The following is a 134,481-nucleotide window of genomic DNA, read 5'->3' on the forward strand; positions in this document are numbered from 1 at the left end:
GCAATATTTAATATGTAAAAATCAAGCTCACATTGCATTTCTTATTATCAGAGGTATAACAGTAATCTCAGAACAACATTTCTAGGGCAAATATGACATATGGAAAGAGAGGGAATGCAAGCCAGCCTATCTGAGAGATTCTGCCTGGTACTCAAAGGATTACATGGTAAATGGCACAGCACAAGTGACTGTTCCTGTCATATTACTGTACCTTAGTTTTGTTAGCTACTGACTGATTGCAGAGACAGTTCATTGTCCCAGAAGAACAGAGGAATTGGGGGAAAAAAAAGGCAACGTTCTGCTTTTCTCAAAAGAGAGGTCTTTTTCTGTCTGTAGGTTCCAGAAATCGCAACTATCAAAGAAAAAAAAAAAAAGAGAAACTTGAACAAAAGCAAGACGACCTCTTAGTGCAAGCTACTGTTGTAAGCTGTTATTTGTACATTTTTACTTACAGCAATTGCAAAGTAGTCAGACCAAACCTCAGGGAATAAACTCTGAAGTGTTTCTTGTGGATCTCTTAACCTGATTTGGAAGTACTGCTGCAATATCTCACAAGCCATCTGATATCTGTTTTATGTTTTGTACATGGTATCCACATGGACGTGTATTTCAATGACCTGAGCTAGACTCTTCTTCCAAACAAGCCTGAAGCCCTGCTGACACCAGAGTGGGTACTTCAATGTATCCACCGTATATGTCAACTTAGAAGAGCTGTGGATGCAATTCCCTTTCATTAGGAGAGATAAAAGTAGTTGTGTTCTCTAGGACTGAAAAGGCAGCAGTGAAGATAGGAAAGATTGGGTGCTTTTCACATTCATGAACTACTGGTTCCCATAAAAGCCACCTGGAAGGTATGTGTTTGGATCAATACTGTTGTTGTCTTATTTCTTATTTTAGCCTGGAGCATTTCCCTGTGTTTCTTGTAACCTGCAAACAGACCAGAGGAAGGAGCATCTGGTAACTACTGCAGACAGTCAAAGCCTGTTTGACCAGCTCTATGGACAAGAGACGTGACCCAAACAGGAATTACAGAACAACCTCTGAGAAGTTTTAAAACCAGATTCTGACAAAAAAATCTAGAACTAAAACTCTGAAGAAATAATTCCTTTTGTTTTGCCAATTTTTTCTCCTTTTTCCCTGCCTATGACTGTACTGTTGTACTTTATATCAGTTCCTCTTCTCTGTGTGCATTATATTTCAAATGTTCATGGATATATAACTCAAGTAACCAGGTAGAATGATTCACTATTTAGCATTTGCCATGTCCAAATAGCTGAATCCATCTGTTGTTAAAAACAGCTATGTAGCAGGAAAGCTACATAGGTAAACACATCTCCAGAGGCTTTAAAATGAGGTTTTGGGGGTTTTTTTTTGGCAACACAAAAAATATGAAGAACCTCACACTGCATTGTAGAAATGTCTACAATGGAAGCTCAGGAGGTCAAAGGTATATGCAGACTACAGAAACAATGAGACAAATTCACAGAATACTCTATCAGTCTATTTCTGTTCCTTCTCTCTGCTCTCTACACTGGCAGGAACTTTAGCCTTCACTCTGAGAAGTCAAAAAGACTTCCTTTCAGAGAACAAGAGAAAAAGAGCAACCAATTCTTATCCCTAATGGCTATCTACACTCAGCTGTCTGAGAAAGGATGATGCAACCCTTCACTAGGTTGCAATTACATTACCTTAGAATTTCTACTTTGAATTAGACATAGTATATTTAAATCTGAAACAAAACCTTTGAACAGTATTTTTGAAAGTAATGAAAAAGAATAGTGGTTTGACAGTCCATGCCCTTTACTGCAGTTTTGCAATTCTTTGGAGTCCATTGTTCCCAAATGACCTATTTATCTGCTTTGAGCTAGGAATATGTACAAGATGTGGCAGGGTGGCGGCCTGATGGGAATGCTGATCTCCAAGAGCAGAACCTTTTTTTTTTTTCACTTTGAGCTAACAAGGGCATTTGTATCTGCCTGTCTCCATGACTCATGCAGTGATTGTAAGTTATTCCCCTCTAGGAGCCAGAGGCTATCAGCTCATCTGTTTTACTGCATGCAGTAACTCACTTGCACTCTTTGGAAAGTTTTCTTACATAAATAGCTCTGTTGACAAAGGTCCCATTTCCAGATTCTACATTGGTTTCAATGGGATATTTAATATTTAATGTTCAATATTTGCTAAAGCACCTAGTAAAATAAGATTTAAAGAGAGAAAGACTGACTTCTACATTGTAGCTTTGTTGTTGACTCTGCTGCTACACTGGCCCTCATGCCCCTAGAGATGCTATCTCAGCAATCTTATCAACATACTTGCCAGCCTTCTTTTGTGGGTGGTATGGACGCTCCTACATAGAGCTCCATGTGCAGTTAGGAGAACGGCAAAATGAGAAGGGAGCAGAACAGACAGAGATTTCGAGGCTCAATCGTTTTCCTCATTTTTCTATTCCAGCAAATGATTGGTTCAGTGACTGTTTCTGTAAGGCAGGGAAGGAGCCAGCAAAGAAAGTTGTGGTTGTTGCAGGAAACACAAGCACATCAGACAATGTACCTCATTGTCCTTTTTCTGACAGTCTGGTAGCAGCCATTTAGAGTAAAACCAAGACAAATACGGGGGAAACTTTCGTCTCTAAAGTCTTCCTGCTCTTAAAAATAGGTCCATTGGGACTGGAAGTGGTACCTGCATTTCTAGTAAACATTTGATGTTTTTTCCTGACATCAGCTTCTAGGACATATTTTGACCAATCCAAACTCCACATACTCTGATTTACCCTGCTTTGATAAAGCCTTTGCAGTAGAGTTGCAAATAGAAATGGTCATTTTGGCTGCCTCTTAGCTCTCCGAAACCAAGATGGCCTGCTCTCAGGATAAATGACCATCAGTGAGAAGGAAAAAGTCGCTCTCCTGGAGCATGCTTCATTCTGTGACAGCAGTGGACACAAGAAGACTCTAGGTGACTATGAAAGAAAACATTTCCATTCATAGATTTCATATACCTATGATGATTTTCCTGGCAGATCTTTAGCTTCCTAATCCTTTTCTGCAATAATAAAGAACATTTGGTCTGCTGCTTAGATTAGAATTTGGTACATATGCAAAGTGAATAGGAAGTAAATCAGCAGAGGATGCATTTCTTACAGATGAACAGAACTATGTAAATGTAAGGAATTAAGAAAATCTTTGCTAACCTAGATTATTTACGTGATAAAACATCTGGGACCCTGTAATTTTATTTTAAAGACCAAAAAAACCCACCACTTCTACAATGAATTTTCATTTGATTCCACTTCTTTCAGTTAAAAGTTCCATTTGAAAGCATAACATGAGGAAATTTCTAGTTTGAGTCCATTCAGCTGTAGATTTTTTTGTCATGCAGTTTTATGCAACAGTAAAATCTAATTTTCCATTAGTGTTACACTTGTACTTACTTTGTCTTCCAGCACAAATTTTAAAGCAAACGCCAAGCAATTTGTTGGGATGACACAAACGATACAAATGAACCTTAAGTGAGATGTTCTTTATCTGCTGCTAACAGCATCTATCCTTTCTTCATTTCAGAAATGATGTAGATAAAGCATTTCACATGCTTAAGAAACTTTTAGTACACCTATCCAACATAAATAGGGAATACAAAATCAGTCAGATTTAAAATAGAAGAAAAAAAAGTATCCTATGAAAACCTGATTTACCATTTTAACTATTTAAAGGATACCAATCACATCCTAGGTTGCATCAAAAGAAGTGTGGGCAGCAGGTCACGGGAGGTGAGACCCCTGCTCTCATGAGACCCCACTGGAGTACTGTGTCCAGCTTGAATGGGGCTTTGAGTAACCTGGTCTAGTGGGAGGTGTCCCTGCCCATGGCAGGGGGGTTGGAACTAGATGATCTTTGAGGTCCCTTCCAACCTAAACAACTATATGATCCTTTTTTTCTGCCAAATGGCTTTACACTCCACAGACTATGGAGTGTTTAAATAGGAAATGAACAAATTTTCTTGGACCTTCTGACAACTCCCTGAAAGCAAATTCAAAACATAAATTAAATATCAGAACACTTCTGTGTTGCCAGACAGATAAATAAGCAGTGCAGCAGGATGCAACACCCACAGATGTATTCCCCCAAGTCTGAGGTTCTCTTCCACAGAAGAAATATATTGCAAAATCGCTGCTTCTGGTGTTCCACAAAATGCTTGCCTTCCCAGCTCTCTTGCCTGTTGAGGAGCTGTCAAGGGTTTCCACTCCACACCACAGCCCAAGCTCAGCCTGTTGCTGGGGACAGCATTACACTGCTTTTGCCAGTGTAAAAGTCGTGTCAGCCGCCAGGCAGAAACACCATTCGCCTCCCTACTGTCCCACTTTTTATGTGGGCACGCAACAAGGCTTCAGACATACAGAACAGCACCATTCATAGCATGGGTGACAAGCACAGGAGCCTTTTTGCTTGGGATGGTGTGAAATCATAGAAAATTAGGGCTGGAAGGGACCTCAGTCTAAATAACTATTTTATTCATCGGCCCCAAGGCAAGATCTAGTGTACTGCTGCAACACTGACAGATGTTTATCTAACTCAAATGTATTATTAAAAGCCACTCTTAACGGGCACACCACAACAACCAGATAAATTATTACTATGTTTTGTTATACTTTTAGTAACATTTTTTAGCAATAAATTTTGCCAGAAGCTTTATCACCATCTTTCTTAGTGCAATTAAAGTTAAATTTAAATGATCTTGTTAAGAAATTCACTCATTCTCAGGAAAAATAACTGAATTTCCCTTTTCCCTTCTGGAAAATTTTAACTTTACTTCAGCAGGGCATGGAGATACCAGGAGGTTCTGCTGCGTTCCTCAATGGTCCCTTTTTCTTGTTTGGGAAGGAATTTGCCTTACAGAATATCAGAAGAGGGTGGCTGCCACTCTGAGTTACTAGTTGCAGTTATTTACTGATACAGGTAGTGGTTTTTTTATTTTTAAGGTTTCCTTTGCAAAATATCTCAACTGTTAAGAGAACAAAAGCTTTAGAAAGAGGCTAGTGTCTCAAGCAGAAATCTACAACTGGTGTTAGCACAGATGCCCAGCATCCTCAGTAGTAGAATACAGTCAAGAAACATACTCTTTGCAAAACCCTACCTGAGCAGCTGGCCTTTGTACTTCTGAAAGTAGCTCCTACAACCCCAGACACAGATACAGCATTTATTAATTGGGTGAAAAGTTGTCTTTCTTTCTGGGGGACTTGTAGGAAGGGAATTGGAGAATTGTGTCCCAGTTGCTTCCTAACTGATTTCTAAATAGCTTCCACCTGGATCCGAGAGGGTTCCAACCCAGGGAGTTGGAACTCAGTGACCTTTAAGGTTGCCTTCCAACCAGAACCATTCTATGGTTCTATGAGGGTAGACACCCCATGCCCCACTGAGGAGGATGTATTGGCTCATTGGTACAAGATTTTTCCAAGTAGGTAGTAGAACTGGGGAGAAAATGAAGATGGTGCTTGGGCTAACCACTCGATGAAGGCATGTTTACTGTGAGCCTTGACATAACTGCACCTCATCAATCCATTCAAATGAATGAATGCCTTAAAGTTATAATCTTGTTTTATATGTGCTTTTATACCATACACCTTCTATAATTCATGAACCTGTCCCTATAGCAAGCCTATAATAGTTGGCTTTAAAACTGTATGACTCTATAAAATTTGGCTTTCTAGGAGATGGAAGACAATGATCAATGTAAAACAGACAATTCCAGGGATCACCACGATCCCACCCTCTATCATACTTTGTAGAGGTAAAAGGTGAAGAAATATCTTCCTTTAGGCTGTAATTCAAAGAGAGCCATGTCTGAGAGCCATGCATTTTTTTTCCTTTCAAAAAATACTTTGCAATTAAATACATTTTTCTTTTAAGAATTCACCCCTTGCATTGGGAAAGTTTTGATTCCAAGGGGAGACAAGGAGAAACATAGAAAAGAGATAGGGAATCAAGCAAAAATGTTATCCACTGGGATCTGTGGTGGCCAATAAAGTAATTAACAGCACAGCTGTTAGCAATCAGTTGGAACTAGATTGCAGCGACCCCTGCAATCAGAAGCATAAACAAGGAAGGCAGGAAAGGGAGAAAAACTAGAGGTTTTCAGCTGTCGGTGGAAAATAAATTAGTTGATTTTACCCCTTTACAGTACGTTGTCAGAGTAGACACATCTTATGCTCCCCAGCCAGCCATGCAGTCTGCTGGAAAACAATTATTTAGGGACTTCCTATTTTCCCTCATGAAATTCTTAATCTTCAGAATAACACATTTGCTGCAAAAGCCACGAGAAGGGAACAGAGAAAACAGCTGGTTGGATGCCCAGGCTGTCAGAAACCACCTGCATGAGAATGTGTGTACACACACACTTCCTCATTTTTTACTCAGTATATGAAAAAACATTCATTGCTACTGGAAGTATACTGAGATATCTTCTGATTAGTCTCCCGGGCCAGAAGGGTAAGGAAGGCTGCACATTCTTTAACACTGAACCTATTGATTAAATTTTACATTCTGACCGGAAAAACTTGGTTGAAACAATAATGTTTTAGGGATGTAACCTTAATAAGAATCAATCAAATGACACTGACCGGTGAAAACCACAATTCTTTAAAGAAACCTGGAAGGAATTTTGCTTGAGCTAGGATCAAACTAAGATGTCAAGGGTGCATTTTCCATGTTGTTTTCCAGAAGCTGCCTTAACCATAGAAGGCAAAGAGCTGACTATTTTAAAGGGAAAATTAGTGGAGAAGGAAATATTTAATGATATCAAAACACTAACAGAAAGAGTATAGAAGCAGTATCCTGTTCACTTAAGTAAACCCTATTAAAGATCACTTTTCAGTATTAAAGCAAAGATTTCCACAGAACAGAAAGGGTTTAGTGTAAGGGTTGAGTATCATTCTGTGATTCTTTGAGTGGGTTTGAAGAGATGAGAGTGCTAACCAATTGTGACAGCTGGCAGTGTGACATGGGTATGCACATTTTACTAGGAACTGAACTGAAACTAACATTTCCTTTAGTGAATCTCTGAACTCGCCATAGGTTCAAATTGATGACATAGAGGTAAAGTTGTCTGAGTATGGTAAAAGTCCTAGAGCTGTTACTTCAGCATCCCTGCCCGTAACTGAAACAGAATTGAAGAGGAAGAAAGCTCTTATAGCAAGGATATTTGGTCTGCTGGGTGATGTTATTTCCACCTTAGGGTATACTAATTTTGTTTGCTTTGCTACCCTTTCTACCAACCCTGCTACACAGAAAAAATATCCGATATAATAAAACTCCAGTCCTTTCCATGGTGCATACAACACTTATCTCTAGAGATAGCTATAAGATGTGAAATATCTGAGCTTAGCACTTGCTTAGGTAGAGGAATACATATCTGTCCTTATCAGTAACAAATAGGAGGTGAAAGAAGAGGGAGAGCTGACTGTGACCTGAAAGTTGTGGATGTTTTTCTGCCCTCCGGAAATAAAAGTCCAAAACTTTTGTTTACTTATTCTTTTACTATGCTAGTGAAGATGTAAAGAAAGATGATACAAAAAGGAAACTGGTAAATAATTCAGAAGGAAAAGATTTCTAGTCCAAGAAATAAAATCCATAGACTTTTTAAGACAAAAAAGAGAAAACTGGTGTAATATAAACTGATCCCTACTATTACTCTCTCCTGTAACAGTTTTTGTTGAGGCTGAAGCAAGTACATCCTTACATCCTTCAAAAAATCTCCGCAACCTTGTTTCAAATATTTTTAGTTTGCAGGTTATCTGCTCCAATCAGCAGATAATCTGTTTCAGTGACCAGTCGTTCTCACCATTAAAATCAGTATGTTTTCACTATCCTGGACTTGCTTAGATTTAACTCCCAGACATTAATTCTTATTATAACTGAATCCATAAAAATGAAGAATGTTATTCTTTTCAAATTCTGATTTCCACAGCAAAATCTTAATATACAGCTTGGCATTTAGTTTGGAGATATCTGTAATACTGTTACAATGATGTTGGCTGCTATTCATTATGTTCCTGACTGGAAGAAAACTAAGAGATAAACGAGTGAGTAAGCAGTTTCCGTAGGACAGTAGGAACCAAACCCCCAAAATGTTCCAAGAAAAAAAAAAAAAAAAGGCAGCAAAATACTGGCAATTAACTAACAAATCAAAGCAACATTCCAGTTCAGGTTTATCAGAAAAAAAATAACTAATTGTCCAAGGCTGGGTACTTGCCATTAGTCTAAGAAGAAAGTCAGCCTCAGGAGCAGCACTTCAAAGTGAAGGCTTCTGGGGTACAAGACTCCTTGCCCTGAAGCTGGCAATCTGGGGAAGGTGACCCACCTTCACTGGCATGCTGAATAGCTGGATAGCTGAGCACTGACAGCACCTGACTTAGGTTAGGGGTAGTAATGAAATAGTTTCTGTCTTCCTTTTAGGACTGGGTAAAACCAGAGATTGCCTGTCTGTAAAGTACAAGAAAAGGGCTCTGAGTTACAGAAAAAAGGCTGAACAGCAACAGAAGTTGGTAAATGTTCATCACCTCATGCAGCTTCGTTGTATGTCTAAATAAGCATTTGGGGTCCAAATTTCAGAGGCACTTAAAAAAAAAAATTAAGTAGGTAATCTAATGAGCAGCACTTGACAAAGACCATCAACTCTCTCTTATACACATTCCACAAAGTGAAATATTAATATAAAATCAGGTCACTATATTAAACTTCTATCTGTATTGTGGTAGATGTTTCAGGTCAGGAAAAAACAGTACCGTTCTTCTAAAGATTAGTCTTGCAGTAGAATAAACTAATAAAGATTGGCTTACAAGTTGAGAGTTAATTGCACAGAATAAAACTTGAATTTAAATGAATTTAAATGAAGATCAATTAAATGTACTCTTACCCCAGGAAATTACTTTCCGCTTAAATAATAATAGAGCCAGATCTGAGTGCATATATAGCTGTATTCTTGGTCCAGTATTGACAGTTCTTCAACTTTTATGGCAAGATGAATAACAAAAAAGCTTTTCATTTATTCTCCAGTTACAGGAATCAGGTAAACAGGGGAACATACAACCTTGCCTGAAAATATTGTAGATTTCTTATATTACTAGTTGAGAAGCAACAGTTGAAAACATGACCAAAGGGCATTTCAAGACTCAAAAAATGAAGAACAAAAAGAACCCCCAACTTTTTCTTGTAAGATAACTGGAAAAAAAAAAAAGAGGAAAGCTTTAGCGGGTCTGACTCATGCCTGCCATGGATGAGATGGAGCAAATAACAACCCATAGCCGATCTGGATACTGGTTTTTATTTAAGAACCAATGAGATTACACCTTTTCCCTGATATGATTATTTCACATACTTTTCACTTGCTTGCTGTGCCCCTAGCACTATCTTTTCTAGGTCTTCACTTCCCTCCTCAGTTGGGAGATGCCTGGGAAGGTCAGGGTGCAAGTCAGGCTGGTTCTTGCTATGTGTCTGTTTGCAATTGTGAGTCTCCAGTGTTACCAGCCAAGGTTCCTAGGCATCCTCTGGCATCTGCCTCTATTGATCTCCCCCTTTTCTAAGGTCTTCCTCCAGCTGGAATGTTCAGACTTTCACCCACCACACAGAGATGCACACAATTATCTGCTGCTTATGAGCATTCATAGGGTTGGGGTCTTTTTAGCCTATTACTGTTTTTTTTAAGTTTGTGATTGGACATATTGCTAAGTTACAAAAGAACCTCAGAGATTTTCAGAAGTATCTAATGGCACTAAAATATCCATGAATTTCCTACAACAGAGATATTCTTCACCAAAAAGAACTGCCACAACTTAACAAATCAATACTGGATGACTTGGAAGAAATTGAGAAACCGAATGGTGAAAAACTACCCAGAACAGATTATATTTATTTTAGAGTTTCAAGCACTTAGGCTATGGATGTGCCATGATGTGATCTATAGCTTAGCACGGATGAAGTACTAGAGGATTGAAAGGTGGCAGTGTGGCACCAATATTTAACAAGGGCTCCCTGCCTCTGGTAAAAATTGCAGAAAAAAATCTTAAACTCCTTAAGAGGCAGTGACAGAAACAAAGAAGAAAATGAATAGGAAATTTGATATATATATATCAACATGACTTTTGTTCAGGGAAGACATCCATCACACGGACAGAGTCAATGCTCAAATGGTCAGTTTGTCACCCTCCAAAAAAGGTGGCAACAGTGCTCCTTCAGGAAGACCCTTCAGTCCTCTCAGTTTAGAAGGAAAGATTCCCTCAAGGACTGATAACTCCTTAAAAAGTAGGAAAGAATTGAACTATATACAGACAGTTTTCACAGTGGAAAGGCAGTTGTTGTCATGATACTCCTACCTTCAGTGCTGGGATCTGTACTTTTCAACATACAAATAAAAAAGATGAAAAAGGATAAAAAGTGTCATGACAGATGATAAAACAACTTCTGGATACTAAGATTGAGTGTGGCCTACACTTCATGATGTTGAATGACTGACAATAAAATGCACAATAAAACTCAAGGACAATGAGTGTAAACCAATGACATGGAAAAAAAACAAACCCAAACCCCACAACCCTGTACAGACTTGTTGATAAATTGTAAATTAGTTATTTCCATTCAGGAAACAGCTCTTCCACCCACTATAAATGTTTCTCTGGGAAGATCAGCTGGAATTTCCAGTAGGTGTCAAAAAAGCAAAAATAAATATTTTAGCCAAATAAATGTCTTACTGCTGACACAAATGGGAGCCCTCACTCCCCCCTACCCTCCTTTAGTTCTTTCCTTCATTCCTCCTCCTATCCAGCCTTCCAAGCTTTTTCCTCCTACATCCACTGAACCCAAGTGCGTGACCCCTCCATCTGGCTCCGCGACCTGACTGATCATAAGGCAAGCCAGCTCAAATCACCAAAGACAAAAGCACTTCTTTTTATTATTATTTGAGTTTTCTGCCATTTCAGTGAATTGGCTTACTGTGTGTCTGGATGAGCACCAGAAATGCACAGGCAAGCTGGGGTTTACTAATCCAGGAGCTGGAGGTGCAGAAGCTGAAAGAAAGAGCAGGACCTTTCCCTCTTGGCAGTAGCGAGCTGTTATCTTGGCTCCGGCTGTATTATGAAACCATAAGCTGGTGCTCATTTCTAAGCATCTGCTACTGGCCCCAGACAGCAAATTACTTAAATTAATCTTTATTCTGATGCTGCACTGACGTTCCTATATTTGATGATTCAGACTTTAAAAGCAATATGGATAGTTACCTTCAAGCAGTGTAGATAATTCTGTGAACACTGTCCCAGAACTTCGGTAGTCTTCTCCCATTAAGCAATCATTAAGGTAATAGATCTTCCAGCTCTTCTCCCTATTTAACAAATCATGAAGAAATTTAACTAAAGAAATCTATAATAAACTTTATATATAAGCACAGATATTCTTGGATCTCACAGTTCTTTCCTTGCTTTAAAGTGGAATACATCCACATTTATTGGATTATTTTTTTCCTGAGCACAAAAATAAACATGTTGCTATAGCCCCAGCAGAAATGTTACAGCTGAACTCCTTCTGCCATTTTGGAAATAAAATGATTTCACCATTATTGTGAAGTCTCGTTTGTTGCAAAACTTGCGAAAGAATGAAATGCTTTAGGGATTAATTACATGCTCTGAGTCATACTTTTATAAAGCTACCACAAAATGGCATCCAAGGAGTACTCAGAGATGAACACATTTTAACTTTTGAAGTCTTACAGCGTGAAAACAGATCTGGGCTATGTCTCTGTCCTAACTTGATACGTCAAATCCAAACATGGAAATACAGTGGACAATGAGTCAAAAAGCTCCTCAACTTGGGATGAAGACAAAAACAGCACAGGAAGGCTTTGTTCACAGATGTTACCTTCTTTTTCTTCAGGACATAAAAACACAGCAAAAAACTGCAGAAAATTGTTTAAACTGAAGAAAGCCCACAAAATAAGGAGTCTCTACTCACCCAATCTTGTGTTCCTAAGAATAAGCCATCCCGCGTTACTGTTACTGTGATAGACTGTAAAACTCACAGGGCCCACACACAGGGCAGCTAACGAAGCAGAAGAAATGTGAACGTATCTAACACTGAGATTTTTGATTGTTTACTTTCTAAAGAAAAAAAAAGAAACATTTAGCAGATGTGCTAGCTCGTCTGTTGTTAATTTGAAATCAATCAAATCTGGCCCACATTACAAATAGTGGCTTTGGTAACTTTGCGTTTGTGTGTGTTTTTTATACCATTTCTTTTCTCTGGAATAGCTATAACCATACTGATCAAAACCTCAGGAAGCTATATGTACATGCTTCCTAGTAAGGTTTGGCACAGCGCTGGCCAAGGCCATTTTAAGCTGTGACACACTGCTCTTCCAGCAGCATAGCTGTATCTAGGTTAAGTGCAAATATAGCAAGGCATATATAGACCGATTGATTGTTGTGCAAACAGGAGGTCAGTGAAGTCAGGATGCCAGCCTACCCTAGATGGGAAGCCTCTGGTATTTAAATGAACATTACAATTCACTGTTGTAGACCTTAGAGAAAAACACCAGCCATAGCCAACTAACAGATTTGTTAAACATTCCTTATATTCCTGGTTTAAGGGGAACTATGAAAGTGCATTAGTGTAAATATTTGCATTTAATATATTGCATCATCCTGGAAAAATTGTCATGAATAAATACAAACCCAAATACAAGCTTTATTCTTACAACTTAAGAGTGAGAAAAAACATACAATTCTGTATTGTCCTTTCCAAATACCCTCACCCCACAGAGGCACAGGCAGGCCCAGCTTTGTGAAGTCCCGGTAAATGGCAGTTAGGAAATAGGAAGGAGGGAGGTGGCTCACCACCAGCACCTGGAGCATACAGCTGAGCTGAGACGGGGCAGCTCTGCACTGGATCCCACCCTCTGTTTGACCTTGGGCCTTTCCCTGGCCACCCTTTTCTCTCCTCTCTTCTGTTTCTCTTCAGTATGTAAGGTATACCATCAAAGGTGCAGAAGTTCAGCACCAAGATTCCTCTGCAAGTCCATTTGGGCATTTAGTTCCATGTAAGTGAAAAGTGATTTTTGGGCCACGGATTCGCAGATTCCCAACCAGACACTGGCTCAGGTAAACCCAGCCTTGAAATGACCTGTCAAAATCCTAGAAAACAGTTTGCGTAGCAGCTTAGCATTGCTTAAGACAGATAAGTGATTTAATTCTCAGTGTGCAGTTAATTCTTAATTGAATGAGACTTTACAAATTAGAACTTTTAAAAAGGGCATCTGCGTAATCTGGCAGTTCAGCATATGGGTGGTGGGGGAAGAAAAGCTATTTTATATGGCTATAAAAGCTGATATAAGAAGTTAATGGTTATGAAATGTGTGTCTAAACAGAGCAGAAGCTGCTGGGCTGACGGTGGGTTGTGTGGGGGCTGCATCCAGAAGCGAGTGGGAGGATTCAGTGCACAATTTCAGCCCTGAGCTATCACAGCTGCTGTGAAGCAGGAGGGATTGGAGTGATCAAAGGACAACACCAGACAACAGCTGGAGAGAAAGTGTTGCCCACTGATATAGAAAACATTGCTTCTTCCCTCTCAACATCTTAAGGGACATACAATAATAATTTTTCTGGCCTGGAGGGAAAGAATGATCCTGTGTGTGTTTTTCAATAGCAGTGGTGTTGTAACTGTGAGGGCCAGAGAAAGTGAGGCCTGGAGCAGAGCCAACATTATTCACCAGAGCAGATATAAAACATTTTCAAGCACAGAGTCACCTGCAGGGTCTAAGAACCTGACACTGTATCTGATTTTTCCAAATACATCAGCAAGGCTAGTAAAAGATGCTGCCTCTCCCTACTGATCTTGCTTTCCTGGAAATACCTACCATAAGGAGTTACAACACAAATAAATTATCAAAAATGTGAGGCCTGGGGAAGCTCCTGTATCACTAGTGAATAGCACAAGAGAAAGACAATAACTGCTGATGGACACACTAACTTTTCCCTTCTTCACTGTGTTTAAGGAACACATCCCCTGTAGTTTCACTCCCTCATTTACCACTGGATTCTGCGGATGTGACCCAAGTTCAACAGAAAGCATAATTTTACTTAGTCTAAAGCAGGCGTGAATGTCAGAAGGAAGAGTAATGTATTCTAAAATGAAATAAGAGACCCCAGTCAGTGCTAAGCTAAGCAGCTCCTCTCTTCGGATGTCGCTAGAGTTATGGCAGTTTGTCACATGGATATGATTCTTCTCCTTTCTGCAGACAATGCCTTACAAAACTAATTCAATAACACAGTGATTAATACTAACAGCAGTCATAACTCTTCTGTGAAATCAGCCACACAGCATTTACCACATTGACTGAATGAAGTGACTTCCCACTGGGGCAGGGAGACTGATGACTGAGATCAGGAGGACACTGTTTCCTAAACCTAGGACACTAGCAAGCCAAAAAAGGGAACTGAAAATTAGAAAGAAAAAAAAAAAGTTTAGAAGTGAATAATTAGTGTGAGCACAATCAAAGACATTGTATTATTGCCTGCTGATCCCATTTCCTTCCAAACAGTGCAAGGGCCTCATTCTATGCCAGTGCAGTGCATATTCATATGTATATGAATAAACATAAAATGTATGTTTATTCCCTTGACCACAGCCCTTTCTCATTGTTGAAATGCATGCTATGAAATTGGCTCTGACAAACCCGTGAAAAAGCCCTCCCTAAACAAGCGCAATGTGATAAGAAAACAAATTCAGTTCTTCTTTATTACTTATTTTCCTTCAACCTCTATCATCTTTGAAGGAGATATCGGAGTTGCTTAAATTACTTTCTAATCTCAAGCACCTTCTGAAAGCAGACACTAAAACTTGTTTTTCCAAAACGGTCCTAATCTCTGAAAATTGCTATCAAACACTGCGGTAAAACAGCCATCCATCCATTGTCAACTCTTGTCACAGTAACTCAGACAGCCATGCTGACGTGTCGAAAGCAAGCCAGATTTCAAAGGAGGGCATCTGCGTGCAAAACTTGCTCTATTTTCATCATCTGAAATAATGCTTACTTCTGTTCTCTGAACTGTTTGTGTGTGCCTATGTGTGGCCTCTACCAGCACTGGCTTGAAATGGGCGTAGAAGAAAAGATCTCCAGCATAAGGCTGGAATAACACCACTAGGTATACCCACCCTTTTTGCTCCAAAAGGAAAACTTCTAGACAATGTGGTCATTGCCAGGAAAGTGTTGTATTTTAGGACTTGGTATTTTTTGCACATTGAAATAAAGAGAGTTATAAGCTTTTATATCCTGATTTCATCCAGTTTCTGTTCCCTCTCTTCTGCTTCTATCTTGTCTGCTGTTCTTATGCGTCTGCATCCTCCTCCTTTTTGTACCGTATAATATTAGTTTTTCCTTACTATTTTCTCTGGATGTCTTGAAAAGAATCTGCTTCTGAAATATTTTGAAAATAATTTATTCTGAAAATAATTTATCTAAAATTTTGAACTTTACGTTTGAACCTAGTTCTTGATGCTGGCACAGAAGATCTCCAATCCCCGTTATAAAGAAATAGGGATAGGTGGAAGAATTATAAAAAAGAACGGCAAAAAAAGGCCACTGTTCTCTCTCAGGAAGGGGACTACTGCAGAGAAGCAGTGCTTTAAAGTAGCAATTTTAAGTGACAATTCGCATTATATTTTTGGTAAGAAAAGGAACCACAATTGTCATCGCATGACTGCACTAACTTCAAAGCAAGCCAAAAGCCGAATTATTATAATTTAGTCCCACAAAAAATGCATTTGAGAATGGCCCTCACCGTGCACAACCCAGATGTCCTGTGTCCCTTCCCTGAAAAAACATGTAAGCCCTGTATTCTTTGTGAAGGGCGGTGGCAGCCTCTGTCAGAGCTGGGAGAGGAGCCTGGCAGGGCTGGAAAGGTGGTGTCTGGAGCTGAACACATTTGCTGGCTCATCTGTGAGCCTGGCCAGGACTTGCACATCTTTGTGAACTAGCTGCTGCCTTAAGGGACAAGCTCCATAAAGTTGCAACAACAAAGCTGTTCTGTGCTTATTTAAGCAAAACTCTTCCTCTGAGGCAGAGTCTGAGAGCTCCCCACGGAAAGCTTATTTACATATTTTGACTGATGCATCACTCAGTTATGTGAACATTTCTCAGGACTGTAAATCTGGTAGCTAGTCTAAATCTGTGATCCCACTGTGATTTCTTCCCAATTACGGGCAGAGAAAAAAATAAATGGATAAACCCTATTAAAAGTGACTATTTTTCCTACTGGTGAAGGAGAAAGAGCAGCAAGATGAGCTGTAATTTTTCATCCAGATGGTGGAGAAGTTTGTGACTGTTTTTAGCTCTTGGACCACAGACAATAGACTTGCAGTCCCACGCACCTCTCTCTCTGAAAAATGAAGAAAAAAAAAATGTTCTGTCTTTTAGTCAACAAGGCTGGTTTTGGTCATTGAAGCAGACAAGTCTGTGAGACAACTCAAGTCCAGTCAGTTAGAGATTTGGGGAAATGAATGGAAAGACTTTTAATATCAAGAGGTATTGAATGGAAAGCCAATGTATCAATTAAGGCATAGGACTCAGATCTTATAGGAAAGGTCTCTGGACATTTGTGCTATGCATACCTTACGCTGCATTGGAGTGGAGAACTCTGATGTATCTGTATGGGATTTATGGGAGAGGAATTGCATGGGGTAAAGAGAAGAGTTGTGGCAGTTTATCAGCAGCAGTATTCTGCAGAGATGCATTTCTTGCAAAAGGGTAAGAGCAGACCCTTCCCCACACACCCTTTACAGGAACAAAGTTTTAACAAAACTGTCTTTTTCTCATGTGACTAAAATGGAAACCCGGAGAGTTGTGATTCAAATGTAGGCTCAGAGATGTGGTTCACAGACGTAAGTGCTGCAACTGCAAAGAGTGTCTGACCACAGCAAAGCGAGCACTGATACTGCACGACGCAATGAGACTGCACCAGCTGCCCTCTTGTGCACAGAGACAGTTTTAGGCTGGAGTCCTTTTGGTGGAAACTCTCAATTGCTCCAAAATCCTGAAGGACTTACAAAGACCCTTTGTGGGGCTCTACAAAACACCTCTATGGACCTTGCTGAAAATGCTCTCCTATGGAAGCAGATTTCTTCTTGTACTTCAGAACAAAGACAGAGGACAACGAGCCCTGCACGAAGCCATTAGCATTCAGTGCTGAGCCCTACTGCTGCTCTGGAGTTCAGAGGGGAAAACCATGCACCCTTCTTACTGCTGATGACTTGTTTCCAGCAGGGATACTGCTGGTGATAAATGACTCAATACCATTGTCCGAAAAACCATGCGGTATCTCTCTATTCCAGGCTCCTTCTCTCCCTGTGAACGTGCAGCCCCTGGCAGGGTGGGCAGGAGAGCTGACAAAATGATCAGATTACTGCAAGATGAGGGGAGAGCAGGTGGAATTGTAAACAGCAGCAGATACAAGAGAGGAGACATAAAGACATGAACAAGTAGTTTTTGTTTTCAGCCACTAGCAGTGTCAAGTTTTTCTGGGAAGACCAAAATTAACGGCCAAGGCAGACTGGATCTCCACTATTATTGGAGAAAAGAAGAATTGGCACCAGCAGCCTGCGAGCCCTTGTGTGAGACAACCAAGGGTTGGGGAGTGATAGATTTTACCTGGTGACTTGACTGGAGAGAGAATGCCAAATGTGGTGTGAAAGCAGGAGAGCAAAGGCAGGAGACTCCAAGGCATCCAGTCACCAGAGCCCTCCTTGGGCGCTTGGCTGAAGCTCTCCAGGGCCTGGCTTCCCTCCATTTCTGCCTTGCTGTGTGTCTGTCCTCCATCCATTCACAAAAAAAGCAGCAGGTGTTTAGCAAAGAAGCAGCCGTTATCCCTGGAGAACATAATCAAATATAGAGATATGAAGAGCAGGCCTGAAAAAAACTAAAGAACGAAGGAGGTAAAGGGAGTCAAAGGGAGGGGAGGGGAAGGGGGAGGAATAAACACACTTCAAAATCCAAAATATCTGTTCATCCAGAGAGAGCATACATCATCTTCTGTCTGTACATACCCAGCTCTCCCCTGGGAGGTAAAATGATATAACTCCCACCTTTGTCCTTGGCAAATCACTTTATTTTGCTGTGTCTGTCTCCTACCTGGAGACAGCCGCTGGCATGCTTCTTTCATCATGTGATTTGATTTGCCTGGTCAGGCTGTAAACTTTTAGGCACAGGGACACCCACACTCTCATTCTGTTCATGAACCACATCTGACAACGGCTGGGGTCCCTCTGCCTCTGCCTCTGCGAGAGTCCCCAGGAGCTACAATAAATAAGTCAGTGCATATGTTGGATTAAGTGTTCTGGTTCCCTTTAGAGGCAGCAGCGGTGACAAACGCAGCAGCTGTGGGAGTGGGATGCTGCTGAGGCTGAGGATCCTCTGAAGCTCTTAACACCAAAACAGAGGAGAAAACATGTTTAGGGATAAATGAACTTTCATCTTCACAAGTTCTTAGCAGGGAAGGAAGGAAGGAAGAAGGATGAACAAGCAAATCACTAGCAACTGAAGTGGGTGAGGCACTGAAATCTTCCAAGGACCTGCAGATCTAGACCCAGAAGAATGTTTGAGTACCAAAAAGTAACTTGGTGATACTCCCAGAGCAGCAGATACTCTGAACTAGGTGCCCAGACTTCTTGTACAGGCTCTGGTGAGAAAAACAGCTCTCTATAATTCTTTTCTTTAAAGTACTGTGACAAGGAGATTAGTATCATTATTCCCAAAGGAGGAAACTGAGGCACAGGAAGGAGAGATGACTGGGCCAAGGATGCAGCCTGATCCGGCTACAGGTTTGCTCAAGCTGTTTCTATTCTCTTACACAAATGAAGGAGAGAATCATGCTGTTCAGGGTTAGGCATGCACAACCCAAACTCCCTTTAGTTGGGAGCAACAAAAACTGCAATGTCATCAGTGCTGCTAATGTTTTCTGAAAGGTATGGTTTGAAGGGACAGCAAAAATATTTTCTAAAATCAACCGAGTGCATTAAGAAAGGGAAAAAAATAAGATCTGGGACATACAAATTTTCAACCAAGTCAGAGACAGACACAGCTAATGCTTCTACCTCAGCTGAAAAGGGGCTAAGCAATCCTGTTAAGAGATAGTCAGTCTTGTTATGATATTTAATTTAACAATTTCAAAAAGAATTGGAAGGTAAGGTGTTTTCATTTAGTCCATGATTTTGTTCTGCAGTAACGCTATAAGCATAGGCATTCCCAAGCTTGTCCTGATTTCCCTTCAAAGTTGTGGCTTAGAGGTTAGAGATGGAGGGCTCCTGGGTGAAAACTGTTCTTTCACCAGGTTCTGGGTGTTGCTGGTCTCTATTGTACCCATTGTTTGGTTTTACCTGCCTCTAATCAGAAGACTGTTATCTACTCTGGAAGTATATGTAGATGTATAAACAGAATCAGAGCTTTCAAAAATGGTGTTCTTAATATTTTTTTTTCCAACATGTAAGCTGAAAAATGCAGACACATTTGTGACTTCTAGTGCAAGTCAGCTGATTGAGAACTAGAGACAAGCTTTAATTAGAACATTTAATCTTCAAACACACCATTGTATGAATGTCTTATCATTGCCCTAAGATATTTCCCAGAATGACATATTTTTGAAGTCACATATATGTGAAAATATATATACACACTTTTTTTCTTAGAAGGGATTCATTATCTACACACCGTACATATGCCAGGAAAAACATTCGTTAGCGAAGATGCAAATGTTGAAAAAAGAGTGGAAAATGAAAATGTCATTGCTAGGGCTCCACTGCTTAAACCAAGCTGGAAGAGGAATATTGGTTTCCAGGAAACGCTAATGGTAGAGAAGAGACTGTCTTACATGAAAGGACTCTGGGGACCAGCAGCAGTGGGTAGCGTGTTGGAGAGACAATGAGTTTACCTCTTCCAAAATCTCTCAACCTAAATCACAATTGTTTTAGTGCCTGTAACGGTTTCTGCAGTCAGGACAGGAATGAACAACCTACTCACTGTTTACTTCCCCTGAAGGTACTAGTGCAAACAACTCATTTTAATGTGGTGTCGCCTATAAATGTATAACCTTGGACCAGAATGTTACATACACAACATTACGCCCACAGAGAGATGTTGTGATATTGACATGCTAATTCTGGTGTCTTGCCAGGGATGTATTGAATGCATAATTTAGAAAAATAAAGGAAGAGGTAATTGCACAGTATGCAAAGGTTTTTGTAATTTTCTTTAAAGGCTGAAGAATCCCTAGGGTTTTATTGAAGCAGGGAGACAATGGGCAAAGCCATTTGAAATGCACAGAGGTAGCAGTGCAGAATGGGAAATGAACTAACAGTAGCTATAGGTCAGTGAAGGTTGCAACAGAAAAAAAAAAAAGAAAAAGCCAGATAATTATCCTTTCTTTCCTAATTAACCCTTTCTTTTGGTTTCTGCCCAGCTTTCCAGCCCTGAGGGATAATTTGCTTGCAAGACAGATACCAGGTGATCCAGTTCAAGGTGTCCCATCGCTTCTGAAGCACAAGCAAATTGCCTGAGTTTGAGAATAAATCAGCAACTACAACAAAATCTGCTGTCACGTGTTATTTTTAGATCAAGGGAACGAGATATGTGGCCACAAAGGAAACCCCACCTGCACGCCTCACTTCTAAGGCTGACAACACTTTTTTTCTCTTAAAAGGCACCACTCCCCTCTGTAAGATAATTTTAACAGGCTTTCAGAAAGTCAAGCTGCCCTCTGCAAGCCCGTGCAAACTCTCTACCGAGTAATACTGAAACTTTAGTTTAGAAGCTAGCTCTTGCTGGTGTTAATAAAAGCTGACCTGTTGAACTGTGCATTTCTATGCTTTTTATCTGACCTCTATTTTTCTGTTTCCTTTAAATGGTCCTATGCAACCAGCTCACTGAGCTTCTAACTTACATGGAAGAAAAATTCTTGTTGGACATTCTCTAAAAAACAGCAAAGCTTTCTCCAGAAAGAGTAACAGGCATATGTGACTCATAATTTACTAAATCCACATTAGGGAGGAACCAGTTATCCTACAGGAAAAAGAGCAGTCATAGGTTGATCTAATCCCCACTAATTCCAGTCAGTGCATAAAATCTGCCAGCACTACCAGAAGTAGATTCTGAATCGAGAGAAAAAAAAAGGGTTTTCATGTTGTACCCAGCCCCTGCCTTCGTAACATGGAAATAATTCTTACATGTCACAGAACATCAGAAAGGGTATCTTGAACAGGACATGAAGGAGTTAATGCTACAAGCCCCTTACAGCTGTACACTTCTCAATCATTCCTCCCAGGCAAAGACTCCTGCAAAAAAAATTAAATTTCTTTACCATAGTTCAGACGTACATTCTACGGAACAGAAAGAATGATGGGAAAATTAAATCCACACATTAGAATAAAGTGTTTCACTGCAAAAGGAAGATGTGTTACATCCACAGCAGAAGAAGAACAAGCAATTGATCACTGTGCATCACAGGACAGGATGGGGCTGCTGAATTAGTATTGAGCTGGAGTGTTATTTCTCCTGCTAGGAAGCAAAGGTGCATTTCAAAGATGTCGTTTATAATGAAAGGCAAGATTTGTATTCATCTGCAGGTCAGGTCTTTAATGAGATTCACTTTGCTGGTCTATAAGTCACAATGAAATGATGAGAGGTCTCCAGCAGCCAGTATATTAACTCCCCAGCCACGGGCCTTCCAAACATCAAATGCAAAGTGCACAGCAAAGCACCCTCTTGCTTTCCCTTATCCTCACTGATTCACTTGGGATACAGTGCATCCCGTCACCCACAGAGCCATGAAAAGTGTGGAACCTGTGCCTGGAAAGAGCTGCTGCAGAGCTGGGATGCTGCCAAAGGTGGTGTCTTTGAAGAAGAAAGTGCTCCAGTTGCCTGAAATCTTCGCTAGAGAAATGAATTGTGTTATTCAAAATGCTGTCCAGGTGAAGGCCTTTCCTAAGACCAAGGCCTTCTTTGCAAATAAGAGTTTGTTGCAGAATAAAATGAGATGAAAAGCATAAAAAGCGAAAACACCAACCCTTAACTAGATCATGTGGCTGTGGTTGTATAACCTAGTACAGGACTTTGAGTTAGAGAGCTGTTAGTTCTCTTAGTGCTCCAGACTGATTATTTTAGGCAAAACTACAAAATAATGAAATAGGAAGCTGAATTCAATTGCACCTTAATCCTTAATCTTTCCTATTTTTTGAGTAATTTAACAGTGTTCTCTAATGCTGTGTTTAGGGGCTCTGATTATCTAAATGTCATGCCAGTTTGCTGAATCCAAGTATTGCCTCTAATCCAGACTTAGCCTGCAACTTTAATAACAGTACTTAAATAATTCATTGCACACCTACACAGAGGCTTCATAGGATCCATTTCGGAGGTGTCCCCCAGTCCAACCCACTCCTTTGTAACAGCCCTGGTGTCTCGGCCATCAGGAACCGACAGTGTTGCCTGGCATCCTCCCCAAAAAGTCAAGAGTTTTCACAGGCTCAGATGCTCAGTAGCTTTATAGTCTTTTCCTCAGTCTGTCACACAAGCACCAATGTCTGACCAGAGAAGGGAGCAGGACAGGGGCAGGCAAAGAAGCAGAATTATTGGAGCCCTAAACAAGAAAACGTTAAGGTTTTTCCTTAGAAAGTTCTGCCTCTTTCCATTTCAGTTTTTTGTGATGTATCCAGAAGGTTCTGGGTGTGACTGACTCAGGGAAAGGGACAGCCAGGTTACCTAAAATGTTTGAAACTGGCTTTTAAGTCATTCACAAACATTTAATACCCTAACTAATGACAATGGCTGCATTCAAAAGGAACTATATCCATTATTCCAAAAAGCAAAGCAAGGAGACAGAAAAATTAAGCTGCTTAATTTTCAAATAATTTTCTTTGCCATAGCTGTTTGCTCCTGCACTGTTTGTTTCTAGCGTTGCCTGAAATAAGAAGTGTGGAAATACATACAAAATAAGCTACACTATTTCTAGCCAAGCCAAAAATACCTAGAAACCAAAGCTTACCAAGCAACTTTGTCCTCAGCAAATTCAGAGGAAGAATAAAATCTTTTATTCTCTAAAAGCTTTTGGGAATCTTACTCAAATGAAATCTCCAAACCTAAAAAAGTTTACTCATTGTCAGATATTCTGCTCAAAACTAGGGCAGTGGTGAATCTTCATGAAAAGATAACCCAAGATCTACATTGCATAGAAACATACCTGGCACTGCAAATATAAAGATTCCTCTCCAGATCAAAATATGAGTTGCTTTAAAGGTAAGTTATGAATAGAGCCCATGTAGCTTTTCACACTGCTAACAGAGTTGTAGAAATAATTAAAATCTTAAAGTCAGGTTTTGTTTTCCTAATTTTGATAGCCATGGATATGAGATCTCCCAGGCACTTTGGGAAGTAATCCAGACTTCTTTCACCTACAGGAATAAAAATAATTAATTGAACACCTGGGGAAATAATAATACTACTGCAATAATAAACAACAATAATGGCCTTTTCAATATTATATCTTTTTAAAAGCAACAAATGCTAAAGCTTTGAGGTATTCGAAGGTTTTATTTTACCTTCCTTTCCTCCTCCTTTATAGTTACATCAGAAATGTCCATTTCAGCAGGTAGGACAGCTTACCTTCATCTAATGCCCATTAATCAAGTGAGTTTTTTGCCCTTGAGGTATAGGAGGTCCCTTCTTCAACTTCAGCCTCATTTGATGTCTTTTAGTTCCCCCACAGAGGCTGCCTGCAAAAGAAAACTAAATATGTCCAAGCTAACAGGAAGCAAAAAATCTAGCTGGATAAAAAATCTGGGATAAATAAGGTACCTGTGTTACCTCTGAGATTTCTCTGTGTGTTTTTAAGAGGGCTCTCAAAAAATGAAAGGGGCATATCTCTTAATTACTGAAACAGAGAACTTTCACTTCAGAGCCATCAGACATTTAATATCACAGCATTAACTATTTGTTATGAGGATAGATGGAGCAGTTTTATAAATGATGAAATAACTTCTCAAGATACCAAAACAAGAATACTGGAAAAGAAACATTCTCTTACACAGATCAACCACTGACAAGTCTGCTGTCAAAGGCAAAACTGCTCTCAGCTCACTGAAGACTGTACACGAACGTCTAAGGTCTCATAACCAATTTTTCCAGGTTATGGGAAATGGGTTTCCCATTTTTCTCTTTTCTTCCCCTTTTTTCCCCTTCTCTCCATTGATCTTCATCTCCTTTGTCGGCCTCAGGAGAAAGAAATTTGTTATAAAAATGACACAGAGAGCTAGAAGATTCAGATCATTTGCTGTGTATCATGCATGGCAAGGAACATGTACCCTATAAACCTATGTTTTATCGCATCAAGAGATTACAGTTGTCACAGGCAAGTACAGCAAAGAAGATCATTACTCTAGGAAAGATTATGTCATAGCAACAACACTGTTAGGTGTTGAAACAAGTGTTTGATGTGTTATCAGTTGACAAGCAAGGTGACAAGATGTTTAAAATTAAGTACAGTTAAAAGTCTTGCAAAGTCAAAGCTTTATCGTGTTTCCAGGCATTTCTGGAGCTGTAATTATTTTTCTCTTTTGTAACTCAATAAAAACCTTGTAAGTATAGAACAAAAGGCGTGGGTTTGCTTGCAATACAATAAAGTTAAGAATTAACTGACATTTTGTTGCAAGTACAGGCGAAATGACCTTTCTGACTGTTCACAGCTCATTTTTCTCCCTAGTAATGTACAAATAGCTCAAGGAAGCCACTTTTTTGGTTGATGTGCTTATTCATATTGGAGCCCCTTGAGGATACGATATTTTGTAACCAAGGTTGGCCTTCAGATTTTTATATTCTTATTATATTAGAAACAAAATATCCAGAAACCTCCTAGATGATTGTACGCTGCTGCCTTGTCCTTCCAGCAGACATTGGAGTGGTTGAAGCCTCCCATGAGGACCAGTGTGTTGATCATGAGGTTTCCTCCAGTTGCCTGAAGGTGGCCTCACCTATTTCTTCTGATCAGATGGGCTGCAGCGGACACCCACCATGACAATGCCCATGTTGATCTCTAATCCTGACCTCCAAGCTCTCGCCTGGCTCATCACCCATGCTGTGGTATAGCTGCATGCATTCCCACTGTTCTATTGCATAAAAGGCAACTCCCTGCCTCACCGTCCTGGTCTGTCCTTCGTAAAAAGCCAGTACCCACCCATTGCAGCACATCCCTGTGATCCCAATGAGACCATAGGTCTGCAACTGCTTGCAGACGTCCAGTTCCTCATGTTTGCTCCCCATGCTCTCCAGAGTTCCTCTGGAGTTGCTGGGTTTAATTCACAGCTCTAATGCCTCTGCTAATAAGTTGCAGCCCCAGTCTCTGAAATACACATGCTGTGCATTGGCTTTTCTCCTGGGAGTTCCTGGAGAACACTGAAACAGAGTGGCCTCGTGCATCTTCCCATGCACCGTGGAAAATAGAGCTTTGCCACCAGGAGGGATGTGATCTCTAATAGACATATTTGGTCATCAAAGCTGATGAAAAATAACTTGCTATATGAGATTTTCGCTAGTTTTTTGTTTTCCTTTTTTGGGGGCTTTTTTTTTGTCTCAGGGTTGTGGCTGGACTAATAGAAATGACAGCTTGCCTACTGTAGCTGTTTACTCTTGCACTGTTTTTCTAGTACAGCACAGTAGTAGTCCTGGTAATGTAGGCATGTCCTGCAGCTAAAATTATCATCTGGTTTCACATTTGAAAAATATAATGTTTACATGCAGGTCGCGATGTTTTTCTTGTATTAGTTCATCATTTGTTACATATAAAAAGACAATAATATTATTGGATTTGTACCTTAAGCACAAATGAATCATAGAAGATAAATTATCCTGAAATGATTATTTTTTGGAGAGGAAAAAGTCTATTACAACCCACATATGTTTATCAAGGGATACCACAATACCCCAGGCCATGTTATTTTAAATTAATGGGGCCTGTAAACACACTTTTCTTGATACAGCTTATTTGTATCTGCAGAAGTCATATACAGCTGTGAAGCATCACCAGAAGTGGTACTCTGCAGAGAAATCTCTGATTAAGAAGCTGCAGAATTTTCATAATTTCAATTAGGTAAAATGAATGGGGGAAATCTCCAAAGTCAGTTGGCAAGCTGCTTAGTTTGTATAAATTTCAGTTTCCTAGGAGTAAAGATCCATTAATCAGCAACACTACATCATGAAGGAAACTAAAATCTATTTAAAAAAAAAAGGTAGCCCTATCTACATATGTAGATTAGATACACATGTAGATATCTAAATCTCACATATAGATACACATGTACTTCTACAGAAGCACAACCTTAGTGATGTGGATGCAGTTAAATACGAAACTAGTGAAAAGGAGTTAATGATGGAAGACATCATCTCTAAGCAGGAATGGAAATAAACTATTGTTATTTTCACACTGGAGTACTAAAAAAGCTAGTGTGAACACAAATTAAAAAAAAGTTATTATCCTTTTAACTGAATTTAACTACACCAGTATGTAGCTTGTGTCCACATGAGGCACAGAACTGGACTTCAATCAGTTGGACAGCTTTGTGATGTTGACACTGCTCAACACCCAGCATGGCTCTTAGAGCAAGGTTTTTCTATTTTTCAGCCTGCTTGCAACCCCTTTTTCATAGACTGAGCTGTCTCAGTGACTCAGTAGAATTCTGCAGAGTAGTCAGTGTTAGGATCAATGCAAAGAGTTGCAGGTGATGTGTCCTCAGAAAAAAAGAGGAAAAAAAAAAACCCAACCTGTAAGGTTTTTCTATATTTTTCTTTTTAGAATTTCAAGTCTTTGGTTTGCTTTTTTATAAAAGACCATTATTTTTTAATACGTTATACAGAAAGGTTGCCTTCAATGAGCACAATATCCGATGAAGATACCTATGAAGTACGCTGAATGACTCGCTTTCAAAGGACACCAAATCCAAATTCATCCTTTAAATCACACAGAAAGACAACCTAACTAATCATTCTAAATATGACTAAAAATGTTTAAATCCATGTAAATGGCATAAATATTTCCTTTATGCATTTTTTGTTTGACATGTATTTTAATACTTTTTTTAGATATAATTATCTGTATTAAAATTATACATCCCTCAAGTAGATGAAACTTCACAAAATTTCAGGCCTAAGAGGAGTTTGGAAAAAGTGATCTGGGCCTCACCTTGTCCCAGAGGCTTACATAAGTAATTTCTGACCAAAAAAAGAACCCAGAAATTCCTTCATTTCTGTTTTTAAAGGAATTTAGTGATGGAGACTGCATCTCAGGACTCAGTTTCAGAACTTCGCTATTTCTTGACGTCAGACTCCTCACTAGAGTTTATACCCATTTTATCTTGCCCACCAGAGTCATGGCTGGCTTCCCTTCATCTTTGCAAGAGTGTTTTACATATTGGAAAGTGGGGTCTTGCATCTGTTTTCTGGACTTTTGCTCATTTTTGCTGCTCTCTCCTCTGTGTGAAGAGTGTTCAGAGTTTACCTTACCGAAATCCAGGACTTTTGATCTCTCAGAGCTATTTGAAATAGCAGTGGATGCAAAACACTAGCTTGCTACAGCCTTTTTACCTGTTGGCACTGTGTCACAGAAGAAAGGTGCATCAGTCTTTGGCTGGGGCTTCTGGACTCTACCATAATACACTAAATAGATTTGGTAGCGACAAGCTCCAGTGGAGCTTTAGATGGACAATCTTTCCTTCTATTTCTGTCCTTCACCACGATGCTTTTATCTCAAAGTGTTTTCTTCCTCTGTAAAACCTCCCACGTGCAAAATGGTGCATAAGAACCAGGCATTACTAATTATATTTTTCAGCTGTTTGCCCATGCTATCGTTATAGTAGTTAACTCTAATAAAGATTACACCTTGTTTGCTTAAATTCTAATGACCTGTCTGGTATATTCACAGAATGGCAATCAATAATTGAAATGCAAGATAGTCTGATGGCTCATCACAGGCTCTTTGAACTGTCAGGCTGCTGGCAAACCTTGGATTTCCAGTTGCAATGGACTTCTGAAAAGTATTGCAGAGGCACAAGTTCACTCCATTCCTGGGCTTGAATTATTAACGATCTGTTCAAACTTAGTTTAGATGGAGATGAAGTCGTGTATTGAAGTTGCCTTAACAGTAGCTGGTAATTTGTTGTTTGTTACAAGAGGCAAGGGCAGGGAATCAATTAATTCATTCAGAAAAGGAATCGATTACTCCCCTAAGCATATGTTTACCCTTGTAAAGTGCAGTTTATAGAGCAGGATGCTTCACAAGGACTTTGGGGAAAAATAGAACTTCTGGCTGGATTTTAATTGCCTGTCTATTTATGTGTTTGGGATGCTTGCATCCTCTGTTCCCTTTGAAGTTAGAGTCCAGAGCCCTGAAGGACTGTAAAGTTACAAGATAATTACTGATTGTTAAGGGACTTTGCTTTATAAAAAAAATGCCCATATTGTTTCTTCTTTATTGCCCCCCCCACCTCAATATCCACTTGATTTTAAATAAGCTTCCAGATAGAAAATGTTTAATCTTTCCAAAGACTTTTTATAGCCTCCTTCATGAGAAGCTATTGAAGAAACCTGGCTACCAGCACAGTTTAAAACCTGAGCAAGAGAGATTTGCACATAAGTAGCTATTTTTTACTGTTGACAGAGGTTAATACTAGAATGACCTAGGGACCAGCCTTAGGACTGGACCGAGGACATTCAACCCACGTATTAGTGAAGTGAAAGGGAAGGTGAAGAGCAAGGTGACTACATCCCCTTGATTATTCTAGATTCTTATGGCCAGTAAGGATTACAAGAAACCTAGCAAGGCTGGGGAATGTGCCAGATGCAATGAAACCACAGATAGCTATGTATAACTTTTGTCACTGCTATAAATTAAGAGAGAAAAATTTGCTTCTTCTCCCTAAGAAGAGCTAAAATACCGTCTCAAGCTTATCATATTTTTGTTATGGCTGTTAGGCTACATACTCTGTTGTTTCAGCTCTCTTCTGGACCAAGTGAGCTTTAGTGCTAATGCAGGAAAAGAGGCTGGGGCTCAGCCTCTTTCCTCAGACAGAGGAAAAAAAAAAAAAAAATATCTCCTTTTTCAGCAGCATTTGCTACTTTAACTGTTTCATCAAACTGCAGCACAAATGATTTGTCCAAAGATCAAACACAACCTGTCACATAAAGAAACCACTCTCCTGAATCTGGAGACAGCCACTTGGAACATCATCCTTCTCAGCAGAGGAAAGCGATGGACAGCAGTAATCTACTGGCTGCCCCCCGTGTCTTTCTGTACCCTGTAATTGTCCCACTCCTGCTGCAATGACAGCAACACACTGGTAAAAGCCATGACAGCTTACCCCACTGTGTTTCATACCAATTGTATAAGAATCCTTTACACCAGACTCCTCTGAATAGAGATTGTCTTCCTCCGCTGTAGCTCACAGAAGCTCATCAAGCAAGGCCTGCAAGATTATAGACTAAAAAGGTGTTTGTAGCAGTGCTTAAAGCAAACCTAGAGGTGACAGCTGTGAAAAATGAAGTCATTTGTAGCCAGCCTACACAGGCACTCCTGCCACTCTGAGTAGAACAGAGGGAGCTGCCTTAAGGACAGGGCCCTAACAGGAGAACCCAAAGCTTTGTCACACCAGATTAGCTGACCTTCAGCCAAATAAATTCGTACTTCCCAACCTCAAGTGAGATTGCTTATTACAAAATGGAAAGACTTTAGAGCTTGTTTATTTCTGTTGAAATATACATTTATCTTTGTTATTTCTGTATTAAGGATTACTGGATTGAGTGACTGGTTCTCAAACTTTTCTGTATAAGGAGTCTACATCAAAACAGAAGAAAGTTTCACAACTTCCAACCAGCTATAAATAAATAAATGCAACTTGGTCATTCCCAATGAGAAGAGAGACAGAGCGTAGAAAGCCTGTGAAAAGTAGTGCTTGGTAATTGTTCACTTATATGCTGCCAATTTTAAACACACATTTGCATTTTAGAAGGGCTGCTGCATTCTCCTATTTCAGGAATAAACATTACAACTGCTTTCCTGTGCTTTTTGCAATGCTATTATTTCACAATGCTATTTCAACCCTGCATAATATAATGGTTTTACAGTTCAAGACTAAATAATAGCACCATTTAGAAAGCAAATATCGAGCCAAAGAACTTCAAAGCTGCAGCATTCACTTATTCAGCTTTTGTGTATTTAGAATCACAACTAAAATAAAATGAAAAAAAAAACACTAAATGAAAAAGTGCAATTCATTCATTTGAAAATAGGTTCTAACTAATACCCTAAATTTTAGACTTATTTCTTTTGCTCTCTCCTAAATTACAGCATAAAAAAAAAAAATCCCCAACCTTTTTCAACTCTCATTTTAACATACTGAGCTAATGCCCTCTGGAGCAGAAACTATTGGACTGTGTGAACCTGAAGTTTATTAGTGAATGCATTGCAACAGACATAAGTTGCTTTCCTTTCTTATAAAGTCTTTCTGCTTCCCTGGTCATAAAGACAGCTTTGCTGTAAGAATTGTGGATACAAATGCTGGCCGTATTTTGCCATTCTGCACTTTTTTCCCCAAGTGTTGTTGCAATGCACACTTTGTATTATTTTTGCCCTTTCTTTATGTTGCCTGGTAATTCTCTGTGTTCCCTAATAAAACTAAAAATTTCCTGCTTTACCCCTCTCATAAATTACCTCTAGAGATCTTCTCTGCAGCTTTCACTTTACAACGTGATTTCCTCCAAAATCCATAATCAAAGAGAAAGAAATGGTTTGGACCCTTTCCCCAAGCCAGGATGACAATGTTTATTTCCGTGTTCCCAGCTCGCACAGGTCTAAGTGAGACTCAGTTTCACTCAATCCTACATTTTTCTTCCTTGATTAGCAGGTACAATGGATACAGCTGAATGACTGCAGTCCCAGTCCCTCTAAGCATCCTTAGTTCTGGAAGGACATTTACTCTCAGTGACGAGTCACAAGTCATGAAAAAGTGATCTTCACCTACCAAGTGCAGCTACTTTGACAGCAGAGCCACAGGCACTGCATGTGATCCTGCACCCTCCTTCAGCTTCTCATCTTGCCTTTGTTGAAAATTCTTCCCTGCCGTTGGCTCCACTGTTTAACCATGTCTCATTTTCCAGCCAAATACCATTTCTTGGCATGCAAGCAGGACAAATTCTGAATTCTTTAACTTGGTAGCAATATCCTGGGTAGCTGTATCACACAGGTTAACAGTGCTTACACTTGTAATTCCTACTTTCAATCATCTCTTTCCAGAGGTAAATTATATTTGGCAACGTCAAACCCGATGTTTTGAAGGAGCACCTTGTTAAATAACCATGAAACTGAAGGAGGCACAGATTTTCTGGTGACTTATTTATATGTTATGTTACAAATATAGGTGGGGTCTTTTACCTCCCTAGTTCCTTTACTGCAAAAATAGCTTATTACAGGAAAAACACGCAGAGCTCAACTTTAGCTTTACAAAAGCAAATCACTGCAGATGAAACCAGTGAAAGCATTTAACACTCTCCCTAATATTTTCCCCTAATATTACTGAAGAAAGGAAAGCACTACATCTCACAGAAATAGAATAGAAAAGAGCAACGTTTTTGAGAAGACCCAGCCTACTGTAGGCACTTGGCCTGGCTATCCCTTGAAACAATATGACATGGAAACATTTGCCTGAAGACACTGTGGAAAACGGAGAGCAGATTGCTAATACACAAACCTTTGAGTTCTAATATCTCACATTTCTCTGGTGCAGCCACGTACCTTTGGGGAAAATGGTTTTAAGATGCTGCCAGTACTGGCATAAGCATGGGGACAACAAGACCTTCTATATGATACTGTATCAAAACACAGATAAGGAGTAAATTGCAGTTCTCAGCTTGGTGGACAAGCCATTAATCTCCCAACTTTCTCAGGCAAGAACACAGAGCTCATTTCTGCTGTTTGATATTTTTGTTGGTGGTGGTTGGTTGGGTTTTTTTTGTTGTTTGTAGGTTGCTTTTTTGTGAGTTTGGTTTTGTCTTTTGTTTAGTTGATTTTTGTTCGGTTTCGGGTTTTGCTAGTTTGGTTTTGAGGTTCTTTTTTTTAAGTTTTCCTGGAGAAGTTCTAGTCAGGCCTTTGCAAAGGAAGCAGAAGACTCCCATGACTATTTCCACAGCTGATTATGAGCTGCCACTCAAAGCCAAGTACACTCATTTAACTCCTCATGCGTTCACAACAAGTTACCCTGAGTTCTTCGACTCTCAAGAAGAAATTCTTACACATTAGGTATCAGTTGTGATAACAAAGATGTCTGATGTGATCCATTTACGTAGAATTCAACTGGCAGAAAAATATCATCAGTTCTTGCTATACTAACCCTGCTAAAGATATACTGATGAAGGTGTAAATTTTTAATCACCAAATTGCAGCAAAGTCCAGGGATCAGGGATAATTCCTACCTCTTATTACCTGGTGATCAACGGTCCATGAGTAAGATAAATTATCCCCTCTCCCTGAACAGAAAGCAAACAAAAAAAAAAAAGAAACTTCTGTACTAGCTGTTACTCTGTCTATTTACACATACAGAAGCTTCCCCCAAGCTACAAGGGATTATTCTATTTTAATCAAAGAGCATATAAAAGTAGATATCCTAGTTTTAAAACAGAAGTGAGAGACGAAATAATCAATTCATCTCCCATTACAGATAGATAAATTTCTGAACACAAGGAAAAAGCCAACTGAGTTCACATTATGACAAGAAAAAGCCTGGAAAAACCCTAACTGCCAATAACAAATAACAAAATGTGACAGTGTTTCCTTTTTTTCTGTCAAAAAATAAATTTAGTGTAACTTCAAAACCTCTGTAAGACAAGTTTTATATTTTCGTTTAGTCAAATACCTGAATAGGTCAACTCCCTTACTAGCTATTAGCCTTTATCACCGCTGCTCTTACACTAAATAAAAAGAAACTTGCTACCCTATCACTCATGCATCCAGAGCAAGTATCATTGCTTTTCTGTAAGACAACTGCTGTCAAGAATGACAACGGCAGCTTTAGGCTGCTGGTCTCAGTCATCAGCTTTTTAACAGCAGAACATTTGAACAAATATTCTAAATCCCCAGTAAATGGATAAGATAACATGGCCATTCAGCAGGTGCATCCACCTGCTACCTGGCAATGGTTTGAACATCTCCTTGGGAGACGATCCAGTAATACACATTTTCTTCTGTAAAAGATTTACACTCGACAAGTCAAGCTCATGTTACGTCTTTGAAATCATCATTTCCTCACTCTGGCAAGTTGTCACTACGTGAAAGGAACAATAACGTGGTTGAAACCTTTTTTTAAAAAGGTGACAGTTTTCTGCCTACATGGCCATTAAATTATTGATGGGTTTTCACAGCCACCAGTGGCAAAAATCCATTTGGAAGTCCACAATGTGTCGCAGCTCCTCTCTGCTGTGAAAATGCTTGTGTGTGCAGCAGGCAGCTCTGCGTTGTCATGGCCCTCCCTTCATAGCAAAACTCAATGGAGCAGCATTTCTCAGTCCAAATGGCTGAGCAGGAACAGACAGCTAAGCTTTTCCAAAAAAAATTACAAAACAACAAAAAAATAATTCATAGAGCATGTTGCACCTATTGTTTTGGAGCAATAAAGGAAGGCAATAAACATCTTCAGCATGAACACACAAAAGTGTTACAGAACATTGTAAGTCAGAAGATAAGAAAAGCCAACAAATTTGTCATTGGGATTATGGATTATCTCTCACATGCACACACAAATCATATTCATAAAAATACCTAATGCTGGTTTAACACAAAACCTGAATGTAATACCTTTCTTTGTCTTATCAACTCAATGACCATTGCCCACTGCCTCCCCAGTCTGAAGTTCAGATGTCTGTGAATTTGGTTTATAATTGTTATCAAAAAGTGTAATTGTGAAGAAATAAGCTTGAAATAGAAAACAGTCTATGAAAAACTACTCAGTCACCATGGGATCTTATCTTTATATCCTTCACTTACCTTTGTTTGTTGGTACAAAATTCTGAAATACTACAAAGCCTACTCCAGCTCCTCTCTGGCTTCTAGGTCCGTCTTTTTACCCTTCTGCATTACAGCTGGTCTTTTAAATCCTGATCTTTACTATATCTTTTTGTCAAATTCATTAAAATTAAGATGTTTGTTGCTGAGTCATCCTGCTATTAAAATGCCTAATCTTGGAGGAGTGCATTTGCCCAGGTATATTATGAATTGCACTGTATCACAACTAACAAGAAAATTGGAGTTGAAAGGCCAACTACACTGTAAAATGCCGTAGAACCACATGACACGTCTTCTATTTCTGCCAGCAGTACGATCTATCAACCATCAACAGTTCAGCGTGTAAATTAAGTACCTTGCAAGTTTAAGAAAATGACATTGCTCAAAAGGTTGAAACAAAATAAAGAGTCATTAACTTTTTTCCTACCAAACCGTAGCATTATGAGCAGTCAAAAGTGTGTCAAGAACTCAATGTGCTGGTTAAAACACTTGTGTTACACCTATGTTACTTCAGGGTGGCACCAAGGATCTCTGTGGCACCACTGATACTACTGTATTACGCAGCCACTTCGTCTTCCAGTAGCTTTCAGCAAACACATACAAAAAACCCCACACCAAGGAGAAAGCAAATCATACAATTCCAATCCTGCAACGACTCAGCGTACACCTGGTGTGAAGAAAAGGAGATAAAACATCTGATAAAAAAAGAAATAGGACATACTATCATAACATTTAAAGTAGAGAACAAGCCTGTAGTAGTAAGGAGATAGGATGGGGAAAAGTTTTTACGTAATTTTTCCTCAGTCTTTCCTCCTGTGATTTTAATTACTCCATTCCTGTTATAAATGACAGACAGCCTTACATGGAGTATTTTCCAGTAACATCTACAAACAAGTTCTCTGCCTACTTTCTAGGCACCTATTAAAAAGGGAAAGCTGTCAGGAGGGTAAAGTACAGCTTTTGAAAGCCATACATTCAGGAAGGGCAGATAAAGATAAGGAAATGGGTGCACATATCACAGGTCAGCTCTGGCATGTGGAGAACAAATGCAGTTGACAGAACGTGACCTTTAGAAACCACTCAGGGAAATTCTGACATTAATTTATAGTACATTTCACTCTCTGTACATCTCTGTAAATCTCACCTCTGACAGTAAAAAAAAATAACTTTCAAACCCAACCTCTGAGCTTTGCAAATTGGGAACAAGGGAATCCTCTTTCCCCCAAAGCAACCATCTGCTTACTAAGTGCTAATTTTTTTTTTTTTTTTAAACAATATATATCCAGCTGCTTATAGTGAGAACACAGCTTTAGAAGCACCTCCTTATTAAGTATAAAGGTTATGCAGTTTTATTGCTGCAGGCTAGGTCTTTATTCTTTCAAGTTATTCTTTAATATGGCTTTGTAAATATTTAATTTCTAGTTAGCACCTGAAATTTCATTAATTTATAAGTTTGGGTTTTGTTCTTGCATTGTAACTCTGACACTAGAAATTGATGTACTTGCCATCTGTTTCATATTTCTCTAAATCAGCTCTTCTGTGCTTTTGAGAAGGCTACCGACACCAACTGCAAAACACACAAAAAACCCCTTTAAGGTGTGTCTAATCCTGAGAGATGACCCTTCAATTAGCTTACAGACTAAAACACAGGAAAGAATCCTGTATTCTGCAGTATTCCTGAAAACAGAGACATTTAGGACACAGAAGAACAGAGACGTGCACACAGGTGCTTTTCAAGTGCAATTTGAAGAGTGAAGAATCAAGATTCCAGGACTTCTCCTAATTGAAGGCAGGCTCTCCAAATTAACATTATATCACAATAACAACGGTATCTAAATGAAATTTTTCTTAGTTTAAAATTAGAAACATTGTTTTGACTGCTAAGGCAGGGAGAGAGCAGCACTGCTCCTAGGAAAAACGCTCATTCACCTCCCAGAGCAGGCAAACACTACATGCTTTTGAAGACTTTCAAGGAACACCTGAAACAAAGTGCTTTCCAAACAATGCATCTAGTAAGTTTATCGCATAACTTAGTTGAAAGCTGTTCCAAGATGTCAGATAAGTAGAACAAAAGTATTTTGAGGAGACCTTTTGAGAAAACACTTTTCTAAAAACAGAGAAACAATCAAATGATCCAACTGAAAAAAATTGCTTTCTTGGGCCAACTTCCTTTTGGAAGTGAGATGAGAAATCCATTTGTTCCAAAAGATCAGCCATAAACAAATACAAAGGAAAGTGCTTACACGTATAGATGAATTTGGTTAGCAGGCACTGAGGAAAGTGAAAGAAATCTGCATTCTGAACCTTAGGTAGTATTTACTGCTACAGAACAGCTGCCCATTAAAAACGAAAAAAACTCAGTAAGATGAACACAGGAAGTGAAACACATCAACTGCCACTAGCCATCACATTGTTTGAACTGGTTTGATATTAACAATGAACATGTCCCTAATTTTTTCAATATTTGACTGAAAGCCTGTGCATATAGTGCTAGAAGTCCCTGTTTTCAAAGTTTAGGAGAGAATGAGACAAAATAAATTTCTTTTGAAATATTTTTTTCTGTATTTATATTTTTTTCCCTTCATCATACCTTCCTGGACTTTTTCTTTGAAAGCGTGCATTTTAAAATAAAACTTAGCAAACAATTCAAGCAATTAGATCTAAATCTCTACTGACAAGCAAAGTTATAATAGAAAGTTCTAACAAAGTCACCATCAATATGCAACAAAAATAATAAATACACATTTTATTTATACTTCAGCTGTGCTTTTTGTAAATAACTGTTTCAGCTTCTTTGATGAAGTAAATGATGGAATGGTAATGGGAGGAATATCCCTCTATCTACAAAATGTCTCTTAGAATTTAACATCAGTTAGAGACCTTCAACACTACGGATTGCCATTTAAGCAGGAAATGCACGCTACAAGATAAGAGAGTTAATCAAAGCCTCTTTTAAATGCATGTAATAAACCAAAACAAAACCAATTTTATTTAGTTCTCAAACCAAATTCCATTCCACATTTAAGTCTTATAAGTATCTGAAGATTTTAATCACTGTACATGTGAGCTATGCCTTAGATGTCTTCCAGGCAAATAAGTTGTAGCCAGAGATTAACAAACACAGGAACAGAAAGGAAACTGAAACTCCACATTCTCTTATCGCACAATTCAAGTTTATTCCATTCATTCTTGCAACACAAACTTAAAAATACAGTATCATTTAGCATTCTGATGTCTGAACCATGATAATGATGAACCCAACTGTGTTAAAACAGTTAACAATGGTGAAAAGAGGAAGTCAAATATCAAAATGCACAGAGCACTAATTTTCTTCCGTCACTGCGTAGAAAGATGATTGTTTATCCATTTACAAAATATAATTAAGACAAGTTGATTTTGAAATTTTGCATGCAACACTGCAATTGCTTGACCTAGGACACTCCATTCTTACCAGCCTCTTCTACAAAAAATTTGATGTTATGTTCAAGGATAAAGTTCCATTTAACTATCTTACTCCTTTTCCCATTTGGTCCCCGTTAAGAAAATGGGGCAGAGGGTACAAAATCCAAAATTTAATTAAGGTTATAACTTATTAAGCTTGAATTTCAAAGAAAAAGGTTGAAGAACAGAGTGGATTTCCAATGTACAGGTTGGTATTTTCATCTAGTTAGGTCCTACTCAAAGATACAGGCAGCCACCCATTATTTTTTCAACAATATAGCCAACAAGAAGGGAACAAATAAACAAGCCCAGTTTCTAGACAAAAGCATAAGCTTTTATAATACATTTTTGTTTAGGTTTTTTTTAAGTCCTGGGCAAAATGATCCCTCACCTCTGATGTAGTGCAAAAAGCAAAAAAAGTATTTCTTCTTTATGAGCCAAACATTAAATGCCATCTTTCAACTATCTCGAAAGGCAGCTTGGGTATATATTACAGCCGAATTAACACTTGTCTCACTGAAGTTTGCTTGCATTTTTTTTTTCTTCAAGTGAAGTAAGAAAAAAACCAAGGTGTCCACATAATTGTAGAAAAAGGGAGGCAAAATTGCCTCAGTGAATCACCAGAAGAGTTAGTACAAAGATGATGTTTCTTTACTATGATAATGCTCACTTAAACGAGAATTGAAGGGAAGGGCAAGAAAAAATACAGAGAAAAAAAACCTCAAAACCCAAAAACACTATGGCCAGACAACTTGACACTAAAACACAAAAAACTTGAAGAATCAAGTTTTCCACATAAAAAGAGATTGCAGTTTTCTAGACTAGTATTGTAATAGCTAATTATTTAACAGCATAATATGGATGCAAATTTATGCCAGAGATGGTTACTTCCATAGCTGAATAAAGAGTTAAACCTACAGTCTGTGTTCACACTATTACAATGACATGACAATCCAGCACTGATCAGAGATAAGATTGAAGAGTTCTCTTTAAATAATCATTAAAAGCACTGTTCACCAAACATGCTTGTTCTTTTATCAACAGCTTACCAACTGATTTATCACTGATTTGCAACCCTTCTGCTCTTCCTTGCCACCCATCTCCAAGATGCAAAGAGTAATTGCACTGTACACTTTATGGCCAGAATTGATTGTTTTCTGGATTGCTTTTCTTACAGGATGTCTCTATGTAAATCAGTTTCTACTCTCCTTTTACAGTCTAAGTGCAAGGCTTTTTATAGCTGAGACATTCAATCATAATATGCAACATGATTCAAGTAAAACTAAGTCTCCATTAAATATGAGTGGTAGTCACCAGGCTACTTCTACGTATCCTCTCAATTTCAACAGTGATATCAAAATAATATCAGCTACTTAAGAATTCAGCATGAGACTGTATATACATTTGTCTTCTGTATTGTGTATGTTATCAGAAAGTTTGAAATCTGTATTCCAAAAAAGAGGAAGATGTATAGTTTGTGGTTATAAAACCTGTTATTCAGTTTTGGGTGAATCAGCAGTCTAATGAAAATTTCCAAGATGAAAGCCAGAAGCTCAAACATTCCTGAGGACCATAAGATGTGACAGGAATCCCTACAATGTCATTAAATACCTTCCCATGAATTATCAAGGCTGTCATAGTACTGACGTACTCACTGGTATAGGAAATCTTATCTAAAAGTCAATGCTTAATGTGGTATGGTTGCACTGAGAAATTTCAGAACAAGCCCCATGCCCTGATGAAATTTAAGAGGTTCCTTCAGCCAGCAATGAAACACCAATTCAAAGATATGCACAATTAAAAGGATTTTTTTCCTCCAGTAGTTAGAGCAAGACAAGACTTCTACTTATACATCTCCCTGTTCCTAACACCTGAACTCAGAAAGCTTACATGTAAGTTTACCAGAAAAGTTTAGCAACAATCTTCACTTGATAGGAATGTCTAAATAATTAGCGTTCATTCTCCGTATTTGACTTGATTATCTTTGTGTACCAAACAGCCTGTTGCTTTCACATGTGTCTATAAATTTTATGCTGACATGGTGAGTAAAGAAATTTCATCTTACAATCCTTTTGGAAATAACTACAGTGACATTTTGAATCCTCTTAAAAACAGTTGCTTAAAACATCTGTCCTGGACTACAACAAACATGGGAAAGAAAAACGTCAAATTCAAGCATCCAAAAGTACCTTGGTAGATATTATGGAGTGTAACACCACCATGCCTCAAATAATCTTTCCTGGTTTACTCAAGAGTCAGAAAAACATTAGTGTGACATCCAATTAGTTAATATAAAGAACAGCTCCAATAACTAGTATCAAAAGTCCTCAAAACTGCAACGTAAGCTTCAGGCAGAAGAAGAATAAAGCTACCCACTGAGAGAGAAGAGAGAAAAGCAACCCAGCCACCTACATTACTACACTTCAGATTATGGCAGACACTAATAGCATAGGACTATTGTCTCCTTCACAATTAGTTTCAGGTACGTAGCACAGTACTTCCATCTAAAGGAATCTTTCAACAAAAATCTTAGTACTAACCTAGGAGGTTTACAAGCCAAAAATTCAAGATCATGGTCTGTCTTTTTTCTTCCATTTTCACTAGAAACGGGAAGAGATTGTGCACTGAAAAGAAGTCCTAGAGGGACACTGTTCATAATAGTTTTCAATCCTCTCCAAATAGATTATCTTCAATACAAGCCCCTAACTAGTCTGATTCATAAAGAATTTCCCTCCCCCCAAAGTATTTAGCTGAAGAAGCTGGAAGATGCAAAGAGTGACAGACAGGCAGCAGTGTGAGGCCACAGGAGAGACATTTAAGATATCAGTCCATCCGTCACTGAAGAAGAGTTTTGATTGCCTGGTTGTCAGTGGCTTCAAAGGCAGTTAGTCCATCTGGGCCTTTCACAGTCTTATCAGCACCCTGTAAAGATATTGAGAAGGACTGTCAATTCATGAAGCCAGGCTATATTAAGTGTATCACAGAAGTTACTTACCTTGGATAATTGTATTGATTACATACAGCTTTTTAGTGTAGTGCATTGTTTTCATTTAGAAACCAAACATGCAAGATTTATGTACAAAGGTAGTTGGTATGCAGCTAATCTACATTTCAGAATTTACTTCAGAAAAGGAAAAGTCACATAATCTTTGTCACACAGGAAGTTGTACAATCAACAAATTATCAATTAATCTTGGATAGAAACAGCAGAACTTTTTTTTGTTTACAGCAACTACTCACATGGATCCAAGAATTCAGTATTACACATTTCTATGAAATCTATGGTGCAGCAACCTTTTTCACATGCTAAATTAAACATGTAACCTCTAGAAGAGCTTACTTACTAACAAATCACACTACTATTTTCTTTCTATATCATAAAAGACTACATCCATCCAGGACTGTGCTTCTCTTTCCCATTTTGAAAAAAATATCCTATTGCTACATAGAAAAAAAACCCAAATCATTCCAAGTCCAAAACTGATCATGTTTGCCTTGAATAAACTATGCCTGCACCTCAAAGGCAACAAAACAGATTAGGAAGGCAACAGGAGGATAGAGAATAAAAATGCATTAACTTGACAAACTGCAGAATAGTAAGCACAAGTGCAGCCTCAGTGCCAGAAATCATGGCAAGAGTGCAAAAGAGAAGCAAAGACTGACTAACTAGTCATGTTTGCGTTGAGCCCTGTGTAGTCATATACATAAAAGTGAAAAACCAGATTAAATTGTAAATTGGGTAGTTAAATAAAGGGATAAAACTTATCAGAGAACACAGGACTGACTACAGAGATTGAAAGATGTTTCCTGAAAATAAGTTAGATTCCAGAACATCTCCTTTTGAGGAGATATGCAAGTCTGACTTTAAAATATCCTCAGTCAAGTGACAAGGAAAACAGTGTAGTGGCAAAAGCACGTACTGCAGAGATTTGTCTTAAATTTTACATATAAACTCCCCATTGAATACATACAAATCTCAATTACATTACAAGGAGGGAAGTGCAGATTAATAGTCAAGGACACCTAATAGTTTTTGAAAAACATAATGGGCGTAGAATTTCAAGAGCTGCTTTACTGATAAAAGATTATGCACATTAAAACCCCACGAAACTTCCATACATAATACTACATCTGTTCAAGACAACTCTCAGCCCGCTAAACTTCCCATTGCAACTGTTTCTAACAATCTAATAAACTGGATCTGACATTACTACGATTTGCTGCCAACATTACTTTTCATAACAGAATACTTCTATCTTTGAAATCTCTCCTCACCTGTAAATATTCAATCTGCCATTCTAAAAAAAAAAAAAAAAAAAGACAGCTTTACAGGGTTTTTTTAAGACAGCAGTGCTCATTCTGTAGTCTACTGGCCAAACTGATCCTGCTGTGGCCGTGCATCTTCCTTGCAGCCCCTAAAGACTCTCAGTACAAGACATGAGCTGAACAGACTGTTTTGTTTGGTGGCAGTCAGGTCTGGGGCAGGGAAAACAGACCAGTTGTCACGAAAGAGCCAGGGAAAATTGTCTTGAGAACTCCAGTAAAGAATTCAGGGAGGGATATTTATAATAATTGCAGTGATTCACAGAATCATTTAGGTTGGAAGGGACCTTAAACATCACCTAGTTCCAACCCCCTTGCCAAGGGCAGGGTTGCCTTCCACTGGACCAGGTTACCTTCTAGAATTCATTCCTTCACCTTCTCTAGTACCTTTCAGGTAGCAGAATACAGGCATAAATTTTGTTGATATGCAATAAAGTCACTCCAGTGAGAGGAGTGGTCATAACATTTAACTCCTTCCTGTCACTGTGTAACATCCTCAGCCCAAAGAGTATGCAGTGTGCTGCAGCATCACTGTTCTGTTGGGTATGAAGGTGAGCTGGATCAGTCTGTTTCCAAGAAATGATTAGTTGGTCATTGCCAACACACACTTAGGCCAAAACTACTGAAAATCATTGCTTAACTTTTTTTTCCCCCCCTAAAAAAAACCCCTGAGATATTTAACAAGTATTTGACAGTTATCATTCTAGTTGTCCTGGGAGAAGAAAGGCTTCTTTTGTAGGTGTTGGCAATTTCTACAGCTTAGATAGCACTCTCAGATTACTGTCCATGTGGAAATCAAAAGGGCTAGAAAGCTGTTCTTACATGTTAAACTCAGAAAACCTGAAGAAACAGACTTGGAAAAAAAAAAAAAAGACTATGCAGTAACTGACCTACCAGTATTAATCTTGAATCATAGTGTAGAGACCTTCAACTTATAAAACTCTCCACCAATGTATCAGCATTCAGAGTACAAAAGATAACTGTTAGCTGAAGTAACTTTAAAGTACAAGGAGAACTTTAGACATAGGTCTGCTTTCCACCCTTATGCATGTTTGTACTTAGAAAAGTTGGAGGCTCACAAGACCTGAGTTTCTAAACCAGCTTCACTGAATGTAGGCTAAGAGGGTCATGACTACCTAAGGAGGGCACCATTTAATAAGCTCAGTGTTAATAAATTAGAATGATAGCCCCTTTGCTAGGCAGAAAGATTCCCGCCTGCATTCAATAGAACAAGAAGGAAACAGTAAAGTTCAGGTCAAGAGGACTTTAATTTTCAGAAGTTCAAGACTGCGTGGAAGTAGGTTTAATGAAAAGTGCATAAAAATAAAGTGATTTCCAGAGTATCCTCTACTTGCTCAAAGTAAAAGCTATTAAGACTTTGTGTTATGTTCTTTTCTTAAAATACAAGACAACAATATAGATAGAAACTCTCTTTCTTTGGTAGGGTAATAACAAACAAGAATGTTTGCCCTCTTAAGCCACTGGGCAAATTACAAATGTTAAACATGCTCTGAAGGCAGCACAATAGCTACTAGGGTACAGTTGCAGTTCAGGGGGGAAAAAAAACAAACCACAGCAAAACATGAAGGCAACAGATAAAGGCAACACAGAGCTGTCACCAAATCCTGTGAAACAGCAGCAAACTTCCAGAATGAGTTTCCAGATGAAGGTATGGAGGAACATGTCAGCTTGTTCAAAAAGGAGATGGATGAATTCATAGACAAAAAAAAAAATCTATAAACACTTCTTAAAGGGGATAGATGTGTGTACCTCCAAAATCTGCATTACAACTACTATGAGAGGAATAAGTGAGCAGAAAAGGTCAAACTCATAGAAGGCAAAATAAAAACACGGCATTTTGAAATACAAATCTGTTGTCGCTTTCTTCAAAACCTACTAAAAATTAATTTCCCCCTTAATAGTAGAGTATCTTCCAATATTATTATGTCATTTAACATTTTAAATAATACTGAAAATGGTAAAAATGAAAAAATGAACACAAGATAATGACATTTCTGCTTCACTTTGAAGACACAACATGCTGCAAATCAATTTACTGTTTAAAATTACAAAGGCTATTTTAATATGCCTCAAATTCCCAGAAAAATTTTAAGATCAATAAAAAGCATTAATTACTGTTAATGTAGTAGTAAGGCAAACCCTACCTTTGAACTTTAAGCACAAAGTGCTTTTTAGATTAAAGCTAATTACTTTCATGTATTACAGTACGTGTGAGCAAAACATCTGTAACAAACTCAGATGCCGACAGAGGAGTTCTAGGTATCAACTCTGCAAACCTCCAGGTCTATTCTTCAGGATGTCTATGGTCTGACATTCCACACACTTTCATAAACTTCAAAGATAAACTCAGGTTTCCCAGAAGCATTTCAAGGCTATATACAGTGTAAGTAAGGCTTGACAGTTTAAAAAGAAAGGATTATAAAAAAAAGGGCAGTTTTGTAGGAATTTGCAAAATGAATTCTTCAAAATATATGTTTTAAGGATACAGCATACTAATCTTTAGCCTGACCAAAAAAAGCGTTAATTAGAAAAGCATGTCTCAATTCTGATCTAGAGGGCTTATGCTACTTCTGGTAGGCAGAACACTTTAAGACTGAATTAGTTCTACTTTAGTAAACTCACCCATTCCTTGTTGAGGGCAATAGAAATCATCTTCACCCACTGTGCATTTCAATACTTGGGATCTTGAAATTTTTGAGGATTAACATGATGATGTATTATTATCTACTGGCAATAGTAGGTTAATTAAGTTTTTTGGAGGCTGATATAGCATACATGTAGCAGCTGTTTGTTTACCTAAACATTAAAATCCTGTGCCCAAATGGAAGGTAAAGTCTTTCCTAACATACAGACAGTTTTCAAGTATAGAACCTCACATTTTAATTTTTTTTTCACACTTATGTTTTATAGTTTTATAACATATGGGTGATGTCATAGGATCATAGAATATCTCAAATTGGAAGGGACCCATAAGGATCATCAAGTCCCACTCCCTGTTCCTCACAGGACAACATTAAAGCTTTAATCCCCATAGGTTTGGAAGGAGTGACACTGTTTGAATATGCTAAACATGCCAACAAAAACTTTGGTTTTGATCTTCAAGTTTAATTCACCACATTATCAAGATTTATTTTAGTTGATATTGGGCAGGCCTGAACCATCAGAGATGACCCCAAATGTACTATGGTAAAAACCATTTAATGAATCCAATCTCTCAAAATCACAGTAGTAATTGATTATGGCTGATCACTATGATTAGCACAACAGCAGTGCTTGAAAATAATAATTTATAATCTCAACTTTTGAAGTTTTCAAACTACATCTAAGCTTCTTATATTGTAATAAATCAAACCAAGCAAATTCCAAAATTAAAACATCTAAACAAGGCATCAGGAAGTACGCACTGAAATGATAACTTTAGAAGAAAGTGTGTAATAATGGTTCCTTTGAGAAACTACTTTTGGAAGAATACACGATATGTACCCTTGAGTCATGTTAGGTGTTTATCAGTAATCCTATGTATGTACTGCAATTATGAGAGCAAAATTATATTACTATTTCATTTTGTTTTAAACAAGTTGTTTTATTTATTAAAATGACTGTTTGTTGGTTATATGTGTTTTTCATATTGGAAGAAATGTCTCAGTACCAGTACAAATCATGGTAACGTATGAAGCTACAGTTCAAAATACTTTAAACAAAAACATAATTCAACAAAACATTTTTTGCTATGCTTCATGAACAGAAAAAAAAAAATAAAACCAGAATACTGAGGATCAAATGGACCATTACAGTAAGTCAAAATTTGGAAACAAAAACCAAGAAAACCTAAACCAAAAACATTGTCAACAACTTCAAACACTTCCTGTAAAATGCACCAGGACATTCTACCAAATGAGGGAATTTCACAGTACTTAATTCACCATTTTTGATTAATTAATGTACTTTCCAAGGTCAAATCAAAAGTTGTGGGATTACCCGCCACAGAATGGTTTTAAGTGCTTGCAGGAATTCTTAGAAGAAACTTTGAGCTAAACCACGTGGTTTAAGGAGCTCTTAATACCCCTCCACAGATAGCAACTTGAAAAGGTAGAATAAGTGTCACAGCACACACAAGATTAAGGAAGGAGCTCTCCTGCAGTTTTTGTATCACTCCAGTTTTAATATTTAGCCAAATGCTAAAGAATCACCAGGTAGTTTAGAAAATGTTAACTATGTCATAATTTGGACCCACAGTTGACTCAAGACAGAACTTAAATGCATTCTTAGAGTGGGGATCAGAGGGAAGAAGCAGCAAATAAGATGTATGAAATCTAAACTTATCCAGAAGTAATCAGTTACAGTTCCCTTAAAATACACATGAGGTAGCAGCATGGTATGCTCTGTTTTGGCAGGTATAATAGCCTAGACTTTTTTACTTCTGCCACAGGAGATATGTTCATTGGCTCTCAAAATTTGTGAAAGTACAAAAAATATTCAGTATTTTTGTTTTCCTGTTTAAAAATAGTTAAGGAGGTCATTAACTTCTAGTCCAACAGCTTAAGGGATATTCTATGACAGAGGCCATGCATGCAAGAGATCAACTAACAGGGTAAATGAAGGCAGCTGAAAGTAGGTGAACGTACAATAATGAAGCTTCTTAGCAGAAAGTGGAGTTGTAGTATTTACAAAAGCAACAAAGAGCAGCTTTGAAGGAAAATCTTAAATATATTGGTCGATCATTTGCAGTTCCACTATTTACATACACTAACAGACACTCAATATTGTCCTGCATTTGGAGTAACAATATAATACACCCCACTCCAACAGTAACTAGGAAGAGTATTGAACAGTCATAGTTAAACAGTCAGTAATTTTTAGAACTTTCACTAAGGACTGAACTACTTGATCTCCTAGGTATTTGCTATCAAAGAACATAAACCCCACTATGTTACAAACAAGGTGTGTTAACAGATGTTCAAACAAGTGTCATACGATAACTGTATTAAGAGAAAGAACTACCTCTTAATGTAAGATTTGCCTCAAACAGAATGAGCTGATGAGCAAAGTTGTAGTTCATAAATACTTCATCAGCCAGCCCATGTGAACAGAAGCAAGATGTGGTACAACATTTAGCTCTGCATGAAGAAACCTGAAAATACAAGCTTTCCCAAACTATCCAGTTGTAGTAACATTTTTCTAAACTCATCTCCTAGTCCAAGTTCACTTTCTTATAACATTCTGCACATTTTTGTAAGATTTCCTTATCTTTATGATTGTTAAGTGTAACCAATTCCATTCAAGTTGTACCAAGTGTAGAGATCAATACATTTACACAAGCTGTGTGAAAAGCAGCTGGTTCAGGAAACACCCTAATGTCAACCCTCGCTGACACAGGCTACAATAATTACACAACTCTTACTAGCTGCCAGACAATTAATGCATAAACTCAAATTTTGAGGCATCTTATTTATTATTTGAGAAACTTATTTAGAATGCAGAACACTTCAAAACAGAAATGGAAAGAAATACAACATGGAATAGAGGATACCTTTTTTTTGGTAAAGTGTCTATAACGATCTTAAATGAAGGATCATTCCTCACAATAAATTTTAGCAAGTCGGATGCACCATTTGAATCCTAAATTAAGTCAGAGCATTTATTCACAGGCAGGCATAACTAACATTAGACAAGATGAGAGATGTGAAGAAACGTTGAAATTGATGCAGCATTAAGGCAGTTAAACGGAAAACAATTTTGCCTTGGAAGTGGTGTATGAAAACATTACACAACACGAAATCATTTGGCCAAATGATTTAAATGGCTTCATATACTGAAAATGCACTGTTAACCTCCTCTTTTCAAAGTAAGTGAAGTGTAACAAGGAGTACATACAAATAGAGACAAAGCATTGCTGGAATTAACTATTGCTTTCTAAAACGGATCACCTTTGTAATATGAATCAAAAGGAGAATAGAAACAGATTAAGCTTATTCTCCCCAGGTCAAAATTTACAAGCTCTCTAACAGAGAAAGCTTATCTTCCTACTTTTACTTCCCCTCACTCTGCCAACCCAGATGGATTTTCACTCATCTGGCAAAAGCAGAGGGAAACCACACCTCTGAGCAACTTCACAGTGGAGATTCCATCACATGAAACACTTAAACAGCTGCCAAAGTTAAATCCCACTCCTCCCTGTCTGCTGAAGGAATGTGTATTTTTATTCTTGCCTGTTTTGCTGTTAACTGCTCTCTAGCTGGAATTCACAATACTCTTAGTGGTCACTGTTACTTTTGCTACGTTGCAAGTGTCCTGGAACTTTGTCCTTCACCTACCTTCTCCATAATCAGAGTACCTTCTTTGGTTTAGCAACATAAACGGCATTTGTTTCAGAATTTGATGTTCTGAATTTACCTGGGGCATCGTAATCTTATTAAAAAAATAAATCATAGTAATACACTTTGTTAATGGATAACTCATTCTCAACATTTCTGTCTCACCTTTGACAGAAGCAATTTCACACAGGAAACATGGCCCTCATAGACTGCTGATAGGAGTGGTGTGATATTATGTTTGTCTGGAGCCTGCAAATTGAGACACAGTTATTTGAAGCACAATTTAACACAGCATTAAATGGTTTCACTTAACTTTTCAATTTTGTTTTGTCAACAGTAAAGCAAAGGTAAAGATTTAAGGATATTATCCAGAAATGCATTCCCTTAGAATTTTTTGCTTTCCTTTTTTTTTTTTAAAAAAAAGTCATTGTTTAAAAACCTGTCAGTTAACAGTAAGATATTTCTTCCATAAGACTTGTCAATATCCCTAAGTTTGTCTATTTTTTTAGATCAATGATAGAAACTGTGGGGTTTCGGCTCACAGATTTCGCCCAATTTAAAAACAGTACTCCTAATTCTCCCATCTCTCAGCCAGTCTGACTTCAGAAACCAGTTTTGGCTGAAACATTGGGCTGTCTTCTCCTCTCTAAGCTATAGTCCTGGAAAGAATAAGAAATGGAGCAAGTGAAGTGTTCTCATTTAATTCTTCTCTGGTTAGAACACCTGAGGAAGAGATAATCTTTCCAGACACCAAGGAAAAAATCCAAGTCATTTTGTTAAGGACTAAAGCTAAGATGCGCTGTACCTTAACTTTCAGACAAATATATTCTACAGCACAGCATTTGGGGTGCATGGTTAAACTATTTAGAAACTTTGCTTTATGGAGAACTACACTATTTTTAAGTGTCAATACAGCTCAGCCAAGTCTTTTCAAGACAAAAGGCCATGCGTTCCAAGCTACAACAAAATGACTAAGTTTGTACAAGTAAAAATGCCTCCAAAAAAGAGAGAAGCATACCAATTTAAACACAGTGGATCCTGCGCTGGCCAAGGATGCATTGTACTGTCTTCTGAAATCTCTTCCAATAAATGGAATATGTTTTTCATACAGGCTTTCTTTAGATGTGATTATTGGAGTTATTCTTCTAATCATGGTCAAATTAAATTTAGATTTTTGTAGCTACAAACAACTTTTCCTAGTGTGTCCAAAAAGAATCAAAGTATTTAATAGATGTAATTTTGTGCTTTTAACTCCAAGACACCACCTCTCAAATATTTTGAAGCCCATCAAATTGTTTAGTTTGATTTAAGTCTTTCAGTAACCATTTAGGCACTTATACCAATCCCTTATATGCGTGTGTGTATGGGGGGAGAGAGAGACCCTAACAGCCCTAAGATCTGTTTATAAATTGATACACATACATTAATATCAGCTCCTTTCAATAGCAGAAATTCCAGAATCTCAAGCTGTCCACAGTCTGCTGCATAGTGAAGAGGCTTCCTCCCACCTTCAAGCGTCCGATTGACATCTTCACCCTTCAATATAAACATAATCTAATTAGCAAAATTTTAGAGCTAACACATCAAGAAGAGCTTGAAAAAAAAAAACATCACCTTTCAATATGCTGAAGAATGTTTCCATCCAAATATTTAAGAAATTTCCCAAGGAAAACGAAAATTAAGTTGCTCCATTTCCTTTCCTTTATCTACATACTTAAGACTGTAAGACAACCTTGGTCAGTTTTGCACACTAAGAAATCAGACGCATTGAAATAAGTCAGCATCGTAACTAGCAGTAAGTACAGACCATTCATAACTTAAAACTCAATTATGGAACCGTCCATTCTGTTTTATAAATAGCACCTGCCAATTCTATGCAACACAAAAAAGTCTGAAGGCAGTCAACCAAATCAGGACACAGGAAGCTGTATTCTAATGCCACTTGTACTAGTGGATTGAGACATCTCTTAAGGCGTAAACAAAATTTAATTTAGTGAGTGCCTAATCAGCTTTGTTTCTTCACCTTGGGTTGTGCAACTAAGGATAAACTGATTTGCTGTACTTCAGTAATGACAAGAAGTTACTGGAAACCAAACACTGACAAGCTATGTGGTAAGTGACTTCTTGTTCATATGTGCAAGTAACATTAGTATTTTAAGGAGTGGGTAAGTTTAGCAACACACCTCAAGGCCTGCATCTCCACAGAAAAACAATCAAAAGTTTCAGCTACACCAACAATTCATACTTCTCTGAGACCCTGCACTTCTCTCATTCCTGCCCCAAATCACCAGAAAGTTCACAGAATAGAGGGCTTGACATACATCTTCCAGACACCACCTCCCTCCTAAGAACAGGAGATTGTCAGAAGGAAATCTTATTCTGCATTTGTTGTTGTATATTTTCAGTTTTATACTACCAGCCAAATAACAAGACGACCTCAGAATTCTCCTCTCCTATCAATACAATATTCTATTCTTCTCATCATACACCCTGCTGAAAGTCAAAGCAACACAACAGCATTTAACTTTGGGTGTTTAACTAAAAGGCTGTACATTCTGTGGTCCCAGAGGTCAGGACCTGGTTCTCCTACTATTGAAGGTTTTGGCTTCAAAGTAGCACGAAGTAGCAGCAAGTAGCACAATGAAAAAAACCTCTGCAACTGCTGGTACTGACTCTGAAATATCGCTATGGCTTCTGAAGTATGTTGGACATAAGGAAAAAGATAGCTTTACTTTTATCTATGATTTTCAGAAGAGCAACAAATTGTACTTCTAAATGAATTCCACCACAGCTTCAGCTGTGCGGACTATCAAAATAATAGCTTAACATGTAAAATTTCAATATGACTATCTGCAACAACTGTACTGGTAAACAGTATTGTGATGTAACTTCTTTTTTGCTGAAGTCCTTTAACAACTGTGTTCCAATAATAAAACAGAAAATCATCCAGATCACAATACACTAACAACATACAAACAGCCACACTGGTTTGAAAAGTGCATAAGGAAGCAGCATTTACTTAGCTTATCTAGGAAGTTAAGCTCTCCTCATATTCTTAATCACTCCTTGCTACTTCCCGTCAATTTAAAAACAACTGGCATTTAAATAACACATGTTGTTTTCAAGTACATACGGATTGGGGTGCATAAGTTTAGGAAGTGAACCATGCAGAAGCCATGCAGGCACTACCCCAAAACAGTCTCTAAAAACTCCTGTAATGTCTGACATATGCCAAGACATTTTACATAAGGGGTTAAGGGAGAAGGAAAAGCAAGCTAACTCCTGGGACAGTACACAGTAAAGCTACAAAGTTCACATTCAAAAAGAAATTTAGAATCATCCTGTCTTAAGATTAGGTCAGTCCAACAAAGCTCCCCTTCCTTAAGCATGTAAATATTATCTGACTCATTGGCTTACACTATAGGATTTTATTTTTCTTTTTAAAGAATATACCACAGATCCCTCTGTTCTCTCCTAAACTGACTGTGGAATAAATTCCTGCAGGACAATGAACTTCTGGAAGTTAAAAAAACAAAACCAAAAATTAAACCAATACCCAAACACCAAGTTTTCTAAGTCTCCCTTAAAGACAATGAAAGCTTGTTTATATAAAGGGGAGTTTCTAGCAAAAAGTCTGCAAACAAAGATGTCCTGAACACAGACTATTTGGATTTGAACACTGGCACTGAGAACATATATTGATGGCATTCGAAGTCAAACATCAGAATGCTTTAGTTCAAATTAACAGAACAAAGATATCTGATAAATTACAAAAATACAAAAAAAGGCAAGTACTTCTAAGGTCTGCAATAAACAAAGTCCATTATCCAGTTGTTCACGGGTGTGAAAAGCCACTGTAAAACAAATCACCAAGTGTTATAAAGCCTCATTTGGCCTTTCCTGCTCCCTATCCAAGACATATAGAAGTAGGAAGGAAAGCAAAAAAAAAAAAAAAAAAAACAAACCATTTCAGATACAGGGATCAAACCCTGGCACAAGCACCTGCTTTAAATGCTGCCTCTAACACACATCAGAAAACTTGCAGACTCTTCACAGTTAATTTTTCTCTGGCCCTTACATCTCCTATTTATATTGCCTGGGGCATCTTCCCATAGGAAGAGCAGTAGAACTCCCAAATGAGGTGTGAAAACCTGGAGAGGTGTGCAAGAAAATGCACTGAGAAGAAAGTATTGCTGGTGCCTGCTCAATTTTTTATTTTTTTACTGATAGGGGTGCATGATCAAAAAGGTTTGGAGACCACTGTTCTACAGCTCTATCTGTATCCATGGAACAATAAATTATATATTTTCAGAGGGAGTTTCATGCTGAAAGACAAAACACTTTCAGTGGAAATTTTATAGGTCAGCTAAAAAACCCCTAAACCTTACCTCTACACACAAGTTTTTCAGATTAAAATGAACTGTTATAAACCTTGCAAGAATATTGTTACAGTTACCCTTTTGCAAAGGGAAAGTGCCTATAGGCATGGAAATATTGACTTTTAATAGAATTTAAATTAGAGATACAAAGTTCCAATCTTTATCTACACTAGCTTCCATTTATGTGCTTAAGTAAAAGGCTCCAAGACACAAGTTGCATATAAAAATCAGCTATAAAATGAGGAAGTCAGAAAACTTCTTGAACCCTCATGATCTAAATTGGTCGTGCATCAGTGCCAAAGATAGTAGTTAGAACAGCTGCAACAATAAACCTCTTACTTGGCTAGATGGTGATGTGAACCACATCTACCATTCTAGATAAGGTTGCCAAAGATTATCTAAACAAGCTGCTGTTCTTTAAGTTTAGGATATACAATTCAATACTGTGGCTGTTGGTATTTGTCTTCACTGGATGAGCACTCCAAGTTGGGTTCTGTTGCTCTTCCACTTGAAGTATTCTGTTCAGCTGAGCCAGGGTTACATGTGCAGTTGGGTTCTTAGTTGACAGAATGGCCAGCCATGACAGATCATTTTGTATAGGAAACACATCTTCTCTATGTGGTGTCATCTATAAAGTGACCAACTAGAGAAAGCACTAGAGAATACAAGGATTCCTATTAGGAAAGAAATTAGATATTGTAGCTATAACAACAACCTCCAAATGCTAATTCACATCTTAATAAAATAAGTCAAAATTTGAGCCCCGTCTCATAAATAAGGTAGCTCTGATGAAGGTGTGGCTAATTACATCAACAGAATGAGACAAAGTGGTATCTCAAGCCCTGTGACAGGCTGGGGCAGGAAACTGCACAGGAAGTACAGATTCAAAGAGCTATCTCTATGTAAAGTTTTCTGAAATTACTGTGGTTTTGAATAATATTGGCCAAAGTTGTCATACTGAATGTTATGAATTTGGGTATCAGCAATCTTATTGGGTGACAATTCTCAATACTGACCTCTGAGACAGCAAAATAACCAATATGTTTTTAGGCTGAAACAAAGACTGTACCAAATAGCTGTTGAAGTTTTTCTTTAAAATAGACCATACTCTGCAAAGACATATGGTCATAACCCGCACGAATTGCCAAAGAGAAGCATGATTTTTACTTTACACCTGCAGAAGAAAGTCTTATGTATATTAGACCAAAAGTGATAGAAGAATTATCCCAGGAAGTTTTATGGGACTTTTTGCCATTTTTTAGAGCCTAACAGAGCAGCTACAAGACTAATAGCTATGAGGGTACTTTGAAGGAGACTTAATTATGTCAGAATCAATCATATCACCTCAAAATAAAACCTTCAAAGGTCACATCTCTCCTGAAGTCTATTTATTTTCACTTTCTAGAGTGGACCTACACATTCACTAACAATTGCACAAATGCTTGTGCACAGTCTCAGAAAAGAATTTGCCCTTGCAAAAGGAAAGACAATCACCTCTTTAATAACCTTCTAGAATACATTGAGTTTACTTAGACATTTAAGTCTAAATCTGGCATAAACCACATCAATAACGTTTTTCTTTGCAGACCAAAGACTTAGAGCACCAGCTGTGCAGTAACACTAAAAACTGGTTCAACACATGAAACATCAGAACCTGCAGTTAACAGGTATCTACTTTAATCCCCTCTATTAAAATCTGATTACAGGTAGAGAAAAGCCCCTCTGTGAATCTCCAATTGCTAAACAAGACAGCATGAAAGAAGATTCATATAACACATTGATCTTATGTCCTACTTCGAAAACTCACATACATGGATAACAGCAGAATATTTTAGAAGAACTTAAAGTAACAGCTTCAGTTCAAAGCTGGCTATCAACTTTTTACTGAGGACAGAAAAAAAACACCACAAACTCAAAGGCCAGTTCTAAATACTTTCAAGAGTTTTCTCTCCTTTTAAATAACTATTAGTAGGATTCATTATAGCATCCTCCAAATGCAGCTATCACCCACTTTCTGTAATGGTACAATTCAATCCATAAAAAGATCTGTTCTAACTAATACCTTAAGTGAGTACTGTCAAAACGAGTTAGTCTTGAACTCAATTATTCCACTAGCCTGTGTCACACATATTTTCCTTGCTCTACCTTTTCTTGCCTGTATACCTTGACAAAAACCCTGTTAGTGTCTCACGTACTTTTCCAGTTTAACTCCAGTCAAGCTTTGGCTTTTTAAAATTCCATTCCTGCACACCCTGGGAAAGGGCCTGCGTTTTTCCTGGGTACCCAACTCCAATCCCACCTTTTCATGTTCCCTCCCTCTTTGTATCTGAGCTCAGAGAGGAGTTCCGTGACCACCAAGCTGCCCTCCTGTCAAGTCTGCTGCATGTCCCAGAGTAATCTGGAAGGATTTGCACCTTAATAGCCGCCTTGAATAAGTTCTGCCAAATTTAATTCCTTATTCTTTTGCAGCCCTACTTAAAAGAATGAATCAGATTTCACTGACTTTGTCCCTAATGCACATTATGACATCAGCTCATTGAAAATGTTGAATGAACAACTTTAGTCATAAATTACATAAATTACAAGTTTTAAAGCTCATTATTTTCCAGGCAGATTAATTTAACCACACCAAATTGACACTGTCCTTGAACAGCCCCTGCCTTTTCTGTAGGCTCTATTTCACAGACTGTATTCCATGCCTTCCTTGGTCTAGCTTTACCTGCTAGGTCCCTCTTTTCCAAGTTCTTGCCAGTTTCAAAAGCATCAACACTTAAAGCCAAATAAGCTAAACTAAACTCATCTAGTGTCACTGTAGCATCCCTACAGTATACTCAATGTGCTTCAATCCCAGGCTTACTCTGAAGTGGCGCACCAGCTGAAACCAAATCCAAACCTGCTATTCATTTTGGCATCGTGGTTTGCCAGTAGTGTTGCCCTAGAACATTACTGCCATGCTATTAATGGCACAGTTCATCCATCAGTTTAGCATCAATTTTCTCCTGTGTAGCAGTTACAGTATCCCTACTCCTAGCCAGTTTGCTCCTTCCCACCCCTGCATCAGAACTCGTGGCTGAATGATGAATCCAATGAAGGATCTAATCAGTCTGAAAATTAACTTGGTCATTTTCTTCTTTCCAGCTGAATCTGTTCCTTGATCTGATTCACCACTTGGCACCTGGAACACACCACAAATAAGTAGCTGGGATTTATATTTCAGTTCTACCACAGGAATCGAAACTCAAAACTGTGACCTCATTAAATCCTGTTGTATAGGCTAACTGTATTAGTACAGCAGTATCTGTAATACTGGTGGCATTAAAATGCTCTTTCAGATTTAGGAACAACTTCATATCCCCATCTGTACTTATCCTATCAAGCAGAAATAACTTTGTCTCCCCATTTCATGCACTCCTTTCATTCCAGTTTTAATGAAGGAAACCAGATTCCATGCAGTCGGATGTCCTACAGTCCTGCAGTGAAGCATCCTACAGGAACTACACTACTGGGTAATTCCTGTCTCCATTATTCTGGAAAAAGATGAACTCACTGTACATGCAGAGTCCGTTGCATTACTGCGATCTCTTCACATTCAAAGGCTGGCCATTCTTACAGAGTATTAAGTAACTCTGACATTTTAAATATAGCAATAACTTTATTGTTGTTGTCTGACTGGGAAAGAGGAAGAGAGGAGAACTCTTTCCATAAAGAAAAACTTTAAGTCGTATGAATGAGATATTTGGAATACCTTACTGCTTATTGAGAATACTACTTCTGAACGCTATATTTTACTATCTTCCCCACAGGCCTTTGTTCACATTGGTTATATTTGTTTTTAAAAATTCAAAGATATTAAGTGAGATAGTTCATCAGAAGTATTTCCAAGCAATCTCATTGCACACATTTATAGAAAAAGATATTAAGAATTCAACTCATGGAAAGAAGGAGCATCTTGGGTTTTGAGCACTACTCAGGTGTACGAACAACAGGCAAATATGTGCAGATGAAAGAATAAGTAAAATTTAGGTGTTGTGCCTTTTTGTTTCTCTGTCATATTACAGTGCATGACCTTTGTATCAGAAGGATCACATGTAACATTCCTTTATGCAACATTATCAACATTCTTCACTTTAAAGTGTATGCTGTAACAAAAAAAAAATCCTCCTGGGATTTTATGACCAAAGAAACATTTGAAACGAAGAGGTGAAAGTCAGTGTAGCATCTATTTTCTATGCTCACCTTCATGAGATGCCTTTTAAAAAAAAATAAATTCCTAGTAGACAGCTTGGTAAGCTTTGATACACCTCTATCATTGCTATTGGATGTAACTGAAATGTAAAAATCTTTCTTACATTGTAATATTCTGAATGCAGGGATTCCCCTCTGAGAGAAAATACCATGGTCAGGTGTCCCAATTTAATTTTAAATTTGTAAAATAAAACTGGCAGAAGTAAACTGTATACAACAGCATAGATTACAATCTGAATACATATTTTGCCATAATTAAAACTATATTGGTATCCACCAAATGAAATCTTCCCCTCCAACTTAACTCATTTTTCATTTTCACACCTAATTGCCTGAAAAAGTAAGTTTTCTGTTTTTAAATGGAACATAGATAACCTGAGCTTTGAACTCCTTTAAGAGCAATGCATTTCTTAGTTTTCTGAAGGGAGACCAAGCTTGGAGAAACCACACCTTCAAAAAAAAATATTAGCTATATACTTAAACAGGGTTTAGCAGACAATCTTGCACTTCCATAGTGGGGATGTGGGAGGGTATGGAACTAATGTGTATTAATCTTCCCATAATACCCTTTTTCCTTTTCTCAAAGTCTGACTCAGCTCACACCCCTTCAAGTCATTCTCCAGTACAACTTTTTCTGGGTTCATCCATCTCTGGAAAGACTTTAAAAAAAATAACAAAACAAAACACCAAAGCAGGATGAAACAACATAAGTACTCTGAATATAAAAACACATTTAGTTATATGTCATTCTACTTGCATTCTTGAAATGGTTGTATTTTAAGTAGTTAAACCAAAGTTCACTGCTTAACCTGTGTTTCAGTTGTATGTTCATAGACTTTTCAACTGTTTACTGTTGTCACATGTCAGCTCTTGGGCTCATCTAATTCAAAAGTTACTTCTCCTAAACACCTTGATTGAGAATCCTTAAAAACAATACAGCAAAAACAACTGAAAAACATCCCTTTGTTCTACATACTTCAATTCTTCGAGATCATTCTATAATTTCTAAAACAATATCCTTAAGCTCACAATTGTAAGTCAAACAAAATTTTTTTGCCCTTATTCTACTTGCTGTAACAGTAAGATGACATCTTTACGTAACACTGGTGGTGAAAACGCAAATACCACGCTTCCTGAGATCTGACTAATAATCTAAAAATATAAGGACAGTTTAATTCTACAAGCTTGTAAGTCTAATGGCTCGTGGAATCATAGACTATTTAAGGGTGAAAGGGACCTGTGGAGGCTATCTAGTCCAACATCTGCTCAAAGCAGGTCCAATCAGATCTGGCTGCTTAGGACATTGCTCAGCTGAGCTCCATACACCTCAGAGGATGGAGGATTCTACAAGCCTTGAGGACCTCAGTATGTTCCAGTATGTTAATGCCTTTTATTGTACTAGGAAGCCCAGAACAGGATACAAGTGCTCATACACAGCCTCAGAAGTAGTAAGAAGAAAAAAATCTCTTTCAGCCTGGTATTTTCTTGCTAATACAGCCCAGTATGCTGCTGGCTTTCAATAATGCAAGGGCACACTGTAGACTCACATGCAGCTTGATGGCCACCAGAACCCTGAAGTCCTTTTCTAAAAAGTTCCTACCTAGCCAACTAATTCCCAGCTTGTACAGGTGCATGGGGTTTACTTCTTTCTATCCTATTGTGTTGAGTGGTAAAGATATCCCATTGCCCAGGTAACCAATAAAAACATTAAGCAATACTACCATGATAGATGCCACTGGTAATCAGGCACTTAGAAGCGATGTTGCCGATGACAGCTCTTTTGAGTCCAACAGCCTAGCAACCTTCAACTTGGTCACTTGCTGCATCCTTATAGTGTCAAATGGTTTTGAGGAGGAGGATTTGCTCCATAGCCTTCCAGAGACTGAGGTTAAGATGACACACCTCAGCTCCCCAGATCTTCCTTCTCACTGTTCTTAATTCTCAGATTCATCAGGAACATTGTCCTTTTCTCCTTTGCCCTCCTTTCATTATCATGCACTAGGCCCTTCTATGCCCCTTGAGATTCCTTGCCAATTTCAAGTTCAACTGAACTTTGGCTGTCATACCTCCACCCCTGCACATTTGTGCAATGTTTCTACACTCCTTCCAATAGACCATTTTGCTTTCACCTTCTGTGTAACTCTGTACCAATTACAGGTTCCTCAAAATATGCAACCAGGGACATAAGTTGTGTATCCAAGTAACAGCCTTGAAAAGCACTCTCTCAACATTCCTCATGGTCTCATGAGCGAGTCCCAGAATGCAAAGAAAGCACCCTAAAGCATCTTAACCTTCTTTACTTTAGACAGGCTGCAGTATCATCTCATCTATATTCAAACACCACCAGAAAAGGCAATTTGATCTTCCAGCATAGAAACAGAATGTTACAGCTCGCCTCCCCTGAATTCTTCCACCTACCAGTTGCTTAAGCACAGAACTGGAACCTCAAATAGCTTATTGTGAACCAGGGTTTCTTGAAAGACTTAAGAACTAAAATTGAATGCTATGAGTCCAAACACACAAAAAAACCCTGTTTTTACTTTTGCCAGTACAAAAAAAATAAATTGAGATTTACCACTGAAAAAAACAAGTGCGACTATCTCAATTTTCTCACTACCAAAACGTTCCTTGGGCCTATGTGTAGAGAGCCCAGATTCCTCCTATGACCTGATGGAAAGTGCTTTCATCCTCCTCAGTCTGTCTCTTGAGTGGCTTCATATGTATTCCATTCTGTAACCCTAGTTCTCGCCTTATGACTGCCAAAGAATGAACCTTAAAGTTGGATTTGTAGGTGTCTTTTGTTCCAATATATCTATTTCTGTAAAATATGTTGAATAAATCTGACAGCATTATAGAACACCAGTTCTCAACAGAGCTCACTATATGAAAGTATTCATCTGGTCTGCACTTCAGGTCTTTAGTTAATGATCCCACTATGCTCCAGCTTTTTGAGCTGGTGTTGTAGTTCAACAGAATTTTTGCCCCCTATAGTATACTCTCGGGGTTGAAAAAGCAGTATTGACTTTGAAGAAGTAGTTTTCATTCCTGCCAAGATATAAACGGATTCAGCCAACCAAAAGCCACACCAGAACTTTCACAGGTAAACACCCTTAAAATGAACTCAGTAACTCAGGCCTAATGGCTTTTCCTAAACAACTTATTTCTAGTTTTCAAGGGTTAAAATTATCACTACTCAAAACAGCAGCAGGGACAATAAATTAATCTCTTCTTCCAAGCTGGTTACACAATTTTCTCTAGAAATTTTGTCATGGTAACCAAAATGGAGCACTAGCCTGAAGCAGTTTTTGCTGGGTAGAGCAGAGAGGTTAAATATCTGCATCCATGACTGAAACTCACATCAGCTGTCTCAATACAAACCTGAAGACAACTGAACCACTAACGCAGAATCTTACAAAAATGGCTTTCTTGACTAAAGTACTGGACATTTCATCATAGCCCTAGAGTAACATACCATTTGCACATTCGTGTCCATTTTTAACTAATTAGAAACAAGAAAAATTCAAGTGACCAACTTGTAACACAAGTCAGTGCAGCATATTGTTTAAACTTTTGTACAATTGTTGTTCCTGTAAGAGGAAAAGATTCCTGACATATGATGCTTCAGGGATTGCAGAACTAAGAATCAGGCAGAGCAGATGAAAAAGATAAATACCACATTTCCACTCAAACTGATGTGTTAAAAGAGCTACTCAAACAATGCAGGAGGCCTAAGGAGAAGCAGCAGTTTTCTACATGTTCTGGTCAGCAAGATTATTGAGTCAAGTTTTCTTGTCTCTTTTCTGATTCACAAGAAAAACGACCTGTTGCCCCTGGTCAATATTCAACCCAAAAGCAAGAACACCTTGAAATATCTAGTAACTCAAAGGCTGGGTGAAGTCCAAAGAGCTGAGAAGGAAGGAAAACGATTAAGTGTTGTAACTTGTGAATTGTTTATGATTTTGAAGCAGATTTCTTCAGTTAAAAACCAGCAGTAAATTCCTGCCAAAGCTGAGAAATCAGCTCACTGTAACTGCAAGTAGGCAGTTTCCCATGGCAACTGCAAAAATTTTGTGCAGGATTCAAGTTTTCATTTAAATCCTCTATATTTTCAAGAATTACTTACTTTCAGTCCACTAAATAAATTAACATAACCCTGTCTCATTCAGCCTGCCACAGCAAGAGACAAGTGCTGCTGTTGCTTAGTGGTTCAGCAAATTCTGACCATTCCAGTAGTTTTCCAACTGCAGCCGGAGTGGATCACAGTCAACTGTGGACAACTGAACAGAAGCAAGTGACCTACATTTATTGTATGTGGTAACTACTTTCCACTTAGAGAATTTCAGAAGATCTAGAAGTGCTTTGTTTTTTTGTGTAACAGCTGAGAGCAAGTGCATTAGCTAAGCTTTTCTACCGATTATCTTTGTGTTCATGGTAAGAGGTATTTAATAACACCTTTTTGATGGTTCTGGGTTTTTTATTCCCCAACCTCTAAATTTCATAAACTGGAGCAACAATGAATTTTCTCCCAGTTGTCTTCTTTCTACCTTGTATGCTTTGGGGAATATTTGGGACAAGCAGACTTCACACCTCGGTCTTATCACATCTTACTGTAACAAACAGAAATAGCAATAACATCCACAAGAAATCCTGAAGATCATCAAAAATCAAAATTAAATGAACAGATGTCGAGAAGGGAACTTCTTGAATACAGAAAGTTAAATCTCTGTGGAAGAGGCTGAAGACACCAGTAGCAAGTTTTCATTGCTGTTCTGGATCCACATCTAGTCTTTGCTATTAGTTTTGCTTGCCACATCCATCTGAGCTCCAGTATTTAAAAAGCTGGAAAAAAAAGGTTACTCAAGGAATTTCAGCATAACATTCCTGCTAGAAGACCCTCACTGGGTTATCAAAAAGGGTTATCTGTTCTGATGATGGTGTGAGTCTCTCCACTTGTCATTTTGCAGCAAGTTCTACAACCAGAGCAGAAAGATGTAGATATCCATGTATGTTTAAAATGGGTATCTACTTTGCAATTCTATTTGACAGAAGCATCAATACTTGGTCTACACAAGTTAAAAAAATTAATTATGAACCTGATACTGAATTTTGCATGTCTTGATATGGTACCTAAAGTACTCTAAAAGCTTTTATAAGCACCCCTATATTTATTTTGGCTTACCCCAACAAAAAGGGGCATACTTTTCAGATTTTATTTGTTAGTGGTATACAAGCATGTAGCTTATCAACCATAACCAAATGCAATCTGAAGTCCTTTGTCTCAGTCAAAAGAACACAAAGTCTAGAAACAACTGCTAAATAAACTGAACTACTGAGCTGTTTGTGCTTCAGTTGTTGCATCAGCACTTTTAGAGACAAACTAACCTGATACACGAGTTGTTCTGTAGAACAGTAATGAACCTACTGTTCCCTAGCTACAGCTTCTAGAAACTTGTGCTACAGTCCTGGCTTCACATATGTCTAGTATGCGCATTATTCCCCTGACAAATCCTTAATCTGTGTAAGACTCAAGTGACAAATAGTGGAAACCACTCATCATTTGCATTAGCAAGTGATGAAACAGGAATGAAGGCACCATTTTTGTAGCTTCTCAGCTCTTATGAATTCCTATTTAAAAGTTTGGCCCAAAAGCATTTGCCTCTTAGGCAACAGTTCACAGTAATGGCAGCAACTGGTTCTGACAGAATAAGTTGTGGCAGACAAAGGTATTATTTCTTCTAACAAGAGACTCTCTGTCCAGAGTAGTACTTTAATTGATGAGCATTAGTGCACTAAATGTTCTAGATCATGAGCTGAAACAGCTGATCATCAGACACATTCTAAGATACCTCTGCTTAGAGTTGTTAGAATTTGCAATTAAAGTTAAAATACTTTTGTTGTAGCACCAGGGCTTGTCTATCAGACATGATCATGTGGCACAACGAAAAATAAAAATTAGTGGTTAAATGGTTCCGAGGAATCACAGCCAGGTCTAACGACCTTGACATAAAACTCTAAAGAGATGTGTTAAATACTGTATCCATTGAATACAGTGTATGCCCATTTTCACAGCTGGCTTAAAAGGGTTTTTCTCTGGAAGTGATTGGCCCGACTCTATGTTTTAACACTGCTGCATTTTGATCTGATTCGGGTGATCCTATTTCAATGATACCCACTCTATACTAAGGGTATATTCTACTCTAGGCAGAAAATATTCTGGTCCATGTGGGTGCCAGGTAATTGCTAAACAGGAGATATCAACCATACTTAAACCAGAAATCAGATGAGGCGTCAGTATTTCAGTACTATACCATCAGCAGGCTGGCAACAGATGACACTATCAAAACAGAAAAAATCTACAACACACCTTTCATGTAGTTTCACACAAACTCCAGTTTAACATGTCAGATCATCTAATTGTGGAATTCTGAAAGCAAGTTTGAACAGATAAAAATACATTGTACCATGCTTCACTTCCTTGGTGTCACTAAGTTTGTACTGAAGTAACATATTAAGTTCAAGGATAAAGAAATCCACAGGTTTAGTAATGGCAAATTTGCTGTTTCCATCATGAGATCATTGCTCCAAAAGTTAACCAGCTGAGCAAAGAATAAAAGCCATTACCATCCAATCTGCACTTAGCTGCTAGTTCTGAATTAGAGCATCTGCAGTTACTGTAAGATCCCCAACATCAACATCTGTATTAAAATCCTCAGTACACGTTGTCCAAAGAATGCACAGGAAATGACTGATTTCCTTCTAGGAGAACAGCAGGCACCAGCTATTTGGTTTCAGTTTCAATAGATGCCAGCTTGATATTTTGACTTCTATGCATGATCAAAAAAACTAACAAAAAAAATATCAAAAAAACAACCCACAATAATAAATATGAGTTCCCAAACTTAAGGTTGTACTCCATGAACATATGAGAGGATGAACAGAAAGATGAGTGTATCTTCAAATTATTACTGCTATAGTTAAAAAAAAATACTTAATTTAAATGTTATAATTGGGGCTTAGCATCATAAGCACAACTGACTTCTCTAGAATCTGAACACAGGATATGTCCAAGGCAAGATCAAGTGTTATGTCAAACCCAAAGCAATGAAGCTTAGCTCTTAAGTAAGTTTTCATATTAAGCAGTCATTTTCCTGTGCATATTGAGTTTGTTTCCTTCACATAGCAATGCATAAAAAGATATGAAATAGCAAAAATAGCATTAATGAGTTCTAGAAGTTAGTGGCTTAACACAGACTTTTGATAACATGCAGAAGCAGGTGATGATTGGAATCATGCAAAACATGGAAGTAAAAAAAACTTGATCAGGAAAGCTATTTTTAAATCCATAAAATGAATGCTGCTTTCTAAGCAGTATATACATAAAAACCCCACACACATTAACATCCACAGAATGGCTCCGTAAACTAGTTATATACACCTTGAGTATTCAGCTTCATTAAACCTTACCAATATCGATATTACACTTTTATAATTTAAATAATCCATATACAAAAGCTATTTTCTCCAGATTTCACCAGGGATTACTATTGAAAATGCTTTAGTAAATACAGTCTAACTTGCCACAGGAACTACACTAAATACTGTGTTTCATGTTATACTCTAATTAAAGGAACATACTTTGAAATTAAATGTATTTACTCTTAAGTTACTATCTCCAAGATAAATTTAAGTAATAGATATTAATGTTTTACAGGTGAAATCCAAGTTTTTTAAACCATGCTAAATATCCATCCCATTCACCAAGGAAGAGTTAATATTATTATTAAAGTTATTAACAAATCAGCAATCCAAGAAACAAAGGTTTTCCCAGATGCCCCACTTGAATACAGAGGGTCCTGCAAATTTTTTTATACAGGGCATATACAGAAGCATAGATCTCACCTCACTGGAACTCTCCTAACCAGACTTTTTTTATATAAGGACTTGAAATCTCCTCCTCCCAATTGGACTACCTGAATCAAGTACCAGAATTGGGTTTGAACAAACAAAAATCCTTTTAAAACTTTTATTGTCTATGATATTTGCATTCATAGCATTATTAACAAATCAGTTCAGAAGAGATATGCTGATGGTAACTGTTCCATGGGCAGCTCTCTATCTTTGGTCTCAAATAGCCTTCCAGCTCATCTTTCCCCCTTGACACTAATCACTAAATTATAGGCCACACCTGTGTTAAAAAGCAAGTTCATAAATTAATGGAGTTTGGAGGAAGAAAGTATCAGTCATTTAACAATAATTATCAAGACCCAATCTTAGCCCATAAGAAACTTCGAGCACACAATTGAGTTTTATAAACTGATTCCATAATTAGATACATTTTAGAATATTCTTTGAACTTTGGCTGGAAGTACGACAAGCAAGTCTCCAGAATACTTTTCTCGTGATGTTTTGGTCTGTTCAGCTTATTAGCCACCGCATGCAATTACTCTGATTTTCAAAGTGTAGCTGAAGGCTAAGTAAAATGATTTTACCATTTCCCTTTTGGCCTGTAACCAGTGAGGAAGGCAGCAACAGCTATAAGTGAAGACAAAAATCTAGACCATACCCTAATTCTTGCTGCAGCAAGAATGTTACAAAAATGCTTTCTTTGGAGAAATGCAATAATCCTTGCCATATTATGTATCTGTACTGAACTGCAGAGTTACACTGCACACAAAAGACCGTTAAGGACAGGCTAAGTGCTAAAAAGCACCAAACCCCAAGTCCACCAAGCTACTTAAAAGCCATACTCATGTGCATATTGGTTTACAAGACCATATTTCTCTTTCCCTCCCTACTCTCCTTCATCAGGATTTTAACTGCTTCCAGGATAACATCAAGTTATTTGCTGACCTTTTCTTTATTTTAGAAGAACAACTACAAAAAACCCACAAAAAAGCCCAAACAAGACACCCCAAAACCTACACAAGTATGTTCCAAACAAACTGAGAATTACAAGAACTGTACCTTGCTCAATAGGGCTTATTGATTGCTTTCCAAGTCAGAGTGCTACAGATCTTCACTGCATGAGAGAGCAACTGAGATATTAGTCCCTTATACATTTAAGGAAAACTGTTGTTTCTCTCCTCATCTCTAGCATGTGATTGGAGAATTCACCATCAGTGGTTGCAATCAACATAGGCTTTAGCATTAATTAGCAGTAAAAAGAGCCAATAGCATATCCAGCATCCAATAAAGATTTCAAACTTTTTAATATAAGTTGTGCTAATTTGTACCTGCCACTCTTCATAAGAAGCAAAAGCAGAAAAGCTTCTAATTGTTCAAAACTGCTGAAATTGCAAGTTGTTAGAAAAACAATTGTTGTTATTGGCACTTCTTAATACCAGCTACTGCTTTTGTCCTAGTAATAGGAGATCTGTCTACACAAATGACAACAGCCTCTTTCCACAGAATTTTATTGACTGGTAAATACCACATTCAAGATGGAGCTTTTCCTACAGGGAACTAAAATTAAGAAGAACTTAATGCTAACCTTCAACTTTGGAAGTGTACAAATTAGGTACAAAGAAGTAGCTTTGTTCACACTTTTGTCTGCACACATGCTTAGAAGTTCAAACAAACAAACATAAAGCCATTAAAAAAAATGCTAGGAACACTTAGCTGGGGATGCATATAAAAAAAACATGAGTATGTGACTTCAGCAATACAATTTTATACGTCCCCCAGCTTTCTGTATCTTTCCCAAGTTTTCTCTTCCAATCTTTCTTCTACACCTTTAAATTGCCTTTGAGTCTCATAAAAATTCTTGGACTTGAGAATCCTGCATTTCTGGGTCTACTATGTTCTGCTTAAACTTAGCTAGAGTATTTGATCTTCAAGTCCTGAAATCTTAACAGCTAAGAATATGCTCCTTCAGAATAAGCACATAGAAGTTATTTCAACTATTGTGAACCGTCCAGGTGATTCCCTATTTATCCATTTTGATACTGCTGCAAGATCCATTCATTTGGTATTTTTACTTCTGTGGCCTGCATGACTTACCAAGTCCATGGTACTCACGTCAACATTCAATGCATAATCTTCACAACTAAGACATCTTTCCACACGTTATTCCAAATGGAGACATAATACAAACCACTGCCTAACTGTTCTCTTGTACTTTTACACAGCTTCTCATCTTCTGCATGCCCTCCTGTTGAAATCAAAATTAACTAACTGAATTGGAAGACAAGAGCTAGACTTGAAAAACAAGGATTCAATAAAGATAAAACTGATACAAGAGGGAGAACTGAGGTTAGAATAAGGGAGGGTGGGAAGAAAAGAAGTAGTACTACAAGCAAATGTTTTCCTCACACCACTGAATTCTTTGCTTGTTATTCATAACCTATTCCTAACTTTGTACTGTTGTAGTTATCATGCTAAAGACCACAAACTCAGACAAAACAGGATATATTCACAGCAGAGATAAAATTCACTTTCAATTTAGGGGGTGGAACACAATAGTAAAACTTTCAGCAACAGAAATGTCTTATTAAAATCTGATTTTGATCACTCTCTCTTCACTTCTTGTAGCAAACATCCATTAGACACAGGACAAGTGAGCATAGTAAGAACAGCTCAAACAGAAACAAATAAGGAAGTACTTTTTTTATTATTATTTAAGCATAAAAAAGTCAAACATGAGTCACATAGTTAGGCAATCTCTTAAAGCCACTGCGAGTTTCAGAGCACAGAAGCCAACTGAACAAACAAAATGATCATAGGCCTGATGTCAACATCTCAGAAAGATACTACTACATTTAGAAGTTCCAGATTTGTGATCAGTCGTATCATGAAATCCATTTACATTTCAGATGAAAATGGCTTCATAATCAATTATATCTGTACCTTCACAAAAAGGACAGATTTGAGAATTCTGGGATGTTCATTCAGTTATTGAATCACACATTCCACCACAATGCCAGGTTTACAGCTGAGTTTGTTACTCCATACTATTCCTATAAACTACTGATGCACAAACTATTAATATTTGTGAGCAATTCTTTGCCACATATCCTCAGACTCTTTCAGGTCAGACTGGGGTTATTAATTAGCCATCCTGAAAAGGTGTTTTCCATCAACCTCACATGTCTTATGTACACACTACTGAAAAGTAGCTGCCATGCTGCACTCTTCTGAAAGTTTTTTCCAGTGCATTTATGGCATTTTAGTTAGAAGTAACTCTACCATGAACATAGAACCTGCTAAGAGCAGGTTACTGTAGCAAACAACTCTGTTTCATAAATGAAAGGTTTAGATCATCATGTTCAAATTTACACAACATAAATCGAACAAGTTTAAGTAGTACTAAGCAGTAAAACAAAACTCTATCTTTAGCAATCACACTCCAGCACACTCAACAGTGGTCAAGAGGAAAATAACAGAAGGCCTAGAATACTCCAGATAAATAAAAACTCACACAGTACAAGTATTGGCGTAACACTGAAGAGTTACAATACAGAGATATCCAAGAAGCTCCCTAGGGGATAAACTCAGTCCACCAGCTCCCAGGTCAGTGCTAGCCCTGATATACTCCTGGACAAACTACTGAGGTATATTCATGCTGCACTGTAATCCAGCAAGGCTTTCAGGCTCCCTGTCACTTCAGATCAAGAAAACTGCTTCCCAGACTGAGACAATGCCGATTTCAAAGCAGCCGTCATAATGAAGTGCACTGCAGAATTCAATATAGTGAGACTGGGTGAATTTCAATGTATCCATGCTATGGTTAATCTGTAACTCAAGTAAGCCATCTATATATAATGACCATTTAAGTGTTCCTTTTCATTTAGTTTGTTTCTGAAGGAGTACAACTCATTTCAACAGACATTCAAAAGAATAGAGATTACCACTCAAAAATTAAAAGATACTTATTTCTCCGTTCTAGTAATTCTTCTCACAGTCATATTTAGGTCTGTTCTCTTTTTCACAACACGTAAACCTTTACTATACTGCTGACTGCTACCTTTTTGAAAATGGTATTTCTAAACAATGTTTTTGTTTTAGTCATTTCAGTTAGTATTGCAGTAGTCAAGTTTTCCACATTTTTCAAGACATGTATTCAAACATCATTATATCCCAGAGAACTGCAAGACCATTGTATCACAATTTTGTGAAGGATACATAGGTTGTTGCTGTTTTCTAGATGAGTTACTGAAGGCCTTCTAAGAATTTGGTTTTGGTTGTTTGCTTTGTTCTTTAAAAAACAAGACTCAATACAAGAAATGCCTACTAGGCAAGTACACACATACATACTTTCTAAGAACATTTGTTTCAAAGCCACCAGGCAAGTACACACATATATACTTTATAAAAACATTTGTTTTACAGCCTACCATCACTTCAACCTCCCAGCAGGAAAAATCTAATGCTGCCACAGTTTGGTTGACTGTCCTATCTTCTTATAGTATTAAGGTAGAGATGATTTATCAAACATAACTGTAAGCAATGGCATGTTTAGGAAGCAATGATATAGGGGTTTACAGCAGCTCGTGAAGTGAGAAATTCTCAGTTAAGCTATAGGAGATGAAATTACTTTAGAACAAATATTTATTGTAACCTTTTTCTTACAAGTTTGTCTTGCCAAAAACTTTGTGCCCAGTGACTGAACAGGAATTATACTTAGCCTGAAAAATCCACTGCTGATTTGGAACATTACATGTACATGTTCATAGAGAAGTCTTTTTAAGTAGTTGTACAGCTTATCTCATTCCACTGTGGAAGGAGGATAAAGAAAAGGAAAAAGAGCAAACACCATTCATGTTAAGAAGTTCTGCAGGCTTAATTCACCCTGCTCTTCTTCTAAGTACTACTTTTTAACCCTGTTCCCTCCCTTGAGGGAAGCAAATTTCTCTAATCTGCGTGGGTCCTCCTTACCCATTTAACTGCACATTTGATTCATCTGTTCCTACGAAAGCTTCTGCTTTCTTAGGGAATTTTAAAAATTTGAGTGGATGTATGTGGGAAGAGTGCAGAATTCCTTCAATTCCTGCAAAGACATCTCTGAAGACAACATATGCTGGCTATATTCGAAAGGAAGACATCAAAGCAAGCAAACAGTAAAAGCTACTTTTTCATCTAGTTATCATAAAAATAGATGGCACCATACTTAAGTGTTAGTGTAACACACTAACTACAGTACTTAAGGATAAAGTAACATTTACCATAAAGAAAAAGCTGACACGATTACAAGTCAAGAAAGAGACCAATAAGAAGTGTCTTACAGGGCTATTCCAATTTTACAATTAATCTTTCACATTTTTATCAAGTAGAAGCCAGCAATGTCTTCCAAATGCACAGACTGGCAGCACTAAGATCTCTTGCCAAGCAACAAAACAGTATCATTTGGCATTAGTCCGTTTCACTGTCACTCCTCAAAACTACTGCTTCTGTGAAACTCTGAAGAAAGTATCTTTAGAAGAATGCAAGATCTGTTTACAAAGAAATACATAAAATGCAAATGGAGACTTTCTTTTGCTTCTGTATCCTTTCTTTGTTCAGGAACTGCTGAAGCTGCAGAAGCCTTTTCTACTTAAAGAGGATAAAGCATGCAATTGAGAAGAAAGGTTTTCACTTTAAGTTTCACCTGTTGTTTGAATCAAAGTCTGCAAGCCATTAAGCTCCCCTCCTCTTGGTACCTACTAACCAAAGCTGAGATTAGAAAAAGGAGAGATACTAATAACTCCAAAGACAGAACCTCCACAGCCTATTACACACAAGTGAGGATTATCTGATTATCAGAGTTCAACTCATACAGCCTGACTGATGACATCCATTTTTACTATTATTTTTAAAGTGTCCAGGGTCATCCTGTCAGCATTTCAAGCCCTGCCACTCAGATATGAAACAAAATCAGAGGTCAAACCCTTTACATTGTAATTGGCAGTAAAACTGCAAGATTGTAGTCAAAAGCCATACTGTTTCCCATCAACTAATGAGGAAACAAGACTAAAACAAGAAACAAAACAAATGAGAAGTTGCAAATCAAGTTTCAGGAAGACAGACAAGAAAGAATTTTATGAAGAAACAGACTGTAAGATATATGACTGCCTCCCACATTACAGATAGAGGAAATTTCAGCCACTGCAAAGTTTATATAAGTAAAATTCCTAAACATTAAATCATACTTCGAACAGCAAAGCAGCAGGGAGCAGAAGCCATATAACAGATAAGAAAGACAGTCAAGAAAACATGCAGCATGGAAAAGATACTTTTCTAAGAACTGTAACTATCAAGACATGATTTGCCTTCACATATTTAATGAATTTAGGAACCAACAATGTGAAGTTCCAATTGAGGCTTCTTCTTCAGTCTGAGGATTTATACATGCCCCTCCTTAATGTATATTTCCTGTCACACAGTAAAACATAAGCTCATTCTTGTACTCTTTCCTTCCCTGAAGGTAACTCCCTCTACTTCATTTGGTTTCACAAAACCCACCAGCACCTGTGTAAAACCAAAAATTAGCCAAAAAAATTAACAAGCCACTAGGAAGTAAGAAGGTCAGTCAAAACTTGCTCATATAAGCTTTGTTTCCACAGGAAATCATGCTAAGAGTTTACTAGCCCACAATCTGTCAAGAAAAACACAATGGACTGAAAAGAAAGCATTAGACTTATCGTGTTACTGGCAAGTAGGATGCTGAACAGGTGATAGAAAGTATATTTGCAAGCAGGAGAAAAGAATGAACAAGATTAGGTCACAAATAAGCAAAAAATTCCCACAGTTTATTCACATGCTACATTAGAAGCAGTTCTAAGATGTAAGATTGTTCAAGGATTGTAGGCTTCTTTTACTGTAATCGTCTAATCACAGACACTATCTCTCTCTTAAAGATTTCTACCTCATTAATGCAGCTAGACCATGCCCCTCGGCCTCTTTACTACAGCACCACCCAGGCTGGTTCAAGCCTCTTTCAGTAGAGGATGGAACTAAGTATTTGACTTTGCACAGAAGCAGATGAGTGATCACATAAATCCATTTGCTACATGAGTTGCAGTGCCACTCTGGAAGTGGGAATACAAGAAAAAATGCTTTGTAAATAGTACTGCAGTGATCTTGTAGATATAAGCTGACTCAAGATGGTTACTCCTGAAGTTTTTGCTTCAGCAGTAGATACACAAGAATTCATTAATTACTAGTGTGCAGAGAGTTCTCTAGGTATATATGGTACTCCTGTAAAAGCTGTAGCAAGAATACAAACCTGCTGCTGAAACACTCTGGAAGCACCCAAAACCAAGAAGAAATAAGACATATCAAAGTAGTACTCAACTTTATTACACAGATATAGGTACGTGACCCTTAAACCGCTGAAGTGGGATAATTATAATATTCCCAGTTATTACCTCTAGCACTTCACAGAGAGAGCAGAGCATGTGAGTGCACAGCCACTTTGATGCAAAGTCCAGCAGCTGAAACTGTCAGAGAAGACTATTCAAGCTAAGCTCTTGGACTTTGTACTAAAGCAGCTGGAAGTACTTGTACACATTTCTTTTTGCCAAGAGCGCTACAAGTTTGGGTAACTTTCAACCAAAGTTAACAAATGAAGCAGGACAAAGAAACATTTGAAACGAAGAGGTGAAAGTCAGTGTAGCATCTATTTTCTATGCTCACCTTCATGAGATGCCTTTTAAAAAAAAATAAATTCCTAGTAGACAGCTTGGTAAGCTTTGATACACCTCTATCATTGCTATTGGATGTAACTGAAATGTAAAAATCTTTCTTACATTGTAATATTCTGAATGCAGGGATTCCCCTCTGAGAGAAAATACCATGGTCAGGTGTCCCAATTTAATTTTAAATTTGTAAAATAAAACTGGCAGAAGTAAACTGTATACAACAGCATAGATTACAATCTGAATACATATTTTGCCATAATTAAAACTATATTGGTATCCACCAAATGAAATCTTCCCCTCCAACTTAACTCATTTTTCATTTTCACACCTAATTGCCTGAAAAAGTAAGTTTTCTGTTTTTAAATGGAACATAGATAACCTGAGCTTTGAACTCCTTTAAGAGCAATGCATTTCTTAGTTTTCTGAAGGGAGACCAAGCTTGGAGAAACCACACCTTCAAAAAAAAATATTAGCTATATACTTAAACAGGGTTTAGCAGACAATCTTGCACTTCCATAGTGGGGATGTGGGAGGGTATGGAACTAATGTGTATTAATCTTCCCATAATACCCTTTTTCCTTTTCTCAAAGTCTGACTCAGCTCACACCCCTTCAAGTCATTCTCCAGTACAACTTTTTCTGGGTTCATCCATCTCTGGAAAGACTTTAAAAAAAATAACAAAACAAAACACCAAAGCAGGATGAAACAACATAAGTACTCTGAATATAAAAACACATTTAGTTATATGTCATTCTACTTGCATTCTTGAAATGGTTGTATTTTAAGTAGTTAAACCAAAGTTCACTGCTTAACCTGTGTTTCAGTTGTATGTTCATAGACTTTTCAACTGTTTACTGTTGTCACATGTCAGCTCTTGGGCTCATCTAATTCAAAAGTTACTTCTCCTAAACACCTTGATTGAGAATCCTTAAAAACAATACAGCAAAAACAACTGAAAAACATCCCTTTGTTCTACATACTTCAATTCTTCGAGATCATTCTATAATTTCTAAAACAATATCCTTAAGCTCACAATTGTAAGTCAAACAAAATTTTTTTGCCCTTATTCTACTTGCTGTAACAGTAAGATGACATCTTTACGTAACACTGGTGGTGAAAACGCAAATACCACGCTTCCTGAGATCTGACTAATAATCTAAAAATATAAGGACAGTTTAATTCTACAAGCTTGTAAGTCTAATGGCTCGTGGAATCATAGACTATTTAAGGGTGAAAGGGACCTGTGGAGGCTATCTAGTCCAACATCTGCTCAAAGCAGGTCCAATCAGATCTGGCTGCTTAGGACATTGCTCAGCTGAGCTCCATACACCTCAGAGGATGGAGGATTCTACAAGCCTTGAGGACCTCAGTATGTTCCAGTATGTTAATGCCTTTTATTGTACTAGGAAGCCCAGAACAGGATACAAGTGCTCATACACAGCCTCAGAAGTAGTAAGAAGAAAAAAATCTCTTTCAGCCTGGTATTTTCTTGCTAATACAGCCCAGTATGCTGCTGGCTTTCAATAATGCAAGGGCACACTGTAGACTCACATGCAGCTTGATGGCCACCAGAACCCTGAAGTCCTTTTCTAAAAAGTTCCTACCTAGCCAACTAATTCCCAGCTTGTACAGGTGCATGGGGTTTACTTCTTTCTATCCTATTGTGTTGAGTGGTAAAGATATCCCATTGCCCAGGTAACCAATAAAAACATTAAGCAATACTACCATGATAGATGCCACTGGTAATCAGGCACTTAGAAGCGATGTTGCCGATGACAGCTCTTTTGAGTCCAACAGCCTAGCAACCTTCAACTTGGTCACTTGCTGCATCCTTATAGTGTCAAATGGTTTTGAGGAGGAGGATTTGCTCCATAGCCTTCCAGAGACTGAGGTTAAGATGACACACCTCAGCTCCCCAGATCTTCCTTCTCACTGTTCTTAATTCTCAGATTCATCAGGAACATTGTCCTTTTCTCCTTTGCCCTCCTTTCATTATCATGCACTAGGCCCTTCTATGCCCCTTGAGATTCCTTGCCAATTTCAAGTTCAACTGAACTTTGGCTGTCATACCTCCACCCCTGCACATTTGTGCAATGTTTCTACACTCCTTCCAATAGACCATTTTGCTTTCACCTTCTGTGTAACTCTGTACCAATTACAGGTTCCTCAAAATATGCAACCAGGGACATAAGTTGTGTATCCAAGTAACAGCCTTGAAAAGCACTCTCTCAACATTCCTCATGGTCTCATGAGCGAGTCCCAGAATGCAAAGAAAGCACCCTAAAGCATCTTAACCTTCTTTACTTTAGACAGGCTGCAGTATCATCTCATCTATATTCAAACACCACCAGAAAAGGCAATTTGATCTTCCAGCATAGAAACAGAATGTTACAGCTCGCCTCCCCTGAATTCTTCCACCTACCAGTTGCTTAAGCACAGAACTGGAACCTCAAATAGCTTATTGTGAACCAGGGTTTCTTGAAAGACTTAAGAACTAAAATTGAATGCTATGAGTCCAAACACACAAAAAAACCCTGTTTTTACTTTTGCCAGTACAAAAAAAATAAATTGAGATTTACCACTGAAAAAAACAAGTGCGACTATCTCAATTTTCTCACTACCAAAACGTTCCTTGGGCCTATGTGTAGAGAGCCCAGATTCCTCCTATGACCTGATGGAAAGTGCTTTCATCCTCCTCAGTCTGTCTCTTGAGTGGCTTCATATGTATTCCATTCTGTAACCCTAGTTCTCGCCTTATGACTGCCAAAGAATGAACCTTAAAGTTGGATTTGTAGGTGTCTTTTGTTCCAATATATCTATTTCTGTAAAATATGTTGAATAAATCTGACAGCATTATAGAACACCAGTTCTCAACAGAGCTCACTATATGAAAGTATTCATCTGGTCTGCACTTCAGGTCTTTAGTTAATGATCCCACTATGCTCCAGCTTTTTGAGCTGGTGTTGTAGTTCAACAGAATTTTTGCCCCCTATAGTATACTCTCGGGGTTGAAAAAGCAGTATTGACTTTGAAGAAGTAGTTTTCATTCCTGCCAAGATATAAACGGATTCAGCCAACCAAAAGCCACACCAGAACTTTCACAGGTAAACACCCTTAAAATGAACTCAGTAACTCAGGCCTAATGGCTTTTCCTAAACAACTTATTTCTAGTTTTCAAGGGTTAAAATTATCACTACTCAAAACAGCAGCAGGGACAATAAATTAATCTCTTCTTCCAAGCTGGTTACACAATTTTCTCTAGAAATTTTGTCATGGTAACCAAAATGGAGCACTAGCCTGAAGCAGTTTTTGCTGGGTAGAGCAGAGAGGTTAAATATCTGCATCCATGACTGAAACTCACATCAGCTGTCTCAATACAAACCTGAAGACAACTGAACCACTAACGCAGAATCTTACAAAAATGGCTTTCTTGACTAAAGTACTGGACATTTCATCATAGCCCTAGAGTAACATACCATTTGCACATTCGTGTCCATTTTTAACTAATTAGAAACAAGAAAAATTCAAGTGACCAACTTGTAACACAAGTCAGTGCAGCATATTGTTTAAACTTTTGTACAATTGTTGTTCCTGTAAGAGGAAAAGATTCCTGACATATGATGCTTCAGGGATTGCAGAACTAAGAATCAGGCAGAGCAGATGAAAAAGATAAATACCACATTTCCACTCAAACTGATGTGTTAAAAGAGCTACTCAAACAATGCAGGAGGCCTAAGGAGAAGCAGCAGTTTTCTACATGTTCTGGTCAGCAAGATTATTGAGTCAAGTTTTCTTGTCTCTTTTCTGATTCACAAGAAAAACGACCTGTTGCCCCTGGTCAATATTCAACCCAAAAGCAAGAACACCTTGAAATATCTAGTAACTCAAAGGCTGGGTGAAGTCCAAAGAGCTGAGAAGGAAGGAAAACGATTAAGTGTTGTAACTTGTGAATTGTTTATGATTTTGAAGCAGATTTCTTCAGTTAAAAACCAGCAGTAAATTCCTGCCAAAGCTGAGAAATCAGCTCACTGTAACTGCAAGTAGGCAGTTTCCCATGGCAACTGCAAAAATTTTGTGCAGGATTCAAGTTTTCATTTAAATCCTCTATATTTTCAAGAATTACTTACTTTCAGTCCACTAAATAAATTAACATAACCCTGTCTCATTCAGCCTGCCACAGCAAGAGACAAGTGCTGCTGTTGCTTAGTGGTTCAGCAAATTCTGACCATTCCAGTAGTTTTCCAACTGCAGCCGGAGTGGATCACAGTCAACTGTGGACAACTGAACAGAAGCAAGTGACCTACATTTATTGTATGTGGTAACTACTTTCCACTTAGAGAATTTCAGAAGATCTAGAAGTGCTTTGTTTTTTTGTGTAACAGCTGAGAGCAAGTGCATTAGCTAAGCTTTTCTACCGATTATCTTTGTGTTCATGGTAAGAGGTATTTAATAACACCTTTTTGATGGTTCTGGGTTTTTTATTCCCCAACCTCTAAATTTCATAAACTGGAGCAACAATGAATTTTCTCCCAGTTGTCTTCTTTCTACCTTGTATGCTTTGGGGAATATTTGGGACAAGCAGACTTCACACCTCGGTCTTATCACATCTTACTGTAACAAACAGAAATAGCAATAACATCCACAAGAAATCCTGAAGATCATCAAAAATCAAAATTAAATGAACAGATGTCGAGAAGGGAACTTCTTGAATACAGAAAGTTAAATCTCTGTGGAAGAGGCTGAAGACACCAGTAGCAAGTTTTCATTGCTGTTCTGGATCCACATCTAGTCTTTGCTATTAGTTTTGCTTGCCACATCCATCTGAGCTCCAGTATTTAAAAAGCTGGAAAAAAAAGGTTACTCAAGGAATTTCAGCATAACATTCCTGCTAGAAGACCCTCACTGGGTTATCAAAAAGGGTTATCTGTTCTGATGATGGTGTGAGTCTCTCCACTTGTCATTTTGCAGCAAGTTCTACAACCAGAGCAGAAAGATGTAGATATCCATGTATGTTTAAAATGGGTATCTACTTTGCAATTCTATTTGACAGAAGCATCAATACTTGGTCTACACAAGTTAAAAAAATTAATTATGAACCTGATACTGAATTTTGCATGTCTTGATATGGTACCTAAAGTACTCTAAAAGCTTTTATAAGCACCCCTATATTTATTTTGGCTTACCCCAACAAAAAGGGGCATACTTTTCAGATTTTATTTGTTAGTGGTATACAAGCATGTAGCTTATCAACCATAACCAAATGCAATCTGAAGTCCTTTGTCTCAGTCAAAAGAACACAAAGTCTAGAAACAACTGCTAAATAAACTGAACTACTGAGCTGTTTGTGCTTCAGTTGTTGCATCAGCACTTTTAGAGACAAACTAACCTGATACACGAGTTGTTCTGTAGAACAGTAATGAACCTACTGTTCCCTAGCTACAGCTTCTAGAAACTTGTGCTACAGTCCTGGCTTCACATATGTCTAGTATGCGCATTATTCCCCTGACAAATCCTTAATCTGTGTAAGACTCAAGTGACAAATAGTGGAAACCACTCATCATTTGCATTAGCAAGTGATGAAACAGGAATGAAGGCACCATTTTTGTAGCTTCTCAGCTCTTATGAATTCCTATTTAAAAGTTTGGCCCAAAAGCATTTGCCTCTTAGGCAACAGTTCACAGTAATGGCAGCAACTGGTTCTGACAGAATAAGTTGTGGCAGACAAAGGTATTATTTCTTCTAACAAGAGACTCTCTGTCCAGAGTAGTACTTTAATTGATGAGCATTAGTGCACTAAATGTTCTAGATCATGAGCTGAAACAGCTGATCATCAGACACATTCTAAGATACCTCTGCTTAGAGTTGTTAGAATTTGCAATTAAAGTTAAAATACTTTTGTTGTAGCACCAGGGCTTGTCTATCAGACATGATCATGTGGCACAACGAAAAATAAAAATTAGTGGTTAAATGGTTCCGAGGAATCACAGCCAGGTCTAACGACCTTGACATAAAACTCTAAAGAGATGTGTTAAATACTGTATCCATTGAATACAGTGTATGCCCATTTTCACAGCTGGCTTAAAAGGGTTTTTCTCTGGAAGTGATTGGCCCGACTCTATGTTTTAACACTGCTGCATTTTGATCTGATTCGGGTGATCCTATTTCAATGATACCCACTCTATACTAAGGGTATATTCTACTCTAGGCAGAAAATATTCTGGTCCATGTGGGTGCCAGGTAATTGCTAAACAGGAGATATCAACCATACTTAAACCAGAAATCAGATGAGGCGTCAGTATTTCAGTACTATACCATCAGCAGGCTGGCAACAGATGACACTATCAAAACAGAAAAAATCTACAACACACCTTTCATGTAGTTTCACACAAACTCCAGTTTAACATGTCAGATCATCTAATTGTGGAATTCTGAAAGCAAGTTTGAACAGATAAAAATACATTGTACCATGCTTCACTTCCTTGGTGTCACTAAGTTTGTACTGAAGTAACATATTAAGTTCAAGGATAAAGAAATCCACAGGTTTAGTAATGGCAAATTTGCTGTTTCCATCATGAGATCATTGCTCCAAAAGTTAACCAGCTGAGCAAAGAATAAAAGCCATTACCATCCAATCTGCACTTAGCTGCTAGTTCTGAATTAGAGCATCTGCAGTTACTGTAAGATCCCCAACATCAACATCTGTATTAAAATCCTCAGTACACGTTGTCCAAAGAATGCACAGGAAATGACTGATTTCCTTCTAGGAGAACAGCAGGCACCAGCTATTTGGTTTCAGTTTCAATAGATGCCAGCTTGATATTTTGACTTCTATGCATGATCAAAAAAACTAACAAAAAAAATATCAAAAAAACAACCCACAATAATAAATATGAGTTCCCAAACTTAAGGTTGTACTCCATGAACATATGAGAGGATGAACAGAAAGATGAGTGTATCTTCAAATTATTACTGCTATAGTTAAAAAAAAATACTTAATTTAAATGTTATAATTGGGGCTTAGCATCATAAGCACAACTGACTTCTCTAGAATCTGAACACAGGATATGTCCAAGGCAAGATCAAGTGTTATGTCAAACCCAAAGCAATGAAGCTTAGCTCTTAAGTAAGTTTTCATATTAAGCAGTCATTTTCCTGTGCATATTGAGTTTGTTTCCTTCACATAGCAATGCATAAAAAGATATGAAATAGCAAAAATAGCATTAATGAGTTCTAGAAGTTAGTGGCTTAACACAGACTTTTGATAACATGCAGAAGCAGGTGATGATTGGAATCATGCAAAACATGGAAGTAAAAAAAACTTGATCAGGAAAGCTATTTTTAAATCCATAAAATGAATGCTGCTTTCTAAGCAGTATATACATAAAAACCCCACACACATTAACATCCACAGAATGGCTCCGTAAACTAGTTATATACACCTTGAGTATTCAGCTTCATTAAACCTTACCAATATCGATATTACACTTTTATAATTTAAATAATCCATATACAAAAGCTATTTTCTCCAGATTTCACCAGGGATTACTATTGAAAATGCTTTAGTAAATACAGTCTAACTTGCCACAGGAACTACACTAAATACTGTGTTTCATGTTATACTCTAATTAAAGGAACATACTTTGAAATTAAATGTATTTACTCTTAAGTTACTATCTCCAAGATAAATTTAAGTAATAGATATTAATGTTTTACAGGTGAAATCCAAGTTTTTTAAACCATGCTAAATATCCATCCCATTCACCAAGGAAGAGTTAATATTATTATTAAAGTTATTAACAAATCAGCAATCCAAGAAACAAAGGTTTTCCCAGATGCCCCACTTGAATACAGAGGGTCCTGCAAATTTTTTTATACAGGGCATATACAGAAGCATAGATCTCACCTCACTGGAACTCTCCTAACCAGACTTTTTTTATATAAGGACTTGAAATCTCCTCCTCCCAATTGGACTACCTGAATCAAGTACCAGAATTGGGTTTGAACAAACAAAAATCCTTTTAAAACTTTTATTGTCTATGATATTTGCATTCATAGCATTATTAACAAATCAGTTCAGAAGAGATATGCTGATGGTAACTGTTCCATGGGCAGCTCTCTATCTTTGGTCTCAAATAGCCTTCCAGCTCATCTTTCCCCCTTGACACTAATCACTAAATTATAGGCCACACCTGTGTTAAAAAGCAAGTTCATAAATTAATGGAGTTTGGAGGAAGAAAGTATCAGTCATTTAACAATAATTATCAAGACCCAATCTTAGCCCATAAGAAACTTCGAGCACACAATTGAGTTTTATAAACTGATTCCATAATTAGATACATTTTAGAATATTCTTTGAACTTTGGCTGGAAGTACGACAAGCAAGTCTCCAGAATACTTTTCTCGTGATGTTTTGGTCTGTTCAGCTTATTAGCCACCGCATGCAATTACTCTGATTTTCAAAGTGTAGCTGAAGGCTAAGTAAAATGATTTTACCATTTCCCTTTTGGCCTGTAACCAGTGAGGAAGGCAGCAACAGCTATAAGTGAAGACAAAAATCTAGACCATACCCTAATTCTTGCTGCAGCAAGAATGTTACAAAAATGCTTTCTTTGGAGAAATGCAATAATCCTTGCCATATTATGTATCTGTACTGAACTGCAGAGTTACACTGCACACAAAAGACCGTTAAGGACAGGCTAAGTGCTAAAAAGCACCAAACCCCAAGTCCACCAAGCTACTTAAAAGCCATACTCATGTGCATATTGGTTTACAAGACCATATTTCTCTTTCCCTCCCTACTCTCCTTCATCAGGATTTTAACTGCTTCCAGGATAACATCAAGTTATTTGCTGACCTTTTCTTTATTTTAGAAGAACAACTACAAAAAACCCACAAAAAAGCCCAAACAAGACACCCCAAAACCTACACAAGTATGTTCCAAACAAACTGAGAATTACAAGAACTGTACCTTGCTCAATAGGGCTTATTGATTGCTTTCCAAGTCAGAGTGCTACAGATCTTCACTGCATGAGAGAGCAACTGAGATATTAGTCCCTTATACATTTAAGGAAAACTGTTGTTTCTCTCCTCATCTCTAGCATGTGATTGGAGAATTCACCATCAGTGGTTGCAATCAACATAGGCTTTAGCATTAATTAGCAGTAAAAAGAGCCAATAGCATATCCAGCATCCAATAAAGATTTCAAACTTTTTAATATAAGTTGTGCTAATTTGTACCTGCCACTCTTCATAAGAAGCAAAAGCAGAAAAGCTTCTAATTGTTCAAAACTGCTGAAATTGCAAGTTGTTAGAAAAACAATTGTTGTTATTGGCACTTCTTAATACCAGCTACTGCTTTTGTCCTAGTAATAGGAGATCTGTCTACACAAATGACAACAGCCTCTTTCCACAGAATTTTATTGACTGGTAAATACCACATTCAAGATGGAGCTTTTCCTACAGGGAACTAAAATTAAGAAGAACTTAATGCTAACCTTCAACTTTGGAAGTGTACAAATTAGGTACAAAGAAGTAGCTTTGTTCACACTTTTGTCTGCACACATGCTTAGAAGTTCAAACAAACAAACATAAAGCCATTAAAAAAAATGCTAGGAACACTTAGCTGGGGATGCATATAAAAAAAACATGAGTATGTGACTTCAGCAATACAATTTTATACGTCCCCCAGCTTTCTGTATCTTTCCCAAGTTTTCTCTTCCAATCTTTCTTCTACACCTTTAAATTGCCTTTGAGTCTCATAAAAATTCTTGGACTTGAGAATCCTGCATTTCTGGGTCTACTATGTTCTGCTTAAACTTAGCTAGAGTATTTGATCTTCAAGTCCTGAAATCTTAACAGCTAAGAATATGCTCCTTCAGAATAAGCACATAGAAGTTATTTCAACTATTGTGAACCGTCCAGGTGATTCCCTATTTATCCATTTTGATACTGCTGCAAGATCCATTCATTTGGTATTTTTACTTCTGTGGCCTGCATGACTTACCAAGTCCATGGTACTCACGTCAACATTCAATGCATAATCTTCACAACTAAGACATCTTTCCACACGTTATTCCAAATGGAGACATAATACAAACCACTGCCTAACTGTTCTCTTGTACTTTTACACAGCTTCTCATCTTCTGCATGCCCTCCTGTTGAAATCAAAATTAACTAACTGAATTGGAAGACAAGAGCTAGACTTGAAAAACAAGGATTCAATAAAGATAAAACTGATACAAGAGGGAGAACTGAGGTTAGAATAAGGGAGGGTGGGAAGAAAAGAAGTAGTACTACAAGCAAATGTTTTCCTCACACCACTGAATTCTTTGCTTGTTATTCATAACCTATTCCTAACTTTGTACTGTTGTAGTTATCATGCTAAAGACCACAAACTCAGACAAAACAGGATATATTCACAGCAGAGATAAAATTCACTTTCAATTTAGGGGGTGGAACACAATAGTAAAACTTTCAGCAACAGAAATGTCTTATTAAAATCTGATTTTGATCACTCTCTCTTCACTTCTTGTAGCAAACATCCATTAGACACAGGACAAGTGAGCATAGTAAGAACAGCTCAAACAGAAACAAATAAGGAAGTACTTTTTTTATTATTATTTAAGCATAAAAAAGTCAAACATGAGTCACATAGTTAGGCAATCTCTTAAAGCCACTGCGAGTTTCAGAGCACAGAAGCCAACTGAACAAACAAAATGATCATAGGCCTGATGTCAACATCTCAGAAAGATACTACTACATTTAGAAGTTCCAGATTTGTGATCAGTCGTATCATGAAATCCATTTACATTTCAGATGAAAATGGCTTCATAATCAATTATATCTGTACCTTCACAAAAAGGACAGATTTGAGAATTCTGGGATGTTCATTCAGTTATTGAATCACACATTCCACCACAATGCCAGGTTTACAGCTGAGTTTGTTACTCCATACTATTCCTATAAACTACTGATGCACAAACTATTAATATTTGTGAGCAATTCTTTGCCACATATCCTCAGACTCTTTCAGGTCAGACTGGGGTTATTAATTAGCCATCCTGAAAAGGTGTTTTCCATCAACCTCACATGTCTTATGTACACACTACTGAAAAGTAGCTGCCATGCTGCACTCTTCTGAAAGTTTTTTCCAGTGCATTTATGGCATTTTAGTTAGAAGTAACTCTACCATGAACATAGAACCTGCTAAGAGCAGGTTACTGTAGCAAACAACTCTGTTTCATAAATGAAAGGTTTAGATCATCATGTTCAAATTTACACAACATAAATCGAACAAGTTTAAGTAGTACTAAGCAGTAAAACAAAACTCTATCTTTAGCAATCACACTCCAGCACACTCAACAGTGGTCAAGAGGAAAATAACAGAAGGCCTAGAATACTCCAGATAAATAAAAACTCACACAGTACAAGTATTGGCGTAACACTGAAGAGTTACAATACAGAGATATCCAAGAAGCTCCCTAGGGGATAAACTCAGTCCACCAGCTCCCAGGTCAGTGCTAGCCCTGATATACTCCTGGACAAACTACTGAGGTATATTCATGCTGCACTGTAATCCAGCAAGGCTTTCAGGCTCCCTGTCACTTCAGATCAAGAAAACTGCTTCCCAGACTGAGACAATGCCGATTTCAAAGCAGCCGTCATAATGAAGTGCACTGCAGAATTCAATATAGTGAGACTGGGTGAATTTCAATGTATCCATGCTATGGTTAATCTGTAACTCAAGTAAGCCATCTATATATAATGACCATTTAAGTGTTCCTTTTCATTTAGTTTGTTTCTGAAGGAGTACAACTCATTTCAACAGACATTCAAAAGAATAGAGATTACCACTCAAAAATTAAAAGATACTTATTTCTCCGTTCTAGTAATTCTTCTCACAGTCATATTTAGGTCTGTTCTCTTTTTCACAACACGTAAACCTTTACTATACTGCTGACTGCTACCTTTTTGAAAATGGTATTTCTAAACAATGTTTTTGTTTTAGTCATTTCAGTTAGTATTGCAGTAGTCAAGTTTTCCACATTTTTCAAGACATGTATTCAAACATCATTATATCCCAGAGAACTGCAAGACCATTGTATCACAATTTTGTGAAGGATACATAGGTTGTTGCTGTTTTCTAGATGAGTTACTGAAGGCCTTCTAAGAATTTGGTTTTGGTTGTTTGCTTTGTTCTTTAAAAAACAAGACTCAATACAAGAAATGCCTACTAGGCAAGTACACACATACATACTTTCTAAGAACATTTGTTTCAAAGCCACCAGGCAAGTACACACATATATACTTTATAAAAACATTTGTTTTACAGCCTACCATCACTTCAACCTCCCAGCAGGAAAAATCTAATGCTGCCACAGTTTGGTTGACTGTCCTATCTTCTTATAGTATTAAGGTAGAGATGATTTATCAAACATAACTGTAAGCAATGGCATGTTTAGGAAGCAATGATATAGGGGTTTACAGCAGCTCGTGAAGTGAGAAATTCTCAGTTAAGCTATAGGAGATGAAATTACTTTAGAACAAATATTTATTGTAACCTTTTTCTTACAAGTTTGTCTTGCCAAAAACTTTGTGCCCAGTGACTGAACAGGAATTATACTTAGCCTGAAAAATCCACTGCTGATTTGGAACATTACATGTACATGTTCATAGAGAAGTCTTTTTAAGTAGTTGTACAGCTTATCTCATTCCACTGTGGAAGGAGGATAAAGAAAAGGAAAAAGAGCAAACACCATTCATGTTAAGAAGTTCTGCAGGCTTAATTCACCCTGCTCTTCTTCTAAGTACTACTTTTTAACCCTGTTCCCTCCCTTGAGGGAAGCAAATTTCTCTAATCTGCGTGGGTCCTCCTTACCCATTTAACTGCACATTTGATTCATCTGTTCCTACGAAAGCTTCTGCTTTCTTAGGGAATTTTAAAAATTTGAGTGGATGTATGTGGGAAGAGTGCAGAATTCCTTCAATTCCTGCAAAGACATCTCTGAAGACAACATATGCTGGCTATATTCGAAAGGAAGACATCAAAGCAAGCAAACAGTAAAAGCTACTTTTTCATCTAGTTATCATAAAAATAGATGGCACCATACTTAAGTGTTAGTGTAACACACTAACTACAGTACTTAAGGATAAAGTAACATTTACCATAAAGAAAAAGCTGACACGATTACAAGTCAAGAAAGAGACCAATAAGAAGTGTCTTACAGGGCTATTCCAATTTTACAATTAATCTTTCACATTTTTATCAAGTAGAAGCCAGCAATGTCTTCCAAATGCACAGACTGGCAGCACTAAGATCTCTTGCCAAGCAACAAAACAGTATCATTTGGCATTAGTCCGTTTCACTGTCACTCCTCAAAACTACTGCTTCTGTGAAACTCTGAAGAAAGTATCTTTAGAAGAATGCAAGATCTGTTTACAAAGAAATACATAAAATGCAAATGGAGACTTTCTTTTGCTTCTGTATCCTTTCTTTGTTCAGGAACTGCTGAAGCTGCAGAAGCCTTTTCTACTTAAAGAGGATAAAGCATGCAATTGAGAAGAAAGGTTTTCACTTTAAGTTTCACCTGTTGTTTGAATCAAAGTCTGCAAGCCATTAAGCTCCCCTCCTCTTGGTACCTACTAACCAAAGCTGAGATTAGAAAAAGGAGAGATACTAATAACTCCAAAGACAGAACCTCCACAGCCTATTACACACAAGTGAGGATTATCTGATTATCAGAGTTCAACTCATACAGCCTGACTGATGACATCCATTTTTACTATTATTTTTAAAGTGTCCAGGGTCATCCTGTCAGCATTTCAAGCCCTGCCACTCAGATATGAAACAAAATCAGAGGTCAAACCCTTTACATTGTAATTGGCAGTAAAACTGCAAGATTGTAGTCAAAAGCCATACTGTTTCCCATCAACTAATGAGGAAACAAGACTAAAACAAGAAACAAAACAAATGAGAAGTTGCAAATCAAGTTTCAGGAAGACAGACAAGAAAGAATTTTATGAAGAAACAGACTGTAAGATATATGACTGCCTCCCACATTACAGATAGAGGAAATTTCAGCCACTGCAAAGTTTATATAAGTAAAATTCCTAAACATTAAATCATACTTCGAACAGCAAAGCAGCAGGGAGCAGAAGCCATATAACAGATAAGAAAGACAGTCAAGAAAACATGCAGCATGGAAAAGATACTTTTCTAAGAACTGTAACTATCAAGACATGATTTGCCTTCACATATTTAATGAATTTAGGAACCAACAATGTGAAGTTCCAATTGAGGCTTCTTCTTCAGTCTGAGGATTTATACATGCCCCTCCTTAATGTATATTTCCTGTCACACAGTAAAACATAAGCTCATTCTTGTACTCTTTCCTTCCCTGAAGGTAACTCCCTCTACTTCATTTGGTTTCACAAAACCCACCAGCACCTGTGTAAAACCAAAAATTAGCCAAAAAAATTAACAAGCCACTAGGAAGTAAGAAGGTCAGTCAAAACTTGCTCATATAAGCTTTGTTTCCACAGGAAATCATGCTAAGAGTTTACTAGCCCACAATCTGTCAAGAAAAACACAATGGACTGAAAAGAAAGCATTAGACTTATCGTGTTACTGGCAAGTAGGATGCTGAACAGGTGATAGAAAGTATATTTGCAAGCAGGAGAAAAGAATGAACAAGATTAGGTCACAAATAAGCAAAAAATTCCCACAGTTTATTCACATGCTACATTAGAAGCAGTTCTAAGATGTAAGATTGTTCAAGGATTGTAGGCTTCTTTTACTGTAATCGTCTAATCACAGACACTATCTCTCTCTTAAAGATTTCTACCTCATTAATGCAGCTAGACCATGCCCCTCGGCCTCTTTACTACAGCACCACCCAGGCTGGTTCAAGCCTCTTTCAGTAGAGGATGGAACTAAGTATTTGACTTTGCACAGAAGCAGATGAGTGATCACATAAATCCATTTGCTACATGAGTTGCAGTGCCACTCTGGAAGTGGGAATACAAGAAAAAATGCTTTGTAAATAGTACTGCAGTGATCTTGTAGATATAAGCTGACTCAAGATGGTTACTCCTGAAGTTTTTGCTTCAGCAGTAGATACACAAGAATTCATTAATTACTAGTGTGCAGAGAGTTCTCTAGGTATATATGGTACTCCTGTAAAAGCTGTAGCAAGAATACAAACCTGCTGCTGAAACACTCTGGAAGCACCCAAAACCAAGAAGAAATAAGACATATCAAAGTAGTACTCAACTTTATTACACAGATATAGGTACGTGACCCTTAAACCGCTGAAGTGGGATAATTATAATATTCCCAGTTATTACCTCTAGCACTTCACAGAGAGAGCAGAGCATGTGAGTGCACAGCCACTTTGATGCAAAGTCCAGCAGCTGAAACTGTCAGAGAAGACTATTCAAGCTAAGCTCTTGGACTTTGTACTAAAGCAGCTGGAAGTACTTGTACACATTTCTTTTTGCCAAGAGCGCTACAAGTTTGGGTAACTTTCAACCAAAGTTAACAAATGAAGCAGGAAGAACTTAAGTCATCACAGCAAGATATGTCACCATGTGTCAAGCTCCCAAAGACAATCATGAACTTGTTCAGCGATCTAAGTAATTGCAGCTAAATTACATGTAAACCTCTGCTCTGATGTAACAGTTACTAGGCAATATTCCTGAGCACTGAGGATTCACCAAAGCAGAATCTTGCCCTTTTCTACATGACCCTCACTGACAAGTGAAGGCAAATGAGGACAAAATTCATCCTCCAAACACTACAACGTACCTGAAGATTTTTCACCCATTACACGGGTGTCTACTATTGCTATAGCACTCACCCTAACTGGATATCAAAGCACTTCAGGTTAATGAATTTAGCCTCAACACACCCAGTAGTTTAGCACCACCCTATTAAGGATGAGCCCTGAGGCACAGAGAGGAAGGATAACCAAACCGAGGCCACACATACACATATACTTAGGGAGGCAGGACTGGGATATGGGCTGTCAATCCCCAAAGTTTCCCGTACTGACATATAAACACACGAGGGTGGACTGAGGGGGCAGGAGGGGAGCAGGGAGGCGGGTGAGAAAAGGAGGAAGGCCAGGAACTGAGCCGGCGGCGAGGAGGGGGTGAGGGAGCGGGCCCTACGGCCTGGACCCTCACCACCGCGGGGTTCCCACAGAGCCTGTCCCCAGGGAAGCGGCGGTTCCTGCCACCCCCGCAGCCCCGCCGGGCCGGCCCCGAGAACGGAAGGCCCTGAGGGCTCCCAGCACATCCATCCCTCCCTCCCCAGCCCACGGCGCCGCCTCGCCCACCCCACGCTTCCTCCTACCTTGGCCACGTAGTCCTTCACCTCATCCAAGTCTCCATTTTTGAGGGCCCACATGAACTCCTTGTCAGACATCGCGGCCGCCTAGCAAGAGGCGCGCGCGGGCGGGCGAGGCGGCGAGGGCGGCGGCTCGGCGGGCAAGGAGCCCCTCCCCCGGCTGGCGGCCGCTGGCTGCCGGCGGGCGGTTGTGGCTCGGGGCGGCGGCAGTTAGTTAGGGTGGTTGTTGCTCGGGGGCGGCGGAGCGAGGCCGGGCCGGGCAGAGGGGAAGCGCGGCAGCGTCCGCCTGACTGAAGGGAAAAGCGGTTTACTTGCGCGCGGCGCTTCCGCTTCCGGTTGCCATTCCGCTGCCCACCCCACCGAGACACCCACGCCGGGAGGGGAGGGGGGGAGCAGGGCGCAACGCGCATGCGCAAAGCGGCCCCCAGCGGCGCTGCGCATGCGCTGTAGCGTCCCACCGCCTCGCCCCGCCCCCCGGCCGCCTCAGGGGTTGCCATGGAGACGCGGCCAGCGCCGGGCCCCGCCGATCGTCTGGCCCGCTCGCCGGCGGGGCTGCTGAGCATCGCATGCCGGATAGGCGAGCCCTGGGAAATTCAGCTTACTGTTACCTCACTCTGTGCCCCAGACCCCGCGGAAGGTGTGCGTGGGGCGTTGAGTCTCTGCCCGGGGCGTTGCGGTATGACTGGGGGCCTATGAGGCCGCGCTGGGCCCTGGAGGGCGGCGGGCCGCCGGTTCCTGTCTCCCGACCGGCTGAGGGACTGCTTGTTGAAGTGTCTTCCCACTGAGGAACTGAGTGTCTAAACAGCCGTTCTGCAAAACCCGAGGCACTGAACGCGCTGCGAATAATTACCATCATGCTTCCAAAACATGAGCGGGGAGAGATAAAAGGAAGTATGTGGTAATTAATTAATATGTTGGTGCTCGTTGGTTGCATCTGTTTTCTGAAACCACATGTTTTGCGTACGGGGCATACAGCCTGTTGTGTGAATCATGCTTAACTGCTTAACAGGCAGACGCTCTTCCTCACCCCCTCTGGCAAGCATCCTTCTGAGTCATGGAATCCTAGAATAGTTTGGGTTGGAACGGACCTTTAAAGGACATCTAGTCCACCCCCCACCCTGCAATGAGCAGGGACATCTTCAACCAGATCAGGTTGCTCAGAACCCCGTCCAACCTGACCTTGAATGTTTCCAGGGATGGGGGCATCTACCACCCCGGGGTAGCAGAGAGTAGAACCTGGTCTAGTGTTTCACCACACCCCTCTGTAAAAAAAAAGTTCTTCCTTATGTGTAGTCTAAGTCTATCCTCTTTTAGTTTAAAACCATTACCCCTTGCCCTACCACAAGTCCTGCTAAAATTTTTGTCCAAATCTTTCTTATAAGCCCCCTTTAAGTACTGCCGGGGTAGCAGAGAGTAGAACCTGGTCTAGTGTTTCACCACACCCCTCTGTAAAAAAAAAGTTCTTCCTTATGTGTAGTCTAAGTCTATCCTCTTTTAGTTTAAAACCATTACCCCTTGCCCTACCACAAGTCCTGCTAAAATTTTTGTCCAAATCTTTCTTATAAGCCCCCTTTAAGTACTGAATAGCCGCAGTAACATCTCCCCAAAGCCTTCTCTTCTCCAAGCTGAACAACCCCAGCTCTCTCAGCCTGTCCTTATAGGAGAGGTGTTCCTTTGATCATTTTTGTGGCCCTTCTCTCGACCTGCTCCAACAGGTCGTGTCTTTCCTGTGCTGAGGACTCCAGAGCTGGATGAGGTACTCCAAGTGGGGTCTTAACATAGAGGAGCAGAGGGTCAGAATCATAGAATAGTTTGGGTTGGAAGGGACCTTTAAAGGTCATCTAGTCCAATCCCCAAACATCCTGAACACCCTTGGAGCTGAAGCTGCTCTGCTGTGACTGTTCCTGGCATGCCCAGTCTGGCAACAGTATGAACATTTACTGATACTGTTTAAGGGTAGCAATGCTCTTTTTAATGAGAAGGAGGAGACACTCCACCATACAGCCAAAGAAAATTTGTAAGAGGGGGTGGTGGTGCTGTACAGCTTGTGATTTTTCTGTGTTTTCTTTGTATTTCTGAACCACAGAAATGTTAAATATGTAGGGCTTTGCAGATTTTTCTCAGGGATTAAATGGTATTTAATTGAAATAGCTTGAATGTTACTTGCAAAGAAACAAAAATTATAACCTTTCAAGTCAGATTAATTGCTGATTTCACTTCTAAACTGAGAAGTTTTGGAATACATGAGTTTGTCCTTGTTCCTTTTCCTAATGTCATTAAAGGAAAATAAAGCAAAAAGCTGTGAAATCATATGGTCAAGTGCCCTTGCGTTGTTTTTTAAATGCTCCCAGACGTGCATAAATACAATTTTTTCAGTTCTTAATTTTCAGTCTGGAGAAATGGTAAGTTAGTTTGGATTTTTTTAATAGGCTAAATCCGATTTCTTCCTTTTTTGGGGAAGTCTAAATAATCCTGAGTTAATAGGTCTGGTGAAAACATATTTAAAATTCTGGATACTTACTTAGATATTTTAATATGCATCAAGGAACCGAGTTGTGACCATATTTTTTAAAAGGTTGCTGAACACTTCTGTTGCTATATTTGTACTCACTAGCCTGTGAATCCAGCCTTTCAATTTTAACAGCAATTTCCCTATGTTCTCCTTACTCCTATCTCATCACTGAAGCAGAAAAACTTTCATGCTTCCTTCTTTCTCTACAAGTTCTGTTACCTAAAGTATACATGGTTTAGTTGGACATTTCTCCCCTCCTACCCTACCTGATGCATGCATTTTCTGGAGTTACACTCACTGGTTAGCTTCAGGCCCAAATTCTAAATGGCTTTTGTCTGCATGGTGACTAATACTGGATCTTTAAGGCATGCATCTAGAAATAAAAACCCATACCTGATACCATTTTCTAACTATGGGATGCTGTCATATATGTCATTTAGGACAAGAGGAAATGGCCTCAAGCTGTGCCAGGGGAGGTTTAGATCAGATATTAGGAAAAAATTTTACAGTGAAAGGGTTATTAAGCATTGCAACAGGCTGCCCAGGGAAGTGGTTGAGTCACCATCCCTGGCGGTATTTAAAAGATGGGTAGACATGGTGCTTAGAGATACAGTTTAGTGATGGTTTTCACCAGTGTTAGGCTGATGGTTGGACTAGATGATCTGAAATGTCCCTTCCAACCTAGGCAATTCTACGATTCTATGATTCTATGCCTTAGAAGCTGAATGCACTGCCTTAGCCCTCTTTCTTTTTCTTTTACCTTCTTTCTGTTTAGTTCCAACTCCTAGAGGTTTGTTTCCATGTAAGAACTTTGCTTCTTAGACATATTAATCAGAAAAAGATGAGAAAGAAATGCAATGAATAAACATTTAGCAAAGGAATTTCTTAAACTGAGTGTTTTTTTTTTTTTTTTCTCTTGCAAGCACTATAAAGTTACAGATACTTGAAAAGAAATGCAGCACTAAACATAACATTTATGACACCTGGGTTTGATTACAATCCTTAAACTCAGAACTGCTTTTACACTCCTCTGGTTAATCTGTCTTTCTTGTAAGCAGTAGTGGAACTACTTTCCATTTGTGGAAGGGACCTCCTCTTTGTACTGTCTTTAACCATACTAGCCAAAGCTCAAGGTCAGCTGCAAGTTCACGGTCTGGAGAATTAGCTCATTGTTGAGAGAGTCATAACTGTTCGCCGTAGAGTTTACATTGGCTTCCTGGATGTAAGCATTTCCTTGATGACATTCCATATCTCAAAGCAGTATTTTAGTCTTATAAGCAGATTTTTCAACACAACATGCAAGTCAGACTCCAGAAGAGTTATAGTGTAAAGGATACCCCTAAACAAATTGCCATTTGTATTTTGATAGAGATAAAAGCTAAATGTATTACAAGTAAGAATGAACATTATCGCAGTCAGCAGAGCATATCTTTGCATGTTCTCTATGAATCTGTCCTTTATTTTCTAATTAAAAATGGGTTATTTCTATTCTGCATGCTCCAGAAAAGTTGAGAAGCAGCACAAGATGTGTTGCCCTGTCATTTGAGTGGCTGGAGGAGACAGGGAATGATAATGAGTTAAGGTGTAAGAAGACTGTGCCTTCTCTAGCCCGGTTATTCCTGCTGAGATGAAATTAATCTCTCTGCTTACTGATTAAACCCTGTTTTGAAGGCCTACATAACTGCTCATCCTCCTCTGCTGACCGGAGCTTCACTTCCGTAAGTGAATCTTACTTAGGAAATATAAACATCATTATTTTTTTGCATATATATTCATGTGTTTTCCAATATACTTTTGCATAGAAATGTGCCTTTAGATTTATCTGTTTCGACAAGTCATAATTCATTGTTATCAATTGTATTCAGTTATACAATGTTAGTATTATATAATGCATATGCATGTATAAATCAGAAATGCAGTACACAAATAGTCTGGAATACAAGACAATCCACTGAATTTCGCTATCCAAATAAAAAACAGAACAACATAAAAATGCAAGCAAGAGACTTGGATACATACTGGTACCTTGCAGGTGTTATTTAAAAATGTGTGCTTGATCTCATATTAACTGTATTCGCTTTGTGTAATGCCAAACAATTCATACATGATAGCTGTTAGTTCAGCAACAATAGCCAAGGAGTAATGTAAAATATCATCATATAGAATGCATTTTTTGGGGAGAAAATAATAGATAGTTAATAGATAGTTAAAGTTAATAGAAAGCAGACTAGATAAAGTTATGAAACTGACACAAGGGGTCTAGGAATGACAGGTGAAAACTGGACAATTGATTGACTTTCTGTTTATTCGTTGGTCACATTTATACTATTCGGTGCAGTTTGTCTGTAGTGGAGATTATCCGAGAAGAAATGTTACTATTTTCCCCTTACTTTTTGAATTCAGCAACATTTTTATTTCTCCTTAGCCAACAAAGTCTTGGGTTTTGGGTTTTGGTCCGTGGATCTCAAACCTTATTGTATAGGATATAAAAGACAACTATTGCATCTCTCCCTGAATTTTCTTTAGCTGAGTGAATCTTTGGTGAAATCGTTTAGTATTTGCTGACATTACTGCAAATAAATGTCTTCCTAACTTTTAGAAAATCTGTGCAAATATTTGAAAAGTAAATATATACTCTTTTATATATATACACATACTTTTATATATATACACACACACACATATATAACGGGGCCAGGCTTATCTTTGCCTGTCTGTGATATGAAGTGTCTGAAGGAGGAGGTAGTGGAAAGGAAAAGGAAATAAGAGTTATATTTTTCCCTCCCAAGATCAAACAGGATTGCAGCCAGGGAAGCCCAGCAACTGTTGGCTGTATTTGTTGTGATCCCTGAAATAGCAGGGGAAGCAAAGTCAGACATATAGCTCCAGTTCTTGGGTGCTTGCTCGCGAATCCCAATAAGGCTGGACCTTGGAAAATAATGCAATAACTTGAGTGCCAGCTTTTGGTAGTGAGGGAGGGCAGCATGATGTGGAAATGCATCTTCCCATGGAGTGGAGCTACCTTTTCCCTGGATGCTAGTTAGTAAGTGTGATCTGGCAGTCAGTTTAGCAATTGCTAAACAAGGGCCTGGCTCTGAAAACTGAAGCAAGGATTGTATCAGTGTTGACAAATACGCTCAGTAAGATCAGTTGGTGAATAATGGTTTGGAGGTGTGATCCATAAATAACCAGTCTGGGCTTATTTATTAACACAGAGTACAGATCTCCTTTCAGCTGTAGGCTTTCTCTCTTTCAGTATGATTTGTAGATGCCAGCAGGTTTGTATAGTTTGCTTTTGTTTATTTCATGTTTAAGTATTGTACCTTCTCTTCTGTTATTTACAGGAGTATGGGTATAAATCATTATTACTGTCTCCACGATTAAAATTAACTAAGGTCTTTGTGTCTTCACCCAAGAGAAGATACCCTTTTTCTATAACCTTATTTCTCTTTTCAGGAGTAGTTCACAGGAAATAGAAGTTCTAGAAATTATCTCTTGAAAATTTCAGTTATTTCTCTAAGTTAAAAAATAAAATGATAGAATATATAGAAGGAACCTTTGGAGGTAGTCTGATCTAATCCCTGCTCAAAGCAGAGGCAATTTAGAGGAGGTGGCTCAGGGCCTTTTCCAGTCAAGCTCTGAATATCTCAAAGTGTGATGAAACCACAACTTTTCCTGGCAACTTGGTCTGATATTTGACTGCTTCCACCAAACAAAGAAACAAAAATTCCTTATGTCTAATTATTTTTTCCCTGTTGTAGCTGTATATTTGTTACCTCTAATCCTGTACCTATCTCTTCAAGAAGACTTTGGCTCTGTCTTGTCTTTTTATTCTCTTGAGTTAAAGACAGCAGTAAGATCCCCCTCCACGCACTGTAACCTCGTCATCTCAATGCTGAATAAGCCAATTTCCTTCAGCTTTTTGTCATGTGGCATCTGTTTGTCAGTTTATCATCTTGGTTGTCTTCCAATGAACTCACTTCATTATGTCAATGTCCTTTTTACTCTGGTGAGCCCGAAACTGGAAGCAGTGCTCCAGCTGCCAGCTCTCAATTGATGGGTAGAAAGGACCAACCACTATTACTGATTATCCCTTTGAAGAATGAAATTGCCTTCAAGTGAACTGTTGCAACAAAGGGTTAAACTGGAGAGCTTATACTGGCAAGAGTGACAACACAGTCTGTGTTCCAAAGCAAGGCACTGTTCAGTACAGCTGAGCATCACAATCAGGAGAACTTCCCCCAAAGCTTTGCTGATGGTGCGAGAGCCTGAATAGGTTGCAGTTTGCTTTTTTCAAAACAGTTTGGGCTTTGCAGTGCTGACAAAGATGAAATCTTTTGCTAGTAAGCAAATGAGGTGGGTGCATTAGGGACTGATACTAACAAAGAGGAAACATACGCAACATCATTTTTCTCACAGTACTTGCTGTTAAAGCAACAAACAACTGGCTGCTAAAAGTGATACCGCTGTGATTTTCTTGTTACACAAAAGTAAGTGATTCTCGAACTTGCTCAGCTGTGTGGAGATAATTCCAAATTCTAATTCTGTAGGTGAAATTCTAGGATTTTAGAAAAAGTTATAAAAGTGAAAATGCTTAGCTCTATAGACAAGAATTGCAAATAGCAAAATTCTGCCTTTTCTAGAAATGAGAGCCATTGAGGAAAAATAATTGACATCTTCTCATGTATTTTTGTCCAAATTCAGAGGAGGTGTCTGTGTGAAAGTTACAGTTTGGAAAGTGAGTCTAAGTTGGTATAACTTCTATGTTTGGTGAATGAACAACTGGAGAGGTTAGATAGTACTGGAATTGGAACAAACAAACAAACCAATGTTTTGAACTTTCAAGAGAAGCCAGAATAAAGTATTTTACACTTAACCCTTCCTTTGCTGCCATTTGCATTTCCATCCAGATCGGTGCCTTTTATTTAGAGAACAATCATAGGTCTGTTTTTAGCTGAGCCCTTTGAGTTTCTGCAAAACCTGCTTCTGGAGCTGCTGCTGCTTAGATCTGCAATTTTCCACTCATTGACTGTGTAGTTCACAGTGTGGTAGGGTTTTCTTACCCTTAATAAGCTGAGAATTTACTGGGATGCCCTTTTTTCATGGTGGCAAGATTTTGCAACCAGGAGAGACAGTGGCTTCCGAATCTTGTTTATTTTGGAACAGTCTAATCATATTTTTAGTGCTTTAAGCACTGTCTGAAACCCTCCACTTTCAACTCAAATAACAAATTGAACAACATCCCAAGTTACAAAATGAAACTTAAACATGAGCATTTATATCACACACATAAAAGAGCTGAAATACGCTGAATTTCTGCCCTTTGAATGTTTTATGGAACAGTATAAATGGATCAAGCTGTAAGCAGCAGAAGCAAATGCAATTCCCTGAGTATTGTACAGAGATTTTGCAGTGTATATAGTCTGTGTGTTTACTGCAAGCTACCATTGTTCTAAAAATTACATAGGTTGCAATTCTGAAGTATAGAATAAATCTTCTTTAATCAAAACCATAGTTTTCAAGTTCAGAATGTCCAAATCAATCACACAGATTATATACAAAGAATCTAGTGTTTGAATATTTGAAAGCATTGATGAAATATGTGTGTTAATATTCCATTCAGTACATTTCATAACAAAATTGGGACTGTTGGTTTCCCCCTGAGACGTACCATTTCACACCAGTATGGTCCTGGCTTTATCTAGGTTGTTCACAGGTCTGCTTGTTGTTCCGTGGGCATCAGAGAATAAACAAAAGACCTTCAATATGACACAGGAAAATTCATTCAGTTAGGCATGTTTGTGCTGATTTAAATACTCTAATACCTTGGGGAATGTTTTGTGTATTCTAACATGTTTGATAAAACGACTCTCTGCTTATAAATATAAGGGCAAGGACAATAACTTCCTTATTTTCTGTGGTTTTGAAGTTTTCACTAGTGATGTTTAACAAATAGCAAGCAGTAACAGTAGCAGTCATGGTGCCACAGGGAGACACTGTTGTCCAAACCATCATTTCCTATGTCTTCATTTTCCCATACATAATCCAATATTTTTCTACAATTGAGAAAAGCCTTGAGAATCTCATATGCTGAGATGCAGGATAGGTAAGTGTGAGGAATCGATTATGATTGTTAGTACTCATCTTTGGGGAAGAGTTAAAAGAAAAAAAAGAGCAAGGATGCTGGGTTGAAACGTAGATTTCTTCACAAAAATGGGACATATCCATTTTTTTGCAGACTGTTTGTGTCAAAAAATAAACCTGTTTGGAAACAGATGTAAGAAAGTCCTTATCCACACTACAGATCTTTGTTCCTGGTACTGCACTGAAAAGGTTTGGATTTCTACATCAACAAAAATGTTCTTCTTTCACAATAATTATTTATGTACTTAAATCATTTATATTGCAATCATGTCTGCTGTTGTGTCTTTTTTGTAAAAATATGGACAGGATATATCAACTAAAAAGACTGTTCTTGAGATCTCTTTTCAGTGTTTTTCAGATGTGATTGGTGTTCAGCAACCTTTTCCTTAGTTTGAAGCATTAACTTTTCTTATAGCTTTGTCATTGTCCGTCCTTCCTTCCTTCCTTCCTTCCTTCCTCTCTCTCTCTCTCTCTCTCTCTCTTTCTTTCTCTCTCTCTCTATCTTTCTTTCTTTCTTTCTCTTTCCTTCTTTCTTTCCTTCTTTCTCTTTCTTTCCTTCTTTCTCTCTTTCCTTTCTTTCCTTTCTTTCCTTCTTTCCTTCCTTCTTTCCTTCTTTCCTTCCTTCTTTCTTTCCTTCTTTCCTTCTTTCTTTCCTTCTTTCTTTCCTTCTTTCCTTCTTTCTTTCCTTCTTTCTCTCTTTCCTTCTTTCTCTCTTTCTCTCTCTCTCTTTCCATATTTTCCTCTTTCTCTTGTCCATTTGCTATTTAATACACAGACTATCCCTTCATATTAACAGAGGCAGAGCTGTGGTAATGCTCTTACCATAATCTATTTATGTAACAGATTGGGCTAGGTTCTCTTTCTTTTGCAAAAGGGAATAGCTTCCTTGAGTGGGTGTGTTTCTCTTCTTATTACTTGGATCATATGGATTATGAACCATTTTGCTGTTCCCTTCTCCCAGAATAAGTTTTTGTGGTATTTTCCAGGGTCTTAGCAGGCCATGGGAGTAAGAAATGACAACCTAACTTTAAACAGCTTAAAATTACATCTTTCACCTTAAGAGTATTTACTGAAGGCTCTGGCAAACCTGTGACATGCATTATTCCAGCATAATATGTGGGAATATGGCAGGTGCCTTACAATAGTCTTAACAGGACAGCTAAGTAATGCTGAGAGTTGTTCTGTCAGATTGCTCATGTCCTGTGTATGTCACACTTCAGAAACACAGCTGCTAATGTTTGTGATGGTAGGTACAATGACATAGTACACAACCATCATTCCTGTTACAGACTGTTAGCTCTTCCATTACCCATATACCCTATACACACAAACATTTCTATTGCTCTTCCTCATCCTAGGAGGTGCTTTGCTGGAGCAGAAGAACCAGCTCAGGTGCCTCTGCACCATGCTATCCAGTGCCTCCCAAAATTTGGCCCAAGTAATGGAAAAGATGGTGTATTGTAGACAGTGCCATGATTCTGCCACTTACAGTTTATTTGCACTTTTAATTAACTGTGCATGTGCTAATCACAGAATCACAGAATGGTAGGGGTTGGAAGGGACCTTTGGAGATCCAAGGTCCAACTAGAGATCCAGATCTCCAACTAGATCTTTGGAGATCTCAAAGAGAGAGACTTACCCTCAAAGTAAAGAAGTTTTTCGTCATGTGGAGATGGAATTTTCTGTCCTCCAGCTTGTGTCCATTGCCCCTTGAACTGTCAACAGGCACCACTGAGAAGAGTCTGACCTCCTCCTCTTGACACCCACCCTTTAGATATTTATAAGTATTGGTGAGATCCCCTCCCACTCTTCTCTTCTGGCCCAGGTCTCTCAGCCTTTCCTCATAAGAGGAGTGCTCCATTCCCTGCTGAACACCTTTGTTTAATTTCTTAGCAGAACAATGAAATTATAAAGTATCAAATAACACAGAAAAAGAGAGGGAGAGTCCTATGCCTAGAATATTTCCGCAGCTATAGTTATTTATAAAGCTTTGTGCTCATCCACCATGAGTTTGCATAGCCACTTGTTATCCATGCTTCGTGCCATTCAATCGATGAGCTCAGGAGCTCTGTCACTATTCTTGTGAAGAAACATACTCTGTTTCTGCCAAAGGGGCTGGACTATAGAAGCAGAGTGTCAATACAGCCTACCTGGATAAATTGACACATACTGACCACAGACTGTGTATGCATCATTCCATATCTGTCGTCTGTTTCTGATACGGTCTTTATTGACTTGCAGAATCACTAAGAATCACCACTGAGTGCTGGCAGTGTTTTCTCACAATACTCATTTGAAATGCAATTGCAGATCGCATTGTGTACATACTACTAATAAAGACTGTACGGTCGTATGCACAGAGCTGTGACATTTATTTCTCTCTCCATCCACCAGATGTTACTCTCCAATTTCTTGCTGCTGTGAAATTCAGGGCTTTGCAGTGGAGGTGGTAATAAAAACAAGAGACAAACAGTGAAATTTCCTATGTCTTTATATTTCCTTGTTGCTCTCCATGGAAACTGATGAGCACTTGGCCCTCTCTACTTCTACTTTTTTTTAGGAATCTAAGGAAACAGAAGGATATATAGGTATTTGTCTATGCATATGGTACAGACTTACTAAAACAGCAATGTCACATATATAATATATAAAGGGACATGGGACCCGGAACAGAATTTTTTACCACATTTCAGTTTACTTCTGTAGTCCCCACTCATAGTGATCAGAGATAGATCATTCTTACTAAAAATAAGCAAGTCAGTATAAGCCATGGTTGCAGAAACAAGTTTGCGCCATTACAGGTAACAATTAGACATTAATTTTTGTTTATCTGTTCATATACAAATCCAGAACAGAAGCATTCCCAGTTCCCAGTTTTCCACATTTGTGTGAGGTCAGTTCTGACAGTGAAACAGCTGCACAGAAGATGCAGGACTTATTTTTCAATATCTGTTAAAGATGACATCAGCTGTTGTACAAAGAAAAGGTTTATCAGAAATCAACAAGTATTAAAAGATTAGCAGATTCTCTTTTGACTAGTAACACATATTACGCTTCTTCCCTTTTTTATTTCCTATTGTTGCAAATAAGTCTAAATTTATTATACATCTTTTTGCCTAATACCACTGAGAATTTATGTATCTACCTCACAGTCCAGTTGATGGCAAGTACCTACACAGATTTTAGCTAACCTGAATAAAACTATATTTCTGGTGAACACGCTGGTTTTGACAGAGCTATCAGAGACAGGTATCTCTAAGTACAGATTTACAGACCGACACTGAATAAGGAACGTAGAAGACACAGTCAGGTGTGAAGCTTAGTAAGTGTTTCCAAATTCTCAATCATTTCTTGTGTTCACTCTGGGTATGGTACCTGATAAAACATAGCTATTTGTGAGTGAGTTAGCTAACCAAACCCACTGTAGTCTTATTTATTTATATTTTTATTTTATATAACTGAGTCTACCTTAATGTTAGTGCTGGTGGAATTATTTTAAATGCTTCCAAGAAAATGCTTTTCCAAGAAATACAGAAGTTCTGTCAGGGGTGTGTATGCACTGAGCTGCAAATCACTCAGGATAATGAGAGTACCATCTACTGAAGTGGTATATGGGAAAAAGAAATACGATTGCTTGAGGAAGTTCTCTAAAACATACTCTGCAAAGTACAAATTGCTACCTAACCTTTGAGATGATAGCCTTATGTAGGCTGCAAGGGAATATGAACCTGTATATTGGAGGGGGAGAGGCATTTTGATCAGGAAAAGCCTGTGAGGCAAAGGAGACCCTGGCACTTCTCAATCGACTCTCCCACTGAGCAGCACTACTGGTTTTGTGACAAAAAGTGGTCATCAGAGGAGTGACAACTGAGTAGGTAATTCAGGGAAGTAGCTGCTGAACTCTTTTGAGTGTTCAGTATAATATTCTGCATGTATTCCAAGGCTGGGGCTGCATTTCTCATTCAGTCAAAAAAAACAGAATATTATAGTGTTTTTCTACTTCATATTCTTCTCCCTGCACACACCCCGTATAATGAAACCAATATGGAAAAACTTCTTCCCGGTAGCTTGAAGATCCAGTAAACGTGTAAACTTTGGGTAAATTTGAACACTTGCTGAGTGAGGTGTTTGCTGTGACCAACTTCTATTTATACAGAATGTCCAGATTTAACTGCACACCTCTTTTCTAGCTAATACAGCTCTTCCCTCACCGTTGCCTTCATACCAGTGCATGTGACCTGCTTTGAATATTTCCATTTTCAAGAGCACGGGGTTGTTTTCTGACATGAAAAGTGGCAACTATTTAAATCTCCTTATGTAAGTGGTCACTGTGGTCCCTCACTTCTCAGAAAATCTGCCGTCTCTTTATATGAATTATATCCTGCCTGACCTCTGGTGGTTGTCTTCCTGAATTGCGTCTCCTCCTGCCTAAGGAGTGACTAAATTCACTTAACGTTTGCCAGGCAGGAAAGGGATAAGAACAGATTTAAAACCGCCTCGGGTTTAAGAGGATGCTACGCGAAGAGAAACCACACGGGATTTCAGGACCAGATTCAAATCGGCTACGTGTTACATGAAGGATTAGTTGCATGTGGTTAAAGACTTTAAGATCACTGCATGAGTTTAGGTATGTCTTCTACACGTTTCTGAGTTGAAATAATGCCTAGCCATCTTTATACAAAGTGCTTTGAGATCCATGGATAAGTTTTTCATGACCTTAGGTAGTCTTGTTCTATCCCACTTAAAGACGCAAGGCACAAAAGAGATGCTCTCCTGACCTGATGTTATAAAGCAGCAATGACATATTTGGGATGTATGTAAGGGTGGATGTAGCCTCAGTGCATTGTTCTGTATGTATTCATCATATACCAGTGCCTACATATTCAAAGGTTATCTCTATTGCTTGTGAAATTAAATGAAGACATTATTTTAGCTGTAAGTCTTATCACTTTACAGGTAATTACAAAGCATGCCTATATGTATGCATGTACATATAGATTATGCAGATATGTATGTGCATGTACATATTTCTGCATGCTGAATTCTGTATACTGTAATGTTATTTCAATGGGTGAAAAATCAGTCTAATGTCCCAAACCCTTTGTTTCCTTTGAGCATTAGTCATGTTCCTGTTCTGTGCATTTAAACATTTCATAATTGTCTGCTTACTTGACAGTTGCTGTAACAAACTATGGTTGAAGTGTAAATAATTCTTAATCACCAGAACAGACATGGAAATAACCAACAGTTACCTGAGAAATGAATGGGCCTGTATTCACACTGCTGTTCTACTGACTTGTATCTCAGCAGATCAGCTCCACCAAATTTCCAGATGCTGCTGCAGTTTTCCATCCAGACTCTTTTTGGCTTCATTTGCTATGCTAGTAGAAAAACAATCTTGCTATTAAATGTGCATCTACTTCTAAAAAATGATCCACTATATATAGCCTCTCTCCTAGGAGAATGACTATAGCTTTAGAATGTTTAATGTCAGTGCATATGCCAATTTCTCTTGGTAATGTTTTTAACGTAAGCAGTTTTGCTTCAGAATGTTGACATTGCACATTTTTTTACCTTGGTACTAATGTTTCCTGCCTGTATTACAGATACTGAAATTGATAGCAGAAGCCTCTATGTATTTGAGAAGGGGTTTCTGGTTAAAAGACCCACCAGGTTTGGTAATGATGTAAAATCTCAGTGCACAAATGTCCAAGGGAAATAAGGTTTTCTATGCAAGTGGCAAGAGCAAATAGGAGAAAGCGTGGGAATGCAGGAATGTACTCTGAGTACAGTAAACAATTCTTTTTTTTTTTTTCTTCTTTTCTCTGAAGCCTGTAATTGTTGTACCTAGCTACTGCTTTAATAGATGAAATTTTAAATTAAATTTTCTGTTATTGCACCTTGTGTGGTTGATGAACCAGCTGTGATATTTGAAGCGTTACCTTAGTAAACTGCAGTTTTGGAGCTGAACTGAAAGTCCTATGTACAATTCCACACTACCATCAGCAAGTAAATGTCCCGTTTGTTTATGGGTAGGGGAATTTTACTCTCTGACCATCTGATATAAAAATAGAGCAGTAACTAATATTTCAGGTCAGTATTATAGAATATCAATAGAATAGGATCTGAATTAAAACTCTTTTTAAATAAACAATATTAGTGGATAAATCATGAGATTAGGGGCAAGAAACTTCTGTAATAGTTGACAGTTTTGATATTATCTGCTTTTATAGCCCTGGGCTAGTAATTTTAAATGTATTCTGTCAAAATTTTCTGAATCAAGGAATTATGTAAAAATAAAATTGTGTAGTTTAAGAATATAGTATCTATGCAGAGTTTTGAACATGACAAGTAGGCTTTACCTGCTCAAGATAATTATTAATTAAAGTAGATTAAGATTGCAAGGTCAAGCACTTCTAAATGAGAATGTACCAGACTGATTATTGTTCACTTTACCAATATTAACCAGTGCCTAAAATTTAGCAAAATTAAGATGAATTGGGCTGATGGCCTTAATTAAAATCACCATTCACAGCTCCTCTGAGACAAAAAATTAGATACGGGGAAAGGGTAAAAGCAGTTGTAGCCTTGCTGGCAGAGATAGGAATCCAAACAGTTGGGTTTGATGGTACTGTAGACTCGCTTTCTAAGAATCTAAGAGCTGGATTTTATCTGCACTGATGTTTTGAAATGATTGCTTATTTTGCTAGTGAATTTTAAACAAAACAAGTTATTTCTTACCCATGATTTTTTATGCATCTAAAAAGATACAGGGCACTTTATTTGGGAGTCGTATATTTTTCACTGCTGTCCTTAATGGAGTAATAGAAATTGAAGGAAACAGAAAGAGTTAATTTATAGGTGTCAGCACAGCACCTGTAATGGAATACAGATAGTATGTTTGTGCTGGTGTCCTGCCAGTAAACTGCCTGTGCTTTCTTCATATAGGTAGAGTCAGTATTGCCTTCCTCTCAGAATGGATCCTTAATGCAATATTAGAGTGTTAATTTTGGAGGAGCCAAAACTGTGAATTTGTACCTTGTTTTAATGAGAAGGTAATAGACTGAGTTCAACTGGGAGTTGCTCTGCGCTGGGGTAGAGAGGTGAGGGAAGAGAGGGATGGTGAGAGGTCCCGTCTGGACCTCAGTAAGAAAGACTGAACAACAAATGGCTCAGTCTAGCTGCCATGTGCATCATTGACTCCTAAATGTGCAGCAGTTTCTCAGTCAGGATCCATAACAGAAGAGAGGAAAGAAGTAGGTTGAATCTCTCAGTGCTATACCTTCTTTTTTAACTCGCATCCCTCTGCAGGGACCACAGACAAATTACGTGGCTTTTTTTTCAGAGTTTTGCTAGCACAAGGAACTGAGTAACTAAACCCAGAACATTCTCATTTCTTTCCCTGTTTTTCTCCTGGCATTCCAGTAAGCCATTTTTCATTTACTTCACATACAAATGCACATTTTCTCCTGTTGCCTGCCTTGGCTTTATTAGTATTTTCCATGTCTACAACAGATTTTCCTGACTGAGAATTAACTGAGCCTTTCAGATGCAGGAGACAGTGCCGGGACCTGTAGAAATGACACATTTGCATTAAGCCCTTTAGATTTGACAAGCTATAGGACTTTCATGCAGTATTTTGTACACAGTTTTAACATTTGTTGTTTTCAAACGAGAAGCTAAGATTTCACTCCATGCATTAGAAATAAACAAACAAAACCTCAGGCATAAGCTTTTGAATGCAAAGAACATTAAAAATTTTCTCTGTAATATACTCCTGTCCAAGGAATCAATTATCCTGAAAAATTAAGTGAAAGGGCAACACCTGTCTATTAAAATAATGCTAGGTTATAAAATAAACTGTGTGCAAATTTGACAATTTCCCCAAGAACATCCCCAAGCTGTTAGAGGATGCAGCATCCCTCCTTTAGTTTCCACAATTTTGAGGTAACATTTCAGTTCTTACTGTAGGAATGGAAGGAGATCAAATAGCCAGCAGTGACAAGGTACATTATGAAATCCACAATAATGGGCAAATTTTTGTTTAAAGGCAGGCTTGTGCTCTCTAGGAAAATACATATTTGCTGTCAGATTTAAAAAGAGGACTGTGTTGCATGAAGGGACCAGATAGAGTAAAACTGGTTGAGGAAGAGGAAAATAATGCATTGTGTTGTCACTGTCCCTTTTTGTGGACTGCAAAGGATTGACATGCAGGGTGGGTATGAAGGATTATTGGCACCACCATTTATGTTCATCCCAAGAGCAGGAGTGATGAGTACATTTACACATCTGTCAAGTCATGGCCTCTCCACACAAGCTTCCTTCATCTGGGTCCTCCTTCACCTCCTCCCCACAGCAAAGACTTATGTCTCCCATATTGACAGGGCTTACCTTTGATATATCAACCTGATAACAACCTATCAATAGCAACTGTGAAGGAGAGGCCAATGAGGGCATGTGCTGAGGTCATAAAATGGAGAAGAAACAGAGACATGATGTTGCTGCCAAGGAGCTGCTCACTGGTCAGATCTGGTATGTGACATTGTCTCGCTGAGTGGCACAATCTGCAACCACAGCCCAGGGCTATGGCTTTTCCCAGCCGCACAACCTGACACACCAGAAATACCTCTCGTCTGATGGGAAGAGGCAATTCTCTCTTTTATGCTTCTGGAAAAGAAATCTGAGAGGTCTGCGTGTGCTCAGCAGCAGAATGGCTGAAGGGATTTACTGAACCTTGTTTCTAGTGTGAATTTGCTTAATGCAAGCATTTGTTTGTGCTTCAAACTGGGATCTCAGTTTAGATGTCCTCAGAATCTGAAAGGATTCACATCGCTGTGGTTGGAACTGTCTCTAGTCTCTACAGCTCTTTAATCTGTGGGGTTTTTTTTCTCAACGGTTATAACTATGTGACATGATTGCTGTTAAAGTTAAATGTAGAAAATTTAAAGCACAGTTTATAAATAAGAGGAGATGTGAAGAAGCTATAAAATATATAATGCTATTTTGTGAATAAATTTTTCATTTAATACGTTTTCTATAGTGACTGGTTTCCTTTGATCTATATTTATTATCTTCCACTTGCCTTGAAATGAAAAACATAACCTTTCAAATCCATTTATCAAAGTAGTTATCTGGTTTCATGGTAGCTTCTCTAAGTTACCATTACATGCTTTGCTGAAATGTTATTTGGTAACTTTCTGAAGGAATACTTTGGTGCTCTGGGGTGGGGATAGCTCTCTCTTTTTCACTGTATGGAAGTACGTGAGAGGGCATGTGACAGACAGGAACTGTTTCACTTTCCTCTGTGCAGATATAATCATTAAAATAGTCTAGTAGTCTTTTCACAGGCATGTAGAGGTCACTTGCTTAAACTCCTTCTTCAGACCTTTAAAACCACCCTAGCCCATTTTTTTTCTTAAATTTGAATTGATCCATGACATTTAGTTTCATCTTGAGTTGAATTTGTCAAACAAAAGATAAACTTGCATGCTTGCAGATTTGCTTGATATACTTCAGGGTTTTTAAAAATAGTAATCCATTTTACGTAGATAAGAAGAGTTCCTTTATACTGGATCATTAGCTCAGCAGCAGAATTTGTGGCATCTGATATTATAGTGATTCAGTGAAGGTTTTTCAGTCTCCATATTTATATTTTTCAGAGAACCATCTGCCACAGAGGATTCACACCAGAGGTGATAAGGTCTTGCAGGGCCAACACTGAGGGGTAGAAGGGTCAGCCAGCTAAAGAACAGCCTCTCCATGGGATTTTCCTCACTACCTGGTGAGGACTTTCCTGTTGAATCCAGCAGCTGCAGAGTCACACTGTATGACCAGAGCTGAAGGACCATGTATCAGTGGTAATCTTTCATGCAACTTGGGATGAAAGAGGCTGAGAAGATTCCATATGCAGGATATGACCCTAGTTACATCTTGATGTATCCAGAGACTTGCACCTGTCAAATTATTTATAAGAGAGCTCCCTAAGTGCTGTTATTCCTTCAGCCTACTCCCTGTAGGGAAATAGAGGGCTGGGAAAAATAAGATACATATCTGGGGGAATAGTCCAAAAAAGCAATGGTTTTTTCTGTACTTTCTGTACTTTTGTTTCAGCCAAAGACACACTGTACTCTTGCTACCTGTTAAGAAAGGACCGTCCTGTTTTTCACTATTGCAAATGGCATTCTCTAATGTTGACCCACCATTCGTCTTATGCAGATAATTAACATCTATATATTTATATATATATTGCAACTTTTGTCAGCACAATTTATCCTTCACTCTGGTTTCTTGGATCTCTTTTTCTTCCCCCTTATTCACCAACAGCTCTTGTACAATCACAGGCTAACACACCTATCTCTATTAATCACAGTTAAATGTGCAGATTTATAGTGCATCAGCTGTACACAGTTTTATGCTACCTGCTTTCTGTTTGAATCATTCATCTCAAGACAGAGGACTAAAACAGGACAAAATAAAAATATAAGTACCATTCCAAGCACTCTGCAACTTAAATAATCCTTTTTCAAAAATGCTGAAGGAGATTGGCAAGGATATGGCAATGAAATATAAGTTCATTATTCATCATAACGGAGCGAGCTGGGTGGAGAAAAAAGCTGCCCTGTGTGGGTGTACTCATATATAGCAGGCAGGAGAGGAAGCCAGACTTCTTAAACTGAAAACAATAAGCCATTTGTTTCTGGATGAGCCAAGTGGAGAAGCAGGTTCAAATTTTGGACCTAAGTTGTCCGAGTGAGCGTCCTGTAGGCATTTCATATAATTTTTTTACTGCTTCTCTACATTTTCTTTCCAGCAGTGAGGTTATTTTCTCTAGCCTTTTGTTTTGCTTGCCTACAATATTTCTTTAAAGGCTACTTATTCGACCATTTCTTTAAACAATGCCAAATCTATGAGGAACGAGGGCTGCGCTCTAGTGGGCTGTTCAGTTGCTGCAGTTAAAACGGTGGCAATAACGGGGCCTTTGTCAGACGTTGGCTGTGCTGAGATGATTAACTGGAAAAAATATTTGCCTTTGGAATGTAAAGTTCAGACCAGACAGAAAACATGTCAAAGTGCCAGTTCAGCAGGGAAAATGAGCGCATCCTTCACCATACATTCTTTCTTCTGTTATTTTACTTTGCTTAAGTACAGACAAGCAAGTTGAAATCTTCTGCTGAATCAGGGTCTGTACGTGAAAGGTGAAGTTTTAATATGAATATGGAGGAAGGTAATTTAAAAACAGGAAGAAAAGGTAAAAAAAAAATATCTTTTTGTTACTGTTTTATTGCTAACTGTCATACAAAGCCCTTTTTCCTAAGAACAGTGAATGGGATGAAGCTCCCGAAGAACAAATCTGATGACAAGGAGTCACAGGTTTCCATTGTATTTGCCTGAAAGAGTAGCAATTTAGACTCAAGTGAATTATTCACAGCAAACAATTTGCCTGATGATTTTGGCACCTTTCTTAGATCATGAAATATCCATGAGGAAATTGTAGCTTCGTTACATGTACCCATTTTTTCGGTTTGATGAGTGCATTTTTGAATTTTTCTCTTTCAAGCTTATGATTGACAGAAATGCTTTAAATACAGAATATGTTGAAATCAGTCATAGAAGTCAGAGATTTTCATGTTTTCTGACTCTTTGAGATGCTCTTTTGCCCCCCTTGTCTCATTCTAAATGTGATGGGGATAGTCAGTGGGTCTAGAGCTCTGGGGTTTCTCCTTCCCCACAATTCCTCCTCCATCCTCTGCCTTTTTAAACTAAATAGACTAATTGTGAATATTGATGCATATACATGAAACATGAAAGAATTCACGTGGGTAGGAAAATTACCAGAGCTATAAAGGAGACAATTGTTGATTAAAGGCTGAATTGAGTTTCTGGGTATCCTAGGCATCTGCTCAGTGGATTACATTTAGTTGTCCTGCTTTGAAGACATCTTTTCTATCTGTCAGTCTCCCTCTCTTCATGCACCACCCCCTAACCCCCCCTCTGTCTCCCTCCCCAATGATTGATGCCAGTAAACTGGCTGGCTAAAGTCCTTCTATACCACAAAACCAATAAGAGGCACAAACATTACTGAAGAGAATTTCATTAAAACTATGAATGAGCATCAGTGGATATTTTTCTTTCACTCATTTGTTCAGTTCTTATGGTAACATAAAAGGGCTGCACACATGCGACAGCTGAGAAAGGGATGGAAAGATGCTAGCTTATTAAAAGCTTTTTGTGTAAAAAGATATTCCATCATTGTGCTAGCAAGATCCTGTTACAGTTTTCTGTGTCAGCTAATCCTTGGAGGTAGAATGATGAAGCTTTTCTACAAAAGGAAGAAATCAGCAGCTAGGGAAACAAGAAAAGAAGCAGAAGGAAAGGAAAGCAAGAACATTATTATGCCAGATGCTCACTTGCAGCTGATTGATTATATAGTCATTCTAACGCAATGTATTAACTTGTCCAGCTGGGAATGTGCCTGCCTAATATGATAGTATTGCTGGTAACGGAAAAGAGGTCCTGGGCTTGAGGGTTCAAATAAGGATTCATAAAACTAGGGCTTAGTCCCTAGTGCTGGCTGAGACACCTGTGCTGTCTTACACAAGTCTTTTATCATCCCATGTTTGTCTTCTCTGTCTGTAAATGTATGTCTATGCCTTTGTCTTACCTGCTGTCATACCTATGTTGTCTGCAGTCCTCATGGACAGAAAGTAGTTCTAGCACAAGCTGGTCCTTTTAACAGTCAGAGTTGTTGGTAAAGTTAATTACTTAGCAGCACACATCAGGCCACATCAAGCACGGCTCTCAGTAGTGCCAGCTGAAAAGCACCCTTAGCCACTTGCAATTCAGGAATGGCATCACCTTCCCCACCCTACGGCCTCTGGATTCTCACCATCACCTGCTTCTACACTGGATCACATTTATCTCCTACCCTCAGACCAAACCTAACCATCGGTCCACAGCATATACTGTGAATTTCTCAGCAAGCAGTGATCCTGGCACTCATTGTCCATTTGGGGCAGTAACAATAATTTGTACAGTGACCATGGTCTCTCCTAAAAGCGATATATTTACTTAAAATAAAATGTTTTCAAGAAAAGTGTATCACAAAACCAGTAAATCCCAAATGTGTGTATACTTGCTTGTTTTCCTAAGTCTTACAAGAAGGTTGAATGTCCTGAGGCGGCCTCCACAGACTGTGCTGGTCAGCCTGGCGGCAATTCGGGTAACTGACCTTCCTTCCCTTCTTCAGAAATGCTTTAAACCACATTACAGTTTGGATCTGCAGCCTGCAACTTTGTTAGGAGAGTGATTGTTATCTGTTGAAGCCAGGATGCTTGAAGCTAACAGTCCGCCTGCCACGTGTCTCTTGTCTCCTCTAGACATGTTGTGCAGCTTTTCTGCGTGCATTCCCAAAACCCCAAATCAGTTTTTAATCAGTAAGTTCCTGTAAGGCACAGTAATAACTCACTGTAAGTATGCGGTGACTAACCACTTGAGCAATATTGCTACCATAACCTGCGATATAATGCTATGACTGCATATACATAGTCCTATGCTATTGCCCAGGAGTTCCATATATGAGACTATAAAGACGTGAGAAATGTCCTACTGAGTCAGACTGATGGTCCATTTGTGTGTCAGACAGTGGCTCTAAGAGATGTTGTTTGGAGAGCGTGTGACAGTCTTGATGCTTTCTTCAGTGCATTCCTCCTACACTTCAGACATCCAGGATTATAGTACTAGGCTCGTTAGAACTATTTGCTTATGAACCTGTTGTCTGTGATATTGTTGAACCATTTTTGAATCTGCTGATACACTATTTACATCCACAACTTCCTTTGATGATAAATTCCAGATGTCTGTTACCCTCTTTGTTAGGGATTACATTATTTTGACCATATTTAATTAATTTCCCAGTAATTTCAATGGGTATCCTCTAGCTCCTGTATATGTGGTATGGTGGTATGGTGAATAACAGTTCTTCATTCACTTTATCCACTGCTTTGATTATTTTATAAAACTTTATCTCACCTTCCATCATCCTTATCTTCTCCAAATTTAAGACTTCAAAACTTTTGTGTCTTCTGATAAAGTAGCTGTTCCATCACCATAATCATGTTTCCTTCCTCTGTACCCTCTCTAACTCTACTACATCCTTCTCATGTTGCAGGGACCAGAACCATACACAGGACTTAAATCTGGGCAATCAAAGGTTTTAAATAGCAATAAAGTAATGCACTTTGTCTTGTCTCTTGTCCTAAGTGCCTTTGCAAATGATGTCAAACATTTTTGTGATCTGTTGACAGCTGCTGCATACTGGATTGATGCCCTCAGAAAGCTGTTTCTGGAATCTTTCAGGTGAACTATTTCCGGCAGTTCTGAGTTTAGTATCCTCTAACCGTGATTCAGGTTATTCTTTTTCTAGGTTTATTGCCTTACATTTGTGGCAAAACATATCTACACTCCTGAGAAACATTCTTCTACAGTGTCTCTCTATTTTGTCAAGTTCTTTTGGAGTTCAGCACTATTGATGTGTTATTTGGCTGTTTGTGAATCTCTCAAACCAACACACAACACTCCACCAGAAAGAAGTGTGTTCCCAAGGTTCATAAAAAACCCACATTTTCTCACAGAAATGTGAGAGCAGGTGAGAAGGCCCATATGCCATGTCTTTTCAACACCACACTTTTGTGCAGGGCTTCAAAAACAGTGCCTCAGCAATTTGATTTAACACAACAGCTAGAAAATTCTGCACAAAAACAACTACACTTACCCTCACCTCTTTCCATGGAGCCAAAGAAAGTCAAATCATGTCTATGAAATGTCACACTAATTCTCCTGACATTTAATATCCTGAAAACTAAATGCAATACCATTGAGTTGAGGTGTGTTGCAGACTGTACTCTCAGCTCTGTTATTCTCTGGAGCTTAATTTTTGCCTTAAATATTGCTATGTATAGAACAACTTTTACAGCTGCCTTCCTTTTTAAAACAAGTGAAGTACAGGTTGGTAAGTACCAAGATAAACAGGATCCCAACTGCCATCGTAGCTTCATTTGAAGGTTTCCGTGAGTACATGTATTGCAGTTCTTACCATAGATGGGCCTAATTCATCCTGCTGTCTTGTAATTCTCCCTGCACACATCAGACTATGCAGGAAGAAAACATTTTGATGTAATATGCTAACCCTCACAGATGGCTTTACAATGGCTGGCACAAGTCACCCCCACTTTATGGGGACAAAGAGGTAAAGCAGGCAAGCCTGTGATCATGGGGAAAAATCTTTGCTGTGTCCTAAAATGCAATTGCCTGTTGTAGAAACTTTTTAAAATGCTCAGATGTCTCACACAGCAGCTGTACATTTATCACCCTTTATGCCTTTAGGTACATGGAGTGTCCTGAATAATATTTTTTCTATGGTTTTAGGGGACATATTTCTTATTTTTCTTTAACAATCAGCAGAAGCCATGGCTTTTACATCAGAACAGAATTAAATATATGCTTTAAATGAATGCATTTCCAATGACATTTTTCTTTGATGAGCCTGCAGCAGATTAGTAGTCCAAGATGTCTTTTGTTCAGAATGATATGCTTTCTAATTTATTACAACATGCTACCATCCTGTGCTTTAAAATTAGCAAGTGGAGCTTTTCAAAGCCTCAGATGTCATTTCCATGCCTAATTTCTACAGAAAGTAAATGGGAGTGAGATATACAGTTGTCATTCATGCCTTTGAATCTCTTTTCTGCTCTTATTAGTCCTCATAAATTGTTTGGCTAAAACTACCCTATTCTATAAAGAAGTCCCAGAAGCCTCCAGTAACTTCCCATGCTGGTTACCTCATGCTGGTGGCCTGACCAGGAATGTTTGTCAGGATTTTATGTTTCCACAAGCTGCACTAAACCAAAAATCACGGCTTTAAATATGGGTCCTGAGTGCTCTGGAAGATGCTTTTCAAACTGCAGTAGGGAGTTGGGCTTGCTAGTTTACTGTCAGCAAAGACAATGCAGTAGGTCTTAAGAGTGCCTTTGGGTGTTCTGAGAAGACAGCAATAAGCCTACACCTTGGAGCTGTTCCCTGCCCCCTTTGTTATTGCTTTGTAACAAGCATTTGTCAATGAAGACTGATTTTCAAAAGAACCACGTTTGGGAGTCTGGAAGTAAAGAGCTATAATATGAAACCTCTTTAAAGGTAAATCAATTTTGTGGCCTAATCAACTGAACAGCATCTCTTTAGCTTCAGCATCAGAAATGCTGCCATGTATTAATCTGCAGGTTTTTTTCTTATCTTTTTCTTCTTTCTCAGGGACAATATGTTCTTGAGTATTATTTCTATGGCAGGAAAAGCAGACATGTATAAATAACTGTGCACACAGTGGTCATTTCTAACAAAAAGGTAATGAAAAAGGGCAGCCAGAAACTTGTTTTAACTCTTTATCCTGGTAGCTATATAAGAAAGCTTTAAATACAATAATGGCAGATGGATGTGTCGTCTTTGTTAAGTATCCTGTTCCATTGTGTTTAGAAGCAAACAAAAAAATTAAAAATGAGCTAAATGAAAGTGCGGTATTAGCTCTGGTTTACCTGCAGGTAATCTTAAAATGCATAACAAATATCCCCCAAATGTTGATGTAGCAATGACTTAATTTATTTAGATTGGTAAATTTGATTTTGGGGCAGGTGTTAAAACTCAGACTCAAAAGGCCTAGACCCATGAAAAGTTGTAGGTGCTCAAGACTGTTCTCTCCTCTCCCCTCTCTTATTGTGATGCCTAAACATTTCCCTGGATCTGATCTCTAGTGTCTTAATCTAATTTCTGTTGAAGTAATAAAAGCCCTCCATTTTCCTATTAATTAATAGTCTTTCTTAAAGAATACATTTGGACAAAACAAACATATGGTTTACTTTAAATACAAGCCTAATCCCATTAGGTATATGGTTAAATAGAAAAGATGAATTTAACTGAAGCCTAAAAATAAATAGGGGATTTAGGACAACTGATGTCTATACTGGAAAGAGGCAGTAAGAAATTGTACTGAAGAACTCTGTTGACATTTCTCACTTAGAAGCACCAGTGGAGAGAGGGATGGCAGAGGCTTTGAGACACCTGCCTCTCCTCCCAGTTTGGAGCTGGTCTGGTTTACAGCTTTCGTTTTGTCCCCAGAACCCCCAGTGCAGCCAGAACTACATTGTGCTGGAGCAAATGGATCTTAAAATTTACTAGTTTTGTGATTACAACACATAACCTTATTTTAATATTAATTTGGATGCACCACATAAAAAAAAAGAAAAAGTAACAGCATATCACCACAAATTAAAAAAAATAATATTTTAATACTCACTGATCTTATAGTGGTATAAGATTTTAAAAGTTGTCATTTACAACTATAACCACTGTTCTGATTTATGTGAATTAACCTTCTTATTGGAAATATTAGAAATCATTACAAGTTATCAGGACAAATACTGCATCAAATTCAATAGGTAGCCTGCAGAAAATTAGTACATTATGCTTATTTCATTAGTATTTCCCCCCTTTCCTATCCCTGACCCCTGAAAGGAACACAAACATTTCTCAGAGATAGAATAGAATTGCTGAGTACTTCATGAATAAGTTCACCTTTATACCATTATTGAGAAAATTTCCCTGGAGGAAAAGTGAATCAAAATGCCTCTGTGTGTTAATTACACTGAAACCCTCAAAAAAAAAACTTGAACATGACTTCAGTGGTGCATACAACTCTACCTACTCTGATATATAAGCAGCAAAAAGAGTCTAAATTTAGGTGTCTACATGTAAACTCCCCCAGCAATTTTGTGATTTTATCCTTTTGTTTCCCTGGCTTTTGTTTCAAACTTTTGTAAACAATATTTTGTTTGACCATTGCAATGAGGGAAGAAAAAAATCACCAGCCAGCTAAACAGGAAAGAAGACAGTCCAGGTTAATAAGCAGTGAAAAATCCTGCTTTTGTCCTGTTCTGCTTTTACAATTTCAAATTGCTGCTGGGTATGGTGATAGCTGCAGGCAACTTCAAGCCCAGTTCTGCCCATTCCTGCTCATGCAACCCAGTCCAATATCCATCAGAGCCTTTTAATCAATTTCAGTTAAGATTGACAATGGTATATTCTGTGAGAGAAGGATAGTTTCGTCTTCATAAATGGCTGATCAGTGCAGCTTGCACCTAAACCACTTAAATAATGGATGTTGATCATTATAGTCACCGATTTGTGTTTTCTTCACAGGCTAAAAAAAAAAATAAGCTTTCTGCAGAAGGCTTTTTAACTGCAATAACACACTACTTCATGTCAGGCAGATATCTTTTCTATATGTAAAGATGAGCAATTGTCACTTAAGCTGCTTTTACAAAGAAGATTTATTACTTACTTCCCAAGTGATGTGACAGTTATTGAAATCTTAATAGTGGAATTCCCAGTTTGCAATTAACAGGACTTCTATTACAGCAGGCAAAGTAGTGAAGCTTAAGCCTCTTGCACTGCAGTTTTCCTGGAGAAATATTATAGATCATAGCTGGGAATGAATAGCTTTTGAAGAGCAATTAGTCCAGCTGCATAAATAATAACAAACTCAAATATTATAACCCAGTGGTGTGTAACTGCACGTGTATAAATATATAAATGACTGCATTGCCTTGTATATCTATATATATGTATATAAGAAGTATATAAACTTCAACAAAATATGATTAAGTATATCCCAAATATATTTAGAGAGAAAGAGGTAGAGACATTCAAAATTATATTAACTAGATATTAAGGCTGTAGAGACTTCAAAGACTCAAAAGCCAAATAAAATCTGATTTAGGTTCCGTTCTTTTATTTGTGTACATGCATTATTACATCATGCCTCCTTATGTAATCACTCCCTATTTTTATGGAAAGAAAATTTAGGACATCACCCTACCAGGGTATGATATCACCTCCTAAATACTTCCATATCCAGTGGGGAATTTCAATCAGTATCCAGATATAGAGGTTTGAAAAGCAATTCTGTTCTGCTAGATTTGCTGAAAAATGGGTAGTAGAGGATAAGAACCGTTCACTTATAAACACTTATAACTTTGTCCTGGGTAAGTTTCCATTCCCTTGGCTGTCACTGCTCATATACATGCAGGTAGTGGGAGCTAATGTAGGGGAAATAGATTACTTTAGCCTAATACTTCAGATGCTTGAGTAGACAAAAGAGACGGTTTCTTTTGTTCCTACTTTGCTGGAGGACAGTTGGAGGGAGAAAAGAAGGGAAAACAAGTTACCTCAGCTTCATAATCCAGTTATATATGGAGATAAAAGAAAATGTTGCTATAATTCAGTTAAAAAGTCAATCAAAAAAGAGACATAAATCCAAAAAAAAATGAGACTTTATCAATTTTGGTACTTGCAGTAAGATTTGTTTCCATGGGAAACCTTAAAGGAGGAAAAAAATTGCTTATTCAATGACTGGACCTAATGTTAATTCAGCTTTTACTTTTTCTAGTTTGTGGCCTGGTGGGATACTTTGAGTTCTTCCCTCACTTCCTCCAATGTAAACAGAATTATTAATTTCCTTGGGGCATATTTATGATACCTTCACTCCATTAACCTAAATCTTTACATTCATTCATGGATTTAACTGTGTAACACCTCAGCAAGTTAAGGAGCATTTATTACACACATTTTACACATTATTTGGAACTGGGGTAGAGGGTTTAAACCTCTCAGTCATTAATTCATTTAACGCAGGGCTGAAATGAGCATCTTTAGCACTTTCAGGGCATGTTTCTCTTTTTGGAGCTTTTCTCCACCTGTTCTCTACAGTCTCTGCTCGACACCCACAGCTCCCACCTCAGTTCTTACTGTCACCAGGGAAATATTTGAAGGCTGAGGCAAGGGACAAATTACACAGAGGACAAACGTAGGTGACTATAGGGTAAGGAGTGGTGTGGGAAGGAGTGTGGGAAGGAATGGGGAGCAGGCAATAAGATCTTTTAAGCCCCATATGCTCTCTTTTCTCTTCACATCTTTCTCAGGTCATGGCTGCTGCTGAAGAGCAGCTCTCAAGCTATTGCCTGTGGAGTAGCAGTCAAGGGTAATGAAGCAAGCAAGGCTCTTCTCAAAAGTCCTAGACCACTTTTATTAGAAGTCTTACTACTCCTTACCACCTATTTCCATATGTTGGTATCCTGGTGGCAGCATGTTTAAAATGTCCTCTAATATTGGGAATATTTGAAAAAGTAGGAGAATGGTTATATGTGTTCCTGGAGCCTTATGTTTACTTTCTGCCATTGCTTCTCTCATTCTCTCTTTCTAGATGTTGCCAAAAACCCCTTTTTTATAACATCAGATTAAGAGAAATGTCTTATTCTATGAGGAAATGATATGTATTGTGGTAGGTGAAACAGTTTTTACCAGTACTACAATGTTTATCACTTTTTCATTTCTTACAGGAAAAGGAAATGTCGCAAGCCATTTTGTATCAGAATTGATTTTCCCTTTGTTTAATGCTGACTGTCTGCCATTGCAAAGAAATAGACTGTGCCTCTTTGCTGTCCTCCACTCTGACATACTCCTCTTTCCCTCCAAACCTGACCCCTATTAAGTACACAGAAATCAAATTGTGAATATATGTCTTGAAAAAATGGTGGCACAGCTGAACTGGGATCTTTACATTGCTGTACAGTCTTAGTGTGACCAAGGCTTCAGTTGTTTTTGGTTCAGTGCAGAAAATGCACTGTGTCCTGGAGAGAAAAACCCAAACCCGTCAGCTTATTTGAAGGATGAGGAGCTTTGCTGTTGCTTTCCATAAGGATGCCACACTTCTCCCACTTTCTGGGTGGGCAGGATTTGTGAGAAGGAACAGCAATGCAGCCAAATTGGAAATCCAACTCCTGGATTCCAGTCTCCAAATCCTTGGAGAAACCTATGCAGAGACAGGTTGCTTGTTGCTCTGACACACAAGGGGCAGATCAGTATGAGATGTTTCTAACATATAATAAGTACAAGTTCAATGCTAGCATTTTTGAGAAATGCTGTAGCTTTATGTTGACATGTGTGAGGCTTTTTCATAGGCAAAACTTGAACTTAATCTAGCCATAATGCAGGACTAGTTTATAATGGAAGCCTGGCCTATGCATGTATGAAAGGATACAGGATGCATTTCAAAGGCTTTTAAATGCCTTATTCCAATTCTGAGAGTGTTAGATATGGAAACATTTTAAAAAATCTGGATCATAGTTTCACAAGTCTACAGGTTCTTGTGAACTACAGCTGCCAGGGAGATGCCCAGAGATAACTTCGCAACAAATCATATTATTGCCTCCTGGAGAACACACATGCAGCAATACTTTCAGGTCAGTTTCAAGAACTTAAATATAAAACTCAAGAGCACTTGTATGTACTCTTTTTTCACCTTGTTAAAACCTAGGAAAGCTTCAGATGTCTTAAGTTTCTTTGCTCTAGCTCTAAACACCTTGGTGTTAATAAATATCCTTTACAGATGAAGACTTGCACTAAACTGTAGATTGGCAGGATTTTTTTGGTATTTATTTTCTATAGCTAGTGGGTATACTGAACTGATTTTCTTCTTTGTTTGTTGTAGAAATGTGTTTAAAAGCTGTCAGCTTTGCTGAAATTACAATTGGAACCTCCTCTCTTCCCAAATTATGTACTCTAGTAATGCTGTAATTTTTTGTTTTGATGCTGTCAGAATATTTGGGGCTTTCTGGTCAAAACAAAAAAGTTTGGAAATGAAATACATAGATGTTCTACATGAAAGGTTGACATCAGGACAAACAACAAAAGCTTCTCTTTGATGAAAAGGAAATATTTTGATCTATGTCCATTATTTTCCTTCTCTACTGCTCCCCAGCTTGTGTTTACTTTACAGCACAGCTGTTTCATTTGCAGTTTTTCCTACTAGTTAAAAAAATAAAATATAGTGCCACTCAATTATCCCTTTTATTGCTGTTACCTCCTTTCTATTCACTCTGTTCTTAGTCACTTCTTCAATGGCAGTTCCTATAGACTACACCCTCAAACACAATGGATGTCCCTCACAAGTTACACCCATGCTGACACTGAGGTTACATTCGCAATGGAATTCAATCACAGTTTTGCTGAGGAACAAATATAGCCTTTGCTTTAACTAAGTTTTCATTTACAATATCTCAGGCCACATAAGATACCTGGAGAATAATAACCTTAAAGCACGTATTTTACCGACTCAATGAGCAATAGTGGAGACCATACCACACCTCTCACAGGCAGCACAATCACAGTCCACCTGTAAACAAAATTGGCAAGATTCTGCTATCAGCCTCACAGACAACAAAAGCATGGCTCAATTCCAATTACTTCAGAATTATATTCTATAACTGAGAATGGAAATCAGTTTGCTACAGTTGAAGAACTTTTTACAACTTTCCAGTAGCAAGTATGCCCAGCATGGAGAAGGCTATTGATTTTTATTTTTGAACATCTTTACTTTTTGAACAGATTTTTATGCTCCCTGTTTCACCAGTTGAAGATTATATTTTGTGATTATTTCACTTCTGGACTGCTCAACAAAATTGTTTATTCCAAAAGCTAACTGAAGTCAGTGAGAGCATGCAGGGGGTTCTGGATCAAGCACAAGGCAACCCAGTGGACCATGACACTATACATTCCCATTTTAACTGCAGGATCAAATTCTGTGCTTACTGTGATTGATTTTGCCACAAATTTAACAAACTCCACACTGCATTTTCTTTGCTGTATTTCTAGCTATCTGCCATCTGCTGTGTAGCACTCCAGCATATATTGATGCTTAAAATAAAACAGAATACCTTTCTTTCAGCACTTCTTGATATTTCTGATCTCTCAACCATGTGGAGACAGATAAAATATTTATAGCAAACATCTTCTGGATTTTGTTTAGTTCATGGAATACTTAGAAAATATAATTAGATTTTTCAGTGAAATTATAAGCCTTTTGCTGTCAAGATGATAATGAGTATATAGATAAGGATACACAGAGAGGTATATTAGACTCCATTTGACATTTCAGTTACAGGTTTGTTTCAAAGAAGAGATGACCAAGAACAGGATTGCAAGTGCCAGCAAGTGCTTAGAGAGGTTCATAGGTTAACAAAACCCACTGAGGCTAGTAGTTTTCTTTAAGCCTGCTTGTCAAACATTTGAGGAGTTTTTCTGGGATTCAAAGGAGCATCCAAATTCCTCAGAAAATGAAGCACAACCAGAAACAGATTTTTCCCTGATAGCTCAGGAGATGAAGCATTAACCTAGTAATAACCTGGAGAAGAGAAGGTTCCGGGGAGGATCTTATCAGTGTGTATCAACATCTGGTGGAAGGGAATGAAGAGGAGGCAGCCAGACTCTTCACTGTAGTGTCTGCCAAGTGTCAGGACAAGAGGCAATGGACATAAATTAAAATTAGGAAAATCAATCTCAGCACAAGCAAATGCGTTTTTACCATGAGGCCGGTCAAACACTGGAACAGGCTGCCCAAAGAGGCTGTGGAATCTAATCTGTGGAGATATTAAAAATCTGACTGGACATGACCCCAGGTAGTGTACTGTAAGTGACCCTGTTCAAGCAGCAGGATTAGACCAGATGGTCTCAGTAGATCCATTCCTACCTCAACTGTTGTGAGCACAGTGACACTCTTAGTAGATACTATTATCAAAGTTGTAGCAAGTCTCTAAGTTCCTGGCAAATTCCCCAGCCATTCAAGTAGTTTCAGTGATTTTCCTTCCTCCCCCAGGCTCCCCAATTAAATCCAAGTCAATTCAAATTCATGACGTTTGCCTTTCTGACAATTAGAATATTAACATTCTACTGAGTAATAGCTCAATGCTTTCACAGGGTCACTTTGTGCACCTCTCTTGTACCAACACTTGAGGGGCCCTTAATAGGCTACAGGGTTATCAGCTCACTTTCAAATGCCAGCAAATGCTCAAATATTCTTCCACCTGGAACATTTTCAAAAGGGATAAGGACCAACCTCAGGCCACCTGATGGTTGATGGCCTGGAATATGTGAACTGTTCACCTGAGAGATGTCAGATCAGACCCTTCTCTAGGATCAGCAACACCATCGGGCACGTCCCAAGGAAGGTGGGATGAAGGCTGCTGAGGAAGAGCCCACATCTCCCTGCTGCCATCTGCTCTCTGTGTGTGGCAAGGGCCAACCCAGTCCATGGGCTCTGGGCACAGATACTATTTTGGGCACTTGACCACTTTGAAGACCAAGGGAAGAGTAATAAGCACGTAGGATATAAAAAGCTCGTAAGACACCTTGGATGTTTGCTGGTAAAAAACAAATATTTAAATATGTCCTGATTTAGGTGGCAGCTGAAGGGGTTTTATAAAGTCATTATGTTGGAGTATTAGCAGAAGCAGTTATGCCAGATTCAGATGCTTACCTGCTTTTGCATGTAAAACCAAATAGCTTGCTCAGAGACCATGGATGTATGAGGGGAAAAAAAATATTACTAGCTCTCCTGAACTCCAGCTGGCTCATTTAATCATCGCACAATGATGTAGCAACTGATGCAAAAGACATCAGAAAATGAAATCTTATACTTACAGCCTGAATTATTAAAAATCGTAGAAGATTAAAGTAGCTAAGGTATCCTTACTCCTGGAGTTTTGCTAATTAGTAAATATTTCTTGAGAGTACGTTTGTGGTCCCCATTTTTTGTACCATTAGGACCCAGGCTTTCAGCATTTTCTGAGGCAGTGACAAATGATGGGCTTATGACTTACTGAAAATGAAGGTGGATTTTATGATTATATGGAAGTCTTGGCTTTCGTTTTAAAAAGTTTGGGAAAGGAGTATTCCGGAGAAGTCTTACAGTCCCACTTTCCAGGAAGTTTTGAAACTTGAAGATCTTATTGCAGTTAGAATCCAGCACAAAGCCAGTTTACACAAGGCGCTGTGCTTGGCAGGCTGTCTGGAAAATCCAGGCGGCTTCTGGGAACACAGTGCTTGCCATAACCTTTCATCTTTGCCATTGGCAACAAGCTCCAGTAGCTTAAGTGACAGGGCAGAGTAAAGTAACCAGAAGCCGCACAGAAGATACATACATATTTCCTAGTTCGTATGAGAACACGAATGCTATAGAAATAGAACTAATTAGGAAAATCACAATAAAGACAAAGAGAAAGGGCTACATTCTCAGCCATTTCTTTAAGCCATGCAGAGTTCATTTCAGTCAGCACGACTTTGGTGGACCTCAGGCAGATAGGAGAGCTTGAATGCATGTAGTTGAAAAGAGGATGTTGCACATAAAAGTAGCCTCAATAAAATCATTCCTTAGTCTGACAAGAGAAGATATGAAACTTTAAAAATGGCTCAAAAGGACTGAGTGATTCAGGGACTAGATATAAAAAGGAGTTGAGGTGTTGTGAATAATTTTTCTCCCTTTTCTGTAACTAGTGATGGTTGTTTACCTGGTCTTGCTGAGCAATCCAAAGGTTTAGCAAGATGAGTAGCCCTCAGCTGAAAGACCTGTAAAGCAGCAGTAATACAGTATTGCTGGGTCTTTTTTCCCTAGCATCTGGAGAATTCATTCTGCTATCCAGTCTTCCACTTTGAAGACAATAAAAAAAAAAGGACTTTCAAACAGACCTCAGAGCGTGATCTGGTCAGATTTACTCTTTAGGATTGTCTATGGCTACACAAACCTAAGCCACAGAGCAGCATATGTAAACTGGTTCCCATGGAGTTTCTGGGCTAAGAATAAGATAGAGGGTCTCATTAGTCTCAGAACAATAAAAACACCCCGTCGTGTGCCTCCCCTAAACAACCAACAATTATTGATAACAAAATCTAATAGAATTGACCCAATTGAGGGAAAAAAAATCTTCACTTTTATATGTTTGTATTATTACAGTTGAAACACAACATGCTGCACTAAAATAATTCTCTGCAGTGTGATTAAACTCCTTCTTCCTCCTTTGCTTTTCACAGCTTCATAGTTTCATGGAGCCCCAGTTGTTGTTCTCAAAGAAAGTGAAGGTACTACATCATGAGAACTTTATAATTATACAAATCCAGTGATTTCACTTACAATCATTACAGTTGGAAAATAGAGAAAGAAAAGACTAATGGTAATAGAAATGAAAAAAATCACAGGCAAGCACCTCAGCAGGCATGAAACCTTAGGGCAGGGTTTGGAAACATCCTTTCCCCAGTCTCAAGGAAAGGAAGCATTAATACTACAGCAGAATTGGATCCTAAAAATCAGTGTAACTGCAGAGCCCCTGCATTTGTGGGTGACTGCAGTGGAATCCAGACGTGTCTGGCACCTCCTGGAGAATAGTTCACACTACAGCAAACAAGATTAATCAAGGCTGATGTTACTTCCCACAGAAGTCATCCTTTTAACAGCATATTACTCTCTGATAGTATGATACTGAGGCTGAACTGTGAGACATTTGAGAGTGGGATTTATGTAAGGTTAGAAGTGAAGTGATACAATTTTTTTTAGTTTACTTCTTAGTTTTGTGCCAGAAGCCGACGTGCAGGAAAATGCTAGAGGTTTTTTTGTTTTTTTTTTTTTTTTCAGACAAACTATTACAACAGTATCAGGTTGAATTTGGAAGTTGAAAGCAATTTTGAAAAGTGGACTAGAGCTTACAAGAAAAAATACTTCTAACAAACCTAGCAATTAAATAATGTGGACACATGAAAGAATAAGCCTGACAGTTGTACAGAGAAATAAATCATCATATGAGTGGGGAAAAAACCAAAATCCGGAACACTACTGAAAAAAATGCACGCTGTATCAAAAAATACTTAAGAAGTAGGAAAATATGAACTGATAGGATGGCTGAATGTCTTTCTGGCTGATGTGATATTTATGACATTACTGGTCATCATCATCATCATCAGTGTGGTTAAAAAAATAAAACAAAAAAATATTCTGTACCACAGATGCATGAGGTTAAACGTATTAGATAGCTGGCCCAGATGGGCAGAAATAGAGTTAGTGAGAGTGACAGATAGAGGAAGGGTGGTCTGGGCATCCTACCATTAATGGCAATGAGGACTTCCATTGCTGATGAGTCATTTGAGATAGAGTCCGCTTAAGACACACACACACAAAAAAAGTACTAGGGAACTGCATTGAGAAAACATAATGGATTAAGAGGACTAGTGGAGCCAAATATAAAATTCAGGAGGAACTTTTTGTAAGCATCTCAGAGTCTCATTATCTCCGTCACCCTCCTTTCTGAAATGCCCCTGCCCTCAGGAAGATTAGAGGAACCTTTGGTTGGTGACATGCCTTCCCTTTTGGTCATCATGCTGATTGATATTTACTCATATGTTGTTATGCATCCAAGTCCATCAGCAGTCATTTCTTCTATCTTGCCTTAAATTTGTTTCTCTGGGGCCAGGAGCAAATTCATATTGTCTGAATAACTGACTTTGCACGGTGATCTGGGTCTGCGCAAGGGCAGCAGTCCTTCAGTTGGCTAGTCTGAGAACCAACACGGTCAAATGGAAAGGGAAGGAAGCCTTCCTATTCTGAGACAAGTCTGTATAGCTTCTGACATTCCCAGGTCATCATGCAAAAGCCCTCTGCTTCTTGTCAGCCCACTTAGGATGCCTGCAGAGAAACGCATGCTAAAAGACTAATTTTTGTTATTTTCAGTATGTTCCTTCATTAGGCTTTAAAGATAAAAGGAATAAAATCCACATTAACTTGGCTTCTTTCCATGCTCTGTAGATCAACTCAGGCAACCCATTGTATGAAACACATTTGATTTCAAGGTTGTTTTAGAAAAGAATACAATTACTAAAACAAGAATTAACAGTGATAAATTTTCAGTCTTGCTGTATCGGCTTTCCTTGGGAGCTCAGAACTGTTATACAGCTTTTTGAAATGAAGCTGTGTTTAACTCCAGTTTCTATTAAACATTTTGGGGGATTTTTATTTATTTTTTTTTTTAAATCCAGAACCCTAAATCTGAAAATAGCTAAGCACTTACTTGCCTTGTGGGAGTAGTTTGATATCATTTGGAATATATACATGCATTGAATGCAGCAAAGGCAAGCCTGGAAAATGTTGTCTTAAGTGTCAGAGGAACACATCTTATCCAGTTAAGTTAGCTGGCAAGCCTGCCTAAGCTTCCGAAAATTGGCTTCTGCTCTGAAAGAGGCTACTGTTCCCAATCTGATGTGAAGTAGGCCTGTAAAGACCAGCATTTATTCTTAGCCAGCTAAATTATGTCTCAACTTAGTAAATACAAATACCTTCTTTAACTCCAGGGCTGTGTGAAACATAGTCAAGGTGCAATAAGTCAAATTGCAATTTTGGGCTTATTATCTCCAGCAGAAACTCTTGTTCATTGAGAGTTATTGTACAGGTAAATATTAATTTAGAGAACAAAGAGAAAAATTACTTAGGCATTAGCTGAATTGTATTGGCTTCTTCGTGAGTGAGTACATTGGAATTCTGTTCTATTGAAATAAGCCTACTTGGAGAATTACTACATTACCTAAAAATTCCTTGAAAAAAAAAAAAATCATCCATTAAACTTTATCCTCTTTGGGACTCCCTATTAACTGTGTTCACTCTGTGGAAGAAAATGTTAAATCCAAAATATTTTCACTATTGGCATTTTAATCAAGTAAGAGACATCCCTCATGGATGCTTAACTGGGGACTTAAAAATCTGCATTTAAATTGAGATTCTAAAATATATAACCCAAGAGATTATGAGTACCTCTTTCAGGCATATTACACATGAAGAACACGATGCTTTAACTTATTTGTCATAACTTGCTAGTTATCAGGAAGTCAAATTGCAGATTTAGATAGAAGGAGAAATATGAGGTTTGGGAAAAATAGCTGAAAAATTATTTGGGATTGATTTCTTGCCATCTTGAATAAAAGAAGAATTCAAATGTTAATTTTAAAGGCAATGATCTAGATTTACCATGACTATGTAACCTGCGTCATCCTTTCACAGAACAGGAGCAGATATAACCAGTTTGGAAAACATTTTGCACTCATCTTTCCTGCCATAAATATGTACATACAATGGTGAACTACCAGTTGCGTAGAAATGCAACTATCTGATATTCACCACAAACTGATGTTGTCCTCCACTAACACAAGCTGGCATCACTGGAAATTGAGGTATACACAAGAAAAGGCTCTGACTCACTGAAAATATTTTCCTTTCCAGTTTCCTGAATTGTCAACGTCCCTTATTTTGTGGCAGCAAATGTTATTTGTGGCAATGAGAAAGAAATTATGTACTTGGATCCTTATTTCCTAAGTGGTTCCTAGCATCGCATGAACTTAATAAGAGTAAAAATTTAATTGAGTAGAAAAGCCAGATTCTACTCTTCTGCAAGAGCTTTCACCAGTTAGGTGAAAACAAAAACCCCAACAATTGCCTTAATCTGTGAAGGATCTGATATTTTCTCCAGCTAGTGTCTTGAGCTGTCTTCCATAAAAAGCCCTGGAACAGCAACATCAGGGCTTTTGTAGTTTGATTCTTTGCAGTACATTGGTGTTTTCACTCCGCAATTCAAAGTATTTGTAAACATATGGGAAAAGTTATAGAAAGAAGGGAGTAGCTGTCACCTCTACAATACATGTTTTTAGAGTGCTGTACACATTTTCAGGATTGGCAGCAGTAAATTTTGCTCTTTTTTTTCCCCCCTAAGCTTCAGCAATAACTGGGTGCAGCTGTAGTCATGTCCTTCCTTGTAAAGTAGGAATAGACATCTTTCTTCCCACAAACTTGTGGATCCCCTTCTTGCCCAAACACTTATCTCCTTCTATAAGGCTCTTCTCATTCTGACTTAGACTACTCAAATATGCTGTACATCCTAAAGCAAGAGAAGATTAGGAAAGAAGAGGAAGAGTTGGGAAAGCTTAGGTGACCTTAGAGCGCTATGAAGTTGAAAAAAATTCCTGGAATATCAGAGAAGGTTCCATCATCAAACAGAGGTACCTAAGAAAAGTTAGTATGATGCAGAAGAAGAATCATTGTTGTCTTATATCTTGTTAACTATAGGCATTTATTAGACCTGTTTGGGCAAACAAGTGAATAATTCACAATCCCTTTAAGGTTATTCACCTGTTTTGCTTTAAACTTTAAGGACAGTGAATTTGCAATCGACTTTAGAATCCATAGAAGCCTTTACAGTTTTAACCAGGCATTAGAATTAAAGAAAGCAGAAGTAAAAAAGACATTGGCTTCCATTGTAAAGATTTGGTTGCTTAAGCCACAATATTTATTTATCACATCAACTACTGTACCTGTGACTGGGTGGTCACAAGAAGAACCCCAAACTGTTTCTTTCTCTGCCTGTGCCTCAAGCTCTGCCTCTGTAGCTGATGCTGAACTGCCTTTGTGTATCCCAGGAGGGACTGGTGACAGATGCCTTACATTTTTATTCATGACATGTACAAGTGGCAAGTACACTATAAATTACTGTAATCTGTGCTGGTTTTAATTTCAGATCACTTTGACATACTGTTAATACTAATCCTCAGCAATGAGAGTGTGCTTTCAAAGTTGTCAGGGAAGATTTACAGATAAGTCAATGTACAAGGCTTATTTTGAAACATATAAGTGTGATATTGTATGTTTATATTACACAGATGTCATCATGTTCCAGCCAGCCACAAAACCAAAAAAAAAAAATAAGAAAAACAAATGGAAGGAAGCTCTAGCAATCATTTCCATTAAAAAATAAAAATATAGTGATAAACCCCTCCTTTCCTGTTGCCTTGAAGTAGTTTAATTATAACTAAGTTTGTGACATAGAAGTTTAGCAATCCATCTGAGGAAAGCTCATGGATATTTTCCCAAGTATTGTTACAGTGGACAGCATTCAAAGGATCTCAGTAACATCTATTTGTCTACCTTATCATCACAGAAGAATTGCTGTCATACGCTACTTTATTCTTCACCAACACCCCAATCAAAGTCTTATAACACATACTGCAGGCTAACACTCCTTGACTAATACCCCTTTAACTCAAATATATTTCATTATTTAGTAGCTCTGTTACAGGAGTCCAACTAAGGTTTGACTGCCTCAGTTAATAGCTTTCAACTCTACAGGAACAGCACTTGACCATATCCTACTGATGTCAGAAAACTTTATCAGGCTTGCACCCATAGTCCCTTTTCTGCTGAGAAAGAAATCACTCTGTTTAGCCCAGGTTATGTGTTTAAGTCCTCCCTCAGCTGAAAAACTATAATTTCCTCTTTGAGAGCCTTACTAGGTAAAAACATAGCGCAGGCACAAAAAGTAAAATGATTAAGATGGTAAAAAAAATGTTTGCAACATTCAGCTTCAGTTTCAAGGCTCTCACTGTAGCTTGGGAAAGGACACTCACCTGGGTGTGCTGAATTATCCCCTAGAAGACTCCAGCTCTCTCCACTCATTACAGAGGAAACTGATAGCACCTATTGCCCAAATTTAAGCAGGTTAATTTAGATGCCTAAAGAGAAACAGCTGTGAACCTCCCTTTAACTATGTTGTGTCTCTCACACAAACAGATTATTGATCTTTTATTTGAAGGTGATGAGTGAAATAATGGAAAATCAGGAAAGAAAATTGATAGAAATGGTTATCCGAGGGAAGAAAGATGGGTAAGTTTTTTGTACCTAGGCTTGTTAGACACTGTGTTATTGTACTCAGACTATTGTTTCAGGTAAAAGTTTACAGTCCTGTCTGTCTATTGTTAGTCCTGCTCTGATGCTGCAGCTAACCTGGAGTGCAATGCTGAGAGGCACAAAGCTCTGCAGCAGTGTGATGCTCTGCACGGGCTGCGTAATCCGCCTTCCCATTCCAACAGCTTTTGCAGTCTAGCCTGAGCTCCCTGCTGCTGCAGTCCTTCCTCTTCCTCGTGTATGTATTAAACCTGGGTACGTCTGTAAGAATTGTTTTGCCTTTGACTCCAGCATTGACAGAATAATGATGTGTAATTAATGACTGTCCTTGCTTCTGCCTGGGAAATACTGAAAAAGAAAAGACTTCCGAAATGCTTTCTCTTGGACTAAGCTATAAAAATGCATCACTTTAGTTAACCCAAATATTTTACTTCTGAGCCTTTTTTCCCTTTCTGATTTGCCTGGTTTGAGGGTTTTTTTTATATTTTAAAATAACGAAGGCTTCTTCAAAATGAGAATTTTCTTTAGGAAATGAAATGTCTCTATAAAAACTATGTTATTTCCCCTTTCTAATCAAAACTATTTGTTTAATTACACCCAGACTGTTGTAAGATTTTTTTTTCCTCTCTTTCTTTTTTCTGACTAAATTTTCTGGGCCAAACTACTATCTAGTATATATAATTCATTCTCTTTATCTGTGTTTTGTTGCTGGGTGAATGAAAAACATCATCTTTTATGGGAACTTCAAGAAGAGCTTAAGTCTTAATTTTCTTGTGGTAACAGGATCATGAGAAAAATTCATATTGCTCACCAGGACTTGTCTGTTTTCAAGAGGCTGGGCCGAGTGACCAAGCCAGATTGGATGCAAACTGAATCAGTCACTGCAAGGTGATTTGGAAAAAAGGTTAACATCAGTTTTACTAGCAATAAGTGATTTTCAGTGTCCTATAATGATTTAAACAACCACCAAAAAATTAACTTTTCTGGTGAATGCAGGAAGGATAGTTGAAACAGAACTGATTTCTCTGAGACATGTTCTGAAAAAAACCCCCAGAATTTCTTCCCCTGTTCTCCACAAAAATAAAAGGAAAACAGCAAAAATTGACTCCTTCCTATGTGTACACAAAACATAAATCCAGACCGTGAATATATTTTTTATATTCTGTGTATGTGTGGCAATTTAATATTGTTTAGCTAAACATAGGTACAAATCTTTTTGATGTTTAATTTAAATATCGGTTACTTGCAGGGGAACAATTTCACACATTTTACAAGTATTATCATCTCTTTATACGCTGTATTGCAGTAGAAAAGGAAAGGAAAAAAAAAGGAAAGTCAAAGATAGGGAGCATTTAAAATGGGTCATTTAGTATGGAAATCAAATGGTGGTTAACTGGTGGTTAACATCTGAAGACACCTCTAGAAAGGAGACTTAAGCTGCCATGTGTTCCTTTTAGTTTAGAGGCAGTGGACAAGGGACAACTGAGCTTATTAATCTCAAAAATGTATCCAAAACTAAGGAACCAAGATATGGAAGACTTCAGAAATAAAAGCCAGTCTGTGTAGTTCTGAAATAATATTTTGTAAGGAAAATAAATGAAGTGTTTCAGCAGATAGAAAGGTTGTAACACTGTTTTTAACATGGCAAAGCTAATTTTGTCCAGATGAAATTTCAAATGTAGAATGTTCTATTTTGTTTGTAAATGAGGAAGTTTCAATTAGCTAAATTGCATCTCATCAGCGAGATTTCCACAATCATTAACACTGACCTGAGAGTCTCACTGGTCTCATTGCCCTGTGTATGTTTATTTCAGTACAGAAATTTAAGTTTGGAAGTTTTTCCCCGTGCTTACGGTTTGTTCTTACACTCTTCCATGTATGTATGCACAAGTATGCATATGTATATTGCAGCCCCGTATTTCAGAGGGAGGAGAAACAAAGGTGATAAAGGGCTGAAGTATCTTTCCTTTGAATATTACATGAGTCAAGAGTAAATAGAGTTCAGGCCACCAGGCTACTATTGGCAGAGGCTGGAAAGGTCTTTGCTCCTGAGATCATTCGCAATGTAATCAGTCATAAAGCGCAGGGATGAATTAGGCTAATAGAATCTGTAGGCATTAGACAGCAAGCCAGGATTTGGAAACCTTCTGAATCTCTTTTCAGCCTTCTAAAAAAAAAAAAAAAACCAAACAAAAAACCACACCCAAACAAACAAACAAACAACCAAAAAAACCCCACAAACAAAATTTTAAGGTGGATTCCTGTCCCTGTGGCTCACAACTGTACAACTTTGTCCTGCTCACTCCATTGACCCCTGTGACCAATTTTATCACTCTCAAATAATGATTTGGAAGAGAAGTTCAGCCACTTCCTCTGATTAATTTCCTGCAGCAGCCGCACTCCATTCAAATTACTGCATACATGAGAAAAAGAAACTTGTAACGATTTTATACCAAAAACCAGAGGCTGGAAAATTGCTTTGGAAGGCTGAGAATGATTTCTTGGAGGCTCTGCATGCAGTAAACATCATTCACATTTAGTAATGCAGTGACTTTGGGACCTAAGGAGGTTGAGACCATAACTCATAAACTGGACCCAAGAAGTTTTTTGTGTTTTTGAATGGCTCACTTTTGCCCTAGTCATTAATTAACATTTTAAAGCCAGAGTTGGTGACATCTCCAGGCTCCCTGATCATATGCAGCTTGATAAGATTTGTCAGTTTGAACCCAGGACATCTCAGATAAGTTCTATTTGACTCCATTTCAGCAGCAGAGACTTTTAAAGCAGCAGATTAAAAAAAAATAGAGAATCATACAAGATAGCTTGTGAGTTGTCTTGCTCTGTGCTGCAAATCCATCAAGTCTTACAGGTTAAGTATAGAATAGAATCATAGAATCATTGAGGTTGGAAGAGACCCTTGGGATCATCGAGTCCAACCATCTACCCTACTCTACAAAGTCCTCCCCTACACCATGTCCCTTAGCACTGCATCTAAATGGCCCTTAAACACAGCCAGGGATGGTGACTCAACCCCCTCCCTGGGCAGCCTGTTCCAATGCCCTATCACTCTTTTGGTGAAAAATTCTTTCCTAATGTTCAATTTAAACCTACCCTGTTGGAGCTTGAAGCCATTCCCTCTCGTTCTGTCACTAATTACCTGTGAGAAGAGACCAGCACCAACCTCTCTACAGTGTCCTTTCAAGTAGTTGTAGAGAGTGATGAGGTCTCCCCTCAGCCTCCTCTTCCTCATACTAAACAGTCCCAACTCCCTCAGCTGCTCCTCATACGATTTGTTTTCCAGCCCCCTCACCAGCTTCGTTGCCCTCCTCTGCACTCGCTCCAGCACCTCCATATCTCTCTTGGATTGAGGTGCCCAAAACTGGACACAATACTCGAGGTGTGGCCTCACCAGTGCTGAGTACAGGGGCACAATCACCTCCCTACTTCTGCTGGTCACACTATTTTTGATACAAGCCAGAATGCCATTGGCTTTCTTGGCCACCTGGGCAAGCAGCCATGGACTGGGTGCGTTCCTGTCCAATCTGCTCTAGGTGAACGTGCTTTGGCAGCAGGGTTGGACTAGATGATCTCTGAAGGTCCCTTTCAACCCCTACCATTCTGTGACTACACAGGTTCTTGCACAGGAACCTGCAAGAAATGTCTGTTACCAATTCAATACCCTTTCAGGGACTGATGAATCAAAAATCCGCTCCAGTGTATGTCTGATCCTGGAGTGCAGGGAACACTGGTTTTGGCTAGCACATCAATCTGTGGCCTTGTTCCTCTGTGATCAGAGGACCCATGGCTCTTTCATAAGAGCAACTTTATAAAAATTCTCAAAGATATAAATTCATGAATAATTTTTCCACTTTCATCCTCAAAGTATACTACTTCTTCTAGATTTCAAAGCTGGGCACTGTCTAATTTCAGCTTTTACTTTGAACCTCTCTTCTTTCTCTCACCCTTTATTCCACATCATATAATCAATAATCAAGTAGACCTTGCAGTCTTTCACATTCTCTTAGATCTCTGTGTTTCCCCACATCCCGGGATACCCTCTCCCCATCTATTTATTTAAATAAAACAAATGAAAACTGGCTTTCTCAAAGGGACACCTGGGCAAACAACTTGGACAAAGAAGATAAAGGTTTGGTGAATGAGTGCAGAGAGACCCTTCAGTGCCACAAAGAAGGACATTCAGGGGAGAAAGTGCTAAACTATGCACAAGGACAGGCCTCAGCAGAATAGACTATCCATTTCCAATTTAGTTTCCTCTGTACAGAAAGTACTGACAGTTGGTCATGTGGATATTCCCAACATCTTCAACCAGACTGTCTGTAGAAGTTATAATCTCTTACATAAGGAAGGACGTCCTAAGAGAGGCTCTGAGACTGCGTCTTTCCAGCTCCAGTGTTAGCTGCCTTGCTATTCTTTTGTATTGCACTATGTTTTCAAAAGACATTTTTTTCAGTATATAATTTTATTTTGTCTTACTGGTGATTGTGCTGCCTGCAGAATCCCTTTTCTTTCTCCTGTCCTAAGACTACTTAGTGACGTTGATGTGCTTTATTAAATTGCAGCTTTGTTTGAAAGGCTGCATTTTGGAAGAGTATGAAATGATCTCTCTTATTCATTTGTAAAAAATATTTGTAAAATGTGTGTGATGAGAGTTACTCTACATGTATAGTCTTATTGTTGGTATTTAAATTTGAAAACTGACTCTTCAGAAAGAAGGTGACTCCTGTATATTGTGTTGGTTTCCTAGCTTGTTTTTTGTCTATATATTTTTCACTCCTCCCAATAGTTTTTGAAGCTATTGGATTCTGGTTATGATTCAGTTAGCTGAAAGGTATTAAATTCCCAGTAGCTCTGTGAGTATGACTAGCAGGCTGAGGGGACAGACACTAGCAGTAATAATACTATTGGTAGAAAAGCAAGAACTCTGCCCCTTACCCATTCTGAGAGGCAGCAACAAGCTGGGCAGCTGATGTGCACCTTTTGGCTTGCCAAGCTTTCAGCACAAAGGTCCCAGACAGGAGTGGACTAGTATGAGCTGTAAAAGAAAACTGGGCTTGGGAACATGGGAGTACTATAAAAGGTGTGGGTTGTGGGAGATAAGACATAAATTGACAGCTTTATCAGTCCTACTTATGAAATGCTGCCCATCCACATTTAGTATTTTGGTTGATATTTAATAAGGCTTATCACTTTTCATGTATAGATGTCTAGAAAAGGTGGTATTTTCAGTTCTATTTAAATGAAAGAAAACAAGGACATAACAAGGTCAAAAACAAGCTTCCTATTGTTGTGATTTATCTGTAGCCCCCCCCCCCCCCCCCCGGTGACCCACAAGACGACCCCCCCCCCACCCACTCCACCGCCGGTAAGAAAAAAAA

At 38.3% G+C, this 134,481-nt stretch overlaps 1 protein-coding gene across 1 annotated transcript; it reads right to left on the minus strand.

Annotated features, from left to right (window-relative positions):
- Nucleotides 1-37,256: 37,256 nt before the first annotated feature.
- MTPN (myotrophin) lies at nt 37,257-89,134 on the minus strand. The gene is made up of 4 exons (XM_014937449.1): nt 88,797-89,134; nt 49,627-49,740; nt 48,370-48,453; nt 37,257-40,468 (listed from the first exon to the last, which is right to left on the minus strand). Exons 1-4 carry the CDS (start codon nt 88,866-88,868, stop codon nt 40,382-40,384), a joined length of 357 nt encoding a protein of 118 aa, XP_014792935.1. The 5' UTR covers nt 88,869-89,134; the 3' UTR covers nt 37,257-40,381.
- Between the last annotated feature and the right edge of the window lie 45,347 nt (nt 89,135-134,481).

This window comes from Calidris pugnax, unplaced genomic scaffold (genome assembly GCF_001431845.1).
Source record: "Calidris pugnax isolate Ruff unplaced genomic scaffold, ASM143184v1 scaffold1, whole genome shotgun sequence".
Classification (NCBI taxonomy): Eukaryota; Metazoa; Chordata; class Aves; order Charadriiformes; family Scolopacidae; genus Calidris; species Calidris pugnax.

What these genes read in the sequence shown, in the direction of transcription:
- MTPN (XM_014937449.1), bottom strand. Translation starts at nt 88,868, where the DNA reads ATGTCTGACAAGGAGTTCATGTGGGCCCTCAAAAATGGAGACTTGGAT. An exon ending in TGAAGGACTACGTGGCCAAG is followed by an intron (nt 49,741 to 88,796) that starts GTAGGAGGAAGC and finishes TTTATATTGAAG; the next exon opens with GGTGAAGATGTCAATCGGAC. An exon ending in TGAAATTGCTTCTGTCAAAG is followed by an intron (nt 40,469 to 48,369) that starts GTGAGACAGAAA and finishes ATATCTTTACAG; the next exon opens with GGTGCTGATAAGACTGTGAA.